Below are 102,428 nucleotides of genomic sequence, written 5' to 3'. Positions count from 1 at the left end.
AGCACCGTATAACATCGCTGGACGAATCACTTTCCTATAGAACTTACATTTTAGTTTTTGTGGCACCCTCCTGTCACAGAGGACGCCAGAAGCTTGACGCCACTTCAACCAGCTAACTGAGATTCTATGTCTAACATCTTCATCAATGTCGCCATCCGTTTGTAGCATCGATCCTAAATATCAAAAAGTATCCTTCTGGACCACCACTTGCCCATCGAGACTAACGTCTCCACCCTCATGCCTAGTCGCGCTGAAATCGCACATCATGTACTCGGTCTTGGTCCTACTAAGTCTGAACCCTTTCGACTCTAACGTGCGTCTCCACAACTCTAACTTTCTATTAACCCCTGCCCTACTCTCGTCAATTAGTACCACATCATCAGTAAAGAGTATACACCAAGTGATATCATATTGTATGTCCCTTGTGACCTCATCCAAATAAAGAAGGGCTCAATGCTGCCCCTGATGTAGGCCTATATTAATAGGAAAGTCAGTAGTGTCGCCATCACATGTCCGGACAGACGTCATCGCATCCTTGTACATATCCTTGATGAGGGTAATGTACTTAGTTGGGACTTTGTGCTTCTCCAAGGCCCACCACATGATATTTCTTGGTACTTTGTCTTACGCTTTCTCTAGGTCAATAAAGGCCATGTGCAAATCCTTCTTCTGCTCCCTATATCTCTCCATCAACTGTCGTATTAAAAAAATCGCCTCCATCGTCGACCTTCCAGGCATGAACTCAAATTGATTTTGGGTCACACTTGTCACTCTTCTTAGGCGGTGCTCGATAACCCTCAACAAGAGCTTCATCGTATGACTCATCAGCTTAATCCCACGATAGTTAGTACAACTCTGAACATCTCCCTTGTTTTTGAAGATTGGTACTAATATACTTCTCTTCCATTCTTCAGGCATCATGTTTGATCGAAAAATGAGATTAGAAAGCTTAGTTAACCATACTATCGCTCTGTCACCTAGGCATCTCCACACCTCAATGGGTATACCATCAGGGCCCATCGCTTTACCTCCCTTCATCCTCTTCAGAGCCTCCCCGATCTATGTCTCCTGAATTCTCCTCACAAAGCGTCTGTTGGTATCGCCGAAAGAGTCTTCTAACTCAAGGGTAGGTCCCTCATTCTCCCCATTAAACAACTTGTCGAAGTACTCTTGCCATCTGCCCTTGATCTCCTCATCCTTCACTAGAAGTCGATCTGTCTCATTCTTAATGCATTTGATTTGGTTGATGTCTCTTGTCTTCCGCTCACGGATCCTAGCCATCCTATAAATGTCCTTCTCCCCTTCCTTTGTGCCTAGCTGCTGATACATGTCATCATACGCTTTTCCCTTTGCTACACTCACAGCTCGCTTTGCAGCCTTTTTCGCTAATTTATAGCCCTTGATGTTGGCTGCACTCTTGTCAAGGTGGAGGCGCTTGAAACATTCCTTCTTCTCCTTGATAGCCCTTTGCACCTCGTCATTCCACCACCAAGTGTCTTTCCCTTCCTATTTGCCTCCCCTACTCACGCCAAATACCTCTAAGGCCACCTTTCGAACACATATTGCCATCTTTAGCCACATATTATCTGCATCTTCTCCTTCTTTCCAAGGCCCCTCACCTAGCATCCTCTCCTTAAACATTTGCGTTGCTTCCCCTCTAAGCTTCCACCACTTCGTTCTCGCAAACTTGGCATGTTTGTCTCGGTGGACACGTACCCGAAAATGAAAGTCCGCCATCACAAGCTTGTGTTGAGGGACAACACACTTCCCATGTATCACCTTACTATCTAAGCAATCCCGTCTATCCTTCCGCCTAGCAAGGATAATATAACTGCCCATGGGACAGATAGGCCGGGCCAAATTCAGAGTTACTGTAGCAGCTACTGTAGCGGCGCGAATTTAGTCCCGTACTGGAAGTTGAGTTGAGTCCAGACCAGCTTAAATACCAGGTCCGGGGAAGCTGAATAACTCTGATTGCGACCTTTTGCGCGAAGCGAGGACGAAAGCGCAAGAAAGTTATTTAGCAAGTGTGGTTTACTCAACATGTAGAGTAAATCTTAGCCGTTCTCCCGGGCCGGGTCGTTACAGATAAAGTCGATCTGGCCCGAGTGTTGTCCACTACGAAAGGTAACAAGATGGGATTCTCTCTTCCTAAAAAGGGTATTCGCTATCAACAAATCGTAGGCCAACGCGAAGTTCAAAACATCCTCCCCCCTCTTGACTCTTGCTACCATACCCAAAACCCCCGTGCACTTGCTCGAACCCTACATTAGTCGCACCCACATGGCCGTTGAGATCTCCTCCTATGAGGAGTTTCTCGCTGATAGGCACGGTATTGACTATACTATCCAGATCTTCACAGAACTGCTTCTTGGTGCTCTCACTAAGATCTACCTAAGGGGCATAGGCACTGATCACATTCACAACCAAAACTCCAACTACCAACCGGACCAAGATAATCCGATCGTCTCGCCTTTTAACCTCTACGACTCCATCCTTAAGGCTCCTATTGATCAAGATACCGACACCATTCATACCCGATGTTGCCCCCATGTACCAAAACTTGAAGCCAGTACCCTCAACATCTTTCGCCTTCTGGCCCTTCCATTTACTCTTCTGAACGCATAGAATATTTACACGCCTCCTAAATGCTGTATCAACTAGCTCTCGCAACTTACCCGTTAGGAGCCCTACGTTCCAGCTAACTATACGAATCCTAGTTGGCTCAGCTAGCTTCCTTACCCTTCGCACCCGTCGAATACGAATCCTAGTTGGCTCAGTTAGCTTCCTTACCCTTCGCACCCGTCGAGGGAAGTGCGAAGACCCTTACTCATTTTTCACTACACTCAGGCGTAGATGTAGCACGGCACTCAGGCTGTGACAACCCGACCCTTGCTCATTTATCATCGTACCCAAGTCGCGATACGACACGCCCTTGGGGGTGACGACCCGGCCCTTGCCCATTTAACACCACACCCGGATTCTAATGTAGCGCGTCGCTTAGAGGCTTATGCTCCAACAAGTTTCTTATGGGTTTCATATCTATTAGAGTGGCTTTTTTTCCGCTGGTTTGTCAAAAACTACCGCAACTCTCCTCTTTTATTCGGACTTGGGACCGGCTATGTTGAAACGATTAAAAAAAAATCTTCCAGTCAACACAGGCGGTAGCAGTGTAAATTAAAAAAACAGAGAAATACCACACCAAGTTTGGCGCCGTGGCAGGCCAAAACACTCCCCAGACTTCAACGCTAAAACAAAAAGGTCAACTGACCCTCTCTCTTCTCCTCATCCCAACTGACCCTCTCTCTCTTCTCCCCATCCCAAACCCCTCCGTCCTTCCCTGGCTTCCTCCATCCTCTCTTCTGCTTCCTCTGATTGAAGCTCACTGGAGGGCAGGGACGTCGCTGCTGGTGGCGTCGGCGGCCGCACCAAAGCCGCCGCGCGCACCCCCACCCCCCCTCCCTCTGCATTTTGCTAGCAACACCCGACGCACCCATCTAGGGTTTTGTGGGCCCACACCACCGGGCGCCACTCCGCAGCGAGGGTCAGCCAAACCCCGACGCCCCCAGGTACGGCGCTACTCCCAGGTGCCGGCGCTGCCTCCAGGTCTATCCAGCGCTCCTAATCTGAGGATTTTTATTATGGTCTTGATCTATTTTGTCTCACGTTACCACTATATACCATGATTTTGCAAGTGCAGTTAAGGCCTCTGGAACCCAACCTGTAAAGGCAATTTGTTGGATCTGCACATCACCAGACCAAAGATTCCAGATTTGCAATCCTTTAGGTATTGATGTTGATTTTGCAATCCTTAAGGTGCTTCATAATTGTGTCCTCAATGTTGATGAAATCTGAATTAATATTTTTTTGGATAATATGTCTGCTGCACTTAAAGTATTGTTAGGATAGTCACCGCTTGTCATTGCTTTTTTGTCGGCTTTTTACATGAATGAGAATGCAGGTAGACAAGTAGTTCCTAATGGTGTTTCGCGTTGGACCTTTATTAAGATGCCATGCCTCAATTCCTAATGCCTTAATTTCTTTGTTACCATGGTATTTTCTGTTGAATCTATTGATAGATGAAGCTCCTTTGATTATTGTTTGTGCTTTGTTAGTTGGCCACTTGGCCATTTACCAGTTGCAGAATAAATAACCATGATTCTTTGATATGTCTTTAAATGAGAACCATATAGTTTATTTAGGTGTATGTGAGGGTGCCAGTTTACTATTTTGCACACTGACTTGTGTTGCACTACTGTAACACATGAAATTGCTAAGCTTCTTCAAGCAACTCAGATTTAGGCAATAAAGAAAATACTATCAGGTTCTGGTTTTGTATAGCTGAGCATCATTGCAACTGATAGTGAATTATTTGTGTGGTACATGTTTAATTGCTCATGTACTGAGGATTTGTGTTGCAGTCAATTAGCTGATTACACACAAGGAAGAGGCTTGAATTATCCTTGTGGTTGAAGGTAAAATTTCTTTGTGGTATATTTCTGAATGTGTTGTACCTACTAAATATTCATATATTTTTATTATTGTTCTCATTTTGTTTTGCTGTAGTAATGGGTTGTCTGCATATAGCTTTTTTGAATCCCTATATATGTTCATCTTTGCATTGATTATAAACCATCTGTTCAGATTTGTTATCTTGGTATGCATATGTGTCTTCTGTTCTGGAATGATAGGACAAGCTTTGGCTTTATGTTTGAAAGATGTGTTGAGATAGCTTAATAAGATGCATTTTTCTGATTTCGAACACAGAGATACTCGAAATGCCACGAACATGATACCATCTAACGAATGGATTTATCAAACAACTGAATTCTTGAATTTTGCATTCTCTTTACCGGGTGTGGCTGAAAATGATACCATTAAGTGTCCTTGTGCCCTGTGTCGGAACTACTTTAGACCCAAAAGGCAAACTATAGAGATTCACTTGTGTAAATATGGTTTTAGAGAAGGTTATGAAATATGGACAGAGCATGGTGAGAATGTCTTTAGTCATGATGAATGTAGCCCTGTAGCTAATGATGAGGGTCTGAATGAAGTTGATCATATGGACCATATGCTATCTGATCTGGTTGGAGAATGTCCACCAGCACTAGATGAAGAGCCATCATCCTCTACCCAAGCCTTTTATAGAATGGTTGCTAGTGCGGATGAAAAGGTGCATGAGAAAACAGATCATTCATCTCTTTCTGCAGTAGCTCGCTTGCTTGCGGTGAAGTCAATGTACAATATGTCAATTGCCCATTATGATGATGTCTTAGACATAATCCATGAACTCCTTCCTTCAGATTCTAAGTTGCCACGAAATTTCTACCGGTCAAAGAAAATGTTAGACGGTCTTCATATGCCATATGTCAAAATCGATGTGTGCTACAACAACTGCATGCTTTTCTACAAAGATAATGAGAACAAAGAAATATGTGACTTTTGTCATGCTAATCGCTATAAGGAAGGTCAGAAGAAAGTTGCACGCAAAATTTTGCGGTACCTCCCTATTACAGATAGACTCCAAAGGTTGTATGGACATGTGGAAACTTCCAAGCTAATGCAGTCGCACAATAGATTCACATCTGGTATAATGAAGCACCCTTGTGATGGAGAGGCTTGGCAGCAATTTGATATTGACTTTCCAGACTTCGGAAATGATTTAAGAAATGTGAGGCTTGCTGTTGCCACTGATGGTTTCACACCATTCAGTTTGACTGCTGCCACATACTCTTGTTGGCCGGTATTTGTAACTCCATTAAATCTTCCCCCAGGTGTGCTCCTAAGACCTGAGTATATTTTCCTTGCCCTTGTTGTCCCTGGTCCTAAGCATCCTGGTACAAAACTTAATATTCTAATGCAGCCATTAGTTGATGAACTTCATCAACTGTGGAGAGGGCTCAATACATGGGATGCTTTAGTGAAGCATAACTTTCCAATGAGGGCAATTTTTCTTTGGTCAGTGCATGATTTCCTTGCTTATGGGGACTTTGCTGGATGGAGCACCCATGGAAGATTGGCATGTCCATGTGGATATGGTTGCATAGGATTTACACTCCGTCATGGTCGTAAGGCTTGCTGGTTTGATTGTCATAGACGCTTCCTTCCTAAAAATCACCCATTTAGAAAACAAGCAAATGCATTTCGTAAGAACACATGGGTGCTTGAGGAACAGCCTAGGCGCTTAACAGGGGAGGAAATGCATGCTCAAGTGCACAATCTTGTAGCTGATACAAATAGTTTTGGTAAACTGCACAATTGGACTTTTGTGAGCTGCTTTCGAACACTTCCATACTTTCCAAAGTTAATGCTCTCACACAACATTGACTTGATGCACAGTGAAAAAATTTTTGGGTGAAGCTGTATGGAACACATGCTTTGGCATACCAAACAAGACCAAAGATAATGTAAAAGCTAGGCTAGATCAAGCTGAGATTTGTAGCCGGCCTTCTTTGAAATTGGTAAGAAAGAGCAATGGGAAGTGGGATAAGCCAAGAGCTCCATTCTGCATTGAGGACAAAAGTGACAAGATTACCATCCTTCAATGGTTTCAAGATTTGAAGTTCCCTGATGCATATGCGGCAAACATCAGACGTGGTGTTAACCTATTGCAAAGGAAGATTCTAGGCCTAAAAAGTCATGACTATCACATCTTTACAACAACAACAACAACAACAACAACAACATAGCCTTTTTCCCAAGCAAGTTGGGGTAGGCTAGAGATGAAACCCGAAAGAAATAAGTTCAAGGTTCAGGCACATTGATAGCTAGTCTTAAAGCGCTCCTATCTAAAACTATCTCTTTAGAGATATTCCAATCCTTAAGGTCTCTCTTAACCGACTCATCCCACGTCAGTTTAGGTCTACCTCTACCCCTCTTTACATTATCGACCCGCTCAAGAACCCCATTACGCACTGGCGCCTCAGGAGGCATTCGTTGGATATGTCCAAACCATCTCAGCCGATGCTGGGTAAGTTTCTCCTCAATTGGTGCCACCCCGACCCTATCCCGAATAACTTCGTTCCGGACTTTATCCCTCCTTGTGTGCCCGCAAAACCACCGCAACATTCGCATCTCTGCTACACTCAGTTGCTGGACATGTCGCTTTTTTGTAGGCCAACATTCAGCACCGTATAACATCGCCGGACGAATTGCTGTCCTATAGAATTTGCCTTTTAGCTTTTGTGGCACCCTCTTGTCACAAAGGATGCCAGAAGCTTGCCGCCATTTCAACCAGCCAGCTGAAATTCTATGCCTAACATCTTCATCAATGTCGCCATCTTTTTGTAGCACTGATCCTAAATACCGAAAAGTATTCTTCTGGACCACCACTTGCCCATCTAGACTAACGTCTCCCCCCTCATGCCTAGTCGCGCTGAAATCGCACATCATATACTCGGTCTTGGTCCTACTAAGTCTGAACCCTTTCGACTCTAACTTGTGTCTCCACAGCTCTAACTTCCTATTAACCCCTGCCTTGCTCTCGTCAACTAACACCACATCATCAGCAAAGAGCATACACCAAATGATCTCACCTTGTATATCCCTTGTGACCTCATCCATCACTAAAGCAAATAAATAAGGGCTCAATGCTGACCCCTGGTGTAGGCCTATGTTAATAGGAAAGTCAGTGGTGTTGCCATCACATGTCCGGACAAACGTCGTCGCATCCTTGTATATATCCTTAATGAGGGTAATGTACTTAGTTTGGACTTTGTGCCCCTGTTTTAAAAAACATTTTAAAAATACGTTTAATCTTGATTAAACTCTAATCTTTGGCCTAGCGTTGCGTTTAATCACAGTGTCGTTTAATCACAAAAGACGTTTAATCTATGTTTAATCACAAAAAACTCTAAACCATAGGCTAGCGTTCACCTAGCGTCTAGCGTTTTTTAAAACCTTGCTTTGTGCTTCTCCAAGGCCCACCACATGACATTTCTCGGTACTTTGTCATATGCCTTCTCAAGGTCAATGGAGACCATGTGCAAGTCCTTCTGCTCCCTATATCTCTTCATCAATTGTCGTATTAAGAAAATCGCCTCCATGGTTGACCTTCCAAGCATGAACCCAAAATGGTTTTGGGTCACACTTGTCACTCTTCTTAGGCGATGCTCGATAACCCTCTCCCAAAGCTTCATCGTATGGCTCATTAGCTTAATCCCACGGTAGTTAGTACAACTTTGAACATCGCCTTTGTTTTTGAAGATAGGTACTAATATACTTCTCCTCCATTCTTCCGGCATCTTGTTTGACCGAAAAATGTGATTAAAAAGCTTAGTTAACCATACTATTGCTCTATCTCCTAGGCATCTCTACACCTCAATGGGGATACCATCAGGGCTCATCGCTTTACCTCCCTTCATCCTCTTCAAAGCCTCCCCGATCTCTATCTCATGAATTCTCCTCACAAAACGTCTGTTGGTATCGTCAAAAGAGTCATCTAACTCAAGGGTAGGGCCCTCACTCTCCCCATTAAACAACTTGTCGAAGTACTCTCTCCATCTATCCATGATCTCCTCATCCTCCACTAGCAGTCGATCTGTCCCATTCTTAATGCATTTGATTTGGTTGATGTCTCTTGTCTTCCGCTCGCGGATCCTAGCCATCCTATAAATGCCCTTCTCCCCTTTTTTTGTGCCTAGCCGCTGATACAGGTCATCATATGCCTTACCCTTTGCTACACTCACAGCTCGCTTTGCAACCCCCTTCGCTAATTTATAGCCCTCGATGTTGGCTGCACTCTTGTCAAGCTGTAGGCGCTTGAAACACTCCTTCTCCTTAATAGCCCTTTGCACCTCGTCATTCCACCACCAGGTGTCTTTCCCCTCATGTTTGCCTCCCCTACTCACGCCAAACACCTCTGAGGCCACTTTCCGAACACATGTTGTCATCTTTAGCCACATGTTATCTGCGTCTTCTCCTTCCCAAGGCTCCTCACCTAGCATCCTTTCCTTAAGGTATTGCCTTACAATCTAAGCAATCACGTCTATCCTCCTTCCTAGCAAGGATAAAGTCGATCTGGCTCGAGTGTTGTCCACTACGAAACGCCACAAGATGGGATTCCCTCTTCTCAAACACGATATTCGCTATCAACAAGTCGTAGGCTAACGCGAAGTTCAACGCATCCTCCTCCTCTTGACTCCTGCTACCATACCCAAAACCCCCGTGCACTCGCCGAACCCTATATTAGTCGCACCCACATGGCCGTTGAGATCTCCTATGAAGAGTTTCTCGCTGGTAGGCATGGTACTAACCATGCTATCTAGATCTTCCCAGAACTGCATCTTGGTGCTCTCACTAAGGCCTACCTGAGGGGCATAGGCACTGATCACATTCAAAACCGAATCTCAACTACCAATCGGATTAGGATAATCCGGTCGCCTTGCCTTCTAACCTCTACGACCCCATCCTTAAGGCTCCTATCAATCAAGATGCCTACACCATTCCTACCCGGAGTTGCTCCTGTGTACCAAAGCTTGAAGCCAGTATCCTCAACCTCCTTCGCCTTCTGGCCCTTCCATTTAGTCTCCTGAACGCATAGAATATTTACACGCCTCCTAATTGCTGCATCAACTAGTTCTCGCAACTTACCCCTTAGGGACCCTACGTTCCAGCTACCTATACGAATCTTAGTTGGCTCGGCTAGCTTCCTTACCCTTCGCACCCGTCGAGGGAAGTGCGAAGACTCTTGCTCATTTTTCACTACACCCGGGCGTAAATGTAGCGCGCCATTCAGGTGACGACCCGACCCTTGCTCACTTATCATCGTACCCAGGTCACGATCCGACGCGCCCTTGGGGGGATGGCGACCCGGCCCTTGCCCATTTATCACCACACCCGGGTTCCGATGTAGCGCGTCGCTAAGAAGGTTACGCCCCAACGAGTTTTTTGTGGGTTTCAAATCCATTAGAGTGGCTATTTTTTATGCTGGTTTGCCAAAACCTAACACAACCCTCCTCCTTTACCCGGGCTTGGGACCGGCTATGCTGAGACGACTCAGGAGAGAGAGAGAATCTTCCAGTCAGCATAGGCGGAGTTATGACTATCACATCTTTGTTGAACGTTTACTCCCTGTTGCATTCCATGGATTTCTCTCGGAGCATATATGGCATTCTTTGGCTGAGCTCAGTTGTTTCTATCGGCAATTGTGTTCTAAAGAGCTTAGTAAAGATGTTGTTCGCTCCCTAGAATGTAATGTTCCGGTGCTTCTTTGCAAACTAGAGAAGATCTTTCCTCCTGGTTTTTTCAATCCTATGCAACATTTAATCATCCATTTACCCTATGAGGCACGATTAGGAGGTCCCTTCCAAGCCCGTTGGATGTATCCATATGAGAGGTAAATCTGAAAATCAGTACTATAGCAGTAAAAATTCTGTGTACATAATCCAGTTATGTGTGATATATTTTTCTCAATGCGTAGGTTTATCTACAAACTTAAGAAGAAAGTAAGAAATAAGGCACGTGTTGAGGGTTGCATTGTTGAGGCTTCTCTAGTTGAAGAGGCTACAAATCATCTATCCTTATGTTTTAAAGCTAGCGCTCGGTCAATTAAAAACAAGATGCCTCGTTATGATGATGGTGCCTCCGCATTTGAAACTGTATGTGACCTTGAAGTTTTTCAGTACCCGGGTCGATGTATTAGCCCAAGAGGTACCCGTGAGCTCTCAAGCGAAGAGTACAAGGCTGCTCTCTTGTACATATTCACTAACATACCTGAGATGGATGATTTCTTTGAGTATGTTCTTCTAATATTGTGTTATAGGCAGCAAACATGGGATAACTTAATACATTGATATTTTAACACTTTAATTCCCTAGTGCAGATGGTGAGTAGCTTTCGACACAGCAATGTTCAGTCAAAAAGGAACACTTCCCATACGAACTCATGTGATGGTGCCTCCCAAAGGACAACAGCTGCTGGTAATCCCTCCCAAAGGATTAAAGATTCAGGACCTATGAGTTCTATACATGGAGATAAGCAAAGAGGGAGGAAGCAGGGGTGCCTAACAAAGTTAAAAATGCCAGTCCGTGGCCGAAAGGTGCTCCTCGAACCACTTGGTGACATGTGAGTACAAAATTGTGTTAACAATAATGCAGCATATTTATTTACATGTGAGTCATTTAATAATAACTACTGACCTATATTATGCACTGCTGTATAGGCAATTTGAATATCTCGATCGTCGTGGGTCGAGCTACAAGTACACTTCTCAACTTGTGGTCATTATCAAGAGAGAATACCCGGGCTTGGTGCAGGACAAGAATGAGCATGGTGTAGTCCTTAGGACCCGTCCGGCACTAGAGTGGGCTGATTACTTCCTATCGAGAAAGGATGATTTGGGACAAACAGCAGGCGACCGTGTGCTTTCTGAATTTTGGGTAAGTAACATGTATTTTGGCAGGCTACTCGAAAAGTGTTGCTGTCATTGTTCACTAAGATACCTTGATTTAATTTATATATTTTATACTCTTGGCACATGATAATCATTCTCAATAAAAATCTGTAACAGCTAATTAGTTAGGATTATTTGATACATAAGACCTCAAATTTTATAATTGTAGTACATATCTGTTTAATTCAAGTTTGTTTGCACTTGACATTTGACATGTTTTTCCACATGTAGCGTTTATTTGAGGTCAATATAGGAAAAGAGGAAGAAGCTGACCGTGTTCTTGACACCTATCTAAAGAAAAGGGTGAAGGACATGATGTACCAGGCTCGAGTTGATGCTGTCAAGGTGTACTACATGAAGAAGTTGAACCAGAAAATAGATGACAAGCTGGCACGGCCAATAGAGCTTAATTATGAAGAATATTTGGATGGCAAACAGAAATGGTGTAGTAATGCTGTATGGCCTAAGCTTTGTCGTTATTGGTGCTCAGAAAATTTCCTCAAAAAACGAAAGAGAGGCCAGGAATCTCGCTTTTCTTCAGATGATATTGCTCAAAATCAATCATGGAGGATCCAGACCATTTGGGGAGACAAGGCAAATTCTGGTATGTGGTCTTTTTTTTTTCTTTTGTCTATGGGATTTTGAAGAAAATTGATACTTCCAATGCTCACTCAATTACTTATGTTGTAGGGTGAAAATTTTGGCCCTGAGTTTACATTAAAAATATGGATGAAAATGGCCGAACTGCTCCAATGGTTAGCCGCAAAGCACAAAAGATTGTGGTATGGTACAACTTCAATTGTTGCTATTGTTCCAAACTGTTCAGTACCAATTATTTGAATGTGTTTCCAGTTCTCAAGCATGTTACAACTTCAATTGTTGCTACTATTCCAAACTTGTTCAGATGCATGCAACTTTTCATTAAGGATATCTTTTGCTTTATATATAGGATGACTATGCTGCAAAGTCTACAGAAAATTCTGGACAGCAAGAGTTGGATGGAAAAGTATTGTATAAAATTTCTGGTGGAATGCGCCATGGACGTGTAGCCATTGCAAATGGTGCTGTTAAAAAGGCTGATGTTCTGTCTGCTGCTAAGGAAAAATCTGTTGCATCATCAAATTCAGCATCTTATCGAAGCATGGCTGAAGAAAATCGACAATTGCAGCAAGCAAATAGGGGCTTACATGAGCGTGTTGACCAGTTAGGCGAACTAACCAATGACTTGATATTGGTACAAATCTAATTTCAATTTTGACCTCCAATGCATTAGGACAGGAAGCTCCTAATTAGTCTTCTTAACAATGATATTTTCTTTCCTGCAGAATCTTTACAGTGATTTAGGAAAGGAAGTTCCAGCAGGCCTAAAGAGTCGCCTTGCAGCATTAACAGCAAATGCAAGTATGATAGTGACTTGATACTTGTACATATTAATCCACAGTGAATTATTGTGAAGGAGGTCCAGCTGTTTTCTTACAGGTAATTGAACTCGACAACTGATACGTTTTGATGTAAGAATGAGAACACGAAGTGCAGCAGTGAGGAACAGCTATAGAAGTTTGAAAAAATATTTGGTTTCTTATTTATCTCGGTAAATCTGAAGTCCTTGGATGATAATAATCTACGAAAGTGTTGCACTAGTTTTGTGTAGTCTTTTTCTCAAGATAACATGGCTGATGTTGATTTGGATGAATTTTTTCTCTGAATTAAAAGTATTGCAAGCATCTTTGCTAGAAGAATTGATGTCATCAACTGAGATTCTTCAGTTTGTTAAAATTGCAGATTGCTATCCAAATATCTCCATGGCTTATCGGATTCTCTTAACTATTCCAGTGACAGTAGCATAAGCCGGAAGAAGTTTATCCAAATTGAAACTGTTGAGAAATTGTTTAAGATCAACTATGTTACGAGAAAGATTGAATGGCTTGGCTATGTGTAGCATTGAAAAGGATATTTTGGATGACACTTAATCTGGATACAGTTCTTGTAGATTTTGCATCAAGAAATGTCCGAAGTCAGTTTTTTACAAGGAACTGAAGTATTATATTTTTATTTGAGGTAATCATAATAGTTATTATTAGTTTTTTGTTACACTATTGTTATATTTTATGAGCTATACATAATTGCAAAGTAATTTTTATTATTCATACTACATATTGTAATTTTGACACTAAAAATTAGTTTAACGGATCCTTATCTTTTTGCTTGCCCGGAGACCCTTAAAATTATAGACCCAGCCCTGCTCGAACGCCCAACTGACCCATGCCCATCCTTACTAACTTGGGCGATTGAGGTGGGCGCTAGGATTACGTGTCGAAATCCGAAATTTTCCAATCATATACCGAGCATGGGCATCCCTGCTTTAATTTGCTCCCTGTTCTGAACGATTACTGGGCTACCACCATATCCTGATCCAGAAAGCACCTTGCGGGGTGTTGTTGATTATTGGAAACCGACGATCACAATCACATGGTGGGCAAGTATAGTTTATCAGTGTTCACATGTACAGTTCCGGATTGACATGCAATGCCTCGTCAGGGCCTACATTAAATAGAGTGTCTCGAGGTGAAGCCCAATAACGCCTTGCGCCGCCGGTTGGTGGCCGCGCGGGGTCAAGTCGTCGTGCAAAAACCATCCCAAACTAGCGTCACGTTAGCACTCCCTCAGTTTCAAATAAAGTCGTCGTTTAACTTTTTTGACATCAAATTTGACCACTCATTTTATTTAAAAAATTTGTTCAAATATTGTTAAACTAGCAAGGTGGCCCGCGCTAATAGCGCGAGTAGCTAGTTTTTTATAATTTTTCTTGACGGAATGATATTGAATTTTCATTTTTTTTCTATATCCCTTTGGCATATTCTCATATACCTTTTAATGTCTCAATTTGGAGATTAATTTTAATATTGGATCGCCTTGAACATTGGTGCATTTTTTAGCATGTAAGTCCGATGGTTAATTGTAAGATGTGGTCACCTTGAATACATTTTTTTCTTTTACAAAGTTTTTTATATGTAGTTATTAAATATATATTTATATAAATGTGGTAGTGATGTTGCAGAAGGCTACAACTTTTAACTTGCTTTAATTTATGCCTTATAATATTTTGAATCTTTATTTAGCCTTTCTTTGCAAAATCTTTTATATATATGGTATATTAATATATAAATGTTTCTTTAAGAAGTTCAGATGGATAAAGTTTTTTATTTGGGCCAGCCGTGGTTTTTTTTCACTTTGATTTTTGTTTTATTTTTCTTGGCTCATCTCATCACATAAATTAGCCCACTTTAGAGTTGTGTCATATCAGCAATGGATATTTCCAGGTGTGTTTTGCAGGTGTCTCTAATATTTTTCTTGGACTTCTAATTTCTCCGGCTATTTCTGCTGATTTTTCCCTCTCACATTTTCTTTATCCATACATTTGAAATCGGTTAGCATTTTCCGCATCAGATGCCCTTCATGGAGAAATTCACTGTGTAGCTCGACTGCCCGAGTCCTCCCAGGGTTATCCTGTCGGCTGCAGGCTCATGTTTTTTGTTGGCGTGTGATTGGAGCAGCTGCTCCGGTCATGTCGTGCGGCGTTTGCCCACAAGGCTGCGGCAACAGCACGGCGGCTCCGGCTAGGACACGCCACGGCTCCGGCTGGGATGCGCAGGGAGCGACTTGAATTCTTGGGAAGTGGAGTATCGGCCGAGAAAGAAATCAAAACAACCTGGCGCAGGAACGCAAGCGATCAAGATGTGCAAAATGCCTCATAGGTTATGTTGTTGTTTGAAATATGCTAGTTGGTCATCTATTTATTTACTTGGCTGGAATCTTTTTCTTATCCGAGTCCTATAATTTTATTTATTGATCGGTACCTTTTCAAGTACACACATATATATATGCTATAGAATATGAAATATTTTAATAATTGTGTTAAGCCAAGCCAGGTTATGTTGTCATGGGTGAACTCCATATACTTTTATTTTATTTATTGACTGGTCTCTTTCCAAGTACACATAGGTAAATAATATGTTATGGTATATGAAATATTTTAATAATTGTAGTTATTTTTCATCACGTAAGTGTGTTAGTTATCCTTTTACTGGTTTATAAGTAAACTTAACCGTCCTCTATCACATAAGCGTGGTAGTTATCCCCTATCAAACGATCGATCTAGGCCAAACCCGAGGAATCCGATTTGACAGGGTAGCTAAACCGGTCTGCGCAGCCTCACGGCGATTCGGTCTGTTCGCGACCCGCACGATCTAGCGCATTCGATGTGTCGACAGGATTTCACGTCAACCATAAGAAAAAATGGAGAGATTGAGGAGGGAGGAGCTTAGGCCCCTCCATTGTTTTGCTGCATCCGCCATACTGGGACTGCCTACTGCTGTGCTGCGGCTGCATGAACTCTTGTTGCCCGTGTGTGCGGCCCGTCCGTGTGTGTCTCGGGCTCTCGGCAATCAATCCAATCCCGCTCACTGCCGCAGCTGGGCTTGTTCTTCAGGGCGGCAAGCGTGCAGATGCACACATGAATGCATGATGCACACATGCCGCGTGCATCCTCCCGTTCCCGTCTGCCTTATTAGCTCGCCGCTGCAACACCGTTGTCCTCTCGTGTGGTTTTGTGGCACCAGTATGAAACAGTGTGATTGTAATATCTCGGATTTTTCCGGAATGTTATAAAGTCGAAAAATGTGGATTTCAATTTTTTTTTGTGTTGGTGCTGTAAATAATTCATCTAAGTAGGAATTATACCTCTCTAAATTCCTAGTAAATTAAAACTTTGATTTGAATTAAGGAATTATTTTTGCTAGTGTGAAAATATTTGGAGTTACTTGAATTTTATTGGCTCTACCTTGTTTACTCGAATTCGATTTGGGTTTGTTTTTCTTGCTTGAAAATTGTGTGGAATTTAAATTGAGGTGTGCCCCTCAATTTAAATTCAAATGCTAATCATGTTGTGTGGGATTTAATTTGAAATGATCCATTCAAATTAAATCTGTGACCCAGACCGCGAGACCAAACCCGACCCAGTTCGGTCTAGCCCAACCCACCTAGACCTAGCGTCGACCCAAAACCCGGTTCAGCCCAAAGGTCATAAGAGGCCTGCACACAACTTGACCTAGTTGCCCTTTTGGCTTGCCTCGCAGCCCACTCTGCACGGCCCAAGAACCTACCCCGCGGCCCAACACAACCAGCCCAACAGACCCCCACACCACCTCTCCTCCTTGTATCGCTTACAGGCGGACCCCACCTGGCAGCCGCCCTCCTCTGTTCCTCTTCCTCCTCCATCTCGCCTTTTCCCCGACTCCGCCAGCGCGGCACCGCGCGCGCGCCCTCCCCACTCCACGCCAAATCGGTGGAGGCGCCACCCAGCTAGCACCTGCCCGCCTGAACCGCCTCTTTTTGCATTTCCCCTGCTCCCTTGACCGCCTGCTCGCCCAGCGCCAAGCCCAATCCCCCGCGCCGCAGCTAGATGCGAGCCACGCGTCCCGGGTGTCCGCGCCGAGCTGCCCCAGCCGTCCATCGGCGTCCGTGCCCTAGCCAGCCGCCTAAAAGACCCGCTGCAGCCGCCCTCGGAACCCTAGGCGCCGAGTTCCTCTTCCCCCAAGCCGCCGCCGCTTCTTGGAACAGAGAGGAAGAGAGGGTCGTGAGGGGGAAAAGAAGAAGCAGGGGAGAAGGAGGAGGACGCGCTGGACCACATCGCCGCCATCGTCGTCAAGCCAAGGAGGAGGAGCCGCCGCTCGGCGACGCCGACACCCAGGGACGCCGCTGCTACGCCCAGGGCCGGGCGTGACGAGGACGTCGCCACCGGAGCCCCTTCACCATGCCTGCGCCCCGTACGCCGTCGTCAACGCAGCAGCTCGGCACGGCACGACTGCGACCTCGCCCGGCCTCACCTCGTCACTGCATCGTTCTCGTCGTCCCCAACCCGAATCGGTAGGTCGCCTTTCCTAGCCTCCGTTCCAGTCCCTGTGTGTTGCCGGCGACATGCCGATGAACCATTTGTAGAAAGCCATAGCACCCTGTCCTATCTTTTCCACTTGCAGGGACCCAACGCGCCACGTTCCACCCTGCAGACCGCCGTCGTTTGTCCTCGTGGCGTTGCACCACCGCCGTGGCCACGCCATGGCCTTGCCATGGCCATGCCCGACGCGCAAGCTCATGGAAACCGCCCAAGGTCACCCTTTTTCCAACACCTCAACACGCACACGCACAGCCATAGAGAAACCGAGCCTTGCCACGACCTCCTGGACATGAACACAGCCGCATCGTCGCAAGGCCAGCTCTTTTGGGCATTTCATTGAACACCTTGCAGGCAGCCACCAGTCCAAGCCCACGCACACCTAGCGCGACGCATATGGCGTGCTTGCTGCACCACCATCACGTTCCAACTCCGCCTCGACAACCCAGCCCTGCTATGGCCCTCACTGCGTCGCGGTGGACCGGGAACGCCCGCGTTCCGCTCGCGAACGCGCACGAAAGCCTCACTTGTGCCTCGACGTCGGCGCCTCGGGCCCGGAATGCCGGACCCCGTGCGCACGCGACTCGCTACCGTTAGACCTGCCGCGCAGTCGGCCTCACCATGTTCTGCCACCTTGCCAGACCACGTGCACGCACTGGCCCTGCCTTTTCCTTGACGTCGTTCATGCTCTGCTCCGTCGATGCCTTCCGCGCTGCCGTGCCACGCTCTGGTATCCCAGGCGCACGCACGAGCGCGCATGCCTCTCCACCCAACCTCGCCGCGAGGTGCGTCCCGCTGCGCCGTGTCCACGCCCGACGCGTGCGCACGCCTTGTTCTGCCCTAGCCACGCGCACCCCCGCATCGCGCTCGCGCGCACACACCCGACCTGCTGACCCGATCCAATCGCTGCGCCGCTGCCTCGGCCTTGCCAAGGGCTCGCGTGCGCATTCCGGTGTTGGCCTTCTGACGAATCGCGACCCCGTCCTTGTGCTGCCGCCGCGAACCTAGTTCGCCCCCGTTGTCCCCGCTCTGCCGTTACCTTGCCGCCGTGAAGCACCGCCGGGGATCCCCACCGAGCCATCGTCGCCCTCAAGGCCAGACCCTTGCCTCGCCCTCACCACGGGACGCGCGACCACCTCACCGCCTCTACCCCTCCTCGCCGACGACCTGCAACCGCTTCGTCGCTGCCACTGAAGCCCGGCGGTCATGTCCACTGTGGGAGGAAGCAGAGGAGAAGAGGAAGGAAGGGAGGAGACACTGACAGGTGGGCCAGCCCCGTCAACCAGAGAAGAAAGAAGCAAAGAGAAAGAAAAGAGAAGGAGAAAGAAGGTTTGGGCCGCCACTGCCCTATTAGCCCAGTTCGTCCGAGCCGATGCCGAGCCAGCCCGTCACGTCTGAGCCTCTGTCCCAGTCGGCCTGCAAGCCGCAGGCCGAGCCGCCCACCTGTGCGAGCCGAGCCTTGTTGGGCTGCCAGATCTCTTCCGGCCCAATAACCCTTTTTCCTTTTCTCCTTCTTCTGGTTTAACCTGACACGCGGGCCCCGCTTGTAAGTGTCTGATGTGCGACTGACCAGCGGGACCCACTGACTTGCGGACCCCACTGACCCGGTTGACCAGTCAATGGTCAACATTGACTTGGTCAACGATGACGTCAGCAGGGCCCACTGCTGACGTCAGTAGAGCTGACCCACCTGGTGACGTCATGCTGACATCATCATGCCACGTGGCACGCTCTGGTGCTGCCACGTGTCACCTTTGTGTTTTTTCTTTTTTGATAATCATTTGTTAATTCCAGAAAAGGCTTTAATCTTAGAAAATTCATAGTAATTCAACCGTAGTTCCGAAAAATATGAAACTAGTTTCATAATTCTTCTAAAAATATGATCTACGCGTTAGAATAGATTTTGTTGTGAGTTGGATCTCTTTTGAGCCTGTTTTGTCCATTCTCGCACTTTGGTCCTTGTATTTATATATAATTACGATTAGGTCCTGATGTGGAGGAGTTGACCGACGTCCCGGACGACTAGAAGATCCAGAAGGACTACCTCGACACCCGGAGGACCCAGAAGGATGTACCGAACGACTAGAAGACGTCAAAGATCAAGGAAGACTACGAAGGACTATCAGGTTCACGCCCATCCGCGATTGAATACCTATTAGGCATTGCTTGCTAGATATGCTACGCTCCCAAATTGAGTGTGATGAGATGAGCTTGCATGGCCATTTATTTACCGTATTCCTTGATTCCCATGCTTAGATGTGATTGGTTGTATGCTATTGCTACTATGAGTGAGATTTGGGGTATTGGAATATATGATGTGATAATCCTTGCTTACTGGAAGATGCCTCCACATATATGGGTGTTGGTGATTAGGTTACAGCAGGGGCGAGTGGACCCTTTCCCTAATCTTCGGATCAGGAGCCGGGGATTGTGTGTTGGGCACGATCCTGTGAGCACCTGTGATGGGTGACGGGCACCTATGGCGGGTGCTAGACCGTTCCTGTGGGAACATAGTAGAGGTGTAGTTTTGGAGGAGATACTTGTATTGGGTATCGATTGCAGACCGTGTTGACGGAATGCTACTTTGGACGAAGACGCTCGCCTCGGCTGGATGAAGGACTTGACTTTGTGGCCCTAGTGACGGAACTTTGTCAAACGTGCACACCACTTATCCTTTATGAGGGGGGACCCAACCCGAGCTAGCTATGCGCGACACCATTACTGCTGGAGGATAGTGTTTCAGTGTCAGGGGGAGAGGGCAGGACCCTATCGCCCCTGATTGCAGGATCCATGGAGATTCCATTCTAGATAGCTTCACAGCCCCGGGCTACCTTCTGCGGGAGGACGCGCCCCAGACCGGGAGTAGGATGGTGCCGTAGCCGTTAGTTTCGTTGACTGGTGCCTCGGAGCCTGTCGGCCGACGGGTCGGCTGGCGACGGGGCGAGTGGGTACAGGTGTACAACCCCTGCAGGGTGAAAACTATACGTATAGCCGCGTACTCGATCATATACAACTCTGGATCTGGCCCCACAAATGTAGTTAGATCCACATATACTTTTCTACCTCCCTCTAGTCCACTTTCCTGCTTGGATAGCAGCTGAGGTGCGGGGAGAGGGAGTTTCCGCACCGACCTAGGGTTGAGACAGTTGTAGTGGAAGATAGGAGACCGGGAGTCCGGGTTGCCGGGGCTGCCCGTGTTGAAAGGTGATTTGGATGACTTATACATATATTGCTTGCATAAGAAACCACAGCCTATCCTTGGCATTACTCTTATACCGTTTGCATCCACATAAAGTTTGCATACGGATGGTGACGTGAACCTATCCCGTCATTGGGGATAGCCTGATAGATGCAGGATCCGAGTGAAGGAGTCGACAGGACGATGAAGAAAAAAAGATGTGAAGGATGGCCCGAGCTACACTCCGAGCTGCCTGTGGAGAGAATTCGTGAAGATGAAGTTGCCCAGAAGACTAGACACCGTTTCCGCTTTCTGTTTGTTTTCTTTTAGCCCAAGGGGCTTGTACTCTGAGAATCGTAGTACAATCCTTTGGATTATGTAATAATTAAATCCATGTGATGTTGTAAACGTGAGTTATATCTGTAATATTCGATTGAAATGAGTTCTGTATGTGATAGCTACCGATCCAGGGACTATCACGACGATACAGAGATGCACACATGCCTCCCACCAGATCAAGCGAGCCGTCCTGCGAAGCACTGAAGCAACCTCCCGGCCACCTGGAAACACATCCCCGCACGTAGAAGACAGCTCTCGCTGCATCTTTATTGAATTAACATGGATTTTTATGATTACTTTGAACCATTAGATCTTCATAAAATCCGACGGTGCAAATCCTTCTCTTTTTAGTTTAACGTGTGAATTTCTAGACCCCTAAATTTAATATGGACTCTTCTAATTAATTTAGACCGTTAGATTTTAATAGAATCCGATGGTGCAAATCCTTCTCTTTTTTAGATTAACATGGGAATTTCTACACCTCTAAATTTAATATGGACTCTTTTAATTAATTTAGACCATTAGATCTTCATAAAATCCGACGGTGCAAATTCTTCTCTTTTTCAGATTAACGTGGGAATTTCTAAACCCTCTCGGCGAACGTGGTGGCTTCTTTTAACACTCCTTTATTAATATAATAGATTAATTTGGATCGTTAGATCTTCATAAAATCCGACGGTGCAAATTCTTCTCTTTTTCAGATTACATTGGGAATTTCTAGACCCTCTCGGCGAACGTGGTGGCTTCTTTTAACACTCCCTTATTAATATAATAGATTTATATTATTTTTGAAGAACTTGTATCGATAAGGAGTTACAACAAAAAATGATATTTTGCATAAATTTTTAAATAAAATAAATGATCAAATTTGTAGTAGAAAAAAATAAATAACTTATAATTTGGAACGGAGTACGTCTGAACGCACGTTCCGCGGTCCCATTGCCAATTCAGTATTTATTATTAAGGGTGGAAACGGATCGGATACGTATGGAAATGGATTCGGATATCTCGGATATCCGTTTTCCTGTTCCCTTCCGGTTCCCATCCCTTAGGATGGAAACGGATCGGATACGTATGGAAATGGATCCGGATATCTCGGATATCCATTTTTCAATTTTCTTACCGTTTCCATCCCTATTTATTATTTAAGAACTGCTGCAGGCAGCCGCATCCGAGGCGAGGTAGGCCGGCAAGTGCCATTCCTTGTCTGACGTCAGGGCAGCCAGTCATGCAGCTGACGCCTGAAGTTGGAATGTGGCGTGCGTTCAGGTGGCTGCTGGTGTAGCTATTCTTGGTGAAGGTTGGCACTGGGATTACAATAATAGGAAAAGAAAAGGATAACTATGGGCTGGTAGGATGGTGTTTGTTGCATCCTATTGTCGTACTATATATCCAACATGACGTTGCTTGAGCGTGATGTTGCTCGGGATTCAAAGAAAATGACAACTTGGGATATAGGGAGGCTCAAGTTTTTCCTAAAGTGGGATTTAACAAGTGATAATGCTGTGACGGGAGAAAGTAGCAGAGAACAAAGGCAAAAACAGACTAGGAATCTTGCAAAGATCTGCGTGTTCCATTCTTGTGCTGCAGTTTGATTTTTATTATCCACTCCGTCTCTCAGAATTGGAAGTGGTTGGTGCTTTATGGTTGATATACTGTGTTTTATGCTAGTAGCATATGCAATGAATCTCTGCTGTCGCAGGTCGAAAAAAAAAACCCTTATGTGCCTGTCCTCTGTTTGTTGGCACCTCTCGATCCGGTTATGGGTTGACATTATGCAACTTGAGCCTTCTTTTTTCGTTTTGTTTTAAACAACGACAGGGACAGTCTATCACTAAAGATATATAGACGATCGAGAGCATACAGCGATTTCTTTTAAAAAATACGAGAGATCATTTTCTCAAAGTTAGGAACCCTGGTCTGGCCAGTTGAGTTGAGATTAGTCAAATGTTTTAAAAAAAATACTGTACTGGAGTACTTGTGCAGATTAGTGTTGATATATAATAATGACATTTGTTATCTCGCATCCGCTGGAATCAGATTCAGGTTTGTTTAGAGGGTAAAATGCAGCTGCTGCAGCAGGGAAAAAGAGATCAATATGCTCATGACGATACCCATCACAATTCACCACTACATATCATAGAACTACAAACCTGACAAGAGGGAGAAAAAGGATAATACTAGAAAACAAGACACAAACAACACGCAAACCTACAAAAATGGCACCGAAAGAAAACTGCACAAACACCCAGCTTGCTTCAGTTAGTTTGAGCGGGCTGAACGGCCTGTCCATTCTTCTTCTGCTGCTGCTGCTGCTTCTGGTGCTGGGTGGAGTCGCCGCCGTCGCCGGAGCTGTCTCGTTGTTTACCTCTCCCCCTCCTGACGAAGCGCGACACCGCCACGTGGACCACGAAATAGGCCAGCACGGCGATGACGAGGGCCGACACGTATCCGGCGGTCTTCCACGACCGGCTGGAGCCGGCGGCGTAGGCGATGAGGAGGCCGAGCAGGTCCAACACGATCGTCGTGTTCATCACCCCGAGCCACCACGCCGCCCACTTGTCCTTGTGCAGGGACTGCGGTAGCAGCAGGACGATGACGACGATGGACGCCACGAACGAGGTGGAGTTGCTGTAGTAGAAGGCCAGGTAGCGGTGCCTCCGGTTGTCGTGCATCACCGGGTCGCCGGCGGCGTGCCCGCTGCAGTCGGACTGCCAAGACCCGCCCGGCGGGGCCAGGCCGGCCTGGTAGGTCACGCTCGCCACCAGGATTCCCAGAAGCATCAGGTACTTGCGCTTTGCATGCCGCCTCTTCTCCTTCTCATCCTCCTCTGCTTTCTTCCCCGCGTCGTCGTTCTTGCCCTTCTCCAAATCCTCATTGGTACTGGATTTCTCTGCTCTGCCTTGGGAGGAGGAGGAGGACGATCCATCTGCTGGCTTGCCTTTGTCATCATCACGGAACACCCAGAACACAACAGCCACTATGACCACGAAGAGGACGAACCCCGCCAGCGCGAAGATATAGATGGATGTCTTGAGGTGCTGCGTGCAGCCGGCGGCGTAGGCGCCCATGATGCCGCTCATGCCCGCCGCCGTGCAGACGGACAGCGCGTTGCTCCGGATGGCCGGCCGGTACAGGTTGGGGTTGACGAGGAGGATGATGAGCGCGATGGACAGCATGAAGCTCACCGAGTTGCAATAGAAGAAGGCCGTGTACCGGCGCGGGTAGTTGTTGAGCAGGACGGGGTCGCCGGCGCGGCGCCCGGTCGCCGGATCGTCGCCGGCCAGGAAGCCGCTCGGCGGCGTCAGCCCGGCCTGGTAGGTGATGGTGGCCGCCAGGATCGCGAAGAGGAGCAGCCGCTTGCGCCTCTTCTCCACCGGGTCCTCTTTCTCCTTGCCGCTGACCACCGGAGCAGCAGCTTCGTTGTGGTCCAGCGTGAAGAGGACGACATGGATCACCACATAGACCAAGACGGCGCCGGCCAGGGCCATGGCGTAGATGGAGGTGGTCACGTCCCGGCAGCTCCCGGCGGCGTAGGCGCCGATGAGCCCAAGCAGGTCCAGTATCATGGCGGCCTCCAGGGCGTTGTGGTGGTGCAGGGTCTTCATCCGGACCAGGACGATGGCGAGCAGGGACGCCACGAAGGCGGTCGAGTTGCTGTAGTAGAAGGCCTTGTACCTCCTGGGGTTGGTGGTCAGCAGCACCGGGTCGCCGGCCTTGTAGCGGCCGCCGGCGTCGTCGCCCTGCCAGAGGCCGCCCGGCGGGTTCAGGCCTGCTTGGTAGGTGATGGCCGCCGCCAGAGTGGCCAGCAGCAGAACCAGGGTGCGAGCCCTCTCCAGCACTTGTCTTTGCTGCTTCTCAACGCTGGATGATGAATCAAATGAATCAAAATTCAAAAATAAATTACTGAGAAATTTGAATTAAATCCCAAATTTGCTGTCAATACTAACCTGGCATCCCCATTGCCACTCAGACATCCTGGCACCTTCCCAGGGATGCCTTCTAGCAGCTTCCACATGCAGCTCTCCTTGATGGTTTCTTTGCAGAACTTGACGATGGCGGCTTGAGCGAGAATGAAGACGATCACAGCACCGACCAGAGAATTGACATAGACGGTGGTGTCGACCTGGCGGCAGCTGCCGGCGGAGTAGGCCCCGACGAGGCCGACGATCGCGACGGTGATGAACCCGTAGAGCTCGAACGAGCGCAGGTTTGGGCTGATGGAGAGCTTCTTGTCCAGGAGGATGATGATGATGAGCAGGGACGCGACGAAGGCGGTGGTGTTGAGGACGAAGAACGCCTTGAGGCGCGCGTCGTGCGGCCCGCCCCTGAGGATCGCGACGCCCGGCTTGTGGCCGCCGGCGTCGTCGGCCCAGAAGCCGCCCGGCGCGCTGAGCCCGGACACGTAGGTTGTCGGCCCAAAACCAGGAGAGTTGGCCCAACCGGGCGCACACCCGGAGGAAATCCTCCTACACCCCAAAAGCTAGCCCAAGAGGTGAGAGACTCCCCCCACTTTTTATGTTGGTTCAACTCTCCCCCCACAACCAATGTGGGACTAATCCCAACAATCTCCCCCGTCACACATTGGTGCCCCTTAGCACTGACCGGGCCCACACCACAGTCCACCAGTGACCGGCTCCACACACGAGCACATATGGGCCTCACACCCGCGGTCCACCACTGACAGGCTCGACACACGAGCACACACGGGCCTCACACCCACAGTTCACTGGGCTTCGGGCCTACACCACCCAAGTGTGCACGGGCACAGGAGATTGCGGACCCAGCTCTGATACCAATTGTCGGCCCAAAACCAGGAGAGTTGGCCCAACCGGGCGCACACCCGGAGGAAATCCTCCTACACCCCAAAAGCTAGCCCAAGAGGTGAGAGACTCCCCCACTTTTTATGTTGGTTCAACTCTCCCCCCACAACTAATGTGGGACTAATCCCAACATAGGTGACGCTCACCGCGAACGTGGCCAGCAGCATCAGCACCTTGCGGAGCTTGGCCATCTTCTTCTCGGCCTCCTCCTTCTTGGTCGCGCTGCTGCCGTTGCCGTTCTTCTCCTCCTCGTCCGGCGGGCAGGAGGCCAGCACCGTGTGGACCAGGAGGTAGATGACGACGCCGGCGAGCAGGACCGAGGAGTAGGTCGCCGTGAGCCTGTCCCGGAACGTGCCGGCGGCGTAGGCCCCCATGAGGCTGAGGAGATCGAGCACCATGACGACGCGGAGGATGCGCAGCGGCGCCAGGCTGCGCGGCCTGTCCGTGCCCGCCTCCTGCTCGTGAGCCTCGTGCAGCACGGAGAGGATGAGGACGAGGACGATGACGACGAGCGAGGAGGCGAAGGCCGTGGCGTTGCTGTAGAAGAAGGCCAGGTAGCGGCGGTAGCTGGTCTCCCGGGCGATGGGGTCGCCGGCGAGGCGCTCGATGGCGGGGTCGGCGCCCTGCCACACGCCCCCCGGCGGGTTGAACGCCGCGCCGTACGTCACGGTGGCCACCAGCGTGCCAGCAGCAGCAGGTACTTGCGCAGCTTGTACTCCCACGAGTCGACGCCGCCGCCGTCACCGACGCCGCCGCGGACGCCGCCGGAATCCGCCATTGCGCGCGCTCCTAGTCAAATGCGGCCGCCACGAGCTCGCTCGCCACTCTGAGCAGAAGGTGCCTGCCTTGAGCTTACTACTTAAATGCGGCGGCGTGCAGAGGCGCGAGAGTCTTAGTATTTGTTTTTGACGAGGACTTGACCTCGCCGCGCGCGTCGCTCGCTCGAAGTGAAGCTGCCTCGGCTCTGCCACGAAGCTTCACGCTCCGGCCGCAGGCGCCGCGCAAACCGTGTTGGTGTTGGGGGCGTGGACTTGACCATGAGGCCAGGTCTGCCATGTCTGATGTCATGTCTCCCCCTGTCAAGCGGCAGCTGGTGGCTCAGCAGTGGGCTCCGCGGGCGCCTATGGGAGAGGTTTTTGTTTTTGTTTTTTGTGACTGGCGCCTATGGGAGTTGGGACCGCGTTTGCTAACACAAATTTATAAATTTATAATCGTATCGTATATGAATCCAAGTGGGAGCTGATGAGGATATATGTATACATTCTATTCTATTTCACCAAACTGTTGGGATATACTACCAACAAAACTATAATAAAATATTCTTCTCTTTCCATCACATTCCTTTATTCAACGGTAAAGTGTACTTACGGCACACGCATATATTTTTAAAACACTAACATTCATTATCTATCCACCATAACATAATATTGCATTGGATTCTGAAACAGTCTAAATAGAATAGATGCGTGCCACGCGTACTTTTGAAAAACCAAGTAAAAAGTATTTTATATTCATATGAAAATTTTTAAACGAAAATATCATATTTATGGCAAAAGATGTATTTTTAGAAATAATAATAATGTAGAGTCAATATATTACTAATTGAAAAGAAAATCTATAATCAATTTGACTCCCTCCGCCACCGCCGCCCGAGTCCTCCGAATCCCCGATTCCCCATCTCCCCGAGATACCGAGACGATGAGAATCGCGAGACCCCAACTCGATCCTCGCCGTCAACCCGTTACCGCATCGCCTGTCAGCCGTCCCTGCTGGCCACCACCGCGCCGCCGCCTACCCGCATGCTGCCTCCGCCCCTCCAGCCAGGCAAACGGGCGGCGCAGCCTGCGCTGCGGCCCTCGCTCAGGCGTCCGGTCTTGCAGCCGTGCGGCCCCTCATCCCTCCCCAAGATCTGATCGGCTCTGTGCGCATGTAGTCCTGCTGCATGCGGACCTTCTCCCTCACGAGGTAGAGCTCAAAGACCTGGCCCAGCCGCTGCGGTGGATGAAGTCGGGGTCCCTCAGCGCCGGGTGCTCCGGCCCAGCGCCTCCATCAGCAAGCTCTCCTCTACGCTCACGATGTAGTCTAGGTACCTCAACCCCATGTTCGCTGCAGGCATCGCAACTCTGCCCGCGCCATGGATGGTGGCTGCTAGCATTTTTTTGAGCTGGCTCACGACCTAAACGAGCCAGCTCGAGCTAGGAAACGAGCTAAACGTGTTGTGATGATGTTGATGGAGGGCGCATGGTGTCATCACGAAGCTAGCGTCGAGGTGAAGTAAAGTCGTGAAGATGTCGTGTTCGTCCAATGCTTCGAAAAATATTTGGACAGTTTTATCTCTAAGGGGTATTTGGATTGTGTATTTCATATAAGTGCCTTTTAATTTTTTTGACCAGCGTTTATATATGTTGAGGGCAGCCACCTCTTGCATATCTCTTTTGTGAGAGAGATTTCTACGGTTTGAGGGAGTAATAGAGTAGTGGATCTTTGATTTGTTTTTTTTACCACCTTAGTTTTGTATGTGCTCAAGAGTGCATTGTAACCGGACATCGTGAAGTAATCCAAACATCAAAATTGTGTGCTTTTGTTTCATCACGAGCGTTTTTCTTTTTCGTGATTTTTCGGGTGCTTTTTTCGAGTGATTTTCGACTAGCAAGATTTACTCGATTTTTTTTTGTAAATTTCTTTATGAATATGTTAGATCTCACAGACATAAATCTACGGTTCAAATTTTATATGAAATTTTGAGAGAGTAATTTGAAATTGAAGCATCGGTTTTGTTGCTGCTCTCCCCTCTTTTCTTGCTTCTGTTCGCGAGCAGGTTCATTCGAGCGGAGGGCGGAGACACGCCGCAGCTGCAGCAGCGCAAGCGGCGGCACGTCGGGGGCTCGCGTGCAGCACACAGGCACCCGCAGCTGCAGCGGCGGCCAGGTGGGCCCGCGGCCTAAGGTGCGCGCAGGCCGGCAGCCAGCTCGGGGCAGGCGACCAAAGAGCAGGTGCGCACGAGCTTGGCAGCCCAGGTGAGCGCGGCCCACCGTGGGGACAGGCCAGCAGGCAGCAGGTTGCAAATAATTTGATTTATGTTGATTAGTTCTCACAGTTAGCCGTTGCGTGCTTAGTTAAGAGTACTCTTTCGTTGTGATTAGCTCTAGTGTTTTTGGTGAGACTCTTGATCGGCTTTTTGGTTAAGCTCTGCTTCCGCTTGTTTTTAAGCTCTGCTAATCATTGATGGATCCTCGCATGCTTGGCTAAGTGAAGCTTTCATGACAGTGTTGCTCCAGTAGATTGTTTCGAGAGTTTGCTACCGCTTTGTGTCGAGTTCTCGGTGTTGCTTAATCATATCTTTGCTTTCACTATGCGTCCGGCTTTCCGCATTGGTTAATCTTCGCTTTCGCTTTGGGTCCAGCTTTTCCTAACCATTCCTAAGGTAAGGTGAGCTCGTCACGAGTTGGGTTGTGTCACCTTGGAAAGAAAAGAGACGTTTCGTGTTGAATCGGAATACAGGCCTTGTTCTAGAAATTTTTTGAAGACTTCCATTGACTCCCGCTCTCTGGTCGTCCCAGTCCATCAGGCTGCCGCCGACGAGCAGCGGCTGGCCACGCACACAGCGACGCCCTGGCGAGCCGTGCTGAGGAGGCTTGAGCTGAAGCGCGGATCTCCATGTCATCGTGGTGACACCAGGAGCCATGCTGGCCTGGTCGGTGAAGATGTGAGAGATGCGTTGGCGTGCTCGTCTTTCTGGAAATAATATTAGCCAATACTAATATTATTTCCAGAAAGTTACACACGTCGGCATGTAAACTTTATTGTTGAAGTACAACTCATAAGTAATCTAGAAAATGGAACCGGCAACGATGGGTTGCTGCCAGTATGCGGCAGGGTTTGTCGTAGCTAGTTGGTTCAATTGCAGCAGCTGCTATTGTTGCAAGAAGGCGGTGGGATTTACCGCAGTTAGTGGGTTCAGTGTTAGCAGTTGCTGCTGCAAGATGGCGGCAGGGTTTGCAACAGCCAGTTGGTTGAATGAAGACATCTGTTGCTGCGAGTAGGAAGCAGTGTTAGCTACAGCCAGTTGGTTGAGTGCTTGGAAAAGCTGCTGTTGTTGCAAGAAGGTAGTAGGGTTTGCGATGGCTAGTTGATTGAATGCTGGCGAAAGCTGTTGCAGTTGTTGCTGTGCGACGACGCTTTGTACTGCCAAATGGGCTGAGGATTGTTGCTGCCATAAGGCTGATGGTATGATGCTTGATGCGAGCGCTTGCTGTAGCCTGTAGGATTGCACAATTGGGTTTTCAAACCCCACACTTGTTACTGATGGGATGTATTGCGGAATAGTTGCAGCGGTGGAAGCTAGTGACCATTGTGGGATAAAGACTGCTGTGGCCACGCTCACTAAAAGAGCAAGGACTACAAGGAGGGCAAATGTCTTTGTTGCCATTGCTGCTATGAGGTTGCTAGTGTGTTTCACTTTGTATGTTGCTAAGTTGTCTTGAAGATGTAGGTGATGGATTAACTTCTGATTTGAGGCCTATTTATAGGCATGATCTCTCATGTAAGTCTAGCAATATTTTATATTACCTTTTGCTGGATAAGCTAGAGATGACAAGGTATCTTGTCAATTTCAACATTTAGCGGTCAGTTTTGTTGGCTTGTATGACATGTGATTGTGTTGGCAAAACAAATTAGAAGCAAAAAAGTGACACTTTTCTTGTTTGCTTTCTTAATACTTGAGTGACAATGACGTTTGGTCCACTTTTATGCATTTGGTTCACATCATATATGTTGCTCTATGTTAAAGTGTGTGTAAAGTGGTAATTTGAGATAAGCTAGAGATGACATGGTATCTAGTCAATTTTGAAATTTAGTGGTAAACTTTCTTGGATAATACGTATGTGTTGGCTAAACAATATGCACATGAGAATAATAATCCGACGGTGAATTATTCCGCGAGGAACTTCGGCGTGGACACCTCCGGCCGGTCGGGGTTGCTCATCATCATCCGGTTGAACGTGCTCAAAGCATGGATGGAGTTAAAATTGAATTCTCATCATGTCAGTCGCTGATTTGGGTTTCAGAGCAATTTCCTGAATGTTGATGCTCGCATGCAGAGAATCGTTTAACAAAAAAAAGGAAAGTTCCATGAAGTGTTGGCTGTTGCCATATAACTAACATACCACGCCTGCAGGAGCTTCCAATTGCATGTATTCAGAGTCCTCGCCTGAAACGACCAAAGAAGTAATATAATTCACGTTGTCGAAATTTAAAAAGTGAACCTGCGTTCCAACCCGTGGACCAACTCGATCATCACGATCCATCTGCTCGGGATCGATCGAGCTCCTCGACCCTTGGGCCTGCCATGTCGTCGTCGTCGTTTCCGGCGACGCTGCGGACGCTCCGCGCCGCGTGGCGGGGCGTGCGGGAGGCGCTCTCCTTCTCCTCCACCCGCCTGCGGCAGCACACCGGCGCGCACCTGCACCGGATCGACCGCTACTCCGCTGTCGAAGCGGCGGCGCTCGCCGGGCAGCGCATCGAGACGGCGCCGTTCCGCGTCGGCGGCCACGAGTGGCGGCTGCACTTCTACCCCAGGGGCGTCCTCGCCGCTTCCGACGACGACGCTGGCCGCGTCTCCGTCGACCTCATTCTCTGGTCCCGCCGCGACCCCTGGTGGAGGCTGCTCCCGGCCATGCCATCGGACGTGACCGCCGCGTGCAGGGTGAGCATCGCCCTCGACGGCGACGGTGGGAACCGGGCGTTCTGCACGGCCGTGGGGCCGCACCGCTTCCGCGGCAGCTTGTCCAGCTCCGGCGCCATGGACGTGGCCACGGTGGAGGAGCTGAGGGCGGCGCTGCGGCGCTGGGAGGGCGCCGGCGACGGGATCGTCGTCCGGTGCGACGTCACCGTGACGAGCCTCGAGGAGTCCCGGATCATGTGGTGCATTCGTCAGCTAGTTAGCAAAATAAATTTGGATTCAATTCGATGAAATCTCCACTACTTGTAATTGCAATAGTTGAAATCTCTATCTATTTTTGATGTTATTATTGAAAGTGTCAAGACACAGTTCCATATGTCAATCTTGATGAGCTAAGTGCCAAGAAGACACAGTTCCATAGTTGAAATCTCTCATTTTTAAACAGATACAGACCTTATTAGCTAATTGCCAAGAAGCTATCAAGAAGAAACTCGGTATTATCAAATGACTGACGCGTGGGGGCGGGTTTTAGTGTCGGCCGGGCCCGCCTGCCAGACTGAGAACAATATCCGAGTGAACAGTAGCCTGATCCATGTCTGAACAAAATAAGCTCTCTCTGTTGTGTTTAGAGATGAACAGTAGCCTGATGGCCTGATCCCGGTCTCTAGAAGTTGCAAAAACAAAGACAAAAAAGCAATGTTAATCTGCTTACTACTAGATAGATCGTTCACATCAATGTTTAGAGATGAGAAGACCGCACCCACACAATCTAATGCATTATTTTCGTCATCTTTATCACACAACTCAACACAACCTATCACACCTGAATATCCTATCGAATTGGTTCCAAAACCTAATAGGTTCACAGGCTAACCAAAAAAAAAGTTTACAGGTGACAACAGTGTGATGAACTAAATGTAGAGAGGAATTGGATCAATTTTGATTTGTATTATTAGTCTCTTGAGTTGTATCTATACATGTACAACGAGTCTTGTAAGGCTAACTCAACTAGGGCGTCCCAAGGTCCTCTTCATCTTTGTATTCCTAAGGGTAGAACTCCGATGATTTGGCCTGTTATAGGGATCAGGGAGTTGAGAATTGAGTTGAGTTGCAGATGAGAATGGAGGAGACAACGACTGGTTCGGTGACAGACTCTGCTGGGACTAAACCATCGGCGACTCCGAGCGATCTCCGAGCTGACTCGTTAGAGATGAGTCCGAGGGTATCACCAAAGGTGAACCATCCTATAACTATTTGCTCAATATCCTTTCCTAGTGTCACCTGTGTTACCAAACTAGTTAAAAAGCCAGTTTGGTTTACTCAGTCCGTCACCATGTTTGTGATGAAGAACCAATATGTTCACATTGTAAGATGGGCTCAGAGCTTATCGATATTTGGCAGGTCCTATATATGTGTGTCTAGACTAAGATGTTTCCCACGCAGGCAGCTTCGTTCATCAATGTTTACTCACATTGTGCTTATATACACAGTAACATAGAGTAATACCATGCCACGAACTTATGTGATCCTACGGCAGGAAATTGGAATATGAAAAGACCGAGTTAAAAGCATGATTTATCGATCCATGCATTCCACACAACTTGGAAAACAAGACGAGCAAAGCCGAATTGCAGTAGCTACTACAAAACAGAAGTTAAACCTAGTGGATACTGCGCGTGACATGGCAGTCACCATATTAAAGCCAAACATTGCACAATCACCAAGGATCAGAAAACAATCCTCCTCCTCATCATCTGACGTGGAGTAAATACTGTCCTCATCATCAGCCCAGTGGTCGCCGACGTTGTCGTAATCGTCTTCCTCCTCATCTGACGAGTAGTCGCTGCTGCCATCATCATCGTCGTCGTCGTCTTCCTCTTCATCCGATGAGTACTCACTGTCGTCACCATCGTCTTCCTCATCCGAAGAGTAGTCGCTGTATCTGATTTCGTCAGAATCTTCCTCTTCATCCGACGTGTAGTCGCTGCCATCGTCGTTGGACGAAGACGAAGACTCGGTCTCCGGCTGGAGTATGCCTCGCACACTTCCTTCCAGATTTGTTCAATGGCAGCCTGTGGGCCTGCCTTGCGCCTGATCCGTTCGTCATCTATCTCGACATAGCTTTTCGCCTTCATCTCCTCGCTCGCCTGCTCCTGTAACTTCAGGTAGCCTGCCTTGCCCTCTTGCTCCGCCACCATTGTCCGGCCGGGCTAAAGTGTACGATGGTCTCGTCTGTGTTAGCACTTAGCACTGCAGATCGTAGAACATCGGAGAGTCTGGATTGAACTCGACTCCTCGAACTGGATTGGTATTAGAGCACGGATTTGGGTGCGTACATGGTTTGCAGGTTACGTAATCTACAAACTAATTTATTCCTTTCAGAACTGGTTACGACTTATGAGTGCAATGAGTTGCTAGTACGGTCCAACATAGCAGCTAATCTCTATCTATATACTCTAAATTTTTATCTATCTATAATCTATCTATAAATCTATTTTTTAGAGTATCTATAAATCTATCTATAAAAGTAAAAACAATTGAAATTCTTTCTCATCATGATTAGGCCTACCTTATCCCTCACGGAGGCCCCACTTGTTAGGCCAAAATGTTTGACGAAAGGGAGGGAGAGATTGGTTTTGTCAATATTTTCCACCAGTAATTTTCTACTCCCACATCTTATACCAGCATATTACTTTCCTTTGACACACACTTTACTTTCCTTTGCACCTACATCCACCCATAATTTGTATCATTATTAGTTTTGAAAGGATAATAATTGACATCATTGTTTATGCAAGAAAAAGAAAGACGTGTATTATTAAACGACATCATTGCTTGATGGACAGGAAATTAAATATGTGTCTGTGACACGTACATATCCACTAGTATATCTATATAAAAATGGAACAATTGAAACCTTTCTCAACAAGATTGACCCACCTTGCCCCTCACATAGGCCCCTACTTGTCAGGCCAAAAGATTTGACGAAAGAGAGGGGGAGATTGGTTTCGTCAATGTTTTTCACCAAAATCCTAATACCTTTTACACTAGCAAATTCTTATACCCACCTCTGGTACCCGTGTATTACTTTCCTTTGGAACACATGTTAGTTTCCCTTTCACATGCATTCGCTCATAATTCAAGTCATTATTTATTTTGGAAGAATAATAATTGACATTATTATTTATGGAAGAAAAAGAAAGATGTATATTATTTTTGGAAGGAAAATTAAATACATGCCAAGCCTGTGGCATGGGGAGATTGGTTTCGCCCAACAAACATTACTACAAACCACTGAAATCTCCACTAATATATCTATATAAAAATGGAACAATTGAAACCCTTTCTCAACAAAATTAGACCCACGCACCTTGCCCCTCACAGAGGCCCCCACTTGTCAGGCCAAAAGGTTTGACGAAAGGGAGGGAAAAATTGGTTTCGTCAATGTTTTCCACCAAAATCCTAATACTTTTTACACCAGCAAATTCTTATACCCACCTCTGGTAACTGTGTATTACTTTCCTTTGGGACACACTTTACTTTCCCTTTCACATTCATTCACTCATAATTAAGTCATTGTTTATTTTGGAAGGATAATAATTAATATTATGGAAGAAAAAGAAAGACGTGTATTATTTTTGGAAGAAAATTTAAATACATGCCAAGCCTATGGCATGGGGAGATTGGTTTCGTCCAACAAACTATTACCACAAACCACTAAAATCTGAAACTGTTTTCACCAAAACCTTCTACATAACATACCCACCTGGTGTACATGCCCTATTTTTCCTTTGAGAGTTACAGTTGGAGGGTCGGTGATTGAAGGCTTCCAAATTTTATTTGCACATTCTGTATCTACGGCCGCCTCCGCCCGACGTTCCCTCCGAAAAAAGAAAAAATCTGCCGCCGCCTCTGCCCTACGTCCCTCCGCCCGCCTGACCTGCGATCGGACCCCGAGCCCACGACACTCCCTACGCTGAGCAACTGCTTCATATTCCGGCCAGGGATGACGATCACCGCTGCATCAACCGATCAAGGTGAGTGGCCGCGAGTCCACCTAGCCTCACCCCATCGTTCCTGATCTGGGATATGCGGCTCATGAAACACGTGGTGACGCTGTCCATTAGAAACTGATTTGATTTAGTATTAGATGTTGTAGGTTAGCCATGAGGTGTTGTTCGGGGCATTGAAATCATGTCTTAAGTCGCCGGTGTCTCACATCGAAACTTATCGGGTTTGGTTTTTATTACCTATGGATACCCAATAGATAATCATTTGGAGTAAAATTCATATTTTATAGGAAAAAGTCTAAATTACTACCCTCAATTATAGTCAAAGTCTGGATAACTCCATAAACTATTGTTTGGTTCATTTTATCCCATAAACTATACCATTTTACAGTATACTTAATAATAAGTTTGTTTACTAAGACTATTAAATTTATTCTAAATTGATCACCATTACATGGAACATATATTTCGATCCCAAGGTGTTTGACATGCTTAAAGGTGAACCAACCATGCTGTTGTCACACTTATATCAACACAATGCCAAAATGATAAAAAGTTGCTTTTTTTACTTATATTAAGTGCAAGCTGTCTTGCCAACACATACCGTCAATCCAAGGGGATTTATCACTAAATTTCAAAATTGACTAGATACCATGTCATCACTAGATTATCAGGATAAAAATTTTGGAGGCACAACCAACAAATCTTGAGAAAGCTACATAGAGTCTCTTGTGTATAAAAAGGTCCCGTATGTGTAGGTAATCCACCACCCATATCATTGATAGAATCTAGCAACTTAGAAATTGAAACCCATAGTGTACCTCTTAGCAAGCATGGCAACAAAGATATTTGCCCTCCTTGCACTCCTTGCTCTCTCTGTGAGTGCTACCACCGCGGTAATTATTCCGCAGTACTCACTAGCCGCCTCCGCTGCCACTATTCCACAGTACCTCTCACCTATCGCAGCCGTCGGATATGAGCACCCGATTGTGCAGTCCAACAGGCTTCAGCATGCACTTGCTGCTAGCATCCTACAATCACAGGCAATTGTCCTACAGCAACAGTCTGCCTTACTGCAGCAGCAATCTTTGGCCCATCTGACAGTACAGAGCACCATGGCACAACAACAACATCGCGTTCTTTCACCGTTCAGCCAGCTAGCCCTGCAGAACCCCGCCGCCTACTTGCAGCAACAGATGTTGCTCCCATTCAACCAACTAGCCGCCGTGAACTCCGCTGCTTACTCACAGCAGCAACTGCTTCCATTCAACCAACTAGCTGCTGCGAACTCCGTCGCCTTCTCGCAGCAGCTGTTCAACCCATTTGCTGTGGCTCAACCCGCCGCCTTCTGGCAGCAACAGCAGCTAGTCAACCAACTGGCTTTGACGAGTTCTGCAGCCTTCTTCCAGCGACCCATCGTTGGTTCTACCATCTTCTGAATTCCATATGAGTTGTACTTCTATGATAACATTTTCATGCCGACGTGTGTAACTCCTCGGAAATAAAGTAATAATTGAGACTCTAAACTCCTATCCGTGTCCAAATGTGTTCTGTTATTGTTTGTGCCATACATTACACAGCCAGCGTACATACTATGTAACGTACCTTTGGATCCATACTTGTAGTAAATATATAGTACAACATACATACTACCTGAGGTAGTTCGGTAGCTGTGGAAGTTTGGATTTCACTGGATGGGACAATGGAGCCATTCCACTAGGGGCATAGTACGATTGAAGGTAATATTATAGTTGCTTGAAAAGTGCATAGATGGATAGAGGGGCAACATCACGAACTATTATACACACATTATTTTGCAACTGTATAAATATGTTTCGACCGCTTCCTGCAAAATCCTTCGAACATCCAAAATATTTTTTTGAAAGATGTTACCTCTCTTGTTTCATACATTTGTATATGTATATGTATTTTTACTATTGTATTTTATCTCGCCAATAAAATGTGCATGCTTCCTTAAGCAGTTGACATTATTGGTTTAGGTAGGAATAAATCTCGGGAACACCAGAACGTGGCCTTGTCAAGAAAAATAATCCTTGAGTACGCCAATAAGCTAAGACCCATGAAGTCGCTAACAAAAATGTACCAAACTCTTTGGCCAAAAAGTTCATTTTAGCCTCTCACAGGAATAAATTAACATTATATTTAACACAACGATCTATACTGCTGGCAAGACGGGGAATATTACATGCTCATACACCAAATTAAATATCACTGTAAATTTTTTTGTTACATATTTGACTGGCATGTTACCATGATACGGGAATAATGAATTTAGAAAAAAGAATTGTGATTCCTGTTATTTTGTGCCAACTCATCAAAAGCTAGAATTCAAACTCTTTCAAGTAAAGGATCCAACATTTTAATTGCCTTCTTATCTTAATAGGCTTAGTGCATAGGGCCGGAATTCTATCGTCTCTACAGCCACATGTTGTACCCAACAATTGAATGGAAATGTGATAATATTTTTTTGGAGCGTCAACATCACATGTTATAGTTGTGCAGTGATGAAATTGGCTAATCCATAAATGAGGAAAAGAAGATAGTTTAAGCAAGCTTGGTTTTAATGCATATAAATTAGTGAGCTAGAAGATCAGATTCATATCGCATCCCGAGAACATGATAACTTCGCCTGGAACTAGTCTGTTAACCCATTCATCTAGAGGAATGGTTATTGGAGCAAATCCTATCCAAGGTGGATGACAAATTAAGCTCAAAATGATTTGGATCCACATCAGCAGATCGCAACTTTACTGGGTCACGATTACGTGGAATGCATATATTGATCCCAAGGTGTTTGACATGCTTAAAGGTGAACCAACCATGCTGTTGTCACACTTATATCAACACAATGCCAAAATGATAAAAAGTTGCTTTTTTTTACTTATATTAAGTGCAAGCTGTCTTGCCAACACATACCGTCAATCCAAGGGGATTTATCACTAAATTTCAAAATTGACTAGATACCATGTCATCACTAGATTATCAGGATAAAAATTTTGGAGGCACAAGCAACAAATCTTGAGAAAGCTACATAGAGTCTCTTGTGTATAAAAAGGTCCCGTATGTGTAGGTAATCCACCACCCATATCATTGATAGAATCTAGCAACTTAGAAATTGAAACCCATATAGTACCTCTTAGCAAGCATGGCAACAAAGATATTTGCCCTCCTTGCACTCCTTGCTCTCTCTGTGAGTGCTACCACCGCGGTAATTATTCCGCAGTACTCACTAGCCGCCTCCGCTGCCACTATTCCACAGTACCTCTCACCTATCGCAGCCGTCGGATATGAGCACCCGATTGTGCAGTCCAACAGGCTTCAGCATGCACTTGCTGCTAGCATCCTACAATCACAGGCCATTGTCCTACAACAACAGTCTGCCTTACTGCAGCAGCAATCTTTGGCCCATCTGACAGTACAGAGCACCATGGCACAACAACAACAACGCGTTCTTTCACCGTTCAGCCAGCTAGCCCGGCAGAACCCTGCCGCCTACTTGCAGCAACAGATGTTGCTCCCATTCAACCAACTAGCCGCCGTGAACTCCGCTGCTTACTCACAGCAGCAACTGCTTCCATTCAACCAACTAGCTGTTGCGAACTCTGTCGCCTTCTCGCAGCAGCTGTTCAACCCATTTGCTGTGGCTCAACCCGCCGCCTTCTGGCAGCAACAGCAGCTAGTCAACCAACTGGCTTTGACGAGTTCTGCAGCCTTCTTCCAGCGACCCATCGTTGGTTCTACCATCTTCTGAATTCCATATGAGTTGTACTTCTATAATAACATTTTCATGCCGACTTGTGTAACTCCTCGGAAATAAAGTAATAATTGAGACTCTAAACTCCTATCCGTGTCCAAATGTGTTCTGTTATTGTTTGTGCCATACATTACACAGCCAGCGTACATCCTATGTAATGTACCTTTGGATCCATACTTGTAGTAAATATATAGTACAACATACATACTACCTGAGGCAGTTCGGTAGCTGTGGAAGTTTGGATTTCACTGGATGGGACAATGGAGCCATTCCACTAGGGGCATAGTACGATTGAAGGTAATATTATAGTTGCTTGAAAAGTGCATAGATGGATAGAGGGGCAACATCAGGAACTATTATACACACATTATTTTGCAGCTGTATAAATATGTTTCGACTGCTGCCTGCAAAATCCTTCGAACATCCAAAATATTTTTTAAAAAGTTGTTACCTCTCTTGTTCCGTACATTTGTATATGTATATATATTTTTACTACTGTATTTTATCTCGCCAATAAAATGTGCATGCTTCCATAAGCAGTTGACATTATTGGTTTAGGTAGGAATAAATCTTGGGAACACCAGAACGTGGCCTTATCAAGAAAAATAATCCTTGAGTCCGCCAATATGCTAAGACCCATGAAGTCGCTCACAAAAATGTACCGGACTCTTTGGCCAAAAAGTTCATTTTAGCCTCTCACAGGAATAAATTAACATTATATTTAACACAATGATCTATACTGCTGGCAAGATGGGGAATATTACATGCTCATACACCAAATTAAATATCACTGTAAATTTTATTGTTACATATTTGTCTGGCAAGTTACCATGATATGATACGGGAATAATGAATTTAGAAAAAAGATTTGTGTTTCCTATTATTTTGTGCCAACTCATCAAAAGCTAGAATTCAAACACTTTCAAGTAAATGATCCAACATTTTACGTGCTGTTCTAAACTATCAATCTCCATCAGAAAAGTTGTATATAAAAGTTGTAGCCCTATGAATCCTCTACATGTTTCAGTGAGGACACTTGGATAAAAAATGCACGTTTTGAAAGATATAAAGCTTCAAATTTGCTCAAAATATGCCTTTTTGCTGAAAACTCAGAGATGTGCAAATAAAGACTTTTTGCAAACTTTGGGCTGGATTTCGAGGGCCAATATTTTGTACATTACGGTAAAAAATGCTGTGAATGTCAATTTGGAACATAGGAAGATAAGTTCTAGAAAGAAATTGTGGAGAGTTTATGAGCAAAGTTTGGAAAAAAATTAGTGTCTAAGGGGTGGGTTCAGGCTCTGTCTCAGACTTGACGATTTTCAGGTTTAGACTGAATACATGGTTTGACCAGATTTTGACTGTGTTTTTGTATGTTCAAAATAACTTCTCATACTTCCACAACAGAACTAGATCAGACTAAATATGTTAGTCTACAAACTTTATATTGTCCAAGAGTAAAGTATTTAGGCAAAATAAATTTGAATAATCACTCAAACATGGCTTGTTTCAAACATGGCTCTGCTCATTTGTCAGTGCCACAACAATCTCCTCTGGCTCTCTGGCTGACACTGTCAACCTCAAGTCAATGCCTGTATGGTCAATTAGGTCTGCTAGAGATCAAGAAAAATTTAGTGAGGCATTATGTGCAGTGGACACTAAAGAGGAACCAGCAAAAGTGAGCGGTGGGTGCAGTACAGAACTGTGTGAAAGCCTGAATGTTCCGTTCTGCTCGATGGTGCTATTTAGCTTTGTACAAAGGAGTACATTCTGAATCGTGAAAGAAAAAGGAAAACCACGAGTATGGACAGGCCATAGATTCAGGCAAGCAGCGAGCGTCAAACGTGTCACGTCCCTGATCAGGGACCGTGTAAAACTAGGTAAATTGGGGGAATTGCGAGGGACAAAATTTGCTGGATTCTTGTCTTGCAGTTGTGGAACTTTAAATCTGAATATACAGAATCTGAAAGACTAAATGGCAAGACTAGACGGTTCCAGACTAGCAGTATTAAAAAAAAATGTTCTGTTAGACAATGAGAGATATCTTTTCAGTAGTAAATTGTCTTGTGTAACTAAGAATCTCAAAAATTGAAGCATGTGAAGAGACATACATTGGAGCTCTCCGATCCTCATGAAACAAAATGTAAAACTTTGGGTGTAAATAGCACATCCAACAAACTGAAGAAAAACCAGAACACCTGAGATTTGGTCAAGTTGCAACTCTGCTGATTTTGGAACAGAGTTCTACCATGCCTATTTACCAAGCAAGAACGATTGACTGACAACCATACTTCTGATAATTTATTAACAATGTTCAACTGACATTGAAAGCAATAATATTATGGTACTAAATATGGTCCTAAATATGGTCTTAACCATCTCAGACGAACTGCAAGGCATGGACTAGCTCGTCGTCGGCCACGGCCTCACTCCTTCGCCCAAGCAGGAGACCGAATCGGATCTCAACAGTAGTGGCAGCCGGCTTGCTTTGGAGGATACGATGAAGGAACGAACACGGTTTGCCTTTGCCATGATCGAACGATCCGAGTTCTTCTGCCTTGAACCAGATTATCTTTTATTTACTAGCTACCTGCGCGTGTCCAGCAGGATCGATCGGTCGGAGCACCATGGGCGCCTGGCTGAGCAAGCAGCAGGCTTCTCCGGCTCCAGCGAGCTCGCCGCCGCCGTGCTGGTCGGGGCTCCCGCCGGAGCTCGCGGACATCGTCCTGCGCCGCCTGCCCTCCCTCGCCGACCGCGCTCGCTTCGCCTCCGGCTGCCGCCACGTCGCGACGCAGTACTCGCCGTCGCCGCCCGGCCTGCCCCCGGCGCTCCCGTGGCTCAACTTCCACGACGGCTCCTTCCGGAGCCTCCCGGATGGCGAGCCGCACTCCTTCCCCCTCGGCGAGGACACGCTGTGCGGCGGCTCCTCCGGCTGCGGTGGTCCGTGGTCGTCCAGCCCCAGCCGCCGCCACTTCCTCAAGAACCCGCTGCTCGGAACCACCAGGTGGCTCCCCGGCCATTGCAGGGAGCCCGTCGACCTCAACCCCGACGGCTCGCGGCGCCCCGTCTCCACCTCCACCTCCACCTCCACCAGGTTCCTCATCAGCAAGGTCATCGTGTGCTCCGGCGACCTCATCGCCGCCACGGTGAACTACCACATCACCGGCCCGTGCGCCGTCGTGTGCTGCCGCCCGGGCACGTCGTCGTGGTCGGCGGGCCTGCGCGACGGCCGTTGGTACAAAGACATGGCCTTGTACAAGGGGAAGCTCTACACCGTCGCCGACGATGGCAGCCTCTTCGCGCACGAGGTCACCGAGGACACCTGCAATGGCGAGGGCGAGCAGGTGATCAAGGCGCCACGTTTCCGGTTGGAGCACATAATGCCGGATGAACCTTACTTTACTCCGGACTGCGTCAAAACATGCTACCTCGTCATCTCCCGTGATCACAAGCTGCTGATGGTGCTACGATGGATCGTCGTTCCTTGTTGCGATTGTTACCGTGCCGAGCAGGACTGCACACCGCACATGGCACTGAAGGTGTTCGAGGCAGACTTGGAGATGTGCCGGTGGGTAGAAGTGAGGAGCTTGGGGGATCAAGTGCTCTTCGTCAGCCCGTACTCCTCCAAGGCCATTAGTAGTGACGACTGTGGCTATTTGCGAGGGAACCAGATCTACTTCATCGATGACAGTCTTACGGTGTGGCGTTTCTGGCCAAGTAGCAAACCGTGTACCAGTGGTGTGTATGATATGAGCAGCGGCACAATGCGTTCCATTTCGTTGGGTGGCTTGGTGACCAATGATCAAGCCAAGGGGTCATGGTTCTTCCCATGCTGATTACAAGGCGGCATTGTACTTGTATGTATATTGGAATTTGGATTGACGAGTACTACTTGTCTATTATTTTTTTTGAACGAACCACATAACGATAGTGTGAGTTTCTATTGATATAGCAGAAAAATACAAGACTGGAGACTATAGGCAGGAAAAAGAAAAAAGAAACAAAAAAAAGAGCTCACCCGGTTGGATTGGGACATCAACACGGAGAACTCCGCAACTCTACTCCCCCAGTTGGATTGGGCATCAAAACGGGGAACATCCCACCTCAAGTCTCACCCGGTTGGACTGGGGCATCAACACGGGTAAACACTCAAAGACTGCAGGCCACGGCGGCCGAGCAAGCCAAGATGCCGTGGCTACCAACCTTCTCCTGCACAGAAAGTCGCCGTCGAAATACGATCCCATGTTGATAAGAAGTTGAGAAAACCAGACCGCACCACACCACACCGAGGAGGCCACCGCCACGCAGGACCTACCGCCATAGTGCCGCTGCCCCCACCATACACCATCTGACAGAGTGAAACCACCGAATCCGGACCCCTCGCAGGCTGCCTTCGTCGTCACCACCACGATGACACAACGCGCAGGGCCCTCGCCACACCCGCTGTTGGACCTCCTCCTCGCTCTCGTCACCACGCAGAAGACACCGCACGTGGGGGCCTCGCCACATCCACCACAGTACTCCGTATCGCGAATCCGTTTCTTATATCGTGGTCAGGATGATTAATAGTGTTGCCCCGTGTTCCAAGATCCCCATCAAACAGCCGAACCACGCCCGCCGGGCGACCACATCGCATTGCGCCACCCACGTAGCAGCCACCGTCGCCATACTAGCAAGCCAAGTTGTCGCTTGCGCCGTCATTCGACGATGTACCACACCGGAGTCGCCGAGCAAGGCTGAGCAACCCGCCGCAGTCCGCTGCAAGCCAAGCCATCCCACAATGTTGGTGCTGCAAGCGCCGCCCTCCGACGCAGTCCCACGCCGCACTGACAGTTGTCAAGTAACGCCAGCCGCCGTAGTCCGCTGCAAGCAGCCAAAACCAACATCCATGTGACGACCCCCGGCCGCCAACATGATTTTAGTCGCCGCCGCACGAGCTCGGCAACCCCCTTCAAGCTCGCCACCTGCACCAAGCCGCCCTGCCAAGCCACCGGCAAGACCTCCACCGTCAGGCCGAGATGGGTCTCCACCAGCGATGCCTCCAAGAAGGTAACGACGCCAATGGCGCCGCCATCGCCCGTCCAACAAGTTGACAGGGTTTTCACCTAGAGAAAACCGCGCATAAGGGATGGGCTCCAAGATGACGCCCCCAACTGGGAGAACGAGGGCGCCATCGTCATCGCCACCAGCAGGAAGCCGGTGAGGCTTTCGCCCGGAGAATCCTATCCATAGCCGCACACCCACCGACCGGCAAAACCACGGAAGTCTTCTCGGAGCCGGCGGCGCCACCAAGCCGCCACACAACACGGCCAACTCATGCCAGCTCACGCCGCGCCACTCGATGTCGCGCAGACGCAGGCCAAATCGCCGACGTCCCGCAGTTCGCCGCACATCGCCGCTGGCCGCAGCCTCACCACCCTGTCGGCAGCTCCACACCCGCACATCAGCTCTTCCCTGCGGGCGCAACTCCACAGCGGCCACGTGCTGGCCGTACACGTCCAAAACCGGCGCACCATGGACCGCCGTGGCACCAGCCTGCTACCGCACGGGCACCGTGACGGGTCGCTGCCGCGCCACGCCGCCATGTCGCCGGTCGGCAAATGCGCGAACGCCGCGCCGCTCGCCCGCACCGCGCGGACGCCGTGCCGCCGACAAGCCCTCATGTCACAGGCTACCAATAAAGCAGGCTGCCGCCCCCACCGCCCGTCGACGGATCCGGCCGTGGGGACACCGAATCCGCGCACACCGGCACCGGATCCGGCCACCCAAGCCGGCGCCGCCGCGAGCCGCCCGCACTGACGGTCGAGGTGGCCATGGCCCCTAGTCGCCGCCCCGCCCCGGTGCAGGAGGCCCCCACCGGCCGATTTGCCCCGCCGTCGCCTTCCTCGCTGGCCACCGGACCGCTCGGGCGACGGTGAGGGAGGGGGAGGTGGCGGCAGGGGCTGGGAGTGGTGGCGGGAAGGGCCCCTCGGTCGCCTAGCGGGGGCGACGTGAGGGGTTCAGGGCCCCTTTTTTTCGGTCTACATGTCTATTGTAGTGGTTATTGTAAAGGTCTCAATTCACCTTGTTCCATAATTGTACCATTGTACTTCACTGGTGTTCTTCTTTCGCTTTACTTCTCTATATACTTACATGACGGAGCAAGAAATCCGTCCGTTAGTTCCTCTCTCGAACAGAGCGATGAATAAGGATCACCGGCTCCCGGAACCCACTGCACCGCTCCGGCTCGGCCGGGGACACCACGCGACGGCCCGATGACCTGTCCCATCACGATTCAAGGATAGCTTGCTGATGCTAGGTCTTGCGTTGAGCGGTGGAATGGTGGGTGGATTGGACCGGAGCACTACGCCATCACTAATGCTCCGGGTCTCCCTCTCACTGATCGGTGGGGCCTACCGGTGATTGGCCACGTGTCACGTGTGCGGCACACGTTGCCGTCTCACTTCTCGCCTTCTCTTTTATCTTCAGCCTATTATGGCTGAGGTTTGTAAAAAATCAACTCTTCTCTTGCATTTATATTGTACTCCCTCTATTCTAAATTATAAGTCATTCCAAGAATTTTTTAGAGTCAAACCATCTCAAAGTTTGACCAAAATTATAGAGAGAAATATAAAAATTTATAACATCAAATATGTGCACTATGAAAATATAGCTAACAAAGAATTTAATGATACTTAATTGATATCATAAATGTTATTATCTTGTCATATAAATTTAGTCAAACTTGAAAAACTTTGACTCTCCAAGATTTTTGGAATGACATATAATTTAGAACGGAGGGAGTAACAAAAGATTTACAGTGCTATGGCACGCTAGTTAATAAATTAGCGGATGGTTAAATGATACTCACTATATTCTAGAAGGGAACGTATCATGTGCAAATCAATCTCTCCGTACAAAATATGAAAACTTCAATCTGAGTCATTGGATCAACATCCAAGAGGTATGGGGGATTGATTAATTTTACAATCTGGACCCGCCCTTGGATTGGGTAATCACACTTTTGCAAATCCCCCTCCCACCTCTCTGCACCCCTCCCCTTGGATGTTAATCTAATGGCCCATATTGAAATTTCCATAGTTTACACGGGGAGATTGGTTTGCTCATGATATGTTCCCATCCTAGAAAGAGTGCACTTCTAGTTTCGTGCTAAGTTAAATTATTTTAAGTTTGATTGTGTTTGTAAGGAAGAATGTCAACACTTCAGACAGCAAATACATGTACTATGAAAATGTATTTCATGAATCTAACGATGTTTATTTGATATCATGCATATTCATAATTCCTTATATATTTTGGCTAAACTTTAGGTTGTTTGACTCAAAATTGCATTACTTCGATGGAGCTAGTAACTGTGGTTAGCTTCAAGATGAACTACGCCACGTCCATGGAGCAATGGCTCCGTGCGAGTCATTACTTCGATCGATGGCCCATCTTGTTTGGGTTTCTGTCTTCATGGGGTGATACGATCGACAGGATGGGTTTCATGTTTTATATACAGAAGAAAGAGAGGATTATGCATGTTTGCAGAAAATATATGGCACAAATTTAATTATGTGCAAAAAATTAATGCATGAAAAAAACATATGTGCAAGAATTATGACAAGAATTAGCTAGACAAGTTTATATAAAAGTTGCACGAACAGTTTTATTTTCCAACTAAAATATTCAGAAACCCAAAACTCTGAGGAAATTTGGCCGCCTGCGTCATGTGGCGGATCTAGTTGAATTTGAATCTGCTCCTATATATCATCGTCATCACATTCTTTCTGAATCAAGTTCATGCAATGTAGTACCGTTTTCAGAGAATAACAGATAAGGGCTGTCAGACTGAACTTTTGCTCAAATAAGCGTCGATAGAATGACCAACCGGAAAGGGAAATTTCCTGAATCAGAAAGGCCATGGAGCAGAGCAGCCTGGTATTTAACCGCGACTACTGCATTTACTTAATGATTGCTTACTGAATTTACTTAATGATTGCTTACTGCATTTACTTAATGATTGTTTGCTGTACTTAATGACTGCTGAACTAGAAATTATAGGCATACAACTAATTGTTTAATTACTGCTAAAACTTTATTTCAGTTAAAGAAATTCAATAGAAGAAGCATTGTGATAAGAAGGATAAAGAATAGAAGACAAAGAAGGACACACAATAGAGGCAACATTCAAATGAGCAAATTCAAAAGCCTGCTGGGTAATTTTGTCTTCTTCGCTTTGCCACTGATTCTAATTTTCTACCCAACCAAAGTACAAAGTATAGATATATCAGATAGCACCCAAATGCACGGAAGGCTGAAGATCAATAGTGGCACTAACACAAACCCTTCTCCAAGTCTTGAAGAAAAAGTTGTGGTTGCACTGTTCGCCATATGTGCCAGTGTTTGGATTGTTGGACTGCTATTGGCAACATTTGGTAAGGTAAGGCGATGTGTCAGTGTAGTTTCTACACTGACCTACCTCAGTGTGGCTTCAATTGTCGCCTTTGTCATTTTCTCCCTGTCCAAGACAATGCCAGAAGAAACCTTCTACACAACACTTTTTGCAACCCATTTTGTTCTAATGATCAGTGCTATCACTTGCGTGTGGGCAAAGTATGTGAAGGACCCAAGAATCTATCTTCCTAGTCTGCAGGTACAAAAAAAATTAGATAGCTAATTATAACATTATGTATTTCACAATTTGTATATATAACATCAACTGCTATTAATATGCAGGGTCTGCTTCAAATTCTTGGGGCCAGATGGCGTTACACACCACCCAGCAACACCCAACAGCATGACCAATTGAAGGAGCCATTGCTTGACATAGTATGATATGTTTGCAGAGTTTACCAAGTGACAAATGCATGAAAAGCTCGTATGTTCTGCTCGCCTGCGCACAAAAGGATCTTGCACAGCAGCCGAGTCCAATTCTATAGCTTCTTCCAGCAACTCTAAAGATCCTGAGGAGCAGGGAGAGGAGGAAGAGTGGTGATAATGTGCGGGAAGATGTTGCCCGGTTTCCCTCTTGAGGTTTTGGTGGTGACAGTTTGTTCTCGATCTAATTTCTGTTATCCTCTGTACTTATCTACCCTAGAAACCCGGGGTATGCCCCTTTGGGACTGTCTTGCTTGAAGCAAGTAATGTGGTCCGCTGTTGCAGGATTAGACTTTCTAAATAAGAAAGTAACTGCCCCATGTTCACTAGTGTCATATCTATGCCATATAGGTGATATGTAGCAGCCTGTGATTGGTTTCTAACATACAACTGAAACATGCTACTTAAATAATACCAGATCAAACATGAAAAAATATTAGTTGTCTTCTAGAATCACATTTTGACTATTTATAGGTGAAGGGTTTGAATATTGCAGGTAAAATTCAGGCTGTAGCTTTTCCTTTGTTTCATAATAATATGGAACTCCTACCAGATGACATGAGCTAGTTGTCATACACTAATTTATCAAAAACTATTTGTCCCATTTGAATGCAAACTGCACATACATAATTGAAGTTTGGTAACATATATGTGCATTGCATAGAAAAGAGAAGAAATGGACCATCTTGCCTTGTATATTAAACAGAAATGGAATTGCCTGGACAAAAATGGGAGAAAAGCTCCAAGAGGTCATAAAGGAAAGCAGAGTTTTACCTCACACACCGGCAAAATATCATAACAGCATCCAGGTATAAGATTGTATTTCCCACACTAACAACAATAGAAATGTTGGCCGAAGTCACTTTATTGCTTCCAAAGTACACATTATTGATATGAGAAACACTGTCATTGCTTCCAAGGGCATATGCAGCAAACCACCTGGCGAACAAACAACAGGAAACAGGTCGAGCGTATGTCATAGCTTGTGAAAGTGTTATATCATGGAATTTCTAGTTTAAGTTTGTCAGATGATACTAGTCACTGGCAGCTTTGAAAGCACAGGCATGATGTTGTCTTAACAAAGAAAGAAAAAGAACTTCTACTGCAATAGATTTTCTGCTAATATATTGCTTAACAAAGAAAGAAAAAAAAACTTCTACTGCAATAGATTTGTTCTTAATTGTATACAGCAGCATATGATGGATAATTTCTAAATTTCAAACTGCAACATTCTAGTCAATGTGTGGTCATCTCTTGTTTTTCTTGGTAGCCGTAAACCCACTTGGGAGTCATGAATCCTCTACAAGGAAACAAAGTTCTTAGTTCAGAAAGAGAGAACATGCTTAACTAAACTGAGTTTAAATAGAATCTATTGGAATCTCCACTGTGTGTATCTGTTTGCTTTGTGATTACGCGCTACATTACATATTGCTATTAGTTTCACTTTACACAACCCTAGGAATCGTAAGTTTTCACTTCACTCCAGCCCTCTCACTGAATTTTTGTTCATATCCATCTGGCCATACACACACGACCCCATCCACCCTAGTTGCGATGGATATTCATTGTAATAAGTGGCTGCAAGAAATTAGTGGGAGTAAGGAAGAAGACAAGCCCACCTGCAGGGCGTGCTTCCTGCAGAGGTGTGTGCATGGTAAGGATGGCATGAGATGAATTCATGAATCAGATTACAAAACTTTGCAGCTCATATATAAAGTTCTCAACATCTATGATTTCTATGCATCTATTGTCATAATTAGCACGTTAACATACAAGAAATTCGCCAAATTTTAATGCTGAGGCAGGCTAAGGGTGGTGTGATCTGGTGCAAAGTCACAGAGTTGAAAGCTAGAATGCTAGAAAGTATGACTTACTAGGTGAGAGGAAAGCTAGAAATCTGGAAGGAAGCAGGATGGCAGGAAGGCACCACACCTGCACCCACTGTCCTATACCCCTACCAATTGCTCCTTCATTGAGCCTTTGGTCCCTTACTGCTAGTTCCCTCATCGCCTATTACCAGCAAAAAGCTAGCCTTTTCCTCAACCATAAAACCAAATCTGTGCATCAATCCTGTTGAGCACCCCACCAACATCAGCAAAATCCTGCCTTCCAGTGTTTGATCAGTGGATATTGTCCCTGCAACCCCTCAGACGTGGTCCTGAATCCTGATACTGTGTGGAGGACATTCAGTTGCCACTTCCTGCATTCAAGCCACCTCTGCGGATTCACCTACTTCTGTGAAATTGGGAGGCAGGTTTCACTTAATGAGATCCAGCCATGTTAATGGCCACAAACCAAGATTGTTCCTCAATGGTGGTTTGTTCTTTTTTCTAGGACTCCAGGAGTTCCCAAGAAACCGTAGCATTCCTTGATTTCAAGGATCTGTATGGCATGAGAATTAATATATTCACCAACCACAACAAGATGCCAACACTCCTTTTGCTAGCTATGATCAAGGAGGAAGCCCGGGCTTTGGCACTGGGTGAGCAAACACCTAACATCTTTTTAATTGAGAGCGTAATTTTGTTAGATTTCCTCTATCTTTTATCCTTTCGCAACCCCATCCGGATTTTGTACCTTCATACTCCTTTTTAATACAATAGGTAGGCAGGTAGCTGTCTTGCCCATTCATTTCTTTATTGGGATGGCTTACTAGGTGAAGTCTGCGATTTCCTCAACATTTTAGAGCTACATGAAGAGCCTAAACATATCAAAATACTATATCTCCAGCATTTCACAGAAGTAGGGCACACTCACATGACAGATAACACCAAATATTTGGAATCAGCATGAGATACACTAAGCCACTAACCGAAACTATAATTCACAGAGTTGAAACTATGGAGTGCCTAGGAAAGTAGAGCGAAAATCGCATTAGTTCGAGTAAAATGAACACTACACAGTGCTTCAAAACATATTATTGTGGACAAATTTGCATCTTTTTCTACAGTAGTACTAACAAATAGATGTGCAATTAAGCAAATAACCAACAATGCGCGCAGTTCATATTTAGAGGAGAATAAAGGTGAGTGAGATGAAGCTTAATTTACCTAGACCAAAGATTCTCGGATGGTGGCCTGGGTGGCTGTCAAATAATTGGAGAGGTCACCCCATGAAATCCACACGTCGGCACCTGGCATGGCACTCAACGGCCCCTCCCTGGCGCATCTGTTGCCTGGAAGACACTAGCATGGCGCTGGGGGAGGAGGGCAGCGCGGCGACGGTTGTGATCCGTGGGCACACGCTGTGGGAAAGGCGATGCCGGATGGCCGGCAGGCGGCGGCGGGGTTGGGGACTTGGGGTAGCCGAGGTTAGGGAGAGTGGAGATCAATCCTCGCCGTTCAGGGACACTTGGGTTGGTGACTACCATCGGCGATGGCTCCACCACGCCCAGCTGGGCCACAGCCCACAACACGTTTTTGGGCCCTGCAATTTTTTTTTGAGTTCAGCCCTTTTTGTGTTCTCCTTATCCAGCCGATTATGTTTTTCTGTGTAGATATTTCTTTTAAGCTCAATTTCCGCTGTGTATATCGGTGTGTTTGGTTGAGCCGTGACTTTTGAAAAAGTAGCTGTAGACTGTGGCTGTGCAAAAAGCTACTATGAGGTATGAACTTCGAGAAAGTCAAATGTCGTTTGGTTGGGCAGCTGTGTCTTCTGAAAAAAAGCTACTAAACGACCCTCTCCCCTCATCTCTCTCCCTCTCTCACTAACGACAGGACCCGCTCGTCAGCCCCCTTCTCCCCCTCTCAACACGAAAAGGAGCGGCGGCCGGGCCTCGCACCGAAGGTGAGCTCGCCCCACAGCGGCGCCCGCCCTCCCACAGGGGAGGCCACACCGGCGGCAGAGCTTGCGCAGGAGGCGAAGTCCGCGCAGAAGGCGGAGTGGCGGCAGCGGACCTTACAAAGGAGGAGCTCGTGCGCGCAACGGCAGGTCCTTCTCCCATCTCCTCGTCACCGCATCTTTTCCCATCTCCTCGCCGCCTCCTTCTCTCACCTTTCCCGTCCTCCCTCCTCGCCGCCTCCTTCTCCCACCTCCGCTTCTCCTCTGTCTCCTCCCAGTGCTCCCTGCGGGGCTGAGGCCGCGCGCCGAGGCCGGAGGTTGGCCACGCAGCCGCCGGATTGGGCTGCCACTGCAGGGAGATGGCCACGGAGAGACGAGATGGTCGCGGGACTGCGGTGGCTCGCTCCGAAGGAGCTCGCACTATTCGGCGGTGGCTTGGACCGGCGGAGTTCGCACCCTCTAGAGAGGGGCGGCTGGCCAGGAGGTGCGCCACCGCCGGCTGAGGAGCGCCCACTCACCTGTTCTCATGGATGGAGGGGAATCGGAAGAAAAAGATCTAATCGGTAGCACATAATCAATGGTAGTGGGTAATTTACATGAAAAATGTTGATCCCACGGCCGGCGAAAGCAGCTCGAGACTGGCTGTGAAAACTAAACTAGTGAATAGCTACTTTGGCAGAAAGCTCCGATCTCACCTTGCCCTGTTTGGTTGGCTTATTTACTTTGTCCGCAGCCACAACCCCTTACAGCCAAACCAAACGGGCCCTATATATCGCTCGTGCTACAAATTCCATTTCCAACATCTCCAGGAAATACCTGTCTACATTGATGGCGTAAGTAGCCTCTTGTTTTGTTGATCCATTTTTTTCGGAGCGAAACCGAGGTGATCCCATGGCGATCATGATCCCGAAGCCGTCCTAGGCGCCACTCTGGCGTCCCTGGACCGGCAACGCCGGTGATCGCTCCGATCCTGGTGCCCACGCCCCGCCCACCGGCTCCCAGCCGGCGGCGGCCACCTGCGTATCGACGGTTAGCCGCCCGACGCCGCCGATTAACAATCTTCCCACTAGGGGCCAGCGCCGCTTAGGAACCCTAGGTTCGGGATCATTTTTCGTGCGTGCTGCACTCTTCTGCGCACGGCACAGCTTTTTTCCTCTCCGATCCGACGCCATGGCTCGGACTGGAGATGGAACTAGGGATCACCCGGATGTTTCCGTCGTTGATTTGTTGAAGAACCTGAATCTGACTGCAGAGGAGGGGGAAGTGGCATCTTTCAGCAACGGAGAGGAGAACGAGAAGGTAGTAATGGAGTGGGCACTAGTTGGCAAAGTCTTGTTGCCGACAATGGTGCATGCTACTACGGTCCACGGTGTGATGAAACCAGCGTGGGGAAATCCGTATGGCTTGAAGATCAGAACAATCGGGAACAGAGGTGATAATCTCTTCGTGGCGGAGTTCGGTTTCAAGCAAGACATGGAGTGGGCGCTCGGCGGCTCGCCATGGGTGGTGGGGAAACATGCGGTTGTGCTGCGTGATTACGATGAGAATCTCAAACCATCTGAGATCAGGTTTGACCGCATGGATATTTGGGTTAGGATCATGAATCTTCAGTTGGGATGGATGAATGAACGCAGGGGTGCAAGGGCCATGGGCTTGATTGGCGAGGTGAAGAAAATGGATGTAGACAGTGATGGGAAAGCTAGTGGCCCTTTCCTGCGAGCTCGTGTGGCCATCGAAATTTCCAAACCTGTTAGACGTGGAGTGCTTCTGAAAACGAAAAAAGATGATGAAAGTGATCGGATGCTCTAGCCTAAGAGGGGGAGGGGGTGAATTAGGCACTAATAAAAACTTTGACCTATGGCTCCAACTAGTTTGCACAAAATTTAAACTAAAACATGCTATCTAGATGTTCAACTAGGTTGTTCTAGTGTGAAACCCCTATCCCAAAAGAGTTTAGCAACCTATAGCCTTTCCTATGAAGAAACTATTCTATGAAAGTAAAGGCACACAAATTGCTAGTATGAAATGCGGAAGCTTAAAGAGCGGGATAGGAGATAGCAAACTCTTGACGCGGGTGTTTATCCCGTGGTTCGGTTAGCTACAAAGGCACACCTACATCCACGTTGTTGTAGCACTCACTAAGAGTATTGCTACTCGGCCACCAAATCTCTTCCGTGAACACAATCACGGTCACCTTGGCCCCGGGTTCCACTAAGGAGCTTCTCCACAAAGGATGGGGGTCTCCACGTCCCCCGCACAAAGATGTCGTCGCCGCTCCACACCAAGTCGGAGGTTCGATGACGTTGCCGGCGAGCTTCACGCTCCAAGGTGCCGGCGCACCAAGCTCTTGTTTTGGTTCGCTAAAGAACCACAGCACAAAGGCTCAAGGCCTTGCAATCACACTCACTAAGAGCTAACCTTTACACAACACTCTCAAAGTGTGCTAAGGGCTAAGGATATGATCTTGATGCTCTTGTATGACTTAGAGATGTTCTTGGGCATGTGTTGGATGTTTAGCAACTCCAGCAAACTTCAAATGGCCGGGGTGAGGCATATATATAGGTCACCAAGTCTTGTAGCCGTTGCTCCAACGGTCAGCAGAAAATCTGCGTATCACCGGAAGAACCGATGCCTCTGGCTGAGGTAGCGTCGGTTCTTCCGGTCACTCATAACCCGAAGGAGCCGTTGAACTCCTGATAGCTGACGCAGTGATCACCGGTTGAACCGATGCTTTGTACCGATGCATCACCGGTTCTTCCGGTGCTTAAGAATTTTCTCCTGGGCGCTGACGTCATTGCACCGACGCAATACTCCGATGCACCGTCGGTTGAACCGGTGCTAAAGAAACTTCTCCTGGGTACTTGACATCGTCTCTGGTACACAGTATGCCCAATGCACCGATGCCCTTTCTTGGACCGTCGGTTCAACTGGTGCCTATAGGCTGACTTGGCTTCGATTCCCTTCTGCACCAAACATCATAGCGTCGGTTCTTCCGACAAGCGTCGGATGCACCGATGCTTAGGCATCGGTTCTTCCGATGCTACTGATCCGACAAGCGGAATCCCCGTAGGGGCGGCCCTTCGGGCCTTGCTACGCCTATCTTCTCTTTCTCTTTGTCATCACTTGAACCTAAAACCCTGAGAATGGTCATCTTAACAATCATATTTGTACAAATGTTGTGTTGTCATTCGATCACCAAAATCACTCGAAATGGCATAAAAGGTGCCATGTTCGTTTCAATGGACCACCGGAGTGGTATGATATCCAATATGAAAAGCTCCCTTTCTACTGTTTGTCGTGTGGTGTCATGAGGCATTCACAACTGGAGTGTGATAAGCCTCTTATTCGGGATAAGGATGGCAAGCTGCCATATGATGTCCATTTGCGGGTCTTTGAGCCAAAAAAGAAGAAGCTGCAGAGCTTCTCGGAGGCAGCGATGGAAATGTTTGGAAGTGGATCGTCGGCTACATCGAAGCAATCACGTGGGACGACGGCTAATTCAAGCGAGCGCAACTCGGCTAAAAAAGTGGATGAGGAGGTTACCTCACCGCTGAAAACATCAGGGCAGAACATTGGGAAGGATGGTCTGTCAGAGGATACCAATTCAAGTCGTAAGCTTTTTGAGGAGGGAGGGGACGACCGAGGGAAGATACCAAGGAAGAGGAAATCAAATGTTTCAAATCCTGGGTCATCCCCGCCGCCGGACCTCAATGAACCAGCTCTTGACTCGCGAGCTATTGTCCCAAAAGGCCTGGTGTCAGCGAGGGGTGAACCAACTGCATGGAGATGGAGGGGACATAGAGGCTGCTACTTCGGATGAGTTGACGAAGAAGCAGAAATGACACTATACTCAAACAAATGCAAGATCGGCGGCGGCTGCGAAGGACAGCCCCCGCCGGGCACAATGAATATCATGAGTGTGAACTGCCGGGGTTGCGGGCAGCCCGAGGCAGTTCAAGAACTCCGCCGTTTGGTGGAGGAAAGGAGGCCCGAGGTGGTGTTTCTTATGGAAACCAGAATGGGTGAGGAGCATGCTGTTGGCTTACAACGAAATCTCGGCTTCCAAAATACCATCGTTGTGAAGTCTGAAGGTCTAAGTGGAGGCTTGATGCTGCTCTGGCGCCAGGGAGTGGTGATATCAGAGTTGAGCAAATCAAGATCTCACATTGATGTTCTTCTTTCTTGTGACAAGCTGAATATTACGCAATGGAGATTTACGGGCTTCTATGGGGAGCCTAGGAGGGAGTGGTGGAAGGAGAGCTGGTACCTGTTGAGGTTTCTTCGAGCGCAGTCGGATGCCCCATGGCTGTGCTTGGGTGACTTCAATGAAGTGCTTACAGCTGAGGAGCAGTTTGGGGTCAATGAACAGGAGCCATGGCAGGTAGCAGCGTTCCAAGATGTCGTCAATGACTGCCGCTTCTCTGATCTTGGTTTCTCGGGCTTACCATACACATGGGATAATAGGCAGGAAGGTAACCGAAATGTCAAGGTACGGTTGGATAGGGCGTTTGCGGATGACAGGCTCTTGTCGGCTGTGGGTGAGACAGATGTGCTTCATGTTCCTTTGGCGGAGTTGGACCATTGTGGTTTGGTGGTGACCATGAGGGACAGGTGTTAGGATTGATCTAACAAAAATTAGAACAAACTTGATTTACACTACAAAAAATCTGTTGATCCATGACGATTGAATTTCGTCACAGATCATTGAAAAACCGTCATAAAACAGTATCTATGACGATCTCAAATAACGTCATGTATTGAGCATCATAGATCACACCTCGTGACGTTCCTTAAATTTTCGTCATAGATTGCTTGATCCATGACGTTTTAAAACCGTCATGGAATGCCTCCGGGCCCCGAAGCCCAACCCAAACCCGTTTTGTATGACGAAAATTAACATCATAAACAGTATAATTTTCATCACAGATTCAATTGCCATGTCACACAATGATGACATGGAGAATGACGTGGCTACTGACATGGCGATGACATGTAATTTTACGTGGTCGATGACATGATGACATGCCTGCTGACATGGGATGGCTGCCACATGAATGATGATATAGCAGCAAGCTAGTTGGTCAGTTTGCATTGGGCCCATTTGCATATAGTCAGCCCATTAAAATACAGCCTATTTTTCTAATTAATCAATTATCATTTTAGCACAAATCAAGATATAAACCAGCTCATATATATAGATAAATTCTGATCCAACATCTCATCACATACATACAACATCAAAGTTATTTGATCCAGCAAGAAATAAGTTTAAGTCTAGTTAATCTAGCACAAAATCTGGCAATATGCCAAAAAGTAGCTTCAAGCGAAGCCATGTTTCAAGCACGAGCTCAAATTTTGCATCCTTCTCAGCTTTTAATTGCATACCTGCACATGATATAGCACACATGGTGAGTACAACTGATGCATTACTTTTCTCAACCAAGAACCAATCTTAATTAATAGAAAAGCATTTTGGATTCCACTTTCTAATGACCGTGAACATAATATTTGTTGATATAAAACTAGAAAAGATAACATTGTAATAGAAACTAGAGCAGATATTGTACTTGAAAAGATGGAGCTGCATACATAACAAGGCACTCCCCAAGTTATAGATTGAGATATAGTAATTACATGGGTACTGTACATCGTACATGGAGCCATAGTTGAAAATAAATGTGATTTAAACTTGAAAAATTAATGTCAATGCATAGCTAACTTTTGAGAATTACAGGGAATAAAAAAGATTGGCTGCTCAAAAGAAAGATGGTAGTTAATGCTTTCCAACAAACTTAGCAATCTGCAGAGATAACTAACAATCCATAGTAATAAAAACTACGGGGTAACTTGCAAAGGGAACAGTACTACTGCAGAACTGTGAACTGTGGGCTCTACTAATCCTTCACAAGTATAGGCATGATCCAACATTCATGAATGTCAAGTGTTCTGTGCAAGTATTTTTTTCAGGAATAGAAAGGAGCAACAAATAGCAAAACATGCAGGTGAGGAGAAAGATTCATCAGCAATTACCTAACCTAAAGCCTAAAAGGCGTTGCTTCCCTTTGTCGAGCAGCAACAGACCCAGAACAGCACTTCCCTCCTCCAAAACAAAAACCTATCGTTAGCTACATGAAGCAAAATCTGATAATAAGAACGAGAAGAAAAGGGCACGGTGATCTACAATAGCTTTTGTATTGCAGGATCAGACCTCCTGCTAATCAATTGGGCATGGTTTGCTGGAGAAGTTAAAGCTGAAATAACAAATATGCTTTCATACCTTTGTTTTGGGGTACCAGGGTAGACAAAGAAAACTAGCTTCATTACTGAATTTACATTAGCATCCTGGCATGGTATAAAAAATATGCACAGATAAATGGTAGACTTCAAAATATGAAGGAAACAATAGGCAACGGGAATTGAACTGACCAAGAGATCACTCTCAAATGCTATAACCAGTAAACAAACAATAATCAAATATATGCCATGAAAAAAATGTGATCGGTTTCAAGCATGCCATCAAGTCAATCTCACAAGAGCTACTTTTTTGTTAACTAGTACTTAATAATCAAATATCTGCAGAGAGCACAATGAATAAGTTAACTAGCACTTAATACTAGCAGATCCATCTCACGGGTATCCTTTCTACCAGCACTCAACAACTAGCCTTGGTGGTAGGACGTCTTTGGAGTGAGCACACACCAGCATCCTACAGGCACTTAAATGCAGGACGTCTATGTACCAAGGGAGTCAAAATACTTGTTATCTATTGCTTGGTCGGTCAAATCAGAAAGGAATGCATCAGAAATAACAAACAACAGTAAGAAATAATTGAGCATTGCAGCCAGCGGTGGGGGGAACTATTATTGTTCTGGAAACTGAGGCAATCGCCTCTCCTGTATGCGGAGATAGAGACAGCGCGTGTAGAAATCCTCGAGGCCCAAGCATATCGGCGCGTAATCTATATGCGACATCTCATCTACTAATCTGTAGACTACAGGCTAGGGTTAAGATTTAAGAAGGGGATTTACCTTTACTTTGGTTGGCAGCCAGTTAGATTGGGGGCGGCACGGCGGCAGGCACTGCAGGCTGCGCAGCCTTTGCCCCTCTGGGAGCGGTCCGGCGCTGGCGGCACTCCAGGCTGCGCCGTTGCGGCAGCTTGGCAGGCGCGGCGAGCGGGCGCCTGCGGGCCTGGATGCGGCGGATCCAGCAGGGAGCATGCGGTGGGTGGTGGCGAGCCGTGAGAGGGAGGCAGCGTCCGGTTGCGGATCCAGCAGGGAGCAGCCACCATGCGCACATCACCACGCGGCGAGAAGGCAGGCAGCCGTGCAGTAGAGGCCGCACCCGGGGCGAGCTGCAGCCGCGCCGCCCGTGAGATGGCGGCGGCACCCCGGCCTCGCAGCCGCCGTGCCCCAGCCGGGAAGAGCGGGAACTGCCCTCCCGGGACGGCAGGCGACGGATCCGGCAGGGAGAGCCCTGGATCCGACAGGGAGGGCCCGGGATCCGAGCGTTCTGCGGTGGATCTGCTGGCGGCGTGAGGAGGAGAGGGAGAGGGAGAAGCGTTGCAGCACGGAGGCGGACTGGCGGAGGGAGAAGGGTGGCAGTGGGTTCGGCTAGGGTTAGGGGCTGAGCCAGCAGATTATATAGCATGCGAACGCATCTAGAGCCATTGGATCGATCATGGATGGTGACAAATAATTGGGCTGTTTAGGCTGCAATGGGCTTTGTTTCATTCTTGTACATTTAATATTTTTCTTTTTTTCTTTTTATTTTATTGCACAATTGTGAAGTAGCACATAGAAATGATTATCTTATATGCACCAACTAATTTTTTATAAGTATAATAATACATATAAAGGGTACAGTATAAGTTTCACTAATTTTCTAACTCATTTACTATTTTTAATATTTTAAATGAATTTCTGTGAATTTATTAAAAGTAATTACAATTTGATCTACATGTATCTCAATTAATAATTAAAAATTTTAAAAAAAGTATTTTTATGTGTATCCATTCTATTATAGCTCATATCCCGAAAGTGGAACAAAATTTTAAATGTTTGTTAGGGATAATTTAAACATCTACCTGCAACCTTATTATAAAATAATGATACTAATACCAAAAACTTCTCCAAAAATTCTAGAAATTTCTATTGAATCATTTCATGGATGTTTAAACTTGAAATAAAAGTTTCATTGGATTTTGCAAAAATTAGGATATATCTTGTTTCACAAAATGGATGGATCTCTCACCTTGTTTCATATAAGTCAAGTCAAACTTGAGGATATTAATACCTCATAACGATTTCAAACTCTATGCACCCTAAATCGGGTGAGGGCTGAACTAGATATGTTGACATACTAATAAAGAATCACAAATTGGACATGACAAGAATTATATTCAAAGTTTTGTAATTAATTGGAAATTGAATTTGAACTTTATGCATTTAAACATTGAATCAAAATTGAATTTGACGTGACATTGCACTTTATGCATTTTTATGGAAACTAAACATTATTAGGGGTGAAATAAAATTGTAATCACTATTTTTTGAGCTACATAAAAATTCAGACAAAATAGACAATTTTCAGTATTTTAGTAAATAAAAGAAAATGGTCAAACCCGCTTCATACATTACATGGGCCGAAATCATCCCACACCTGCACAACATCAGGCAGCAGGGGCAATAATCGCACGGCTCACTAAGGCCCACATAGCCTTCTCTTTTCTTTATTCAAAGCATGTATTCAGACTATTAAATATATATCAAGGCAATGGAGAGCACAAAAAAGGAGGCGGCGCAGTGGTAGCTGCGCTCTCTGTTGAGCGGAAGGTGGCCGGTTCGAATCCATGTCTGCGCCATTTTTTCACTTTTTACCATTTCAACTCTATTGCACATCCTATAAAAGGCAATGCCTAGTAGTGTAGTGGTGGGTAAAATATTTTCGTAGTGCAGGATCGTGGGTTCGACCCCCTGCATGTGCAGCTCCGAAGGTGCTTTTTTTGTTTTTATTAACCGTAACCCTGGGGTGGTGACCTGGCTTGCATTGAATCAAGAGAAAGCTTGTATAATTATGGTGAGTACCAATAGATATTTGTATAAATAAGAGAAGTAAAAACTTAAATTAAAAATGAAGAATGTCAAAAATAACTATGATGATTTCTATGACATTAATGTTAAAACGTCATGTTTTGTGGGCTCAATTATGACGAATTCAATAAAACATCATATTTTGTGGGCTCAATTATGACGAATTCAATAAAACGTCACAAAGTTCTGGACCTAGGGTCCATACATTTAAATTCGTCATAAATTGTGTGCAATTGTGACGCTCAACTAAAATGTCATAAAATTTTCGTCATAGATCACCACATTTCTTGTAGTGTTAACCAGGATCACTAATCCAAAGTAGATCACCCCTAGTACATTAACTAATGCGGAATGGTAATGTTCGGTCATATACCAGCGGTAGTGGTGTCCATGGCGCCGCTGGAAGTAGATGTAGACGTCACGTCGTCGACGGCATGGATGGTGTCGGGGACATGGCGTAGACGCTCCTTGAGCGTCCTCTCGGGGTAGCGGCGGCCTTCAGGTCGCCACCAGCACTGCCCCGGGCGTGGAAGTCACGCTTTTGAGCCTTCCAGTGCTCTGAATGATCGGTGGTGGTGGAAAAGGATTTGGTTCGATTAACCCTGGGGTTAACCATCTTATTTATAAGCACTGTAGGCCCAGGGCCGAGCCCAATGGGCTTAGATTTGCCTCCCGATCAAGGCATTCGCGGATAGGTTCTGTTGAACCGATCCCTAAACTCACGGGGTGAGATCTCCCCCTTTTCTCTTGGTTCTGTTGTTGACAGAGGTCAACCAAATCAAAACCAACATTCTCCCCCTTGACCGAAGGTCAATAACTTATTCTTAAACTTAATGTTTATTCTGTCACTAACTTATACTTAACTTAAACTAAAATCCATCCTCCGTAAATCAGCAAGTACTAGACCAATGCATCGTCAGCACACAACGGCATACTGGGATAACATTACCCATAGCCTTACTGAAAAACTTTGTCAGAATTCTTATTCTTATTTGGGGAAATATTAATGGCCCTGAACCAGGACCTGATCAAAAGTATCAACCAAACCCATACCTAGGACATGTTTCTGAAAGAGGGATGGTGATAAACCTTTTGTGAGCGGATCCGCAATATTTGTTGTAGTACTTATATGCTCAATCTTAATTGTGCGGTCCCGGTTTCTATCTTTCACGACACGATATTTGAGGTCAATGTGCTTGGAAGCACCAGATAACTTATCATTTGCGCAAAAGAATACTGCAGATTAATTATTGCAGTGCATTGTGATAGGTCTCGAGATACTATCCACAACTCTTAATGCCGGAATAAAATTCTTAAGCCACACTGCCTGTCCTGTTGCATCATAACATGCCACAAATTCAGCTTGCATCGTAGATGCAGCCGTTACACCTTGTTTACCACTTACCCGATTAAGTATTTGAGCAGCTATTTTTAATGCTTCCATCCACAGCTCCACAGGCAAACTAGAATAACTGAGCATGCTCCGTACCATGTCAAGCAGTGTATGGGTACGTCGCTCAGTGACTCCATTTTGCTGTGGTTCGCCTGGCATAGAGTATTGCGCTCTTATGCCATTTTCTTCTAAGTACTTAGCGAATGGTCCTTTAATCTGACCATATTGAGCGTGTTTCCCATAATATTCACCTCCCCGGTCTGATCTTACAATTTTAATGGAAGTGTTGTGTTGTTTCTCAGCTTTCGCCTTATAAATCTTAAATATTTCTAAAGCGTCTGAACGCTTTTGGATGGGGTAAATGTGTCCATAACGGGAATAATCATCAGTAAATGTTATAAAGGAATCATAACCGTCTACCGATGTTGCTGAGAGAGGGCCACAGATATCTGTGTGAATTATTTCTAATACGCTCGTACTCCTAGTCGCTCCTTTCTTAATAGTCTTAGCATAGTCTTAGTATCTCATCTTTAATGAGACGCTCCATTCTCCCCCTCGAAATGTGGCCAAGGCGACAGTGCCACAATTTCGAAGAAGTCTCATTATCACGCTTACGCTTATGCATCGCATCATAAACATTCATTACAGAATAATTATCATCAAGAGAGAGCAAATAAAGATCGCCTTGCAAATGACCAAGGCCAACACTAATATTATGAAATTTAATGTTGCAAACCGAGTTGCCAAACTCACACACATGTCCAGATTTATCTAAACGCGAAACGGAAATAATATTTCTCTTTAAACTAGGAACATAAAGGACATCATCTAAATTAAGCTAGAAGCCGCCTGGCAACTCTAAGGAGAAGCTTCCCAACACCTTCGACTTCAACCATGTTCCCATCAGCCACTCTTAGGCTTCGCTCCCCCTTCTTATAGTTCGGATCGAACGGAATACCTGTAATGAATTAGAAATGTGCATTGTGGCATCTGAGTCAATTAACCAAGTATTAGGGGATAAATGTGCTAAGAATAACTCATCAATGAAAGAAACAACATCAAACTTAATATTACCTTGCTGTTTTAGCCATTCCTTAAAGCCTGGGCAGCCCTTCTGAAGATACTTGGGTGAAGCACAGAATGAACACAACATCTTTCCACCTTGGGACTGCTTGCCTTTGAACTTGTTGTTGTTCTTTGGACCAAAATTCTGGTTCCCTTTCTTCTTAAACTTTTTCTGGCCTTGCTTGCTGATACCTGACTCATGCTGATGCTCATGTGATGAACCATGTTCACCACATCCTTCATCTTCTCAGTGTTAAGCCTCTCTTCTTCTTCAACACAGTAACTGATCAGCTCACTGATAGACCAAATAGCCTTGTTGGTGTTGTAGTTGATCTTGAAAGCATTGTACTGTGAGGGCAGCGAGGTCATGATGAAGTGAACAAGAAAGCCATCTGAGATCTCCATCTTCATCTCCTTAAGCTTGTTGGCCATGTCACACATGTTGAGAATGTGCTGCCTGATGCCAGTCTTCCCATCATACTGAGAGGCCACTAACTTCATGATGAGAGCGCAGCCCAGCAAGGGCACGGCCCATCTCAACGGGCGCGGCCCAGCGGATGCGGCTCAGCGCAGCGCAGCTCGGCTTATGCGGCGGCTCGGTGTGAATACGGCTCAGGCGCGCGCGGCTTAGGCGGCCCAGCAGGCTTTTGAGCTCAGCAATTGATGAGCGGGCCGCCAATCCGGCCCACTGCGGCGCGCGACTCCCCCTACCCCCATAATGAATCTGCACCACGCGTTCTGATCTGACGGCTGAAAACGAGCCTGGGCGGGCTTGAAAGGGCGAAAATTTTGGGAGGGGGGGGGGTGAAGCCCTAGCTCATTTCTTCCTTCTCCTCCCCCGCGCGCTACTTAGGTCAGAGCGGCGGCGGCGGCGTCGGCCGCCGGCCGTCGTGTGACGTGCGCTTAGGTCTGCAGCGCCGAGGCTCTCCCCACGTGCAGGCTCTGTGGGATCTGATGGCCGGAGCTCCGCAGGCCCTCTCTGCGGCACCGCGTGCGTCTCACACGCGGGCCACCGAGGGGCTCCGCCGGGGCTCCATGGCCGGCGGCGAGGCAACGCGAACTGATGGCCGACGAGGGCTCAAGCTGAACGCCGCGAGCTGATGGCACGGGGGCGACGCGACTGATGTGCCGGCGGCGGTGCGACTGATCACCGACGGCAACGCGAGCGTGGCCAGGGAGCCGGCACTGCCACGCCGAGGCGGTCGGCGGCATCCACGCGCAGCGGCAGCTGATGCCACGCGCGGCCGCTAACACTGAGGTAAGCCCCCCTTTTCCTTATCTCATTTCAATCTAATCTAGGGTTAGGGTTTGGGATGGGGATTTGCGGGATTTGGAACTGAGTTGGATCTGAGATTGCATTCCCCTCCTTCTAATCTGACTGAGTGCTAATCTTATGCATGTAATTTACCCAAAACCTAGATGGCTTAGGCCACGGACTAGAAGAAAACTCTAATTTTTTGAACTAAAACATGAAAAACCACCTAGAAAACGTGACTGAGCTAGTGATTTGGGCATGCTAACACTTCTGACTCAAGTAAAAAACTAACTAAAACATGTGTGCATGATACGAAACTTAACTGAGTAGAGTAAAACATGAAAAGGATCATGCACAGATAGATCTACACCATGAAACCGAACCTAAAACTTAGGGTTTGTCTAGGAGATCTAGATGGGATTAGGATAGGCGACTGATACCAATTGTTAGGATTGATCTAACAAAACTTAGAACAAACTTGACTTAACCAGGATCACTAATCCAAAGTAGATCACACGTAGTACATTAACTAATGCGGAATGGTAATGTTCGGTCCTATACCAGTGGTAGTGGTGTCCATGGCGCCGCTGGAAGTAGATGTAGACGTCATGTCGTCGACGGCGTGAACGGTGTCGGGGACGTAGTGCAGACGCTCCTTGAGCATCCTCTCGGGGTAGTGGCGGCCTTCAGGTCGTCACTGGCACTGCCTTGGGCGTGGAACTTGCGCTTCTGAGCCTTCCAGTGCTCTGAATGATCGGTGGTGGTGGAAAAGGATTAGGTTCGATTAACCCTGGGGTTAACCCTCTTATTTATAAGCACTGTAGGCCCAGGGCCGATCCCAATGGGCTTAGATTTGCCTCCCGATAAAGGCATTCGCGGATAGGTTCTGTTGAACCGATTCCTAAACTCACGGGGTGAGGTCTCCCCTTTTCTCTTGGTTCTGTTGTTGACAGAGGTCAACCAAATCAAAACCAACAACAGGGACATGTGCGCGCGGCGGAGGCGGCGCAAGTCGAAACCTTTCCGTTATGAGAACATGTGGAGGAATCATGGTGAGTACTTGAATTTTGTGAATCAGGCCTGGGATCTTGGGCCGAGATATCACAACCTGGCTTCGGTCTCGAGTGCCCTGGAGAAACTACATTGTCCTCTTAAATCCTGGGATAAGGAGATGTTTGGGTCGGTTAAAAGACAAATTAAGGAGTTGAGGGAGGAGTTGGAGGCGGAGAGAAGCAATACCTTATACCGGGGTCCGACGGCTAAAGAGAGAGCGGTAATGGCTAAGCTCTCCGAGGTGTTGGCTCGGGAAGAGATAATGGAGCATCAACGCTCTAGAATATCCTGGCTAAAGGAAGGAGATCGAAATACGGAGTTCTTTCAAGCGAAAGCAAGTGCTAGAACTCGGACAAATAGAATTAAGGTGTTAAAAGATGAGACGGGTAGAGAGTTTTCTGATCAGGACAACCTTGAGCGATTGGCACGGGAATTCTATCAGAATTTATTTGCAGCTCAGAAGGCCCTTGATCCTGAGTTGGTCTGCCGATATGTGCCAAAGAAGGTGTCTGAAGAAATGGTGGAGATATTAGAAAGGCCGTTCATGGAGGCAGAGGTGGATGCGGCTTTGTTCCAAATGGCGCCAAACAAGGCGCCATGTGTTGATGGCTTCAATGCCGGCTTTTACCAGATGCACTGGCAGCTGATCAGACCGTGTGTGATGGGGGCGGTTCTTGGTTTCCTTAATGGAGGGGAGCTGCCGGTCGATGTGAACAAAACACTACTGGTGCTTATCCCGAAGGTGATCAACCCACAGGACCTATCACAATACAGGCCGATCTCACTTTGCAATGTGCTGTACAAGCTGTGCTCGAAGACGATGGCAAATAGGCTACGGTTAATTCTGGAGGATATTATTTCACAAGAACAAAGTGCCTTTGTGCCGGGGCGCTTAATTACGGATAATAATCTCATTGTGTATGAATGCATCCACTACTTGAGAAATAAGAAAGGGAAGACTGGTGAATGTGCAATTAAACTCGACATGGCTAAGGAGTATGATCGAGTTGAGTGGAGATATCTTAAATCAATAATGCAGGCCCTGGGTTTCCCGGATTCTTGGGTGGAGCAGGTTATGAAGTGTGTTTCCTCGGTATCATTCTCTATCAGAGTTAATGGTGTTTTTTCTGACAGCTTTATTCCATCACGGGGAATCCGACAAGGTGATCCCATCTCGCCTTATCTCTTTTTGCTGTGTTCAGAAGGCCTGTCATGTATGCTGAAGAGTGTTGGGCCGCTATATGTCTCGAGAGGGGTACGAGTGAGCAGGCACTCCCCCTGGATTTCTCACCTCCTCTTCGCGGATGATTGTTTGATCTTCACACAAGCATCTAAGAGAGGTGCTGATCGAGTTGCGGCAATCCTTGATGATTATAACAGAGGGTCTGGACAGTTAGTGAATAAAAACAAGTCGGCCATTTTTTTCAGCTCTAACTGTCAACAAGATTGCAAGTTTGAGGTGCAGGAGAGCCTGCAAATACCTACTGAAGCGCTTGCGGAACGCTACTTGGGTCTTCCCACATCTGCTCAGAGGGGGGCGGCTGATGCATTCAATTATGTTCCGGCTCGGGTGAGGGGCTTTGTTGGAGGATGGGCTGAAAAGAATCTTAGTTGTGCAGCACGGGAGTCCTTCTGAAGGCACATGCTCAGTCAGTTCTGACCTATCCAATGGCGTGTTTCAGGCTCCCTGCGTCGGTTTGCAAGAAATTGACATCAGCTGTCTCTAATTACTAGTAGGGAAGTTCCCTCGACAATCACAAGATCCATTGGGTTAGCTGGGAGAAGTTAACAAGGCCTAAATGCCAAGGCAGCATGGGGTTCAGGGATTTTCAGTTGTTTAACCAAGCAATGCTTGGGAAACAAGAATGGAGATTGTTGACGCGGCCAGAATCGCTATGTGCTATGGTGCTGAAAGGGAAGTATTACTCAACGTGTGATTTCCTCTCACCTACCAGGAAGAAGCGATCATCGGCCACTTGGAGGGCAATCCTCCATGGAAGGGAGGTCCTAAAAAGAGGTTTGATCAAGAGAGTTGGGCCGGGCAATATCAATGTATGGCAATATCACGCGGCTCAGCATAACGGATGCAGGCTGCGGCGAGCTATGCCGAGCGGCGGTGAGCACAGAGGTCTATGGCGCACGCGGCAGTCTGCGATGCACGTGGCGGGCGACGGCGCACGCGGACACAGATGCGGGCCGCGCGCGTGAGCGGCAGGCACGACAGGCACACAGATATATGGCGGGCGACGCCGAGCACAGCGGACGAGGACACGGGCTGCGGCGCGTGCGGCAGGCATGACGAGCACGGATTTCTATGGCGCGCGCAGCGGTTTGAGGCGAGCACGGCAAGCGGTGGTGCGCGTAGATGCAGACACAGGCCGCAGCGCGCGCGGTAGGCACGACGGTTACGAAGGTCTACGACTTTTTTCGAGCTTTCTTCGAAATCAATATATTCGTATTTATTATAGTCTCCCGCGTTGTTTGATATGCAACTTCAAATCGAGCATAACGAGCCGAGCCGAGCCGAGCCTGCCAAAATTGACTTTTGTTCCAAATCAACTAATCTTTATTTTAAAAAAAGAACGAACGTAATCGGAGCAATTTTGAAACGAGCCACCGAGCCGACTTAACGAGCTTTTTTTCCAGCCCTAGGTATGGCGGTCGGCAGCGAACACTGAGGGGTGGCGTTGTGCACGGACGCGGGTGTGGTGTGAGCGGCGGTGCGCGCCGGGCAGCGTGCAGTCATACCCCTCCATGCATGTATACTGCATGTGGAGCCAACTTTTTTTTTCTGTTCGAACTATCACCGCTGGTTCTAGATCCGACAGTGATACCCCTCCATCACCATCGAGTTAAATTGAATATCCCAAAACCAGTAGTGACAGCCGTTTTAAACCGGCGGTGATGGGACGCAGGAGCAGTGACTGCTGGTTCAAACCGACAGACTAGCACGATAATATTTGGCATCTTATTAGTATTCTCTCTGGTGTTGCTTCATGCATGTATACTGAATTTCTTGTATCACTATGTCAAAATATCATATTAGTGACGCCTGTAGACTTACATTAGTGACGGCTAAAATGCGCGTCACTAAATTTTCGTCACTGATGTGAACCATATTGGTGACGCAGAAAAAGCCGTCACTAATGACTCACAAAGGTGACGCTGTAGAATTTACACGTCACTAATGACTCACAAAGATGACAGCTGTAGAGTTTACCCGTCACGAATGACTCACAAGGGTGACAGATGTAGAATACACGCGTCACCAATGATAAAGAAAGGTGACAGCTCTAGGAGTTACGTGTCACCTATGTGAAGATATTAGTGACACGTCCTTAGCGACAGCCGTGACCAATGTTGAATTAAAAAAAAAAAGAAATGCAGGCGTTCATTGCGCCCATCATTTGCATTCCATATACAAAACTAACATGCACTTTGATTTTTATATAAGACCAACCGAAACAAGGATTTACAGAGCATGTCTATACACTTTGAATCAAACTATAATTCCAAATAACAGCTAGCACTACCTATATATATCTGAATCCTTATCAAGCTTGTTGGTGTGTATATGCAATGATTTCACCAATATATAGTGACTCTTGTAGCTTCACGTCCAAATACATCTGGTAGGAGTTCAGATATATAAGAACATGCCAGATTTACTGAATTTGTCATTCGACCTACTAGAGGAGAAGAAACTCAATGGTTACCTTCGTGGTGAGATCCACTCACATGTTCCTCAGGTCAACGTGGATGCCACCATGTTCTTCGGCGCTCATAATGCTGTCCCGGTCCACATCAGAATTGTTCATCAGAAAACAAACAAGTATCAGGCATGTGAATGGGAACCAAGCTTTTCCAAGTTGGAACAGAATTCATTTCATCTGCAATTCAAACACCAGGCCTAACAACCTGACCTGAGAAAACAAAAGACTAACAATCCGCTAGTAGACTCAGCTCGAGCGAAAATAGACTAACAAGCCTGGCCCCCTTGTGCCTAGGTTGCTATGGAGATGAGCCACGCTGCTCCACGGCGAGCTAGCCTCCGCTATGCCGGGCTAGCTGCTAGCCCTTGCTGCCGCTTGCCCCATCTGTCGTGTGTCTATGCATGTGTGGATCTGGATCTGAGATGGGAAGAGAGGAATGGAGGGAGAGAGTGAGAGAGTTACGTACCAGACATTGGCGTGGGCCTGCAGATCCGCCACCGAAGGTGCGGCCGGCAGGTGAGTCCGCTGTGACGGGACGAAACCGCATCCCGAGATCCTAGTCCACTGTCCACCCCTGCAGCCAGCGTAGGGACGAGGGGGGGGAGGAGGAATCGACCACCCGAGAAGGAGGGGGGTGGCACGGGGGGCGAAGAGGAGGGGGGTGCATGGGACAATGAGGAAAGGGCGCTCCATCGCATTAGGAGCTCCTAGCCCGACCTCCACCAGCCGTACCCGGACTCCTCGGGGAGCTCGTCATCGCAGGCGCGATGCAGGCCATCCAGGCGTACAGCTGTGAGATGCTTGACCTCATCCGCGGCCTCCCCGAATCCACCTAGATCCCGCTTTGCGACATCGTCGAGCACCTGGCGTCCTCCTCGCCACCCTCGCAGCGGCCCCCTCCTACGCGGTGGAGTCGGCGGCCACCACCTCCGGTGACGACATTGGCGGCGCAGCGACGGAATCTGTCATGGGGACCGAAGGGATTAGGGTTGGGGGAGGGATGGGGAAGAGGTGCGGCGTGGTTGAGGGACGGAGAGAGGCGGAGAGAGTAGGTGGCGGGGGTCTGTTTTGGGCCGGGTGAAAGGCCGTTGTGGCCCAGGCCCAGGATGCCCATCAATTTTTCTTTCTCAGCACATGGTGATATATGGTGTGATATACTGGTGACGCGTAACTAATTTACACGTCACCATTATGTGTCATCATTAGTGATGTGCGTTAAAATTATCCGTCACCACTAACTAATTAGTGACGTGCGTAAACATTGCTCGTCACCAATATGTATGTATCAGGATAAGATAAATGGTACTGTTGTGGCATTGGTGATGTTTGTGATATATAGCCGTCACTAATTTTAAATTAGTGACGTGTGAAATTTTCACATCACTAATATGGGTGTCTCCTTTTAATGTTTTTATCGTAGTGACACCTCCCGTGGAGCATACGAAAAAGAAACAAACACGGTCTGCAGTGATCGAACGCAAAAGCAGTTACACGATCCGAGTTCTTTTTACATACAATAGACCTAGCATACCCGTGGAAATTAGCTAGAGATATCGCGTGGTGCATCCTAGCTAACTGCACGTGTGCAGCTGCAGGATCGATCGAAGTAGGATCGGAGCACCATGGGCGCCTGGCTGTGCAAGGCTTCACCGGCAAGCTCGCCGCTGGGATGGCCGTCCCTACCGCCGGAGCTCGCCGATCTCGTGCTGCACCGCCTGCCCTCCCTCGCTGACCGCGTGCGCTTTGCCTTCGTCTGCCGCCACTGGCGCCACGCCATGAAGCAATACTCTCTGCCCAGCCTACCCCGGCCGCTCCCGTGGCTCAACTTCCGCGACGGTCACTTCCGGAGCCTCCCCGACGGCGAGCTGCACTCTTTCCGCTTTAGGAAGCCCACGGACACGCTCTGTGTCGGCTGCTTCGACAATTGGCTGCTGTTCGAGGAATTAGGGGGTAAGCCCAGGCTCCGCTACTACCTGAAGAACCCGCTCCGCCGAGCCACCTGGCGGCTCCCATGCTACTGCAGGGAGCCTGTTCATCTCAACCCAGATGGCTCACACGGCAGGCGTTCCAGCTCAAGGTCCACTGACTTACGCATCCGCAAGGTCATCATCTGCTCGAGGGACCTCGTCGTCGCCAAGGTGAACTACCAACACGGCCCGTGCGCGATCGTGTGCTGCCGGCCGGGCACGTCGTCATCGTGGTCGACGGGACTGTGCAACGACCTTTGGTACCAAGACATGGCCTTCTACGGGGGGAAGATCTACACCATCACCATTGAAGGCGACCTGTTTGCGCATGAGGTTTCCACCGGCGGTACGGACGACACTGAAGAAGGACCAATCGTTTCTGGGATGGAACGAGTGATTCAGGCGACTCAGCCCAACTGCGCAACGAGATGCTACCTTGTTATCTCTGGCACCGGCAAGCTGCTAATGGTACGAAGGATCGTCGTCCCTAAAGAATCCACGACCACTACTACAGAACAGGCCTTTGTTCCAGGCCATTTGTCCCGGCAGCCGTTGGGTCCGGGACAATAGGTGGCTTTTGTCCCGGGTCCAACGGCTAGCCGGGCCAGCGGGGGGGACATGGGCCTTTTGTCCCGGTTGGCAGCACTGTCTCAGCAAGGTTTACCGACACATTCTCCATCACCATCATCTCATGCACCGATGAACACTCAAGCGTCACCGTCGCCTCCATGGTCACCCCCTCCGCCGTCGGCAAAGAAGCAGAAACAGCCGCCGACAAAGAAGGTAGCTGCACCGGCTAAGGAGCCTCCAAAGAAGAAGAAAAAGGAGAAGAAAACCAACGAGGCTCCTATTAAACCCTGGGACATGAGCCTTGAAGAATGCGATCGGATAACTCAAGAAAGAGTTAAAGAGCACTTCAAGCCGAAGCCGAAGCCGGAGCCCGAGAAAGTGATAAATCCGGTAGATTTGAAATTTTTTAAGGGAATGTGCGAAGCAAATAAGAGAAAATTCATTTCGAGAGATTCCCCTTCAGATTACGAATGCACAATTATCAAAACTACTGAGAAAAAGAAGAGACAATCAAAGTCGTCGTCGTCCAATGTTCCACAGCTCGGAGCCCAAAAGAAACAATCAATAGAGCCTCTCGTAGTGGGACAGACGACGCAACAACAAGACTTTGTTACATTTTTGAAAGGATCAAACCTAACGGCGGCTCAGATTGCAGGGCGACAAGATATTCCAAAGGCCGATGTGGTCGTCAAATGGACGTATGAGCTGGGCAAATCTCTTGTACCCCCGAAGTAGTGTCTGTGCTTCCAACGCAAATGTATAAGCTACACCAGCACTACATGCGTGCGATGGCTGATTGCATCTTCATGTAAGGCGCAAAGATTAAAGATGACGATTTCTTATGGGGGGAGGCCATTATATGGATAAACTGGGAATAAATTTACCAACTATTCCACCAGGAGGATCTCGACATCTCTATGGTCGGCTTATGGGTTCTGTAAGTATTTTACTCTCCTTACGTATTGTTTTGCGTGATCTCAACATACTGATCCCTTGATTTATTCGGTATCATGTAGAATGGAGATACAAACTTGCAGGAGAAAGGGATACTCTCACCTCGGCTTCATTGACCCAATTACTTGTAATTGGAGGATTCTACGCGACACTTCCGATGAGCTATTCCAAAACTTGTTCAAGTACATAAGCGTTCATCACAACAAGCAACGAAGAGAGCAGCCTGGCTTGCCTAATGATGACGAGCGCCCTACGTGCCCCTCTACTCCAGTCGCCCGAAGTAGGGAAGAACAAAGTAGGGCACCTTCTCCCAAAAAGGATCCCCAACCGCTCGCAAGCATTCTAATAGCACCAAGATCTGCAGGGCCGACGAGCCATCTCAGGAGGACGAACGCAAGCAAGGAAGATCACCATTATTACAGGGGGAAGGTTTGCGACGGAAGTGAGAAAGGCTGGTTAGGGAGCAAACCCCCGGGTGCCCCTATTTATAGCTGGAAACGGGAGGGGAACCGGCCCAACTCGAAGAATCTAGACTCGTCCGATCCCTCAAGAGGCGTAAAGCCTCACAAGGGAAACAGAGGAAACCCTCGATTGGGACACCACGACAAGACTGTACAGGGCAGACGCTAGCGAGCCGGCACGGCTCGAGGTGGTATCTAGCCCGGTGACGAACCGGACGCGCTAGGGTCTGCCTGGCAGCCACAGATCTCGGCTGGTCCACTCGAGAGGACGTGCGAGCGAAAGTGACCGCCAGGCGAAGGGGAGCACGCTTACTGAACCCTCTGAACGAATCCCTGACTCGCTCAGAGGCTTGGGGGCTACACCCACTGGGTGTGCTCGCGCGCACCCACCGGAGTAAAGGAAGACATTGTCACGTCTCGTCATGACAGCCAACTCGCACCCACGGATATCCGAGTAAAAACCCTCTGCGCGAGTCTCTGACTCGCCCAGAGGCTCGGCGGCTACACCCAGTGGCTCGCGCACACCCACCGAGGATTGCAAAGAAATGAAGCAAGTGGTTTGCTCGAACCAACGAGATGCTCCTCTGAATAGCCCCCCCTCCCCCACCCGCCGTGCGGTTCTTGTGCATCTGCGAGGGGGGGGGGGGTCGGGGGCTACTGACGAGGATAAAAGTAACCGGTGCCGCTAACCACCGGTTAATGCCATCTGAAATCCACAAGGAGATCCGATCAACAAGCATCAGCCCACGGCTTGGCAGCCCAACTCTTGAGGACGGCCTGCAACCCATCAAGGGACAGCCTCGCCCAACCTCCACGGGAGAAGACAGCCTCGCCCGACCCCCGCGGGGCATTCTCCGCTCCCCCCAATTTCAGAGGGGAGGCCCACACCACAACGTGGCGGCTGGACGTGGCCGCCCACGACGACTCCCACACCATGATAGAATCATGACGACAATAGAGGCGACGGGATGCGACCCAACCACTCCTCGAAGGTGTGAAACGGTAGGCGCACTGACCGACAAGGCAAGGACGAGACAAAGCGCCCATCCCCAATGGGTGGAGACATCATCAACAGTAAACCGCTCATCCCTGGCCATCACGACCTGAATATTGCCAGAAATGGGACTGCACGACCTGCGTCACCATCAGCGGAGCCCACGAGGACCAACGACCACAAGGCGGGGGTCGGGAGGCGCCCGACCCTCGTTCCCTCCCTTGGACTATAAGAGGGAGGAAACGAGCCCCTTTCTGGGGACTCCTTCCATCCCTTTTTTCAATCAGTTCTTTTGGAGCACACACACGCACCCATGCAATACAGACTTGGGAGCCTCGTTTCCTCTCTCGCCTATTCGTAACCCCTACTATGAACTGCGTGCAAGAACACGAGAAGCCCGAACTGGACGTAGGGACATTCCGCCCGAACCAGTATAATCTTTGTGTCTTTCCTTGCATTACTATCCGGCCGGGCCTGTGATGCGCGAACAAATTTACTAGCCGGTGATCCAAACACCGACACAAACAACTCCTGAAAATGTAGTGCGCAAATAATAGATATATAATGTTCATAATTTAAATTAGTGGGTTATGCACGGGGGCTTGCCTTCGGACTGCTGCTCCACAGTAGGATCGATTGGGCCTTGGGCCGGGTTCTCACGCCTCTCCACTTGGGCTTACTCTGACTACTCCTGTGGTTCCGTGATCACCTCGTACACAAGCTCCTCGGCTGCGGTTTCTACATGTATGTATATGATATAAAAATGCATAAATGATTTACACAAATTAAATACCAAGATTTACACAAAATTATGCCTGCACTTAGTTTTCAGTTCAAATTCAGACGCTACCGGACAAACCGGTGTTCCTAACCGGTTAGACCAGTTATGATCGGTCTGACCGGTACTCACACCGATCAGACCAGCCGTAAGAGTCATGCCCAGCCAGTGCCCACGGCCGACGGCGCGGCGTGCCATTCTCGCCGCGGCAAGGCGACTGATGGCGCGGTGCGCCGTTACAATCCACGTGATGACGAACACTTAGACCTGGGTGTTGTGCACGAGGAAACGAGGCCTGGCATGGCCAGCGGCATGGAGGTGGCGCCGACAGGTGGCGAGGTTCGGGAACGAGCGCGGAAACCATCTGAATGTCAAAGAATGAGGGAAGCATGAGCATCACCAGGTCACTTACAATCGATTTGAGCTGCTGGGCGGTCAAAATAGTGGCCGGAGATGAGAGTTCAACGGCGAGGTGGATCTCAGGTGCAAAGGAAGACCGGCGGCCGGAGAATCCCTGTTTCCCGTCGAGGTGATGATTAGTGGATGTGATTTGAGGGGTTGGGGAGGAAGCTAGGAAGGTAAAGAAGCTTCGGGCACAGTGGATTTGGAATCCGTGGAGGGGAGCTCGCGGATTTGGCCGACGACGCGAGCTGCTGAAGCTCTGTCCATGGTGGAACGGAGGAAGAAGAAGCTGAGACAGGAAGAGAGAGAGAGAGAGAGATGGGGAATGGATGAGGAAGTCCAGGATGCCGAGGATAGCCGGAAAAGGGGGATGCACCGCCGCTCGCGCCGCCGGCATTGATACTCGACACGCGGCACGCCGCGATGTGCGTTTTTCACGCCTCGAGTTCACGTATCCACTCTGGTTGCCCTTCATCGATCCCACGGTTTCCGTGAGCCTGTCCCTCCTTGCTTGCATCCCCTCTTCTCTCAGTTCGTATTGCACTTCTTCTCTGTTTCGATTTGAACTTCCTCTTCTCTGATGTACAGGTCTTGAATCTTGGAGGCAACCTCCACTACTACAGAAATGCTGATTTGTCCCGGTTGGGAAACCTCTGTTGTCCTGGTTTCCCAACTGGGAATGCCAAGCCGGGACAAAAAGCACCCTTTTGTCCCGGTTGGTGTTACCAACCGGGACATAAGGTCCATTTTTTTCTGTTCCTCTTTTCTCAATTGTTTTTCTATTTCGATTATACTTTTACATTTCAATTAAACTTATGTAGTGGAATTTAGTGTGTAAGATCTCCACTAATATATACATATATATAGTTACTTATATAATATTTGCCCAAGATAGTTTCCATATATAAACATATATATATACACATATATATTATTGGAGGGCTTAAATATATAATACATACATACTCATAAATAGAAATATAATACATACACACATATATATATTTACATAGGTATATTCGTTCTTAATTATATATACACGTATATTATCATATTTGCTGTGATTGTCAATATTAGATAGTCCATCATAGTAGAATTCGTCTTTTGGATCGAGGACTTGCTCAACGATAAATCCGGACAATTGTTCTTGAATCGCCATAATCTTTTCCTCCGGTATGAGTTTATCTCACATCTTCTCGACATATGGAAAAAGGGGATAATTAATTTCGACTAATTAAAATACGAGTTCAAATATTAACAAGTTTTTTACTTACTTCCTTCTCCCAATCTGTCCAGGCCCTTGGAGGACCTACCAGACCATGGATGTTCTCGCATACATAGTATGCGCATAAATTAGTGCCTTGTTTCTGCCTCATACACTTTAAGAGAGAAGAAATTATCAGGTATTTACATGAATATATAATAAAACTAATGAATCATGCAACGAATCATCCAAGTGCGTACCGCAAAATCTGTCTTAATCTTCAATTCCTTGTCAAATTTGCCTGAATGATTTTTAGCGAATTGTTTCCAAATCCTGTGCATGATTAGAACAATTATAGTCAAGTAACAAAGTGATTCAAATTATCGGTCATCGATGGAGTACTGGTAGAATTACTTTTTCATCATGTTAAGAAGATTTTCTTATTGTTCTGGATTTCTCCTCAATGAGTCCATAACCACGAGTAGGCTCTTCTCGGGAATTATGATAATTAGGACCCAGTGTTCACTGCAAGATTATACGGAGGCAGTTCTTGGTAGTTAAGGTTTAAACAATTCAATTACAGAATAGAAAGAGTTAGACGGAAGGAATCACTCACGCAAAGTTGTAAGGAAACAATATCATTTGCTTGTTGTGATGAATTCTTATGTACTTGAACAAGTTTTGGAATAGCTCATCAGAAGTGTCGCGTAGAATCCTCCAATTACAAGTAATTGGGTCGATGAAGCCGAGGTGAGAGTATCCCTTTCTGCTGCAAGTTTGTATCTCCATTCTACATGATACCGAATAAATCAAAGGATCAATATGTTGAGTTCATGCAAAACAATACGTAAGGAGAGTAAAATACTTACAGAACCCACAAGCCGACCATAGAGATGTCGAGGTCCACCTGATGGAATAGTTGGTAAATTTCTTCCCAGTTTATCCATATAATGGCCCCCCCTAAGAAATCATCATCTTTAATCTTTGCGCCTTGCATGAAGATGCAATCGGCCATCGCACGCATGTAGTGCTGGTGCAGCTTATACATTTGCGTTGGAAGCACGGACACTACTTCGGGGGGTACAAGAGATTTGCCCAGCTCATACGTCCATTTGACGACCACATCGGCCTTTGGAATATCTTCTCTCCCTGCAATCTGAGCCGCCGTCAGGTTTGATTCTTTCAAAAATGTAACAAAGTCTTGTTGTTGCGTCGTCTGTCCACTATGAGAGGCTTTATTGATTGTTTCTTTTGGGCTCCGAGCTGTGGAACGTCGGACGACGACGACTTTGATTGTCTCTTCTTTTTCTCAGTAGTTTTGATAATTGTGCGTTCGTAGTCTGAAAGGGGATCTCTCGGAATGAATTTTCTCTTATTTACTTCGCACATTCCCTTAAAAAATTTCAAATCTACCGGATTTATCACTTTCTCGGGCTCCGACTTTGGCTTCGGCTTGAAGTGCTCTTTAACTCTTTCTTGAGTTATCTGATCGCATTCTTCAAGGCTCATGTCCCAGGGTTTAATAGGAGCCTCCTTGGTTTTCTTCTTCTTTTCCTTCTTCTTTGGAGGCTCCTTAGCCGGTGCAGCTACCTTCATTACCGGCGGCTGTTTCTACTTCTTTGCCGGCGGCGGACGGGGTGACCATGGTGGCGACGGTGACGCTTGAGTGTTCATCGGCGCATGAGATGATGGTGATGGAGAATGTGCCGGTGAACCTTGCTGAGACAGTGTTGCCCTTGGGGGGTTTTGCGGAGATGATGGCCTTGGAGAGGCATACTGAGATGCCGATCTTGGTGTTCGATCATCCGACTTTAGGACAATGTAGTGCTTATCCCATAGGATGTAGCCATGAATGGCTTCTACTAGTGTCCTCTCCCCATCGCCTCCTAGAATATCAAGCTCGAGCGTCTCCCAACCCTAGCACACCTGCTCCACACCAACTCTTGTATATCCTGCCGGAATTTGCTGCCCATGGTAAACGTCGCCTGGTTGGGTTGGCATGGCGGTACCGTACGCAACAGTGAACATTAAGTTCTTAATGGCAGTCTGCAGGTCACAAGGTGTCCGCTGGGTGATCTCATCCACTGGAAATCGCTGCGGGGCCGTCGCTTCAACTGCGGCCTGGATCCTCGTTGGCTCGACGGCGACGTCTCTGGAAGCGCAGCTGCTTTTCCCCTGAGACATATGACCGGCTGCAACATTAGGCTCTGGAGGCACCGTTTGCGCTTGTTGTTGCTGGCTCATTGCTATGGCCACTTGGCATTGAATCTCTTCCTCCAGTCTTTGATCGTGTGACATGAGCCGTTCCTCTAGCCTTCGCAAGTGCTCCCGCTCATCATTCTTTCTTCTTTGCCGGCTTCTATATGATTCAATGTAACCCCTGAACCCATACTTCCATGGAACCACGCCTTTGCCTCTTGTGCGGCCCGGATGCTCTGGATTCCCAAGGGCGTAAGTCAGCTCGTCCCTATCTCTATCCGGCTGGAATATTCCCTCGGCCGCTGCTTGTATGGCCTCCTGTAGTCTCTGGGCTGCTAGCTGGATCTTTGGCCCATAGATGCAGTCCCCAGTCAATGGGTCCAAGCTTCCCCCTTGACCATAAAACTAGGTCCTTGACCTTTCAGGCCAGTTCATGGTCGCAGGTTGGATGCCTCTGTCAAGCAGATCCTGCTCCATTTTCTCCCATTTGGGTATTGCAAGCTTGTAGCCTCCTTGGCCTAGAGTATGATGGTACACTTTCCTCGAGGCGTTGTCTTTGGCCTTCTGCACCTTCTGAAACCCAAGCTCTGAAGACTTGTATTCCACAAATGCATCCCAGTGACCCCTGAGCTTTTCGAGCTCGCCGGTAAATACGGGTGTGGTCCCGGTCTTGATATATTTCTTCGTCAAAATTTTCTTGAATGATTGCAGCTGTTCGGCCATCTTACTCAGGGTCCAGCGCTTGCATATCTCTTTGGATTTAGCTGGAACCGTGAAGTTTTTCTTAAGCTCCCGCCAGCACCATTCTTTTTCTCTTTCGGGTACCGCATCCCGTTCCTCGCTTGGATTGGAAGCTTTCCAGAGCCTGAAGCTGATCGGGATGTGGTCCCTGACAATACATCCGGATTGTCTTATTAATTTTTAGGCGGCTGCTTCTGGAGCGATCGGTTCGCCATCTGGACCTCGCTTCGTCTTTTTCTGCTGTGACGATGATCCAGACGGCTATAAAAAAACATTCATAGTATTCATATAGATTCAGATGAAAATATGATTTTCACTACAAATAAGTATAGTTTTTTTTAGGGTTACAAATAAGTATAGTTGTGATACGTACATTAGCACTTTGTTCACCAGCAGCGTCATCCTGAATAGATGGTGGCTCAATTCCATCACCGGACATATTCAAATATATGTCGGTATTGCTGCCATCATCAGCTTGTTCAGGGACATCTCCTTGACCTTCGGCAATCATATTCAACAGGAACTGTTCGTCTTCCACATCTGTGTGTCGCGGGTCCATCGTAACTAAAATATAAATACAAATAAAACCCTTTAAAAATTCTCTAAATAATCCACATATTTACGAACATTTGACTAAGTACCGATCGATGGATCTACCACCCGGGACAAAAGGGGCCCGTTTTCCCTCATTCCCGCCAAATCTTATGTTTGTTTTTGTTTCTTTTTAATTCTCTTTTAAAATAGGCTTTCCTTTGTTAATTTAGTTAATAAAATTATGATTCCAAAAATTATGGAACAAAATTTCTTATCTCTATATAATCTTGATACACGCAACAAAAATAATTAATTTTCATTCAAGTGATTGGGTCAACGAAATATCTAACTTTTTTGAAATCATATTTGTTATTTTGACCATGCAAAAATATATAAGGTGAACAAATTTTTTTAAACTGTTGCTTTTCGATAGAAAGTGGATTCTATCACGATATTAACGTTCAAAAAGTGAATTTTACATAAAATTAAGCAATTTCATGATATTAATGAGTAGTGTGTGAGTTTGAGAGATAGTGTGTGTGTGTGTTAGTGAGATTGTGTGTGTTAGTGAGAGAGTATAGTGTGTTATTGTGAATGTAATTTCATGAAATAAATAAAATTAGTTGAGTAATCCATTATTGAATGAAAATTATAATTGAGTTTGGTAATTAAGTGAAAAATATAAAAAAATGATATATATAACACATAAAGTATAATTGTACAGTACATATATAATAAAAGTATTCAAATTGCGATTATGTTTTTATACAATAATATAAAATGATTCAAGTACATGAAGGATTAGCGGTAACAGACTTTTTCTTCACAAATGTCCCTTGATTATGATCACGGCGCAAGTATGGAGCATCATCATTGGCTAGCAGGATGCATGGATCAGCATTTACTTCGAAAGGTGGAATGGTAACAAAATTATTATATTCTTCTGACAAGTCTGTATTGTCCTCCACTCCAATGATGTTTCTCTTTCCTGATAGAACTATGTGTCGCTTAGGCTCATCCTTTTGCTTGTTTATCCCCTTCTTTGGCTTGCTGGACATGTCCTTAATGCAGAAAACCTGAGCGACATCCTGGACTAGGACAAATGGCTCGTCTCTGTACCCAAGATTGTTGAGATCAACTATTGTGATCCCATACTCATCTTTTGTTACCCCTCCTCCAGATAGCTTAACCCATTGGCAACGAAATAGAGGCATCATGAAATTGGGACCGTAATCCAGCTCCCATATCTCTTCAATGTAGCCGTAATATGTGTCCTTTTTTCCATTATTGTCCGTGGCATCTATACGAACACCGCTGTTTTGGTTGGTACTCTTTTTATCCTGGGCTATCGTATAAAATGTGTTTCCATTTATCTCGTACCCTTGGTATGTTAAGATATTCCAAGATGGTCCCCTAGCCAATAAGAACAGTTGTTCACTTATATCCATGTTATGCATTAGATGCTTCCACAACCAGCTGCAGAAAGTGTTCATGTGCTCACGTGTAATCCATGCCTCAGACTTTTCTGGGAATTTAGAGAGTAGAATTTTCTTGTGTTCCTCGATATATGGGTCAACCAAGGATGATTGTTGAAGAACCGTATAATGCGCTTTCTTGAATGAGAAATCATCTGTGCAGACATATGATTTCTTTCCTAATGTACCCTTTCCAGTTAGTCTCCCCTCATATCGCGATTCAGGGACTCCAATCGGTTTAAGGTCATCAATAAAGTCAACACAAAAGTCAATGACCTCCTCAGTTCCGTAGGCACTGGTGATGCTTCCTTCTGGACGAGCTCGATTACGAACACATTTCTTGAGTACCCTCATGAACCTTTCGAATGGGAACATGTTGTGTAGAAATACTGGTCTGAGGATATCAATCTCTTTCACAAGGTGCACTAGAAGATGTGTCATGATGTTGAAGAAAGATGGTGGAAATATCAGCTCAAAGCCAACAAGACATTGCACCACATTGTTTTGCAGCTTTATCAAATTCTCCGGGTCAATTATCTTCTGAGAAACTGTGTTGAGGAAGGCACATAGCTTCACGATGGTTAACCGGACGTTATCAGGTAGAATCCCCCGCAGCACAACCGGAAGAAGTTCGGTCATAAGCACATGGCAGTCATGGGACTTGAGATTTGTAAATTTCTTCTCTGCCAAATTTAAGATTCCTTTTATATTGGATGAGTATCCAGATGGTTTCTTTCTCTTCCTTGCTAAGAGTATAGCTGGCAGGACATAAGTATTGTCGTCCATTATCTCGCTGTTGTGGATGTAAGGCATCTCGTTCTTCCATACGTTGCAATTCTTGACATGCTTCCACTGTATCTTTTTTCTTTCCATACACTCCCAAGAATACTATCAGGTTGATGCAAAAATTCTTCGTGAGGTTCATCACATCAATTGCATGACGAACATCTAAGACTTCCCAATATGGTAGCTCCCAAAATATAGATTTCTTCTTCCACATGGGCGCCATTCCATTTTTCGTTCAGAACAGGTTGGCTACCAGATCCCTTTCCAAAAATAACTTCTAGATCTTTTACCATGTTGAAGACGTCTTTACCACTATGGTGCATCGTTTTGTTCGGTGGTCCGCTTGGCCTTTGAAATGCTTGCCCTTCTTTCATACCGCATGCCTGATGGGAAGAAACCGACGATGACCCATGTATACAACCTTCTTACAGTGAGTCAACCATATATTATCGGAATCATCCAAATAGTGTGTGCATGCTTTGTATCCCTTGATCGAATGTCCTGACAAGTTACTAAGAGCAGGCCAGTCATTGATCATTACGAACAGCAATACTCGTAGGTTGAAGTTTTCCTGTTTGTACTCAACATGAAACTTAAAAATTCGGATAACAACACATAGGGTTTCAACCATCCTTGCGTTGGAACGCAGAATGCTCTAACGGATTTCTTGCTGGCGCAGAAGAAGATGGCGGAGCTGAAACCTCCGAGTTTGGTGGTGATGAACCGTAACGCCGCAATATTTCCTAAAGATCAAACAGAGGTTCCTCGCCTCTTGCCATGCATTCTCTATATTCTTTTTCCAAACAATAGAGCGCTGCCCTATGAAAAGCACTAGGTTTTTTGGACCGACGACCTACTCGAGTTGTGCCCTTCTCTCCAGAAGGACAACGATCACCCCCACCGGCGCCACTCCCTCCAGCTGCTGAAGCCATATTTTACTGAAAAATACCTTTATTTTATACAAAATTATAAATTCTTACCATTACAATGCAAATATTATTTACTATTACAATTATAATGATCAGATTAATAACTCTAGCAAACAACAATGAAATCATATAAAAAAGACGAAATGCATCATTAATTGAAAGAAATCTCTAATTAATTGAAAGAAATCTCTATGACTTCTAATTACTTTGACACCCTTCAGTTCGAGGAGTACACTCTTTTCAATATCCAGAAACCCTCTAGAAGAAAAAAAACCTTTATTTCTGAAAATGTATATGTCAGTAACCTCAACCCTGCGGTGATGACACTGCCTTTCGGGGGGACACGGTGCGGTACAAGGATGTCACCAATCGGCCAGTCGCAGCACCAACATTTACGATTAATAGGCACAGCACTTGGCACAGGCAGCGTGCTCGTTGATATGCTCTCAGTACAACAACGGCCATGCTGACTGCGTCAAATGCTGTCTTCTTATCAATCGGAAGTGCTGGTGATGCGACCAGCCGATTCGCGATGTCCTTATAGCGCATCGTGTATCCCCGAAAGGTAGTGCCATCACCGTTGGATGGAGATTAACGACGTATACTTGTTTCGAAATAAAGATTTTTTTAGCTTTTAGATAGTTTCAATGTGAGCCTGAATAAATACATCACTAGAGTGTCAAAATAATCCATTCATAATACAAAAAATTCTAATATACTCATTTCATTAATTCATTCATGAATACAAAAATCAACTATCCACAATATGGTCATATATACAAGTACATCACATGAAGTGTCTACACTCATTCTAAAACTTTCTACTATCCACATACTCATCTAAATCTAAAAGAAAATCACACCTACATATGCAATCTAAATGTCCAAGAAATGAGCTAGCTACACATTTTCTCTATTTCTAAAGCATGAAATGAGCTATACAAGCCAAGGAAGAAGAGAAAAACAAGCCCCAAACCTTTAGCGCCGATGGATGGACGGGGAATCAAAGATCTTCACAAATGTGGTGAAGAAATGAGCAAGAACTCCTCTCTCCCGAGCCAAGAACAGCAAGAACAATTGAGCTGAATGCCTCGGGCGGGGGGAGAGGGAAGGGGATAAGGGGGCAAAGAAGTTTTGTCCCGGTTGGAGACACCAACCGGAACAAAAGGGGGGCCTTTTATCCCGGTTGGTGGCTCCAACCGGGACAAAAGGCTGCACGGGCCTTTTGTCCCGGTTGGAGCCACCAACCGGGATAAAAGGCCCCCCTTTTGTCCCGGTTGGTACCTCCAACCGGGACAAAAGCCCCCTGTCCCCCCCCCCCCGCTGGCCCGGCTAGCCATTGGACCCGGGACAAAAGCCACCTATTGTCCCGGGCCCAAAGGCTGCCGGGACAAATGGCCTGGAACAAAGGCCTGTTCTGTAGTAGTGCTCTCCGCCAAGCTCCTGATCGGTGACCACTTCTCCATCGCAGTAGGAAAAGGTACGAGATGCATGCTGTGATCGTGTGGTAATCTTAGATTCTTTTTTGAGCAGCCCGTGGAATTGTTGGCAAAGAGACATTAACACGTCAAGTCTGATAATTAGGCACTTCTAGATGACAGAATGTTGTGTTTCGTGTGCTATGGGATAGTAACCGGCTACCTGCATTGAATTAAGTCGTAGTATATCACTTTCCTCACATAACATTGTCTGGTGCACATGCAAAGGGTACTAAGATGCCCTTGGAAAGGAATCTGGGCTTTTGAAATATCTGAATTTACTAGGCTTTGCTGTTCTTAATCACTTGAAGTCATGAAACAGTTGCTTGCAGCACATTGAACCAATACACTTAGACGCTTAGCAGAGTATTTAACAATTCATTAGATATATTGTGCACATTCTCCCCCCGATAGAGAATTGCTCTAGTGTAGTGGATACTAGACACATAATCTACTTGAGTACGTGGCTACCTACCACTTCACCTTGCAAGTGTTTTTTCTTTACTGTAGTAATATTTTGCGACACTGGTAGTTCAGTGAGCTAGTAGTATATATTTCAGGTGTTTTGCTTGTTTGCAGACTAAACCATTGTAGATATTTATCGTAGTATATACTTCAGATTGCTTTTTGGTGATGTATGCAAGAGGTATCCCAAAGTTCAACATGATGCAAGCTACATCTAAGCAAAGGAAGTTGTCACCAAGAGGTGGTGGTGTACATAAGAGAGCATCACCTAAAGTAACACAGCAAGGTATGTGATAAGTCTAGACAATTTACATTAATAAGATTTCAATTTTGCCACTCTAAATTTGCACATCTTAATTTAATTTAATTATCTGTAGTGGTTCGCAAAAGAGCAAATTGGAATCTAGGACTTGAAAAGGGTTTGGTTGAACTTCTACACTACCACAACAATGATTGTTACAGAAGTCAGAATGGATGGTCCACAGAGGCATGGAATAGAATTGTAAAAATGTTTCAAGAAAGGTTTACACATGTTTCTTTCTCGAAGGTGCAAATTCAAGAGAAAGAGAAGGAACTGAAGAGAGATTACAACCTACTCAAAGAAGCTAAAAAACAAAGTGGGGTACATGTTGGGGACACCACCTTCGGTCCGGTCGCCGAAGGTGCGCGAAGACAAGACGGCAAGAACATTGAAGCCAACACCAGGAGTGAATGCTGAAGATTCCCGTCTTCGCTTGTCTTCGGGTCGGATGACGAAGACGCGCGAAGAATAGTGGCGACACAAGTATCATGGCGAGGAGTAAGCAGCGGACCCCGTGATCTTCGTCGGTTAGGACGAAGAGGACTGCCTGGGGTTGTGGGCCCGCTACTGAGATGTAGCGCACTCATGTTGTAACAGACAAATTACATGTGCATCTAGGAATATTCCATGGATATGACCGTTGTAAGGGTGTAAAAGGGTAACTGTACACGGGAGGCATAACCCCACCTATAAATACCCCCTGTAATGTTCATTGATGGGACACATTGAATAGAGAGAGAACATTTACTGCTTGAATTGTGTGCTTGTCCATTGTTGTTGTAGTGTTCGTCCGTTTCGGAGACACTCTCCACCAACAGTACATTGGAATAAAGTTTTGAGCCCTATTGAAGCTGAACCCCCAATTTGGGATAACATAATCCTGGTAAAGCTCGAAAGTAACTTGAATTTCTATTTTACATTAAGCTCTAAATTGCCTATTGGATTTACTGTTTTTTCTTGTTGAAATCTAAAATAACTTCAATTTCTATTTTCAACAGTCCTATCCTAAAGCTAAAAAGTTCCAGACCAAGCCTTTTCCTTTGTTTGACTCACTTGGAGAGTTGTATGATGGTAAATTTCCAATGATAAATATTTGACCTTCTTAATAAGTAAATATGCACTAATTTTCTTATGCTCACACTAATGGATATAATTTCTTCCTCAGGACATGTAGCTGAGGGATCCTTGAACTTCACATCTCTTGAGCCAACAACATTAGAACCAGCAAGGGGCACAAATGTCAGTGGTAGTGAGGTATTGGGGCACAAAACAGGCAGATCTTCATGACTGCAGAACCTGTTGCACGCCTAATTTGGCTGAGGAACAAAATGGTATGGTTACTAACATATATTGGTTCAGTCCTTGTGATTAGTAATGACATCTGCTCCTGATGTAACCAGTTTGTTACTCTTTGCAGTGGAAAGGGAGATATTAATTCTGTATTGAGGGGTGGTTCTACTTTGGCTTGAGGTGAAACAAAAATAAATACCTTGATGTGCTGTCAGTGCTTTATTTATGCATCAATGCTTTACTTATGCAGTTAACATCCTTTGGTTAACATGTTCACATATTCTTTTGTTTCAGGGCTAACTGATGCATATCAAGAGGTTTTGGTAGCAGCAACTTATTTTGTTTTGGGCTACTAATGCAAATTTGGAGGTTTTGGTAGCAGGCGACTTCTTTTGTTTCAGGGCTACTGATGCATATCAGGAGCTTTTGATAGCAGGCGACGTGTTTCTGATTTTTTTTAACCAGGTAACTATGCATGAGTAACTCCTTTGTGGGCATTTTTGAGAGCAATCTGGTTTGTCTTGTAATAGGGCAATGTACTACCAAAAGTTGTTCCTTTCTGATATAATTTTGATGATGTCTTGTATCGGAATATAAGTCTACTGGCCTGTTTGAATGCTATGGTACAAACTACAAGTGACCACATTGATCTAAACATATTTATATGCACTTGTGCCTTTCATATCTTAGTGCTGATGTACTCCTTTTGTATTCAGATCAAGGCACCGTATGCATGTTTAGCCTTTAAATTTTTTAATTAGCCTTGCAGTTTCGAGCATGTGAATTTTTAAATTATTGTATTTCTAGTGCACGAAGTGACGAAGATGCATACTGCAATATGTCAACCAGTAGACAATACTGAAACAACTGCCTCACAGGTCAAAAAAACAAACCACGTCAATCCAAGTCATGCCAAATAACAACGCAATTCGATAATGGATAAACCTCCACCATGGAGGGGATAGGGTGGTGGGAGGGGATCCACCGAATACCCGCGGGGGTTAAGTCTACCTTGGATTGTGTTCCACAGTTGCCAAACGAAGCCATATTAGGGCCGCTAATGGGCCGCATTTCGAGCGTGGGCTAAGGCCGTGATGTCAAAGGCCGTGAGCTAGTACAAATCATTTCTTCATTTTGCAGCAAAAGGTCTGTAAAGCTCCTTCAGATAGGGTCACAAGAGAGGAACCATGTCCTCCCCCCTAAAATCAGAAGTTCATGTCCTTACTAATTTAGCAATCTCTAAAGAAAAGAAGGTCCATATGGTCCCAGATGACCCCTTTAATGACCATGTTCCATTTCATTTGTGTCAATAGTCAATACATACATGGCTCATAACAAAGATATGTGAAATACCGAGCAATGCATCAAAACAAGGACGTAGTGCTCGCTCTCGAACTCTCTAGTCTGCTACAGTTGAGAGAGGCGAATCGAGAGGTGCGCGTCCCCGCCGGCAGTCTCCTCCACCTCCGACGGCCCTCGGGGCATCGCGAGGTGGCGGAGACTATTGGCCTCCGTCCGGCTGGTGGTGGGGTTGGTAGTTTAGGTCCTAGGTTTTATAGGTTTGGTTTCCAGACGGCGACGGCGAGGCGACGGTGCCGGCATCGTGACGGAATAAGTCTTTCTGTACTCTTCCTCGCCTCGTTGGCGCTCTGCTCCGGCACCGGCGGCGAGTCCATGGAGGAGGGGCTTCACGTGTGGAGCCCCTGTACAGGAGTTCGGCAGCGGCGGCTCGTCATCTCGGTGGTGTGCGGTCGCCGACGTTTTGCTTGCAGGATGCAGTGCTTTGGTGTCGAAGAGTTTGCTTCGGTATCTGCGGCAGCAAGGTTAGTGGATCTGCTCCATGTGCTCTCCGCCGTCTGGCAGATTTAGCAGATCCAGGATTGGGAGAGCATGGGGCATTGTCACACCCTGAAATTTTTGAATTTCAGGATGTGATTAAAATTAAAAATAAAACAACAATTTTCTCATAGTTTTTAAAATTTTCCAACATTTATTTTCTTTACAGGGAATTTAGTAAAAGAAAATAAATATTGGTTGTTTTTCCAAATTAAATAGGGTCTTTTAGTTTGTGTTGCATTCATACTACATTGCATTGTCTATTTGTTTGGGTTTCAATTTGAATTTGAATTCCTTGAATTCGAATTTTAATTGAATGTGTTTGTTTCTTCTCAAGAAAATGCCAAACCTTTTCCGTTTCCCTAACTCGTTTTCAGCCCGGCCCAATCCCTCTTCTCTTTTTCTTTTTCTTCCCGCAGCCCAGGAAACCATTAGCCGGCCCACTTCTTTTCCACCGGCCCAGCCCGCCACCTCACTTCCCTTCCCTCCCTCTCTCACCGACACGGGGGTCCCGCCGTCATCCTCGAGCTCGGGACGGACCGGGACTCTCCCCGAGTCCGGGAGGAGCACGCCTCCCCGCGCCACCTCGGCGTGGCCCGCACGCCAAGACCCTTTCTCCCGGCCTATAAAAGGCGCCCGCGCCCCCTTGAACCTTACCAAGCTGAAGCCGTTACCTTCACCCTCAAAGAACCCTAGTTCCCGCGTGCCGCCGCCATTGTTGGCTTTGGAGCTCGGAGCCGCTGTTGTGCCGTCGCTCTGCCGTTCCTTCGCCGAGTTCGGGCCATCCCAGAGCTTCGCATCGAGGTAGAGGAACTTGCCGACCCGTCTTCCCCCTCCCTCTTGCTTTGTTTCGGCCGCGCCTGCTCGCCGGCGCCGCCCCTTGGCCATGCGCCGCCGCGCTCGCTCTCTGCTCGCATAGGCACCGCGCGGAAGCCCTAGTTGGTTTCAGCGTGCCGCGCTCATGCTCCTTGATCTGGTCCCAAGCTGAACGGAGCCCCGGACGGCCATTTTCGGCGAAGTCCGGCGACCGCGTCGCCGCTCGCCGCCGCTAGCTCGCCGCCGGCGCAGTGCGCCGCCGCTCTTTTCGCCCCAATCCACCCCAACCGTTCGATCCTCATCCAACGGCCCCGATTAGGTCTGACCCGAGGTCAACCCAACCAATACCGGTCAACCCTAGGTAGTTTTTCGTAAGAGCTCCTCTCTTTTCTAGAAATCGAGCCGCGGTCCATGGCAGTTCAAAAGTATTTGCGAACCAGTCCTGTTTCTTTTGTTTTAGCCCCTACACTTTTATAAATTTGAACCCGCCATCCAGAGCTCGAGTTTTTGCATATTAGCCCCTGCAATTAAGGTTTAATTATGTTTTAACCCCTGGTTTCTTCAGATCTAGCCCCTGGAAGCTCTGTTTCTTTACAAATAAGCCCCTAGAACCTTGTTTTAGCCGTATCTTTCACGTTTCAACTCCGTTTTCATCGATTCTTGCGCTCACGTGATCCTTGTGACGTGTGCAATAGCTTTATAAACTTTTTATCCTCTGTGAGCACACTTTTTTGTGTCTTACAAATCTTTTTTGTTTGTCCTTAACCTTTTGTTAATCGCGACTAGATCCCTGAAGCACCGTTTAGTCTATAGAATCACCGTTTTAGTTCCGTTTTTCGCGTTTCTTGCGCACTTGTAAAAATAGCAGTGAGCTCTATCCTTTAGTATGTGCTTTTAAAGCTTTTCTTTTGTTGTGGTGTAATGTTCTTAGATGTATCTTCTTGTTTGCTTTGTATGTTTGCCCGAAGATTGTTCCGAGTAGAAGAATCGCTGTTTGAAGATTGAAGATTAAGAGTTCTAAGTGAGCAAGAGCTGAAGAGCAGTAAGAGTAGCTTTTCGTTGGAAAAAGGCAAGTGACCCTAACCATCCTTCTACCTGTGCTTATTTACAAGAGTACTATGATTTAATTGGAACATGGAGAACCACCCAAGAAAACCGTACAACCACAATACTATATGGCTCTGGTCTTGGCTAAGTAATTAGCTGATCTATATGTTGTGCCTGGGGCGTTTGATTGGTGGATCTTGGGTTATCGATATTTGAGGAGCGGGTGAAGGAAGCTTCGTCTTCTGAGGTACCGCAGAAAGCCAGGGACCAGTGCGTACATATAGTGATTCTTTGTAAAGGTCTCGTAGCGTCCCTATGCAATCACACCTCGGAAGTGTGATACTGTGCCTAGCTAGCATATTGCGTGGTTGGGTTCAAATTTCTTCGGAACTTTTACGCGAATTGTGGTGAAAGTGTACAAACTCTGCAGAGTGTAAAACTGATATATCAGCCGTGCTCACGGTCAAGAGCGGCTTGGACCCTCACATTATTAATAATCTTAAAGATGGATTTACATCATTTTCTTGTTATTTCTTGTGGACTTGCTGAGTACCAACCATAAGTGTACTCACCCTTGCTTACTGCTGCTCAGAAGGAGAAAAATGTGGTGAAGTCTATTGAAGATGTTGCTGAGTTGTAGGCGTACGCAACCCCCAGTCGATTGCCTGTGAAGTTTGGAGCCTTCGTTTCCAGGATAAGCTGTAAACTCTTATAGTCTTTTATTTGTTTTAGTTCTCTTTTTTGTGATACTGTTACTGATTATTCACTTATGATGTCTCTATATGTATGAAACTTGATCCTGGCATACATATAGCTATGCATTCGGTTTTCTTCTTAAAACCGGGTGTGACAGAAGTGGTATCAGAGCCAGGTTCGACTGTAGGACGTAAGCCTAGATAGCAATGGTCGTTTTCTAAGGTTTCATTGATATAAAATGTAAAATTGTATTCCTGCTTATTCCTTGAATCTATTCCGGCTTATTCCTTACCCCCTCCATTGAAATTCCTCCTACTTGACCATTTTGTTTTCTAAGTCTTTCTTGATAACTTATTTTTTCTTGCTTGATCCCTTCTCTTCTACACCTTATTGTTGTGCAAATGTTAGATCATCAATCCTTGTCTATTTATTTATTTTCCTAATCACTTCTTAATTTTGATCATACCGCCCACTTGATGTATGATTTTCCAAATTTAATCAAGCTCACCTTCTTTTGATATGCTGGTGAAATTGCTCCTTGAAATTTTTTTTACTTACCTTTTTGGACCTATCTCGCCTTGCTTTATTTTTTTCTAAGTATCTAGTCTCTCCTTAATGCCTCTCCTTTCTTTCTAAATAAATGTCACTTTGGATTCGTCCCTTGACTTTGATTCCAAGGTATCCCTTCTAATTCAAAATTATTTAGATGATCCGTGCCACGTATCCTAATGCCTGCCAAGCTGTCTAAGGAATGGAGCTACTAGTTCATCATGAGAGTCAAGTCGAAGCAATTGGACCACTTGCCAACATCCCTACTCGAGTTAGATGAAGGATTTAGAGCACCACCAAAGAATCAAGCCTGAGCATGGTTATGACACTCTCACAACGCTGGACACGCTGAAGGAGGCACGTGTCATCCATGACGAAACTGGAAGATATAATCAAGCTTAGGATGACCCCTTCTAACTCTATTAGCAACGTGTAGCATCGCTCCTTGACTAGGTGTTGTCTGATAAAATTTTGTGCTTGTGTGATGATGTTTGTCTTTATGACCTTGTCTGATTCGCTTCTTTGTAATGAGTGTTGGTGTGTTGTGGGTCTTCTACCTACAATGACATCAGTTGCCTAGATGGGTTCTTCTTTTATACCTCTCCTTCTTGTTATCCTCTGACTTTCTACCTAATCCTTTGGATGTCAAGAAGGAAGTTCATGGCAACGCTAACAGCAATAGTAGAAACCTCCAAGCATCTACAATGATCAATAAATGCAAGAAGCTGAAGATGGTGAGTCCCAACAGAAATCGAGAAGATAGGGCCAATAAAGGAGACCTCAACATTCTAGCACAAACCCAAGGACTACAAGGAATGGTTCCAACTATGTTCGATACCCAAGAACATGTTACAGAGCAAGCCTTATTCCCAGACAACCCCAACCATATCACTAGTGACAACCATCAGGTCTCAACAACTCTGCCACCGATGGATGAAGAGAAGTTAATAACTATGCAAGCTCAAGTCTTACAAAGAAGGATGCAGTCCAATACGGTATCACCTCATCGCATGGTGTTAACCAAAGCAGAGATCCCTACCGGACCAGTGAAGAGGCAAGTCGTCGAAGCATGGAATTTCCAAAGCAATAAGAGAAGTCATGAAATACCAGAGCTAGAGATGGAGAGACAATATAAAGATAGTAAGAGCCCAGAAACATGTCAGTGCTGCGAGCATTATGGTCGTCTGTGTCTCCAAGAAGATAGCTTAATGATAGCAGAAGCAAGATAACATTACCATTCAGATATCAATAGGAAGCTATCTACCCAAGATTCAGTCCTAGAAGAAGTTGCCCAAGATGAAGACAGTACTCAGACTATAAACCTCGAGGATTGGAGTATCTCTTCCAAAGATCTTCAGTCTAAAAGAAGCAAGCGGCCTAAGAAACAAATTGGTAAAGCAAGCCAAGAGAAGGGCCAACGAAGCCGATGAAAGAATGGATGGTTAAAGTAGGAGTTAGACTGAGTATCCATAAAGTGTTTGATGTGAGTTTCAGAGAATAAAGAAGCATATCTGCAGAGGTATTGTAAGAGGGAATGACCAAGAAGAAAATTTAATATGTGTTGGATGCTATCCACCGAAACCTTTGTCTCTTGCTAGCCTTGTGAATCTAGGGACGAGATTCCTTTTAAGGGGGTAGTTCTGTCACACCCTAAAATTTTTGAATTTCAGGATGTGATTAACATTAAAAATAAAACAACAATTTTCTCATAGTTTTTAAAATTTTCCAACATTTATTTTCTTTACAGGGAATTTAGTACAAGAAAATAAATATTGGTTGTTTTTCCAAATTAAATAGGGTCTTTTTGTTTGTGTTGCATTCATACTGTAGTGCATTGTCTATTTGTTTGGGTTTCAATTTGAATTTGAATTCCTTGAATTCGAATTTTAATTGAATGTGTTTGTTTCTTCTCAAGAAAATGCCAAACCTTTTCCGTTTCCCTAACTCGTTTTCAGCCCGGCCCAATCCCTCTTCTCTTTTTCTTTTTCTTCCCGCGGCCCAGGAAACCATTAGCCGGCCCACTTCCTTTCCACCGGCCCAGCCCGCCACCTCACTTCCCTTCCCTCCCTCTCTCACCGACACGGGGGTCCCGCCGTCATCCTCGAGCTCAGGACAGACCGGGACTCTCCCCGAGTCCGGGAGGAGCACGCCTCCCCGCACCGCCTCGGCATGGCCCGCATGCTAAGACCCCTTCTCACGGCCTATAAAAGGTGCCCGCACCCCCTTGAACCCTACCAAGCCGAAGCCCTCGCCTTCGCCCTCACAGAACCCTAGTTCCCGTGCGCCACCACCATTGTTGGCTTTGGAGCTCGGAGCCGCCGTTGTGCCGTCGCTCTGCCGTTCCTTCGCCGAGTTTGGGCCATCCCGGAGCTTCGCGTCGAGGTAGAGGAACTCGCCAACCCGTCTTCCCCCTCCCTCTAGCTCTGTTTCGGCCGGGCGTGCTCGCCGGTGCTGCCCCTCGGCCATGCGCCGCCGCGCTCGCTCTCCGCTCGCATAGGCCCCGCGCGGAAGCCCTAGTTCGCTTCAGCGTGCCGCACTCATGCTCCTTGACCTGGTCCCAAACTGAATAGAGCCCCGGACGGCCGTTTTCGGCGAAGTCCGGCGACCGCGCCGCCGCTCGCCGCCACTAGCTCGCCGCCGGCGCAGTGCGCCGCCGCTCTTTTCGCCCCAATCCACCCCAGCCGTTCGATCCTCATCCAACGGCCCTGATTAGATCTGGCCCGAGGTCAACCCAACCAATACCGGTCAACCCTAGGTAGTTTTTCGTAAGAGCCCCTCTCTTTTCTAGAAATCAAGCCGCAGTCCATGGCAGTTCAAAAGTATTTGCGAATCAGTCCTGTTTCTTTTGTTTTAGCCCCTACACTTTTATAAATTTGAACCCGCCATCCAGAGCTCGAGTTTTTGCATGTTAGCCACTGTGATTAAGGTTTAGTTATGTTTTAGCCCCTGGTTTCTTCAGATCTAGCACCTGGAAGCTCTGTTTCTTTACAAATAAGCCCCTAGAACCTTGTTTTAGCCATATCTTTCACGTTTCAACTCCGTTTTCATCGATTCTTGCGCTCACGTGATCCTTGTGACGTGTGCAATAGCTTTATGTTCTTTTTATCCTCTGTGATCACACTTTGTTGTGTCTTACGAATCTTTTCTATTAGTCCTTAACCTTTTGTTAATCGCGACTAGATCCCTGAAGCACCATTTAGTCTATAGAATCACTGTTTTAGTTCCGTTTTTCGCGTTTCTTGCGCTCTCATAACCGTAGCAGCAAGCTCTATCCTTTAGTATGCGCTTTTAAAGCTTTTCTTTTGTTATGGTGTAATGTTCTTAGATGTATCTTCTTGTTTGCTTTGTATGTTTGCCCGAAGATTGTTCCGAGTAGAAGAATCGCTGTTTGAAGATTGAAGATCAAGAGTTCTAAGTGAGCAAGAGCTGAAGAGTAGTAAGAGTAGCTTTTTGTTGGGAAAAGACAAGTGACCCTAACCATCCTTCGATCTGTGCTTATTTACAAGAGTACTATGATTTAATTGGAACATGGAGAACCACCCAAGAAAACCGTACAACCACAATACTATATGGCTCTGGTCTTGGCTAAGTAATTAGATGATCTATATGTCGTGCCTGGGGCGTTTGATTGGTGGATTTTGGGTTATCGATATTTGAGGAGCGGGTGAAGGAAGCTTCGTCTTCTGAGGTACCGCAGAAAGCCAGGGACCAGTGCGTACATATAGTGATTCTTTGTAAAGATCTCGTAGCGTCCCAATGCAATCACACCTCGGAAGTGTGATACTGTGCCTAGCTAGCACATTGCGTGGTTGGGTTCAAAGTTCTTCGGAACTTTTACACGAATTGTGGTGAAAGTGTACAACCTCTACAGAGTGTAAAACTGATATATCAGCTGTGCTCACGGTCAAGAGCGGCTTGGACCCTCACATGATTAATAAACATAAAGATGGATTTAAATCATTTTTTGGTTATTTCTTGTGGCCTTGCTGAGTACCAACCATAAGTGTACTCACCCATGCTTACTGCTGCTCAGAAGGAGAAAAATGTGGTGAAATCTATTGAAGATGTTGCTGAGTTGTAGGCGTACGCAACCCCCAGTCGATTGTCTGTGAAGTTTGGAGCCTTCATTTCCAGGATAAACTGTAAACTCTGATAGTCTTTTATTTGTTTTAGTTCTCTTTTTCATGATATTGTTACTGATTATTCACTTATGATGTCTCTATATGTATGAAACTTGATCCTGGCATACATATAGCTATGCATTCGGTTTTCTTTTTAAAACCGGGTGTGACAGGCGTGTCCCCGACCGATGGTCCTCCTTCGTTTTCGTCTCGTCCATGGCGGCGGGTTTCTTCTGCGGCTTTGTTCAAAGCCTTTGTGCGGTGGCGCTTCCCGGGTCCGGGTGGCTGCTCTCGTTGAGCTCTTCTGGCGACTTGTTCGGTGGTGGTGCTCGGCGACCGGCGGCAAAATCGGTTGTCACGGAGGCCCTGGAAGACTTCTTTGTAATTTCTTTATTTGCCAGGGATCTTTGTGTAGTTTGGTTGGGTCTGCTGTACTCTCCGTATCCTTTGCGTATGTTCCTGTATGTGTACGAGTATATGTATGTTTTTCTTACATCTTAATATATACTCTTATAAAGAAAACAAGGACGTAGTGGATAAAAAACATGACGATGAAGGTCAAAAAAATATTCCGAAAATAAAAAGATAACTCGAAACCAAACAAGAGATCATCAGACTTATTTACACTCGACCGGCACTGGTGCTACGACCGCCAAAGTTCACCTGCGAGCAGTTCGCCCTCACGTTGTACCACCTCGGAGACCCCACCAGCAGCCGACAGGTCGCTCGTGCGATCCGTACTGCATTCTGAATGTGATGGATGTGCTTGATGCGTGGGAGCTTGACTTTTGATTTTTCAATTCTACTCCACTTACTTCTTCAAGTACTTGTTCTTCTGAATGCGTGAATTTGCAGTGCTATAAATATATGGGGGTGTTTGAATTTGGACTAAATACAAAAACCTTGCAGGCTGAAATAGCCTGCAAGATTGCATGTAATTCAATTTGCTTTTAAAATTTTACTCAAATGATGGACAATGCAGATTAATTTTACAAGAGAAGATAGGACAGTATCGGATTACAAAAGCATCTGTGGTAGAAAAGCACCAAGTTTATTACAAGGCAACCACAAGTTTATTCAAAACTACAACTTCCATGGATACTGTAATCAATATATTTGGCTTCGCTAAAAGAGGATTAGCAGCAAGTGGAATAATTTGAGCTTCCAGCGACAGTTTGAAGCAGCCTTGGCATTGGGGGTATGTTGATTTCGAGTAGACCCTCCATGATCTGAACTACCTCGCCCATTGTTGGCCGATCAAACTCATCATCTTGAATGCACCAACAAGCAACCTTGCAGGTTATTTCAGCCTCTTTCAAATTCACTTTGCCACACAATCTGCTGTCCAACAAGCTCATAATATCTCCACCGATAATCTCCTGTGCAACATGTACGGGGTAATAGATGTCATGGTTGCTACCACAAGAACACGAAACACATGAGTTCCTCTTTCCAGATACAATTTCCAGTAATACCATCCCGTAGGCATAAACATCTACTTTTGGTGTGATAGCCACTCCGCTGATCCACTCAGGTGCAAGGTATCCTATAGTTCCTCTCATAGTAGTTATGACACGGCTAAAATCTCTTCCTAAAAATTTGGCCATCCCAAAATCTGCAATTTTCGGGACATATGAATCACTAAGAAGAATGTTTTCTGGTTTGATATCACAATGTATGATGCAGTCTCGGCATTTCTCATGCAAGTAGGCCAATCCTCTGGCAACTCCCAAAGCTATTTGATACCTAGTCCTCCATGTCAGTACTGTAGCATGGTTCTGGAAAAGATGGGTAGCAAGAGAGCCATTTGACATGTACTCATAAACAAGTAACCTTCTAGCACCTTCACAACAGAAACCAATTAATTTGACTAAATTGATATGCTGGATAATTCCAATTGAGCTAACTTCAGCTCTAAATTGCTTCTCTCCTTGATGAGAATGATGGCAAAGCTCCTTCACAGCTATTGCAGTTGAGTTATTCAGAAATCCCTTGAATACAGAACCAAACCCACCACCTCCAAGCTTCTGCGAGAAATTTTTAGTTCCAAGTTTCAAATCATTGTATCGGAATGCAATAATTCCATTACAACCTTGAGCAGTATTTGATATCTGACCGGAACTCTTTCTTTTGTTTCTCCCAATCATTATTAGCATGGAGAATGCAAACAGACCTAAAGCAGCGACACTTGTGCCAGTGGCAACTGCAATAATAAACACTCTTTTGTTTTTCTCTAAACCTTGAAAATCCTTAGCAGCAAGGCGAAGGTAAAGAGTCTCTCCCTTTGAATTTGCCGCGCTACTACACTGTATTTGCCTTATGTTCGACAATTCTCCATGCCAATTTGAGCATGTACCATTGCTGAAGGAATATGCAGTGCAATAGCAATTATCTAGGCAGACTTGAGCACAAACAACTATGCTTTGAGCATCTTCTATTCTGCGAACACTTTGAGCCAAACTAACACATGGCAAAGATAAGAACTTATCTGTGGATCTTGTTGAGCTTCCTTTTGTAATGCAGTCTAGTGGAGTATTCCTCGTGCATCCACCCGTTTGATCATTTAGCTCCCAATCCTCAGGGGATGTTATGGAGAACCCCTTTGTACAAGTGCAATGAGGAAGGGCATCATCATTGCAAATTGCAAAAGGCCCACAGACTGAATACACATCACATTGAGCTCTAGGTTGCGAGAAAGTCAGTAACCAATCGTGTGAACCTTCAGGCCAAACGAACACATTTATTTGACCAGAGACGTCCAAGTTATAATAAACAGCTGCCGTATAATCTACTATTGCGTATGTGTAGTACTTCTCATGGGCATTCGTCACTAGTGACTCTTTGCCACCCGTTTGATCATTCCACACCCCACTTGCCTCATCTGGCAGTGAGGGCCAGTGTTGGCCATTCCACACCCCACTTGACCAATATTGTGTAGTGGAATTCCATTTTACTAGGACAACCTGGTTAATACCACTAGGGTCTAGCTCCTCACAGTACACACCAGTAGCTGGGCTAATTGAGTTTTTCCTAGAAACAAGACGGCGATTCAGACCAGTGATATTGTCCCATCCAAGCTTCATTCCAGGTAAAAATGTATCCGTTGGGTGGTCAAAACTCTGCCACAAAGTGTGTGACGAGTTTGAGGCATTTCTGAGGATAAAGTTTCCGCTATCCAAGAGCAAGGCAATGGTATTGTTTCTTGTCATCTTGGCTTGGGTAGACCAGATAATGGAGTTGGTTGACTGGTTTAAGACGACAAGGTTGCCATCATGGGAGATTTTGAGCTCCGGTGCTGAGGTAGTGGGGCTCTTGAAGGGGTCATCCCTGTTTGCTACCCATGCTTGGGTAAATTTGGGGACACTATTGAACCATATGCCAAGGTACCAGTTGCTAGTGTTTTGGGATGAGTTGTTACCCACCTTGAAGAAGCCAAGCGCGTACTTGCCATTTTTGGAGACAAGCTTGTCGCCAATGGTGGAGAGTGCTTGGCCGGCTGAGATGGTATCCGTCGTGGCAGAATTTGCAGCAGGGATGTGCAGGGAGAGCAGTAGTACCATGGAGATGTGGAGATAAGGCATGGTGATGAACAAATTAAGGGGAGATCTTTCATGCACAGATGAGGGAGAACTGAAGATGACTTAGCAAAGAGATGCTCATTTCTATTTATATATGAAATAAAGCCGCACTGAGGCGCAAACGAATCAGGCGAACCACAACTTAGTCTTCTGAAAACGTACACATCCAGATGGTGATGTGTGTAATAAGATCTTTATGTTTTGAACTGAGCAACATCATGCCGTAGACTCAAATGGGTGTCCGTTTAACATCCTCTGGGGTCCGATTGTTAAATTAAGGCGGCTCAAAATTCCAACATAACTTGACAGAAGTTAAAAGTTCTATAAAATTATTGACTTGCATTTGATAAATTAAGGCGTCTCAAGGCCGTTAGATTAATTATGGCCATCCTAGATTTTAGCTTGCCCAATCGATCAACATCACTGCTGACTTTGCGGCTGTAACTTCCTGTGCCCGGCAAGAGATTTGCAGGAGTGCAGCTGACTGATGACTCATGAATGCTAGTCAATTCGGAAAGGCAGCAGCAGCCTATGGAAAATATAGGTTGATTAGGACATCGAACATCTTCAATATGACAATTTGACCTAAAGTATATCACTTCAAATAAATAGAGTTATGCATCATAAAAGTATTTTTATAATGAAATATAGTTGCATCAGCGTTATGATGTTGATGATTTGTTATGAATCTTTTTCGTTATTGTTGGCTAAAGCTAAAAGGGTTAACCTAAGATGAACCCAAATTGATTTACTCTCTCAAGCCACAAATAAGTGATATTTTGGGCTTCATGTAGTTGACCATTTCAAAAATAGTTTGCAAATGGATTTTTTTATATCAAATTTGGATATTTGAAAATGGTACATGTAAATTCTTTTTATTAAATACAGTTTCATAAAAGTATAATTTAGTATGTTTTATAAATATACATAGTAAAAAGCTAGTAGTCAAAATTGTATCTTGAACTTTGATGACAGCTTTTATGTAAAAAAAAACCACTTATTGAAAGGAGTAATATCAGAGGCAGTAATATAAACCAAAAACGAGAAGGTAAAACGAGAATTGCCCGTTTTCAGCTCGCCGTGCATATCAGGCAAACTTGAACATCACTACCAGTTTGCCCTGCCGTAAATGACACGCAGGTCGAACTAAGTCTTTAAATAAAGGTCTTTACATCGCCATCTGGGCGCACGCAATTCAGCAAGTACTAACTTATGGTTAATGCTGGTTTGGTTCCGCCCCAGTGTTGAGGGAAACCAAGTATACTTGACTAATTGACTTGACCTCATTTCTTTGCTCTAGGTCTATTTGGTTGGCTACCAAAATGTAGGCATGCTAAAATATGGGTATGTGTATAAATTTTGGCACTCGTTTGGTTGTTGGAGTCCAAAAAGTAGCCCATCTAACTACGTGGTATTCTAAAATTGCCAAAATTTTGGTAAAAAAGATTGGCATCTATATATAAAGCATTAGTATTTGGATTATTCAAAAAAAATTTACTGAAAAAATCCTCTACAGCTATATGACACCGGATGCTCCTTTGTCACGTTTATTGCCATTTCATTTAAAGATTAGTGCAGAATTTCAAAGTACTAGAAAGTATCGTCCTTGAGTCAGTCGGTCGTCGGTTCTTGAAATCGTGGCACGCGCGTAGAAGAAACATATGGATCCAGTCAAAGTTCCTTTCTCTATTTTAGGTTATTAGTCGTGAAATATGTCCGACGTGATTAATTAAGTAGTCATGGTGTGGATGGATTACACAGAATTATCTTACTTACTAGAATTATTTTCATCATTATTTTGATAAGGTTGGACATCTAATAACAAATTAACTCCTAGAACATATAATTGTACAGTTCATAATATATTTTTTTAGCATAAGTCATGATGGTCACAATCACCCTAATAGATTAAACTTAAAACTCCATCTATGCAGGGAGAAAAAAAGAAAGAAAGATCTTTGTTGGTGTATAGTACCCTTCGGAATGAAGAAGCACCACAATCACCCTAAGTTTTGTGATAGATCGAAGCTGATCACGCACTGCTCTGCATAAATCACTAGAAAAAAGAGAGCAATTATGGTAATCCCGCTAAAATTAGTGGTGACAAATCAGTAAGTTTTATCAGACTATTCAACGATATCTTTAGCACCAATTGCTTCCCCAGCAATGGCACCAGAAATTCTTGTTGGCGTTTCTTATGCCTAATAGAATAGAGATTCCGCAAGCGCACAGAATATACTGCCGTAGCACTTCGCCTTGGAGTATTCTAGGGTATCAAATTTCCATAGGGAAGCACTATGGTTAAAGAGTATCATAGAATCGAATGATAAACTTTACTAGCTATATCAACCAGCTAACTAGCAGGGGTAAGCCAGATATGATATGATATAATATGATAAATGGCCAGGAGATGATGTGTGACACAGGAGACTCTAATCCTTAGAGAGGTACGCAGATGAGAGGACAACGAGCGAGAAAGACTCCTAAAATACTTCTAAACTAACAAGCTAGCCTCTCTAGACTAAACCTTGCTTCTAACTATTTATCGGGAAACTAGAGCTTACTTCGGTGGCTAGCGCAGGAGAATCTCGGAAAGAGATGAGAGGAGAGTCCAACAGAGTCAATGATCTACTGTTATGAAAACACCCGAACGTGGCAGACTATAAAGGACGGACATGGCTGTCACCACCTGCCACCTACTACTATGGTACTGTGGGGGCGAAACACACTTTCTAGCTAACACTAAGCTCAGATACCATGTCCGTACTCAATGTTAGGATTTCTCTTGTCACAAACAAGAGAAATCCCCCTCAACCTAAGGAACTGACTTGAGCTCCCTAGTCCGAGCGAGAAAACCTGTAAGGTAAGATCCCGATAAATAAGATAGATAACAAAGCCTAACT

General features: G+C 46.3%; 8 protein-coding genes, 2 long non-coding RNA genes and 1 pseudogene across 27 annotated transcripts; 6 read left to right on the top strand and 5 right to left on the bottom strand.

Moving 5' to 3' along the window:
- The first annotated feature begins 3,276 nt into the window (after nt 1-3,276).
- Nucleotides 3,277-13,265, top strand: LOC120645053. Of its 8 annotated transcripts, none has more exons than XR_005664088.1 (11): nt 3,277-3,606; nt 3,701-3,787; nt 4,422-4,475; nt 10,623-10,735; nt 10,823-11,064; nt 11,162-11,378; nt 11,624-11,996; nt 12,083-12,174; nt 12,342-12,626; nt 12,718-12,871; nt 13,175-13,265. It is a non-coding gene; the product is annotated as an uncharacterized LOC120645053 (long non-coding RNA). The 8 variants fall into 8 exon arrangements; XR_005664087.1 differs by having other exon boundaries at nt 10,615-10,735; XR_005664086.1 differs by lacking the exon at nt 10,623-10,735 and having other exon boundaries at nt 3,278-3,569.
- Nucleotides 13,266-13,307: 42 nt separating this feature from the next.
- Nucleotides 13,308-15,333, top strand: LOC120645054. The gene is made up of 2 exons (XR_005664092.1): nt 13,308-13,450; nt 14,840-15,333. It is a non-coding gene; the product is annotated as an uncharacterized LOC120645054 (long non-coding RNA).
- A 7,625-nt stretch (nt 15,334-22,958) lies between these two features.
- On the bottom strand, nt 22,959-26,608 carry LOC120645052 (annotated as a pseudogene).
- Nucleotides 26,609-29,434: 2,826 nt separating this feature from the next.
- LOC120645047 (kafirin PSKR2-like) lies at nt 29,435-30,111 on the bottom strand. The gene has a single exon (XM_039921797.1). It carries the CDS (start codon nt 30,109-30,111, stop codon nt 29,596-29,598), a length of 516 nt encoding a protein of 171 aa, XP_039777731.1. The 3' UTR covers nt 29,435-29,595.
- Nucleotides 30,112-31,029: 918 nt separating this feature from the next.
- On the top strand, nt 31,030-31,653 carry LOC120645904. Its single transcript, XM_039922617.1, has one exon. It carries the CDS (start codon nt 31,030-31,032, stop codon nt 31,651-31,653), a length of 624 nt encoding a protein of 207 aa, XP_039778551.1.
- A 4,521-nt stretch (nt 31,654-36,174) lies between these two features.
- LOC120645051 (zein-alpha PMS1-like) lies at nt 36,175-36,904 on the top strand. Its single transcript, XM_039921801.1, has one exon. The coding sequence runs from the start codon at nt 36,206-36,208 to the stop codon at nt 36,809-36,811; it is 606 nt and encodes a 201-aa protein (XP_039777735.1). The 5' UTR covers nt 36,175-36,205; the 3' UTR covers nt 36,812-36,904.
- A 1,575-nt stretch (nt 36,905-38,479) lies between these two features.
- On the top strand, nt 38,480-39,235 carry LOC120645046 (zein-alpha PMS1-like). The gene has a single exon (XM_039921796.1). It carries the CDS (start codon nt 38,539-38,541, stop codon nt 39,142-39,144), a length of 606 nt encoding a protein of 201 aa, XP_039777730.1. The 5' UTR covers nt 38,480-38,538; the 3' UTR covers nt 39,145-39,235.
- Nucleotides 39,236-41,774: 2,539 nt separating this feature from the next.
- Nucleotides 41,775-42,983, top strand: LOC120645903. The gene has a single exon (XM_039922616.1). The coding sequence runs from the start codon at nt 41,775-41,777 to the stop codon at nt 42,981-42,983; it is 1,209 nt and encodes a 402-aa protein (XP_039778550.1).
- Nucleotides 42,984-47,839: 4,856 nt separating this feature from the next.
- LOC120645901 lies at nt 47,840-56,767 on the bottom strand. Its single transcript, XM_039922615.1, has 4 exons — nt 56,711-56,767; nt 56,054-56,226; nt 48,781-48,945; nt 47,840-48,092 (listed from the first exon to the last, which is right to left on the bottom strand). The coding sequence occupies exons 1-4, from the start codon at nt 56,765-56,767 to the stop codon at nt 47,855-47,857; spliced, it is 633 nt and encodes a 210-aa protein (XP_039778549.1). The 3' UTR covers nt 47,840-47,854.
- Nucleotides 56,768-56,920: 153 nt separating this feature from the next.
- On the bottom strand, nt 56,921-59,380 carry LOC120645048. 11 transcript variants are annotated; one of them, XR_005664078.1, is made up of 4 exons: nt 58,815-59,380; nt 57,968-58,128; nt 57,817-57,886; nt 56,921-57,171 (listed from the first exon to the last, which is right to left on the bottom strand). XR_005664078.1 is itself a non-coding variant. In XM_039921798.1 (4 exons), the coding sequence occupies exons 1-4, from the start codon at nt 59,001-59,003 to the stop codon at nt 57,065-57,067; spliced, it is 423 nt and encodes a 140-aa protein (XP_039777732.1). In that variant the 5' UTR covers nt 59,004-59,380; the 3' UTR covers nt 56,921-57,064. The 11 variants fall into 11 exon arrangements, 2 of the variants coding, with proteins under 2 accessions (XP_039777732.1, XP_039777733.1); XR_005664081.1 differs by having other exon boundaries at nt 58,064-58,128; XR_005664080.1 differs by having other exon boundaries at nt 57,968-58,037.
- Nucleotides 59,381-96,900: 37,520 nt separating this feature from the next.
- LOC120645045 (G-type lectin S-receptor-like serine/threonine-protein kinase At2g19130) lies at nt 96,901-99,591 on the bottom strand. The gene is made up of 2 exons (XM_039921795.1): nt 99,370-99,591; nt 96,901-97,974 (listed from the first exon to the last, which is right to left on the bottom strand). Exons 1-2 carry the CDS (start codon nt 99,526-99,528, stop codon nt 97,084-97,086), a joined length of 1,050 nt encoding a protein of 349 aa, XP_039777729.1. The 5' UTR covers nt 99,529-99,591; the 3' UTR covers nt 96,901-97,083.
- Nucleotides 99,592-102,428: the final 2,837 nt, after the last annotated feature.

Source organism: Panicum virgatum, chromosome 8K (assembly GCF_016808335.1).
Source record: "Panicum virgatum strain AP13 chromosome 8K, P.virgatum_v5, whole genome shotgun sequence".
Classification (NCBI taxonomy): domain Eukaryota; kingdom Viridiplantae; phylum Streptophyta; class Magnoliopsida; order Poales; family Poaceae; genus Panicum; species Panicum virgatum.
Note: the sequence above shows the minus strand (reverse complement) of the source record. Positions and strands in the feature narration are given on the sequence as shown.

Excerpts from the sequence above, each read along its gene's own strand:
- LOC120645047 (XM_039921797.1), bottom strand. The coding sequence starts at position 30,111 with ATGGCAACAAAGACATTTGCCCTCCTTGTAGTCCTTGCTCTTTTAGTG.
- LOC120645903 (XM_039922616.1), top strand. The coding sequence starts at position 41,775 with ATGGGCGCCTGGCTGAGCAAGCAGCAGGCTTCTCCGGCTCCAGCGAGC.
- LOC120645904 (XM_039922617.1), top strand. The coding sequence starts at position 31,030 with ATGTCGTCGTCGTCGTTTCCGGCGACGCTGCGGACGCTCCGCGCCGCG.
- LOC120645051 (XM_039921801.1), top strand. The coding sequence starts at position 36,206 with ATGGCAACAAAGATATTTGCCCTCCTTGCACTCCTTGCTCTCTCTGTG.
- LOC120645045 (XM_039921795.1), bottom strand. The coding sequence starts at position 99,528 with ATGCCTTATCTCCACATCTCCATGGTACTACTGCTCTCCCTGCACATC. Across the intron at positions 97,975-99,369 it reads ACGCGCTTGGCTTCTTCAAG|AAGCTTGGAGGTGGTGGGTT; the intron begins GTGGGTAACAAC and ends AATTTCTCGCAG.
- LOC120645046 (XM_039921796.1), top strand. The coding sequence starts at position 38,539 with ATGGCAACAAAGATATTTGCCCTCCTTGCACTCCTTGCTCTCTCTGTG.
- LOC120645901 (XM_039922615.1), bottom strand. The coding sequence starts at position 56,767 with ATGTCAGTAGCCACGTCATTCTCCATGTCATCATTGTGTGACATGGCA. Across the intron at positions 56,227-56,710 it reads GTGACATGGCAATTGAATCT|CCCGAGAAACCAAGATCAGA; the intron begins GTGATGAAAATT and ends GTGTATGGTAAG. Across the intron at positions 48,946-56,053 it reads GCTCGAAGAAACCTCAACAG|GTGGTTTGCTGCATATGCCC; the intron begins GTACCAGCTCTC and ends TTTGTTCGCCAG.
- LOC120645048 (XM_039921798.1), bottom strand. The coding sequence starts at position 59,003 with ATGCTCCCTGCTGGATCCGCCGCATCCAGGCCCGCAGGCGCCCGCTCG. Across the intron at positions 57,879-58,063 it reads CCTGGTACCCCAAAACAAAG|TGCTGTTCTGGGTCTGTTGC; the intron begins GTATGAAAGCAT and ends GGAGGAGGGAAG. Across the intron at positions 57,172-57,816 it reads CCTTTTAGGCTTTAGGTTAG|GTATGCAATTAAAAGCTGAG; the intron begins GTAATTGCTGAT and ends TATCATGTGCAG.